At 53.3% G+C, this 141954-nt stretch overlaps 1 protein-coding gene across 2 annotated transcripts; it reads left to right on the top strand.

Moving 5' to 3' along the window:
• Window positions 1–20924: 20924 nt before the first annotated feature.
• Window positions 20925–137085, top strand: AJAP1 (adherens junctions associated protein 1). Of its 2 annotated transcripts, none has more exons than XM_082354549.1 (6): window positions 20925–21022; window positions 75427–76244; window positions 124631–124718; window positions 126942–127184; window positions 128906–129037; window positions 135944–137085. In XM_082354549.1, exons 1-5 carry the CDS (start codon window positions 20937–20939, stop codon window positions 128976–128978), a joined length of 1308 nt encoding a protein of 435 aa, XP_082210675.1. In that variant the 5' UTR covers window positions 20925–20936; the 3' UTR covers window positions 128979–129037; window positions 135944–137085. The 2 variants fall into 2 exon arrangements, with proteins under 2 accessions (XP_082210675.1, XP_082210676.1); XM_082354550.1 differs by lacking the exon at window positions 20925–21022 and adding an exon at window positions 21983–22156.
• Window positions 137086–141954: the final 4869 nt, after the last annotated feature.

Below are 141954 nucleotides of genomic sequence, written 5' to 3'. Positions count from 1 at the left end.
ACTTGAAATTAAAATCTCTCCATTTTGTGGAATTGTCAGCTGCTGGAGGAAATAAAACTGTTCATCGGCTTAATCAATTCAATATGTCATTTCAAGATGGGCAGTGACATGGCAGGGAGCGAAAGTTGCCCCACTCTCAGTAGAGACAGATCATGGAAACAATTATCCCCTTAAGGTTCCATTTGAGGGTTTAATGGAACAGGCCTGCCCCATGTTGATAAATAGCTCAAGCGGAGAAGCAGGCCTCGTGGGGGCGAGGCTTCAGGGAGGGAGGGAGAGAGGGGAGGGAGGGGAAAGGGGAGGGAGAGGGGGAAGGGGGAGGGAGGATGAGAGGGGAGGGAGAGAGGGGAAGGAGGGGAAAGGGGAGGGGGAGGGGGGAGGGAGGGGGTGTAGCCTCTGCAGGGGTGCAGCGGGTCTGTCAGCTCCAGCTGCCATAGCAAATACCGCAGACTGGGGGCTTAAGAAACAGACATTTGTTACTCATGGTTCTGGAGGCTGCACATCCAAGATCAAGGCACCAGCAGATGTGCTATCTGGTGAGGACCGGCTTCCCCTCTTGCAGACAGCCCTCATCTCGCTGTCTTCACAAGGTGGAGAGAGAGCATCTCTCCCATCTTTTAGAAGGGCGCTAATCCCATCACGATGGCTCCACCCTCAAGACTCCCTGAGGCCCCACCTCCTAATACCATCACACTGAGAGATAGGGCTTTTTTTTAAAAAAATGTCTTTTTCTTTTATAATTAGTTAATTCATTTTTTGTCCACGCCACGAGGCTTGCGGGATCTTAGTTCCCCCACCAGGGATTGAACCCATGCCCTTGGCAGTGAGAGTGTGGAGTCCTAACCGCTGGACCAACAGGGAATTCCCATATGAATCTGGGGACACAGACGTTCATTCTGCAACAGGTGGTCACCAGGACAACACTTGCAGGAGCGTCATCCCATAACCCCCAACGGCAGGAACCTGCTGTTTCACCCGACTCACCGCTGGCATTTGGCTATGCCTCCCGGCTGCCCAGGGCTGCGGTTGTGGGCCCCGCTTGCAGGGAGGGGAAAGCAGGTGGTAGAGGCCGACATGTCCTGTCCTCAAGCCGAGGGGGAGCCCGGTCTCTGGGGGCAGGTCCCAACTCCCATTCCTGTTCCCTCATTTGTTCCCAGCTGTGTGATGCAGGACGCCCAGCAAAATACGAATTGCAGATAAACCATGTAGACTCTGGTGTAGATACAGCCTGTGCCTCATATATTTGTAAACAAGTACTTGTTTATCTGAACTTCGCGTTTAACTGGTGTCCTGTACTCCATTCTGCAGCCCTCGACCCAGGCCGGCCTCAGCTTCCCTGAGACTCAGTTCCCTTCGCCCCAGACAGTGTGCACCTGCTGAGACAGGATGATTCCAGAGCCCAGGGCAGCCCTGCCCAGCCTGGTGGTGAGGGTCCTGGCTGTCCTCCCCATGTCCCAGAGGCACGGGAGGCCACCGGATAGCCAAGCCAGGTGACCACACGGGGACAGGGACAGGCCAGTGGTGGAAGAGGTCCATTAGCCAACGCCTTGGGGCTGGGGGACCCGATCACTGCCTGGGGAAGGGAGGGGGCAGGGGGCCCTGGATATGAGCGACACCACGAAGATACAGGCTCGAGAGAAGTCTCCAGAATCAAAGCAGCATCAAAGTCAGAGCCTGGAGAAGAGAGTGCTGGCCGTGCCCAGGGTGGGGATGGAGGTGGGGGCCACGTATAGGAGGACTTTTCTTTGGTGTGCAGGAAATGAGGCCCTGGGGGTGCTGGGAGGGGCCGTGAAGGCAGCTGGGGTGTGAGGCCTGGGCAGGCTGGGTGGTGCCCTGGGGGTGGGGTTGGGGGGGGGGTGCTGGGCTGAACTGTGTCTGGAGAGCATCCTGGGTCAGGGAGAGGAAGAAACAGAGGAGGGATCAGGCCACAGCCTCCAGAGTTGCCAACCGTGATATGGGACCCAAACACGGGAAGGGGAACGCCAGGGGTCCCAGCAGATAATGGAAAGGCTGCCTTGTGAGACACGCAGGCAGAATTCCAAGGTGGCCCCGTGATGGAGCTTCACTCTGGGGCCCAGCCAGAACGGTGACTTGCTTCTCTCCCATGGACTGTGGGGCGTTTGTAGATGCCATTAAGGTCCCCAATCGGCTGATCTTGAGCTCATCAAAGGGGAGGTTGTCCTTGGTGGGCCTGACCCAATCAGGGGAAGGTCCTTACAAGAGGGACCAGGGCCCTTCCCGAGTTAGGGACTCTGTCCCCTGCTGGCTTTGAGGAAGGAAGCCGCCATGAGTTCTACAGCTGCAAGGAACTCAATTCTGCCAACAACCCTGAGAGCTCGGATGAGATCCCAGCCCCCGGCAATACCGTGATGGCAGCCTCGTGAGACCACACCCAGGACCCAGCCTCTGACTCACAGCAAATGTGAGATAACTTACAGAAGTTGTTTAAGCCGCTGAACTTGTGGTGATCGTCACGCACAGTAGAGGCTGTGCGTCTCCCTGCACGAGCTCAAGGAATGGCCATGTGGCCACCTGACAGGTGTGTTGGGTTGGGACTTCCCGTCTCAGTGAAAGGGTGCACCAGACTGCTCGCCCTTGGAATCTAGAACCCACTATTCCATGTCTCTGGACAGACTAGAAGGTGGGCATCATTCATTCATTCGTTTCAACACATTTTGTACAAAGCATGTGTTAGAGAAAAACCCGGTGGTGCTGCCCTCAAGCGGCTTAGACGCAGGTACAGAAGATCCGATGTCAGCATGTGGACACGTGGCAACTGGGCTAGGTGGTCAAGGACTTGCAGTGCAGGGAGGGAATTGGGAAGGGGTTGACCATGCTGGGGACCTGGGGGTCATGCTTCCCAGAGGAAGGAGCGGCTTGGTGAGATCGATCATGGAGCAGATGAAGGTGAACCTTCCCTTGGATCCACCGAGGGTGCAGGCTGGCTTGGAGCCAGTCCCCCAGGTCTCCCCTCACCTGGGCCAGGTAATCCTTGGGGTGTGGCCTCCCAGGGCTTTAACTCAGGTCTCCTCCCACTTCTGCTTTTACCTGGGAGTTGGAAGCCCTCCAACAACCAAGTTCTCATGAGGAGGAGAAGCAGGGCAAGGATGGGAAAGTGGAAGACAGTGAATGAAGAAGGCAGATGAGCACTTTCTCTCTATTTTAAAGGGACCCGTAGGCACAGGCTTTGGCCATCAGCCCATTTCTATAACCTGGAGGACCCAGCTGGTGCAGCCATAGCCTCTAACATCACCCAGATCTGCTTCTTCCTCTGTCCCAATTAAGATCCAAGTTTCCACAGGGGATCCAGAAAGGTCCTCCTGCCATCTGAGTCTTCTTTCCAAACAAGGCACCGCTATTTCTTGCTCTCTGCACAGCAGGAAATTTGCATTTTTAATGCTCAGTGCTGCATATATTGATTGAAATTATACTGATTTGCATTTTCAAGGTGGTCAGCCAGTGGAGCTGTTTTTCTAATGCACACTTCTTAGAGAGAAAATGGAGCCATAAGCCATAATCATGAGTGGCAGAGGACCTGGAATGAGAAAGCAGCTACTGGAGCCCTCCTTGGGGTAGGGGGTGCTGAGGCTCCTAGGACCATCAGCCCTGGGCCAGGACCCAGTGCTTGGGGCCTGGGGTAAAAGCTGGACATCCCTCCAGGAGGGGTGTGACTTTCAATGTTTAGCAGGGGGACCCAGAGTTAGGCAGACTGCCAAGGTCGGAGGACCCCAGTATTCACCCAAGACCACTTTCACTTCTGACACCAGCACCTGTGGAGGGGAATCCCTAAAACACCCTTAGGTTTGATAATTTGCTAGAAAGACTCACGGAACCCACTAAACCCACTGTTCACTCGGTTACGGTTTATTACGGGCAGGGATACGGGTCAGAACCAACCGAGGGCACAGCCTGGTGGGCTCCAGATACAAAGCTTTCATTGTTCTCTCCCTGTGGGGTCAGGACGCGCCCTCCCCCAGCATCAGGGTGGACAACACGTGCAAAGCATCACCAACAAAGCAAGCTCTCCTGAGCGCAGCGTCCTGAGCTTTCTCAGGGCTCCATTAGATAGGCACAATGGATCGATGATTGATTGATTGGTGATCAATTGATTGATTGCCCACAAGGTCCATCTCAGTCGCCAGGTTGGCTCAGACGGCATGACCCAAAGCATCCATCACCAAGTCACATGGGTGGTCTTCCCGGCGTGGCTAGCCCCACCCTCAACAAAGGCCCTCCTGATCACCCTGACAGGATGATCAGGTCACCTTCCAGAAGCCTAAGGCAAAGACCAGACCACTCTTTAGGCAAGGTCAAATTTTTACTACACAGAGGACTTCACTGGACACCCACCAAGGCCAGACCACACACTTACAGCTCTCTCTAAAGGACCCCAAGGCAAGGAGGGGCTCAGGACCATCAGAGAAAGAGCTTGTGAAGTCCAGTGGCCCAGCTGTGGATAGAGGCTCTGGGGCTGTCTGGTGCCAAACAAGATGGATGAACGCACCTGAACCAGGGCAGGGGGTGGAGATTGGCATCCCAGCCACGCCCTGCAGCTGTGCCCCCATCCCCCCCAGCCCCCGCACCCCGCTCTTGCTGCCTCCACTGGCTGGAGACTCTGCCCTCTGACCTCAGCAGCGCTGGGCTGGCCCCTTTTCACCAATTCATTCTCCTGTCTGGGGTAACCTCCACGGTGAGGTCTCCCTGGCTGTCTGCCAAGGAAGCCACAAGCCCACCCCTCCTCCTCCAGTCGCTCTTGAGCCCATTACTTTGGTTTATTTCATTCATAGACTTTTACTGGGGGGGGGGGGATATTAGTTTCCTACTGATGCTCCAGCAAAAGTCCATAAACGTGGAGACGTAAAACAACACAAATTTATTCTCTTACAGTTCTAGACATCATAGGTCCCGAAATCAAGGAAGCAGGCCTTCCTGACTTCTGGAGGTTCTAGGAGAGAATCCTTTCTCGACTTTTCTAGTTTCTAGAGGCGCCGGCATTCCTTGGTTTGTGGCCCGTCTCTCCAACCTCAAGGTCATCAGGGCAGAGTCTTCCAATCTCTGACTCTGACCCGCTGCCGCCTCCCTCCTCTGAGGACCCTGTGATGTCGCTGGGTTCTCTCAGGTAATCCAGGACAATCCCTAATCTCAGGATCCTTAATCTACTCCCGTCTGCAAGCAGAGGTCACATACTCACGGATTCTGGGCATCAGGACATGGACGTGATTGGGAACCATTATTCAGCTTACCATGGGGGAGGTCATCCATATATTATTTATATCTAACAGTGTCTGTTCATTATCTGCCCTAATTGTCTGCCCCCCACCCCACACCAGACTAGACACCTCCTGAGGGCAGGGACTTGTTCACAGCTGCACCCCCAGGTCCTACTATGTGCCCTGCACATGGTCAGGGGTCCATCCAGATGCATGAAATGAAGGAGAGAATCCAGTGTGAGAGGCAGTGGAGTGCTTGCTGTCTGCCTGTCACCGAGTATCTTAGGAAGGTTCAGAGAGACAATGGGCATGGGACCCAGGGAGGGCTGAGACCTTGCTCCATGCGCTGGGAGCCGCAGAGCTTTGGCCCGGGATAACCACTATGGGGGCTGGCGGGTCACATCCAGGAGACTGGACATGACAACCCTGCTTCTGAGAAATGTTGGCAAGGGGTCCCGGAGAAGGGGCACTGCAGGAGGTCACCAACCCACCGTGGAGGCTGGTTCTCCCATCCTTGGTAGCATGACACAGAACAGAGGGGTACCGCCTCTCCCAGGCTGTCCCCCACCCTGGGATGTTATTCAGACCAGGAGTCTGTGAGCCACAAATAACACCAAGACCAGGTCCGGGTACCTGGACCATAGGAAGGGCTCAGGTTTGGGGGTGCCTGGCCCCCTCTTGCAGCCTCATATCAGGAAGAGAGAAGAGAGAGACTCAAATTAAGCAGTTTTCAGGCTGTATCAGAGGGCTTGGGGGTGCCCGGCCCCTCCAGTCCCATCAGCTTCCTCTCAGGTCCCAGAAGGTACGGCCTCACTGCGCACAGGTCACGAGAGAGACCCTGAGCTGGAAGAGAAGCATGGACCGCAGTGGGTGGGCTCGTGTTAGTCGGAGATAAACAACTGTCTCCACCTCCTTCCCCGTGGCTCCACGGCCAGTCCTCCCACCAGGATCCCCATCTCTCTGCATCCTTTGTCTCCCCTCTCCTGGAAGGTGGGCCTGCTTCCTTTCTGAGTGAGTCAGACGTCTTGAGCTATTTTGCTTTGCTTTTCATTTGTTTTTAAAAGTCTCCAGAGCCCAAAATTACATAATCTTCCTTGGGCATGTAAAGACAATTTATGTGTTTTTGCCTGTCTCTACAGAACAGATAGTAGAAAGGAGGAACCGCGTGGAGACCCTATTTCCAAGCAGCTCTCATCCAGCATCTCCTCTTGGTTAAACTAACCTCTTGTTCTCAGCCAGGTAAACCCAAAGTGCAGGCAAGAGCCCGGCATTCAGCAAAATTCCTGTGTGTCATATGCTTCCAGAATGAATCCATCACTTATGACATTTAACAACGATGAAAGGAATTGTCTACTTATTGGGGGCCTCTCTGGAAATGACATCCTTTAATTTGTCTGAGGGTTTTATGACAACACAGAGGAGGGAGTCTGCCAGGTGATCCCAGGGGCCATCCTGCAGGCCAGAGAGGGTTTAAGAAGCCCTGCTCTAGCCTTGTCTGGGATGACCGGCACTGCCCACCTTCACACTTACCCACCTTCACACTTACCCACCCTTGTTCACCCCACTTATTCACCCACCCACTCAGTACACAGCTACTCAGCACCTGGCTGAGCCAGGCGTTGAGTGGTCCCTCTATGTTGTCTTTCTGTGTCTCCTGAAAGCCTGGTGGAAGGGAAAGAGCTTTCTAAGAAGTGTGGATGTTGCTTTTGTTCACAAACACCAAACTACACATTGAGGCTTGTGCGCTCCTGGCGGAGCTGGGCAGGGCTTCCCAGGGCAGTATCTGGGCATTTTCAAGGACCAGTTACTAAGATGGCCAGTTCGAGTTCTGCCCTGGAGGAAATGATGGTCCAGTGGGAGGAACAGAAGGTGATGTGGATGAAGATGAGGATGAGGATGGGGAAGAGGATACTGGCCATGGATTATGGCAACAAAGAGGACACGGGAGGTGCTGTGGACACACAGAGGTGGGACACCTAATCCAACTGGGAGGCTGGGAAGACTTCCTGGAGGAGGTGAGACTGTACTGAGTCCTAAAGGACCAGGGCAAGTTGGCCAAGGAACATGGGAGCAAGGAGGAGGAACTTTCCAAGGGGGTCCACTGGCCAACACTGTAGCCAAAGGGCCAGCGAGACAGTGCAGAGAACTTCGGGATGTACAGAGCATTGGCGGTGCTGGGGCGGGGTGGGTGGCGTGGTGACGAGTACCGAGGAAGGTACCTAGAGGGGAAAGAAGGGCCAGGCCCTGAAGAGCCTCGGGTGCTCTGGGGTGCTGTGTCAAGGGTCTGCGTTGGATGGGAGGACTTGAAAGCCATTGTTGGATTGTAAGCCAGGAAGTGACATCGCCATAGCCATCATCCACTTTTCCATAGTTTACTGGGTATTTACTATGCACAACACACTGTTCCAAGGGCTGGATCCATGACCCCTCATACAATACTTAGAACCCCCAAGAGGTAGAAACTATTATTTACCCTCGTAGTACAGAAGCACAGAAAGGTTAAGTAACTTGTCCGAAGACAAACAGCTGAAATTTCTGATGCAAAGCCAGGGTTTGAACCCAAGGAGTCTGGCCAGAGCCTGCATCTTAGCCATGCTTCCCTATTGCAACACAGATCTGGTGCCCTTGACCTCTGATTGATGCCATGGCTCCTGGGAAGAGGGTGGGCGTGAGAAGAACAGAGTTGGCTGAACAGAGTCTCAGAAGCTTAGACACTCAAGGAACAGCTTTCTGCAGTGTGGGGGGACCTTTTGCCCCTGACATCAATGCCTGGACCCCACTTGACAGACAGGTCCACTCTCGGGGAACTCCTCAGCCTATTAATCATGCTGAGTAGAAATCAGAGATTTTTCCATCAAGAGTCTGAAAGCCCCAGTTTCAAAGGATGCCTCTTGTTGTACAAATGAATAGCCATCTCCTTATAAAGCATTCTGCTTTGAAATTCTGGGATGAAAAAGCTGGAGCCCCAGTGATTGGAGTGATGGTAATAACAGTCACAAAAATTACCATCATCATACGGTACTGGGATTTTCATTTTGAAGTTGGGGGAGGGCTAATTAGTGTTCTCTGACTTCATGCTCCAGACCTGAGCCTTGCCCTTCCCACAGCAGGAAGAATATCAGCCAAGGAAAGTGGCGCATGCAGAAATAGGGCTCTCATCTTGGGCTTTCTCGTCCCTGCCCCAGGCCTTCTGAAGATCCGGCAAAGATGCTTCAGTGTCACAGCAGGAACCCCTGGGACCACCAGCGACTTAAACATATTAGGATCCAGGACAAACATTTCTCAGCAGCTCAGGCCACGTGTCCAAACTGCACTGCTGGCCTCAGGAGGTGGTAATGTCTGTTCTGCCCCAAATACAGGGAAATCCCTCATTTTGGATGAGGCAGTTGCCTGCTTGAAATTACTGATACCCAGAGTAAGGGAAGGGGAGCAGTGAACCGTCATCCCCGGGCGGAAGAGTCAGGCCAATCACTTAGGATGCCCTTGCCCCTGTGCTGCCAACCTCCACCGTTTGCTGGGAGCACAGGAAGATGCCAGCAATGAAGTCACAAGTTGCTCGCTTCACAGGACCATCCCCATCAAGCTGCAGAAAAACAAGGGAAACACCAGCAAAGAGAGAAGGACGGGGCCTTCGGAAGTGATATGTGACCTCCAGTGAGGAAACTCATTCAGGCATGCTCACCGGGGGGCAGTGACCTGCAAAGAACAGGCAGGGTGGTGCTTCCCTTTATGCATTTCAAGCTTAGGTGCCCCCGATGGTCACCCCTTCCCAGTCCTGTGCAGGGGGAGGTGGGGAGCATCCCACAGGCCCCAAAGCAAAGGATCCCTGGGGTTGTCCCACATGCTCATGAGTCAGAGGTTCTGAAATGAGGCTAGAAAAGACAGGATTCTTCAAGACAGATCCTATAATGGGGTGCCGTTGGGGCCAAACTGGTTCACTGACTTTCTTGACCCTGGTGGGAACAAAAGTAGCAGTGTGTACCTTGCTCTCTAAGCACTCAAGTGAGTACCAAGTGGTCACTCTGGCTGAGCAGGGTGACCAGAGGCTGCAGGAGGGCTTGGCTTTGGGAATAGTCTGGTTAAACAGAGGAAGAGACAAAGATCCCATCTGGATTCCTAACCTTGTAGAAAACCCTTCTGAAATGCCTCATCAACTGGCCACTGGAAATCTCGATGTGGACAGAACAGGCCTCTCCTGCGGGCGGAGGCTTCTGTGGTCAATAGTTTGTTAGAAACAGAAATTTTGGTCCTCCAGGGCTCCTGGATATCCCTAACCACCAGCTGGGGTTCTGAACCAATGAGAGACCATGAGAGGAGCAGTTAGCACCTGTTGGGGGCTGGCGGGGAGACTTCACATGATCCTGCATTGGTCAGCTCAGGCTGCTATGACAAATACTGTAGACCAGGCAGCTTAAAGAACAGACATTTACCTCTCACAGTTCTGGGGGCTGGAAACCCATGATTCTGTTCCTGGTGAGAGCTCTCTTCCTGGCTTGCAGACAGCCTCCTTCTCACTGTCCTCACCTGGCAGAGAGAGAGCAAGCTCTGGTCTCATCAACTTTTTTTTTTTAAGGCATTGATTACTTTGTTTATTTATTTATTTATTTTTTGGCTGTGTTGGGTCTTTGTTTCTCTGCGAGGGCTTTCTCTAGTTGTGGCAAGCGGGGGCCACTCTTCATTGCGGTGCACGGGCCTCTCACCATCGCGGCCCCTCCCGTTGCGGGGCACAGGCTCCAGACGCGCAGGCTCAGTAATTGTGGCTCATGGGCCTAGTTGCTCCGTTGGCATGTGGGATCTTCCCGGACCAGGGCTCGAACCCGTGTCCCCTGCATTGGCAGGCAGATTCTCAACCACTGCGCCACCAGGGAAGCCCTCATCCACTTTTTATAACGGCACTAATCCCACCATGGGGGCCCCACCCTCATAACCTTATCTAAACCCAAAGGACCCACCTCCAAATACTATCACACTGGGGGTTAGGACTCCAACATATGAATTTTCAGGGGACACCAACATTTGGTTCATAATACCTCACAACAACCATGAGGCCAGCCGACCAGGAAGCAGGCAGGTGGGAACCAATAGCCATCAGGATGTGATTTTCTAACTCTTCCCCCCGAACTAAATCTCTGCACTGGAAGTCCCATCTGGGAGCACAAGGATGGGGCTTATGTCCCCCCATAATGATGATGGGGAAGATCCCCCGAACATTGACTCCACACCCTGCTAAGAACGACATGGCTGCAGGTGTACGTACCCGCCTCGCCCCACCCCATGGGGAGGACCTGTGTGTCAGCCACAAGGGCAGAAGCGCTATGCTTCTCATCCAGGCCTGCCTGCCAGACAAAGGCTGAACCAGCCTCCAGAATACGCTCTGCAGACCTGCCCCTGGGCTGCCCCCTGAAGCAGTTGCCTGAGCTAAAAATAGTCTCACTTTAAGGGCTGCTGTTGGGAGAAATGGAACGAATTTATCAAGCACTTGACACACAGTAACTACTTTATAATGTTAGCTGGAATTAATATAATTATCATCATCAACATCATCCCTCAGACACAGAGTGGGCATCTGATGAATTTTGGAATGAAGGGGTGAATGGCTATGTAAGTTTAGTAACAGCACGGTGCCGATTTTACAGGCTCAGCCAGACACAGAGTCTGCATCTCCTTCTTCGTTTAAAAAATTACTGTTATTAATGTAACTAACATTTTTATTAAAAATAACATTTCCAAATTAAAAAGATATGGCATAAGACATCTGGACCCTCACATCTGAATCTTCGTTCAGTCTGTTGCAATATGTCATTTTGGTTGACATATCTAAGGAAAACCCAGCCTCAGACATCGGTGTAGTTGGAAAAGAGATGAACATTTTAATAGCTTTTTCAGATAATTGTGGGTATCTTTTTTGATACTACGTGAAAATTTGACAAGTGGTGGTTTCTTAACGGTTAGTTGCAATGTGGAATTCTATATCCGTGCCTTTTGTATTGTATTACATTAAAATCCACTAGTTTACCTTGCTTCGAATGGATCTTTTACCCATGCATGATTTTTTAAACAGCTCTATTGGGATATAATTCACATACCACACAATTCAGCCATTTAAAGTGTACAGTTCAATGGTTTTGGCATATCCACAGATATGTGCAATCGTCAATGAATCAGTTTTAGAACACTTTCATCACCTTAAATCATCTCAAACGGAAATTGTACCCTTTAGCTATCATTCCCTATCCCCCACCACCACCCCAGCCCTGAGCAAATAGTAATCTACTCCCTGCCTCTTGATTTCCCTATTCTGGACATTTCTCATCAATAAACCATACATGTCCCTTTGTCTGGTTTCTTTCACTAGCTTCATGTTTGCAAGGATCACCCACGTTGTAGCATGTGTCAGTGCCTCATTCCTTTTTATGGCTGAATAATCTTCTGTTGTGTGGAGGGTCCATATCTGGTTATCCATTTGTCTGTTTTTGAACATTTGGGCAATTTTGAATAAAGCTGCTATGAACCTGCATGTTCACATTTCTGGATGGACTTTCATTTCTCAGTCTTAAGATCCCCGGTGGTTTCAATCCCCCGGGTGGTCTCTTTTTAATGCCTGGAAGCTTTGGATGTGGGAGTACTTGATTGATTAAGTCAGCATAGAATTTAAAGTCCAAACCGGGACACGCTGAGAGTAAGACAGGGCAGTGTGAACGGTTACTCCTGGACAACGGTCCCTCGGACATTTGGTCACTCTGCTTGCCAAGAGCCTCCCCTGTGGACACCCATGTCCCCCAGGATGGCAATCACCTTCTTAAGCATTATGCAGATGAGGCTACCTGCCCCTTTCCCAGTTTTCAAGCAAGATTTAATAAGTCTGTGATGCCCCAGTCACAGAGAGTTTACTAACTTTCCCACCTGGCTGTTTGGGGTTTGGAACTTGACCCGAGGAATCTGGGCATGAAGACAACCCAAACCTCACCAGCCCCTAATCCCAAGTCTGGGTTCCAATGGGATTTTTTGTCCAGCCTATGTTTTCTGAAACTCACTAGACTGAACTAGTGAACAACCCGAGAGAAGGGACCTCATTTGTCTGATTCAGCAGTCACGGAATACATGTTGGCTCAATGAACACATGAATGGAGGGACGGTTGACTAAGCTGCTGGCTGCTCTGCCTGGAGAGAAGGTGACCCTGATGTGTGTGCACCACTGTTTTCCTAGCAAGCCGCTCACAGGCACGGGCAGCTTCACATCCCTCACAGCGCTCGGCAGACCCTTGCCTATGGCAGGTCCTGCTGTTCCCGTTGAGGAGCTTATTACTCTCATGAATATGCATGGATGTCGCCCTGGTTTTCTTGTTGTGTGAGTTTCTTACTCTCTTCTGAGATGCAGACACTATCATTCCACAGCCACTCACATTTCCTTCTGCAGGAAGACAGGCTGGGAACGTAGTTTGCAGGCTTCTAGCCCCTGAGAGCAGGAGAGAGCTCAGAAGGGAGGTGATGGTGCCGAGTACCAGACAACAGCCAGCCAGTGACCTTCAGAAATTTTTCAGTGGACGATTATGCATTTCTATCTTGGATATCTGTTTATGGTCTGAATTCTACTCTGAACTGTAAGTCCTATGAGGACAGAGTCCAGGTGTGTTTAACTTTTATCAAAGTTTACCTGGCACCTAGGATCATGCACAATAAATATTTGCTGCATGAAGAATAAATTAATAGCTGATGCCTGTTCTCAGATGTACAGCAGTTTCACTGACAGCAGCCCCTTCCTAAAAATGGCAACCATGTATGAGCATCTACCATGGCAGGAGCATTGCCCAGGTTTTATGATTTAACCCTCCTAAAGTTTGCCCTTTCCTCTCTCATTTGAAAGATGTGAGAACCACGGTAAAGGAAGTGACGTAACTAGTCTGAGATCTGGGAAGGGGTGGAGGCAACACTTGAAAGTATTTGTTTGATTCTTAAAAAAAGGAACAAACAAAACCTGTGTCCTTCTGACTACCGTGAGCTTCCTTTTGTTGCCTACAAATGTCCCTGCTGATTACGGAGGTGGGGGCAGGGGGAAGAGTTCTAGTAGCATCGTTCCTCAAAAAGATACCCTGGATTGCTGATGTCGCTTTATATAGCTTGGGGAAACGAAACTCAAGCTCATCTGGGAAGCCGTGGGCCTGATGCAGCTTTTAAACACCTGCTCCAGACACGGCAGACCCGTGCTGCCTTCTCTGGAACCTTTTGTTGGCTCCTGCAACAAAGGAGAACTCGGAGCAACAGACATGAGACCCAGATGAGCCAGGAGTCACCGTCTCCTGGGAGACATGTACCTCCTCGCTCAGTGAAATTTCCAGAAACAAAGGGATGATGGATTCCTTAGCTTTACCACACCCATCCCAAGGCAGAACTCAGCTAAAGATGTGACATTGGTGAAACAGGCATAGATCAAGATGTTTAGGGGATAATGTGAAGACTTAAGCCCCCTGTGTTATGTTTCTATTTAGACACTTGATTCCAGATTGATCTCAGTCGTCCTCTTCGATTATAACCTTTAGTAGGAGTTGGTAAAATTCTATCCCAGAAGATTTAGAATCTTGAAGAAACGAAGGCCTGCACCTGAGTTTTACCAGTCTTACAGGTAAGCACTGGTCTGCTCTCAGTGAGGGTTACATTTAGCCAAAAGTTATAGAAAACTGGGATCAACCGAAGCTTGAACTAATGAGAGGTTTATTTTCCTTACCTAACAGGTAGTCTGTAGGCAGGTAATTTGGGATGCATGTGGCTGTCCACCATGCCCCCAGGGGCCTAGACTCCTTCTATCCCTTTGCTCTGGCATTTTTGGCATGCAGCTTCCACCCTCATACCTGTCACCTCGTGGTCACAACATGGCTGTTCCATCTCCTGCATCCCATCTGCATTCCAGGAAAAAAAAGGACAAGAGAGAAGGCAAAAGGCAGATGTTAAAAGGTCAGCCCCCTTCTAATGAACTTTGCCAGGCATCCCATCAAGCAATTTCTGCTTACATCTCATTGGCCAGAACTATGTCACAAGCCACCCTAGGTAAAAGGGGGGGCTGGAATGTATAAACTTTGGGCCAGGCACATTTATCACCTCCCCCCCCACCACCTCCACCAAAGTTCTGTTAGTTAGAAGGATGGGGACAGTAGATATTGGGTGGTCATCTGGCAGCGTGTAACTGCAGCCACATTCCCTAGAGGCCAAACAAAAGTGAACATTTCATAAAAGCACAGTTTCAAAGGTGAAATTCAGGACCAGCATTGATTATGCAGAGACCAGCTCTACTGTGCATAAGAAAATAACGATCCAGGGCAGCAATTTGTAGAAGTTGGGTATCGCTGTCTTGAACACACGTTGCCTACCGGGGCTTCTGCTTTTTAACATATTCAGAAAGCAGGCAGTGAAATGGGTTTCTGTGACGTGTCCTTCATATGTTACACTAGAGAGAGCCTTGGGGTTGCATTGGCCCAGGCTGGATCACCGAGTCATCCTTCCCCTGCTGGGGGATCCTGGACAATCCACTTTGAACTTCTTATGCATATGCATGTGATCAGGCTGGGTATTCAGCCGGCATGGCAAGGAGCAGCCACACCGGATATTACAATATCGAAATACCTTCCTACCAGCTGGAAACAGCACCCCCCGCCCCCAACGCCCCAGCCCCTCCCGGATTGCTGCCGGTGCTCTCCCAGAACCCCTGCCTGGTCCTGTGGCTGTAGCCAACCTCTATCCCAGTCCCCAAGCTGCACAGTGTTAAGATGTTTTCAATATTAAGCCCAGGTATGATAATATCACCAACATCTCTGGGTTGTTGTGGCACTGAAAAGAGATCAGAAATGTAAAATTCATCATGATGGCTGACGCTTATTCACAGGGGTGACCTTCAGGCTACACTGGCGTGAACCAGCTAGGCGTTTGCTCTGCGCTGGGGCGTTCAGTAAACAACAAGTCTTCCTCCCTCCTTGACATGTTCCGGATCCTCTTCAAGCGGAGGGTAACAGCTCAGACAAGACATGGCTAGAGGAAGAAGTGGCTTTTCTGCTCAATTACTCTCTAGATTGGCTGAGAGAAGCCCAGATGTCACTTGAGCTGCTGCGGGGGGTGGGGGTGGGGGGAAGACAGGGTCCAGGAATTACTGGCTGAGAAAGGGGGCCGTAGAGGATCTTAAAGATGATGATGACGTAGATGATGATGGTGATGATGATGATGACCCTTTTTGACTAATCACAGCTCTCTCTTCTCAATAGAAGCACAGCCCCCAAAGACTCATTATCTGACCATCTGTCCAGATAGGGGTAAGCCAATCACCCTCACCACTGTTGACAAGCATCTGCCTCTAAATTTCCAGCATTAGTCAGGTGCCTTTGACTCTTAGGTAGGGGATGAAGTTGAGACCAGAATCCTCCCAGTCTTGAGATTCAAAGATCCATCTAGAGTTCAGGGATAGAAAAGGGTATGCAAACACAGTATGCTTGCCAGAAAACATGCTTCCTTCCTTTGAACAAATCCTGGCATTGTCCACTTTAGGGGCTCTGTGAGAACAAGATATTAAATCTCCTTGAATTGTTGGTACCAACTCATCTGTAGACGTGTCACTTGCCCCTCCCTGTGTGAGGTTTCTGTTTCCTCAGCCCACTGATGTCAGCCTGGACATGCCACTTGCTTTTGCCAGCGAAACGTGCATGGAAGTGTCACGTGCCCCTTCCCGGGGAAGCCTTAAGGGTCACAGCGAGGTTCCGCCATGACTCTGCCCTGCGCTGTGTGATGGGGTGTCCAGGTGAGAGCAGCTCCTTCAGGCTGGGTCCCAGGATGATGACAACATGCAGACGGGCTGATGGAGCAGACGGTGGTCCTGAGCATGAGTGAGAAATCGACCTTTATTGGGTTCAGCCGCAGAGCTCTGTGGGTGGTCTGTTGATGCAACATCATCTAGTCCGAGCTGACCGATGCAGTTTATGGAGTGACTTGGAAGAGACACCAATAGCCCGGAATCGGTGGCATCCAGCTCTGCCCTTTCTGCTTGGAGCCAAGGGTCCCTGGACCAGCCAGTAGCAGCAACCACTCAAGGGTGAGACTGCATCCCCTGTTTGGGGAGCTTTTCCCCGGGGAGCCTCACTCACTGTTATTTTCCTGCACACCCTCAGGGCTTGGTCAACACAAGGAGGGCATCCTCATTCTCTCACCTCTCCTCCTGGAAGGAGTCGGACCTTTGGGGCCAGCGAGAAATGTCCCCCAGGCCCCTTACCTTATTGGTAAGTGTGTCAGCTACAAATTGGTACTTGCCATTGGCACTTGCCGTCTACCTCTACAATGATAAAATCATTGCTGCTGCAGCTGCTGACTTTCAACACCTCTTGAAAGGAGTTCAGGGTGAAGAGCAGAAATGAGGCCCTCTGTGCTCTGGGAAAAGCTGGCAGAACAGGGCTTCAGATAGTTAGATACTTTCAGGAGCCAATTTTATGAGCCTAATTCTTCTATCTCCTCATATCTAGAAAAGCACTAAAATCCTTCATGGTGATGACTGCTCCTCATGACTAGCAGAAACCTTTTGCAAAAAAAAAAATGTGCTTGATTGCATGGACTCCTCCTTCACCAAAATCACATATATACTGACCTTCCCCCCTACATCTTTGGAGCAGTTTCTCAGAGCTATCTGAAATGCTTCCTCATTTTGCCCCAAATAAAACTTAACTCACAACTCACATGCTGTGCCTTTTTTTTTTAAGTCTGCAAGTGTAACCAGGGGTCTGACCCTTTCAGGTCCCTGACCCCCGACCCCCCGATTTTCCTTAATACCCAGATAATCCATCTAGAGCTCCATCCTGAGAACTCTGTGAAGTCAGGCAGCCCTTCTTGCCACCACAGCCCCCAACCACCCAAGGCCCGGAGTCTTCCGGATTGTGAGGGAGGAAGGGCGTTTTCTTCACATCTCTTCTGGAGTTAGTCACCACGTCCCCATTCTTCCTCCTGGTTCTTTCGACTACTGTGGGCTCCCCCCGCACCCACCTGCCCCACAGCAGAGACCATCCTGCCCGCGTCACTCCCTAACTCTCCTCAACACAAGCACCACTAACCCGGAGCGGAACTGCCACACAGGACAAAAACCTCAGACTTTGGACTCAGTCCTATGAGAATATGTAAGGACTGAACTGGACGGCCCCAGCCCCCGGACACCCCAGCCCTGACTGCCTTCCGGCCCGTGTCTGCCCACCCTCCAGACCCTCTCCTCTCCAGCTTCACGCCCCAAACCTCCAGATCCCGTAATGCCGAAGGACTGCGACCAAATTGCCACTTTATTTTGCGATGCAAATAAACCCTCATCCTCCTCACCCTTGTCCTTCTAAATCGAATCAGCAAATCTGGCATCACAGAGAATTTCTAAAAGCCTTGAAATGAGGGTTTTTCTCTATCCCAGACCAGATCAAATTCTTAGGCAGCCCTCTTTCCACCTGTGGTAGGAACCCATCACTTGCTCAGAGGAAGGGGAGGGACCATCTTTTTCTCTTTCAGGTACACAAGGGTATTTGAATGGGTAGTAGAGACCTGGCATTTCCTCTGGCCAGGCCTGGGGTGCTGCACGATTGTCCTGCGAGGCAGGGGAAATCTCAGCTTCCCTCTTAGCCTCTGACCCCTGACCCCGCAGCCTCGCCCTTGCCCTCAGGTGGAGTTCATAGCTGGGGGCAGACCCGCCTGGGAACAACTCAGATGTGGGCAGTGGTAAGGGCAGGATTCCAAAGTCAGGGCACCTACCCTCCCCAGAGAAGGAAAAGTGCCTTGGAGTTCCTCCCCACCTCCCCCTGCCCCTCCCCCACCTCCCCCTGCCCCTCCCCCTCCTCCCCACTGCACGTTTTAATAGGTGGGGGAAACTAGTAAGGCCGGGGTGCAGAGAAGATAGCATGAATGCTTTAAAGAAATGTATAATAATTTTAATCAGCATTTCCCTTCCATTTAATATCACAAACTTAGCTACTTAATCAAATGTCATGCTTAAGACACATTTACCTCCTTGGGAGAAAAATGAAAAATGGCAGCTCAATTTGGCTTTGAATGGGTTTTAAAAATAGTCAAGTCTGTGAAGGCCATTAGGTAAATGGCCTAAGAGAGCTTCAAAGAGAGCCTCCTGGGGGGTCAGCCAGCTCCTTTGTTGGAAAAATAGGGCAGGGCAGAGGCGAGGGGACTCCTGGAGGGCCAGGGCCAGCCTGTGATTCCAGGTTCCTGGGCACCGATTTCTCCTGGTAGGGGACCAGGTGATCTTTCCACAGTGGGTATGTCTGAAAACTTCCGTTTTGCACTTGCTGAAGCTGGTAGGCTTGTGTGTGTGTGTGTGTGTGTGTGTGTGTGTGTGTGATGACTTACACTCTCCTTCCCAGATTCCCAAAAGAGGAGAAAAATGAACCGGTCAGAAATATGAGATGCTGTCCAAGTACAAGAAACCAGTTACCTTAATGGTGAAATATGTCGTGGTTTTATTATATTTCAGCCTGTAAAATATGACAATGTTCGCATCAAGAGAAAAAATAAAAACAGACCGAATAATAGACAGTCGCTCTCTTTGGAGGAGTTGGAGTGACCAGTGCCCAAGGGTAATAGAAACTAGTGGGTCCTTGCCCTAAATCCGACTTTCTACCATGCGTGGGGGTGGAGGGCAACCTCCCTCCTCCAGGGGTTGAGGCGGCCAGGGCTATCTTGGTGCACCTCTGCTGCGTGACTTCCCCTCCTGACTCTGTCACTGCTTGGCCTCACAGTTGTTTCCCGAAAACACTTCTATTTACTGTGTTTTCAACCCAGAGGTTCCTACCTGAGGTCTGGGGAATCCTCCAGGGTAAGTGGGTAGAATTCAAGGAGTCTTTTCACTTGGATGGTGAAAAATATCACATCCGAAACCCAACATTTCTTTGTTATAAACGTAGGCAGCAGAGAGAGGTGGTATGACACACCAGTGACCACTAAACACAGAAACTGCAGCCATTTCCTTCGTGCATTGCCACGATTGTGGACAGCCCAAACTATTACTGCTAGGTGTCCGGACACCCAAATTGTGGCACATTTTGGATCTGGCAATTCGTTCCCTAACATGATAAAAAGAATGTAATTGCTATATCAAAAATGTGTTTTAATATTTTGATAATGTGTTTCAATACACTTGGTTTCCTAAAAATCCTGTGCATTTTCGTCTCTGCACTAAAAAACGTTCTGAGACAAGGTCTGTGGGTTTGCACAAGGCTGCCAAAGGGGTGCCTGGAGTAGAGAGGGTCGGGGTCCCACCAGGCCCAGCGGGCCCCTCAGCCTCCTCCAGGGTTATTCTGGCTCCTGGAAGGGCCTCCCTGGTGCAGCAACCCCCCTCGTCCCGCTAGGTGGCAGCAGTGAGGGCACCGCTTCTCTCCCAGCTGCAGGGGCTCAGCCCTTTGTTCCAGGACGTCCCTCTGGGATCTACCCCCGAAAGCCCTCAGGGAAGGAGAGGGCTCCAGGGGAAGATCAGCCAGGAGTGGCCAGGTAGGCAAAGTGCTGACTCAGCCGGCTGCTTCTTCGGACAATAATAGTGAAACTGTGTGTGAGGCAATCTCATTTAACCCCCACAAAAACCTCTGTGTGGAAGGGACTATGGAACCCATTTCATAGACGTGAAAACTGAGGACCGGAGAGGTTGATAATGTGCCCAGGGCCCCACAGTGAGTGAACAGCGGCCCCTGGGCTGCCCGGGTCAAGACTTGTGATCTGGCCACCACACCTCCCTGTCCCCTGCCCCTCTCCTTCGGGAAGCAGGTCGCCCCACTCTGTCCTCCTGCCTGGGTGGAGGAGACCCCTACGGCTCTCAAGGACCTAGAGGCTCAGGGATGAAGGGCCTGCCTGAGTCCAGGGGCGCTGGGCCTGGCTCCGCCCCACAACCGGCTCCCACCCCCCCCCCTCCACAACGCCCTCCCCAGGGAGTCCTCTCCTGCTACTGGGGGTCTCTCACGTGGGCTGGGCGGTTACAGAGCTTCACTGGGGGAGGCACCTGCATAGAACACCTCTCGCTTCCCCTCCCCGGACCCCCACATCCACACTCGCAGCACAAGAGCTGATTTCTAAGGCCTCTGATTTTGCACCTCCCTTGGGGGCGCTGAGAGTTGAAAGCAGGGCTTTGTCCGCGGCTTCCCACGGAGTCAGCAGGTCTGGCCTTCAATGAGGAGTTTCACTGTAGTCACTTCTCTCAGTGTAAGGGACCCCGCCAAGGGCCCTTTCTCCTGTAGTCAAGGCCTTGCAAGTACAGCCTAACCAGGTAGGCCCAGGGGAACTCCTGGGGCCAAGAGTCTGGGGCGCGGCGTCCTGGAACTCGCAGGAGTCCTCCTCCACGGCCTGGACGAGCAGCAGCTGCAGTCGGGCGAGCCGGGGCTGCCGGACGCCCAGCCCGGGGCCTGTTGCAGCGTCGGGATGCAGGACCGACCGGGCTGGGCAGGGGGCAGAAGGTGCTGAAGCTCTGACCAGGGACACAGAGACTTCTTACGCCAGGGCCCGAGGCACGCGCCCAGGCCGCGGGGAGAGAGGAATCCCGAGCAGCGGACCCTCCCCGCCTCCTTCAGGCTCCCGCGGCCTTTTCCGCGCAGCTCCGCCAGTAGGAAACTTTTCTCCTAGCCCCCGCCCCAAGCGCCCCCCGAGTGCTTCCTCGGGAACGCCCCCTGCCCAAAACCAGCTCTCCCGGTGCACTGGGCGCACCGGTAACCGGGTCAGAACCTCGAACCGCTTCGCATGCCCTCCGGTTACCGTGGCAACACCACCCGGCGGCGCCCAGCGGTCCAATCCGAGCCAGCGGCCTCTCTCGAGCCTTTCCCAAGGTGGGGACCGGGACGAGGCCGGGGCTGGGGAAGGGGCGGCCGAGGCCCCGCCTGCGGCGTCACCAGGGCCGGGCACAGCCCCGTGCGGCGAGGCGGGCCACCGCAAGGCGGGGCGGCGAAAGGCAGCCGGGGCCGGTCAGGGGGCTCGGGCTCCAGTTTGAGGGGCGGGGAAGAGGGTGACGTGAGCCGGGCCGGGCGGGCGGAGTTGGGACCCGCTCGGGGAGGCGGGGGCGAGCGCGCGGGGAGGCAGACGCGCGGAGGGAGGCGGCCAAACGGCGCGGGCGGCTCTGCGGCGGGCGCGGTGGGCGCGGGCGGCGGGGCCCCGGGATCCCCGCGCGCCTCCTCGGCGCGGCGCCGCCGCCGCGCGTCCCCACGCCCCGCGCTCCACGGCGCCCTCGCCCCGCGCGCCTCCCGCGCCCGCCTCCTGCTGGCCTCCCGCGCCGCGGCCGTCTGCGGAGCGAGCGCTCAGACGGAGCCCCCGGCCAACTTGAGCGGCGCCGAGCGGCAGCGGAGTCCCCAGCAGAGCCCCCCGGCCCGGTGGCGCGCGGAGGGGACCTGCGGCCGCCAGCGTCGCCGCTGTCCGCACCCCCGGACCTCGCCGCCCCCTCGGCGCGGGGCTCGGGCCGGTGCGAGAGCCGCGCCGCGAGACACGCACCGTGCGCGGCGGCGCCGCCCGCCTCCCTTTTCGCCGCCCCGGAGGGCGAAGCCGCCGCTCCCCCGACCCTCGCCGCGCGGCCGCGGCGCTGGAGCGCGCCCCTTCCGGGCCGGCAGCGGGCGCCCCCGCCTCGCAGCCGCCTTCGCCGGGTCGCCCCCGGAGGGGGCCGCGAGCTCCGCGCCCGGGCCGGAGGATGTGCGCCCCCGCGGGCCGCCCCGCCTGAACCATGCGCCCCAACGGCGGCGGCGCGCCGGCCGGCATGGAGCCCCGCGCGGCCGCGCTCTGACTCGCTCTGCGCCCCGCGGCCGGCGGGCGGCGGGCGGCGGGCAGCGGGCGGCGGCGGACCGAGAGCCGGAGACCGGCGCCGCGGGACGGAAGCGAGCGGGCGCGGGCGCCGCGCAGATGGCCGGGGCGAGCGAGATCTGAGGCTCTGCTCCCCGAAACGTGACCATGTGGATTCAACAGCTTTTAGGACTCAGGTGAGCAACCCGGCCGGCGCCGGGGAGCGTGTGGGCGCGAGGGTGCGTGGGTACCGAGCCGGGCTGAAGCGGCGCTTTGCTCGGTGTTGCGAATAAAGGGACCCCCTCTCCGCTCCCCGCGAACAGCCAGCCGGTGCCCCTGGAGCCGGGTCGGGACTCCGGTCCGGAGCTCTGAGCCCCGTGGCCCCGCCGGGAGCGTCCGGGTCGGGGCAGGGGCGCCCCGCTCCAGTTTCCCGGGTCCTGGGGCCGGCCGGGCGCACCCGCGGCTCCCGGCGCCAGCAGCGCAGTGTCCTGGCCGGCCGCCCCGGCGCGCCTCCTCCCCGGGGCCCAGGCGAGTCGCGGGCCGCTGGGCGCGGCGGGCCATGGGCCCAGGGCGGGGGCCGGGGCTGCCGGGGAAAGCCAGGGCTCCGGTCTCCCGGCGAGAGCTTGCCAGGCGGAGTTGGAGCAAACCAAAGCCTGATAGCCACGCCGCCCGCCTTTCCCCTTTCTCGGGGCCCCGTGGCTGACTGAGCAGGGGCCTGCCGGACTCCCAGCTGCCGATCCAGCTGTTTGCCGGTGACCTCCGGGCCCGACGGGCGCGCACAGCTGGCGGGCAGCTGGGGCGGGAGGCGCTGGGGCTCTGGGGGAGGGCGGGCGGGCACTCCCTGCGGGCACCCCCTCCCCTCCGCAGGCAAACACCCCGGGAGCGCCCCCGGGGGCTTGTCTGTGTTCCGGACTTCAGGGCCGGCTGGAAGAGGGGGTTGGAGCTCGGAGCCCCTGGTGGGGGTACCCAGGAAGACCCTTTTCGGCAAACTTTATCTGCCTGCCAGTGGTGCTCGGGTTTCAGCCCCTGCCTCGAGAGGTCTGGGACCCGGCAGGGCAGTTGTCCCCTTGGCGGGGCAGAGTGCCTCCAAGACGTCGCCCTCCTGCCGGGGGGCTCCGCGGAGCTGGTGCGTTTGGGTCCCGGATTGCATCCGAGACCTAGGAGGACACAGGCGGAGGCAGGGAAAGCAAGCGTGCCGTTCTCGAGTTTGTCCACTGGGATGCACTGCGCTCCTGCGTTGGGGAGAAAGGGGCCGGTCTTTGCCGGAGCCGGTGCCTGAGCCGCCCCCATCAACACCCGATAAAAGCTCGGGGGGAGCGAGCTGAAGGGAGAATCAAATGCGCGTCCTGATTTTGAGAAACTGGAAGAGGACGGAGCCCGCCAAGCGTTTCCTAGCTACCCTTGTTTTATGAGACAATTCCCCACTCCTGGGGGTAAAGACTGTTTAAAACATCTAGTGAAAACTGTCAAATGTTATCATTGGCGTTTTTCTGGAAAGGGGCATTCCTTGTCTTGGTGGCCGGGTCGTGTTCAGTGGGCTGGGCTTTAAAAGGTTAATCCTGAAGTGGATTGCGTTGGATACTGGCTCTGCCTGAATCGATGTCCTGTGCTCAGACTAGATAAGGTTTAGGCTCAGCCGTTCTGGGACGCAGACTAAATGGAGCGAGGGCAGCTCTGCCCCGGTGACCCCTTCCAGGTGCCTTGCCATCTGCGTCCCGGGTCTCAGCCAGACCCCAGGGCCCTTGGAAAGATCAAAGGGATCCCTGCTCTGTGGAGGAGGGGGGGTGCACCTTCAGCTCTCAGATGCCTCCTGAGCTGCTGTCTGGCACTACCTTCCTGATTGACTGCCGGCAAGTTATTTGAACCGACATCTTTTTTTATTACTAACTTGCTAGATTGAAAGATTAGTACATTCTGATAAAGAGAGAGGAGAGTAAATATCACAGAAAAAAACCTCTCTGCGGGTTCAAAATTCACTAAAACAGTTCCTCTAAAGCATCCCCGAATGAGATCTACTTGGGATTTTGCTTTAGGAAATAGTTCTGTTGGTGATTTTGAAGTTTGACCTTTTGGTTTTTTCCCTTCAGTGTTAGCACAATAGATTTTCTGTAAATGTGCCTCTGAGGACGGGCTGTCACCTCTCTGGGAGGCTGACAGGAGAGAGCTCTGTCGTGTCTGAGAGCCATCCCCTGGCCAGGAGAAGGGGCCGTGCTTGGAGGGTCTGTGCTTTCGCATCCCATCAGGCACAGGGTAACAGTCACTGAAAACCAGGGGTGGCTTGCCTGAGACCTGGTAATGTGCTTTTTCCTTGAACACAGCCCGTCACCTTTGCTCCCAAGCCCCTCCATGGCTCCCCAGGTGAACGCTGGGCGTCCTGCTGCCCGGCTTCAGGCCTGGTTAGGTCAGGCAAACACGGAACCTGGGGCCCAGGTGACAGAAGGCAGTTCTGGGCAGGACCTGAGTGAGGGCTCTCAGCTCTGACTTCCGAGGCAAAGTCTGGGCTTGGATTTTTGCTCCTGTGTTGGAAATGAGCTGTGCGTGGAGCCTTTTCTTCCAAGGAGGAGGAACAGATTGAGTCTTTTGGAGCTGTTTTTATGCCTTTTTGGTGGTCGTTGTAGCAAAGCTCCAAAAATACCGTCTATCAGCTCAGATAAAGGTACCTCTTGAAGGTGGATCCGGAGCCTGGCCAGCTGCATCGGAGCTCGTTCTAGGAGCAGCTTGGAGGGGATGCTTACGCAGCAAGCAGTGCAGATTTTGGAGTTTGGCTGTCTGCTTGTGAGTGGCCTCTGAGGCCACGGCCCTCCACGTCGCAGCTTTGGGGCTCGGAGCCTGCAAGACACTTGCCTTGAGTATACTTGCCTTGAGGTGTCCTCAGGGGGGCAAAGGCTAGCTGGTGCCATGCTCCTCCCAGGCTGTGTCCCTTGCTGTCCCTCTGCCTCTTCTTCCAGCCTAAGGTTCTGTCGCCCCTTCTGTTCTGAAGGCCCTGGGTGTGCCTGGGGGGTGGGTCTATAGCAACGTAATGTGACTCTCTTCCTTCACTGGGCGCTTCACAGCTCCCCAGGCCTCTGCCGGCCACGGGGTACCACGTTCAGGCCTCAGTGAACAGTCCCAGTGGATTGGCTGTCCCCATCCCCACCTGGAAAGTCCTCCAGCAGCTGGGGCTGTGCATCCAGGTTTTGGAGGATGGAGTCAGAGGCTCTGTCCACAGACATTGCCCTCCTGGTCAGTCCTGGCTCGTGCCCACTTCCAGCTGCTGGTACCAAATTGATTGCCCCTGGAATCCCTTGAGTGTCAGTGGCTGTGATACTCATCCGGGACAATATTGCTGGAATTAATCACCATTTTCGGAGGCAGCTCACATCTTTCCTGCCACGCGGGTACATCCCCCTCCCCTCACGCCCACCCCCACCCAGGGGATCCACTGTCCAAGCAGAGGAGGGGGCAGTGCGCTCCTTCCAGCCTGTCCCTTCGGTTGATTTCTTTTAATCATCTGCTTCCTTTTCTTCTGTGCATCAAAGAGGGCACAGAAGTGAGGAGCAGGGCAAGGTAGCTTGCAAGCAGAGACAGCTCTACACCTCCCTGAGATGCCTGTCTCCTGGTCCCTGGAGAGGGAGCAGTTTGCTTTCCCACCACATCCTGCATCCTCCTAGATGGGGTCCCTCAGATGGCAGCGGGAACGGTGGAATCCCGTCCCGCCCTTATGGTCTCCAGCCCACTGACCCAGGCACCATCAAGGTGTTTGGCAGGTGTGGGCTGGTGGTGCTTCCTCAGTCCTTCATTTCCCCGGCTGTTTTGTAGGAAAACCACAGGGTGCCCAGAGCATGGTGGGTCAGAGCTGCACCCTGGGTCACGATGAAGTGGGTGAACACGAAACCCCGACCCGGCCGACCACTGCTGAGCCTCCCAGAGCCCCTGGGCTCCTGCCTGGGGTTATGTAAGAGTCATCTGCTTTCCAAATGTAGTTGCCAAGTTTTCTTCAAAGGGCTACAACTCAGTAGAGACCAAATTGATGTAGAGATTAGCTTGGAAAGCCAAATATATCCTTGATCTAGATTTTCGTGTTTGAAGTCTGGCTCGAGAGGGTTTCTCCTGCCCGATGCCAATCAGACAGGAGGGGAAGGCAGGAGGAGGGCTCGCTGCCGCTGGAGTAGACACACCCCACTGCCCCCTGACTCTCTCTCTCTCCGAGACCCCCTGGAATTCTAAGGAGCCAGTGAGTCAGAAGGCCGCCCAGTGGGGAGCGGTGGTTACATACCTTGGATTAACTCTGAGTTCATAGAAAGTCAGAGGCTGCAGTCCACCCACGTCAGAGCTCTGGGGGCCCTTGGGTCCTGGTTACAGAAGAGCGTGCAGGACTCACCCCTACTGCTGCTGGTGGGCAGGGGAGGGAGCAGGGGCTGGCCACCGATTGTTTCCCAGCAGCCTCTGCAGCAGCCGACTTAATTGGATGCCCCAGCAGGTGCGAGGCAGTGGCTAGGTGGCGAGTGTTGCTTCTGTCTTTGGAAAGGGCCCTGTGGATGGTGAGGGGTCAGAAACCCACCATCCATCTGTGGGGATCTTCATAGTTGACAGATATCTCCAACGTGACCCAAAGAGAGGCCGGAGTAGAGGGCGGCGGGAACGGTGGCATCCATCCCGCCCGGTCGGCCCCAGCCCACTGACCTGGGTACCACCAGGGTGTCATGTATTGGCAAAGAATAGGGTCCTGCTGCAGCACCAAGGGGGCTGGGGGAGGAGGGGCTGGGGCTTGTATTTGCATTTCCATCCCATGCGTGCACTTTGCAAGAGGCTGTCACTTTCTTTCTTTCTCCCCTCCCACCCAAGAAAGGTGGGTGGCAGCCGTGCGGGGTCCATCTGTGCTCCAGCCTTCCCCGTCCACCATTCACGTGCTGGTTCTGTCCACTCACTGGGGCTTCTGCCATTTGGTGCACTTTCTCTCGGGTGGCCAGCCAAGGAGGGCTGGTGTGTAGACCTTGCTGCATCTGCTCTCCCACCGTTTCCAGCCCTGAATGGACAGCAGCCTGGACCGTGTGGCCAGTGAGCCCTCCCTGCCTGCCCTCCGCAAGGAGTTGGTGTTTAGGCCTGTGTGTGACCTCAGGGTCTTTAGCTGGCAGTGGTGCACCTGTGCTCAGGCTCCCTTGTTGGCAGTAGGGACAATCTGTGGACTGTGGGCTCGTGAGGGCAGGGACTGTCTCATCCTTCATCACCTCTTGAGAAGAGTGCTGCCACTTGGTCGATGCTCAGGAGCTGTGAATGAGTCAATTTGCTGCCTGGCACAGTGCCCTTGCTTTACAAGTCTTGCCCTTGTAGTTACTCATCCTTGACTCCAAACTGAGACTCAGGAAAGGAATGCCCAGCCAGGGCTGGCCTTAGGTTGAGACTCTGTCCTGCCCCCAATAAATATAGTACTTCTTTAACCTCACTTAGTAGTGCTCACAATTCCACCATTAGAGAGTCATTCATTTGGCTTGAGATTTAGTCACAAGTGGAATGTAGACATGTTCACGAAAAACTATCCCACTGAGTGCTTTCAGTTATTACCAGTTCAGTAGGAGCGAGCACGTCTACTTCGTAACTTTCTGAGAGGAAAGGTGGGTGTAGAAGGGAAGAGAACATGAAGGCAGGTGGCACAGGTCCGGCAGTGGGATGGAGGAACTAAGGTATCACCAAGAGAGGACCGGGAGGTACGGGGGTGCAGATCAGGGGCAAAAGGCAAACTTATTGTCCTTATAGTGGGCTGAGGTCTCCACTCCCTGTCGGCTTTCTTGGGGAACTGCGACAGTTTACGTACCTACTAGGGACAAACTAGGGGCAGGGCTAGTTCACCTGAAAGAGAAGGTTCTGGTCAGTATGAGTCCAGGTGGGCAGGTGGAGGATGTTGAGGAAAGTTAGTGACACATACGCACCTTGACATGTCTGCTCCTGTCTTAAATGTGAGCTATGGAATTTGCACTGTATTTGGATAAAATGTGCATGCTTTTAAAAAAAAATTGAGGTATGACTTTCATAAACATTATATTAGTTTCAGGTGAACAACATAATGTTTCCATACTTGCATACTTATGAAATGAGCAGCACAGTAAATCTAGCTAACATCCATCAGTACACATAGTTACAGATTTTTTTCCTTAAGATAAGAACGTTTTTGGGGAAGAGAGGGATAAATTAGGAGGTTGGCATTAACAGATACACACTACTATATATAAAATAGATAATCAGGGGCTTCCCTGGTGGCGCAGTGGTTGAGAATCTGCCTGCCAATGCAGGGGACACGGGTTCGAGCCCTGGTCTGGGAGGATCCCACATGCCGCGCAGCAACTGGGCCCGTGAGCCACAACTACTGAGCCTGCGCGTCTGGAGCCTGTGCTCCGCAACAAGAGAGGCCGCGATAGTGAGAGGCCCACGCACCGCGATGAAGAGTGGCCCCCGCTTGCCGCAACTAGAGAAAGCCCTCGCACAGAAACGAAGACCCAACACAGCCAAAAATAAATAAATAAATAAATAAATTTTAAAAAAAGAGGCTAAATGAACACAGGGTGAGGAATAAGTAATATCAAAAAAAAATAAATAATCAACAAGGACCTACTATATAGCACGGGGAAGTATACTCAGCATTTTGTAATAACTTATAAGGGAAAAAGATCTGAAAAGGAATGAATATCTATCTATCTATCTATATATCTATATCTGAATCACTTTGCCGTACACCTGAAACTAGCAAGACATTGTAAATCAACTATACTTCAATTTAAAAAAATAATTAAAAAGTAAAAAAACAAACAAAAAAGAACTTTTGAGTTCTACTCAACAACTTTCAAATATGCCATGCAGCAAACAGATTGGTGGTTGCCAGGGGTAGGGGTGGGGGTGGGGGTGTGTGAAATGGGTGAAGGGGTCAAAGGTACAAATTCCAGTAATAAAATAAATCAGTCCTGGGAAGGACTGATTTATTTACTGGATGTCATGTACTGGATGTCATGTATAGCATCATGATTATAGTCCAGAAAACATGTCTGCTGTAAATGTCTGTAAAACGTAGAGAAATGCCCTGATCTCTGCATTCACTCATATCACTCATTTACTTTATTCCTCAGTTCCTGAGCACCCAGGGCTGCCTGACCCTGAGCAGGTGCCGTGCAGACCAGGAAATGAGTGGGTTTCTGCCCCTAAAGACCCCTCACTCCAATAACGGAGGGGGAAATAAGTGCAGGGGTAAAAATACTCTTATCGGAGTAGAGATTAGCACTGTTTGGTAGAAATAATATACGGGCCACGTTGGTATTTTGAAAATTTCCAGTAGCCACATTAAAAGAAAAAAAAAAAAAGGTGAAATCAACTTGAATGACATATTTAATTTTTCCAATATATGCAAAATATCATTTCAAGGTGTAGTCAATCTAAAATGGTACTAATGAGGATTCATTTTGTGTTCTTACGCTGCTCTGAGTCTTGGAAATCAGGAGTGTGGTTTATTTTCACAGCACATCTCCTGCTAAACTAGTCACTTTTAGTGGGCTCAATGGACCCGTGGGTAAGAAGCTGTCATATTGGACGTTTTCCTATGGAAATTCAGAAGTGAGAAAAGTAAATGTTTAGAGACCACCACCTCCCCAGCCAGTGTGTGATATTGGCACCATTGCTCCTTTAGTAAGAGCTCCGAGGAGGGCCAGTCTGGCTAGCAGCCCTCCTAATTCAACAGTGGGTGTTTGCTGATGACAGCTCTGTGCCAGGTCAGTGCCAGGGCCAGAGGCAGAACAATGAGCTGGGGCAGGGGCAGTGGCTGCTGCCATCAGGGGCCCTCGGTCTGGAGAGGGAGCTGGGCTGTGCAAGCAGGTCCTTCATACCGGCCGGGGTCGCATACTGTAATGAAACGCTTTTGGAGAACTGAAGAGGGCGTTTGTAACAGAGGTGTCACAGGCCGGGGTCAGTTGATGGAGAGGAAATACCAGTGAAAGAGCTTGCTGAACTCAGAAGCCATGTCACCTGTCAGAAAGGAGAGCTGACCTCCTGGAGGGATGTTCCCGAAATGTGCCCCAGAGCCAGCAACTGGAATGAACACACCCTGGGGTGACAGACATCTTGGTGGCCCCTCCTAGATCCAGCAGCGCACATTCACTGGACCTGACCTGAGGGAGGGGCCTCCATCCTCTCTCCTGCCCCCCCAGCATCTGTTACCAATGCTGAGAGTCCGTGACACCTCGGGCCCATGGGAGGAGGAGAGATGGTGAATCACCAAGGCCTGGTTTCAATGAAGACCTTTAGGAACTTTGTAGAAGTAAGTGTGTGTGTGTGTATGTGTGCATGTGTGTGTGGTGTGGGTGGAGTGGGTGTGTCTTTGGGGAGTTTAGGGACCAGTGGGCATCAAAGCACTTATTATCAGGACCTCCAACTCCAGGTGAAGAGATCAGGTTTTAAACAAAACTCCTGTAGGAGGGAACTTGCTATGTTCACCAGACTGAGGGTCTGGATGAGGAAGCCTGGAACACACCACATTAGGACCTGGCTTCTGACAAATGTGCAGAGAGGAAGCTTATTTCACTGGGGCTGCTGGGCTGCCTACCGATGCTGCACGGGTGTGACGGGGCTCTTGAAGGGATTTGGAGGGAGCGCCCTTGCATTGACCAGCTCACTCTGTGCCTTCAGAAAACACTGATGGGGCACCTACTAAGTGCAAGGCCTCAGCACTGGGCACGGCTTCCTGGCAGTGGGGCATGATTTGTGAAGAGAGTGTACTTTGCTGAGGTGCCCTGAGTGGACATCCTTTCCTTCACAATACAAATAAAGAATTTGTATTGTGGGTCAATTCCACAATTTGGGAGTTCTGTCTAAATTAAGTGGTAAACTCTTTGAGCTCTGAGAAAGCTCCCATTTTGATCTCATCTAAATCTTTTTGAATGCACAGATGCAGTTAAGCAGGACACAGGTTCATTGTAAGATCCCTAAATTCAATCTTAGGGAACTTTGGGGCAACTGAATTGCAGATCAAATGCCTTCTTTTGACCAAATCCAATGGTGCAGCTTCTTCAAGTGGACATAATGCTTTGTCAGCTGTTGTGAAGATTCTAGCAAAAGAAGGGTGAAGAAGGACTAATCACCAGTGTCTCCAGGAGTGGTATCTCAGGAGTTCAATAGTGATTGATGGACCACAGTATACCAGGGCCCTGCATGGAATTTTCATGCTATTTCATGGAATCCCTGGTCCTTAAAAAAGAATGCTTAGGTTGGAGGAAGGGAAGGTCTCAGTGGAGAAGTTCTGGCAGCAGGCAAGTGCTATTAAAGAACAAACAAACAAAAAACCCCAGGAACTAACATTCTCAATTCTATAGACCAATATGGTTTGTGAAAATAGACCAAGAAAATCCTTAACAAAATATTAACAAATATGCAAATTCAGCAATATATTAAAAGAAGTGTATACCATGGCAAAGTGGGGTTCATTCCGTGGATGCAAGGATGGTTCAATGTTTGGAAATCAATCAGTGCAATCTATCATAAGAAAAGGCTAAAAAAGAAAAATCATATGATCATATGTGTTTGATAAATTCTACACCTATCTATGATAAGAACTCCTAGAAAAAAGCAATAGAGGAGCAACTTTATCAACTTCCTCAACTTGATAAAAAACATCTATAAAAAACTACCACTGACTTCACACTTAATGTTGAGAAACTGGACACTTTTCCCCTGAGACCAGGAACAAGACAAGGATGTCCACTCTCACCACTATTATTCAACATAATGTTGGAAATTGTAGCCAGTGTGATACAGGAAGAAAAGGAAATAAAAGACATACAGAAAGGAAGAAATGAAACTTTTCCTATTTGCAGAGGATATCATTGTCTACATAGAACATCTCACGTAATCTGTTAAAAAACCTCCTAAAATTAATAAGTGAATTCAGCAAGGTTGCAGGATACAAGATAAATGTAAAAAAATGGATTGTATATCTATTAGCAGTTAACACATGGACACTGAAATGAAAAAATGCAGTACCATTTACAGTTGCTCAAAAAATGAAATATCTCAGTGTAAATCTAACGAAACTTATGCTGACAACTTGTATGCTGAGAACTACACAATGCTGATGGAGGAAATCAAAGAAAGTCTAAATAAATGGAGAGACATACCATGTTCGTGGATGGGAAGACTCAACATGGTAAGAATGTCACTTCTTCTCAGATTGATATAGTGGTTTAACACAATTCTTATCAAAATCCCAGCAAAATATTTGCACATATAGATAATTCTAAAATTTTTATGTAAACGTAAAGGCACTAGAATAACTGCGACAGTTTTGAAAATGAATAATAAAATGAGAGGGGTCCGCCTATCTGATTGTAAGACATACAGCTACCATTATCAAGACTGTGTAGTATCAGTGAAGGGGTAGATATACAGATAAATGAAACAGAATAGAGAATCCAGTGATAGACTCCCACAAATATGCACAGTTGATTTTGACAAAGGTGCAAATTTAGTGGAGGAAAGATAGCATTTTCAACAAATGGTACTGGAACAAAAGGACATTCATAGCCAAAAAAAAAAAAAAAAAAAAAATCCTCACCTTATACAAAATTAACCCATAATGGGTCACACAATTAAATGTAAAATGTGATTATAAAACTTTTAGGGAAAAAAAAGAGAAAATCTGAACGATATGGGGCTACACAAATAGTTCTTAGACTTGACTCCAAAAGCACAGTCCATAAAAGGAAAAACTGATTAATTCGACGTCATCAAAATTTTAAAATTGGCTCTGTGAAGGACTCTTTTATGAGGATAAAATGACAAGCTTCAGGGAAGGAGGAGGAGAGAATATATGCAAACCACATATTTGACAAAGAACTAGTATCCAAAATACATGACGACCTTTCAAAACTCACAGTAAAAAAATGGAACAATCTAATTAGAAACAAGTAAAGCCATGATGGGGTGTTGCACCAAAGAGGATATTTAGATGGTAAAAAAGCATGTGGAAAGATGTTCAGCATCACTGGCCATTAGACAAATGCAATTGAAACCATAATGAGACATTACTATTCATCTACCAGAATGGTTAAAATTAAAACTATTGACACCAAATCCTGGCGAGAATGTGGAGAAACTGGATCCCTCATACACTGCTGGTGGGAAGGTAAAATGTTACAGCCACTCCAGAAAGCACTTTGGTAGTTTCGTATTAAATTAAACATGCAGCTGCCATACAGTTGAGCATTTCACTCTTGGGCATTTATGCCAGAGAAATGAAGAATTCTGTTTACACAAAAACTTGTAGGTGAATGTTTATAGCAGCTTTTTTTATAAATAAAGTCTCAAATTGGAAACAACCCAGGTGCCCTTAAGGGAGGTGAATGGCTAAACACATCATGGTACCTTCACACCACAGAATAGTATTCAGCAATAAAAATGAGGAAACTATTGGTACATGCAACAGCTTGCATGAACCTCCAGAGAATTACACTGAGTGAAAAAAAGCCAACCTCAAGGATTACATGCTATATGATGATTCCATAGCATTCTTGAAATGGCAACATTATAGAAATGGAGAACACAGTCCTCGCTGTCAGGGGTTAGAGAGAGAGTGGGATATAGAAGGGAAGAGAATAGCTATAACAGGACAACCTCAGGGACCCTGGTGGTGATGGGAAGCTTTCTGTCTTGACTGCATCCCTGTCAGTATCTTGCTTATAACATTGTACTGTGGTGTTGTAAGATGTTACCACTAGGGGAACTGAGTAAGGGTGCACAGGATTTCTCTGTGTTATGTCTTGTAGCACTTGTGAACCTATAATTAACTCAAAATAAAAAGTTTCATTAAACTAGTATTCTCTACCTCACTGTCAAAGGTTAACATCTGATTGTGTGTGTGTGTGTGTGTGTGTGTGTGTGTGTGTGTGTTCCCTCTTTAGGCACCATGTATTTGGATTTAATGACAGTCATAGGTGATGTGGAAATGGGGAAAGGGGTAAAAAAATTACCAAATTTGCTGTTGTGATTCTGCCACACTTTTCAGCATGCAAAATACAGCAGCATATGAACGTGCGGTGTTGCTAATGTGATGAGATCCTTTACCAGTGACAGTAATGAATGACCTGGTACATAATTATTGGATAAGAAGAGCTGTCCAGATCCTTACATAAATCAGGTCAGCTCTGAAAATAGTGCAGCCTTTTTGGGGACAGCCCCACTTTCCTGCCCTGGCACATAGGGTGGCATCAAGACCATGCTCCAAGGAAACACAAGAACAGTTGGTTTCTTGTTTCTAGATCAGTAAGACAAGAGCCTCAAGTTTGTGAAGGCACAGTGTTCGTGTGTGTCTTTGCTGTTTTCACTTCATTTGGTCTTTATGATAAAAGAACTGGAGAGTGTGTGTGTGTGTGTGTGTGTGTGTGTGTGTGTGTGTGTGTGTGTGAGTACGTACATATGCGCTTTATTAATGCTTGTGGAATGAAGTTGGGTTATGCAGTGGGAAACTCTATGTCAGGTTTGACTGTGAGCCTCTGAGATCCCATGAACCAGACCTGTTACTTCTCTTTTTCTGTCCTTTTATGTTCAGCTAGGAAGCACTGAAACACAGTAGTTCCAGACCTTTCCATAACTCAGCTTTGCACTAAGTGACCCGGCCAATCTATACCATTTCAGTCTGTCCTCAGGATCCACATGACGACTCTGCAAGGCAGGTGTTGCTGCTCTCATTTTACAAAGGAGGAAACTGTAGCTCAGAGAGGTTAAGTGATTTGCCCAAGGTCACACAGCTGGCTAGTGGGGGAGCTGAGATTTGAATCCAAGTTTCATGGATTCCAGGGTCCATGCATGCTCTTCCCACTGTCCCCTATGGCTCCCATGTTTTATATAAAATCTCCTCACTCCCCTGATTAAGTCACATATTGCCCTTCTGAGAGTAACAAAATAAGATTTAAACAAAACCAAACATAAAGCCGAGAAGGACCCAGATGCTGTGATGTCAGGTCAGCGCTTTGTGGATCTAGCCCTGACTCTGACATTACAAGTCCTTCAGGCACCCACAATTTTAGGTAAAAGTTTTGTAGTCTAAGTGAGAGATGATTTTGCAGCAAAGAATTCATAAAATGTCATTGATGAAAACATACCTGTGCCACAGATACAGCTATTCAATCTATCTAATAATTAAAAATAAATATGTCACCAAATCCAAGGAAGCCTCTCTTGAAAGCTCTTGTGAAATTAAACTGGGAATTAATGAATGACCACACTGAGAAAGCTGGGTTTAACATAACTTAGAAGTCTGGATAAAAAGGATTGCCCACCACTGCGTGCATGTGTGCGTGCGTTTATTGAGGTATAATTTATGTATCATAACGTTCACCCATTTTAAGTATACAATTAAACTTCTAGTAAACTTACTGTGTGTGCAACCATCATCATAGTCATCTTAGAACATGCCCATTCCCCCCCCTCCCCCCAGTAAGATCCCTTGTACTCTTCACGGTTAATCCCATTCCTACCCCCAGCCTCAAGCAACCCGTCATCTGACTTTTGGCTCTATAGATTTGCCTGTTCTGAGCATTTCCTCTAAACAGAACCAGACTTTTTTTGTCTGGTTTTCTTCACTTAGCATAGTGTTCTTGAGGTTTGTCTACGTTGTGGGCTTCTTTATTTCTGAGTAGCATTCCATTTTTTGGACATACCGCACTTGGTTTATCCATTCATCTCTTGATGGGCATTTGGCTTGTTGCGACTTTGTGGCTGATACAAATAACACTGCTGTGAACATTGTTTGCATTTCTTTCTCCGGCCCATGTACTTTGTAGCCATCGATGTAAATGCTTTGGCAGGGGTGGGGGTCAGAGAAGCCCTTGGTGTGTTATTCATTTAGTGGAAATGCACAAGCCAGGTATCAGGGATTCCACCTCTGGCTTTGGATTTGCTCCTTCCCTTCGCTCTGAAGAGAAGAGCTGACTACACATAAGCCATTGTTTATTTGTTCCTGTTTCATGTGATGCACATTCACTGAGTGTCGATTGTGTCTCCCCAGGGTGCTGCATTTTGGCGAGATAAAGACCAGGACAAAGTTTTCCATTCTGCCTTGGTGCAAAGCTACTGTGAAGGGGAACATTTTGACTCATTAGAGCAAGGGCTCCTAGCTGGCCTGGGGGTGGCTCCTATGGCTGGACGGAGGCAGCCTGTGGCCTGGGGGTGGAGGGGAGGGGGTTGGCAGGTGGTCCTGCAAAACGCTTCCCCACCACAAAGCATCCTCCTGCACTCAGCCGGCGTAGCTGAGGCAGCCTAAGGGGGGCAGCTGTGCTTATTTGGGATCCTGTGCTTTCTTCTAGTGGGGCAGTGGTGCCATTTTAGGGAAATCCACCCTCATGGAATATCTTCCAACCACAGCTATCATTTCAGATGAAAGAGACAGTGCGGGTCCAGAGCTTTTGGGTTTGCCGTGTTGGCTGCAGAACCTCCGGACCACGCCCACCTACTGGGGGTGGGTTGGGGACATCACCTCACACAGGTCAAGGATGGTCCTGGGAGATAGCCGTGATTTTGGAGATGGAGCAGGGCGAGTCCACACCTGATTCTCTTTCCTTAAATGAACCTTTGGGTGAAGCTCCGCTGGGCTCCCTTGTGGTCCCGTTCGAGCACCTGGATAACACAGCTCACTTTGACGACTCTCATCACTGCCCGCCCGGCCTGGCTGTACCCATGATCAAAAGTGAATGTTCTCCTGTGGATCCAATCTCCCAAACTGATGCAAAAAGCCATCTTAGGCCAGGAATTACCCGGGGATGGCCGATGGGCTTCATCGGTGCACAGCCACTGTTTTACAAAACTGACTTTTCTAAATAAGGATCAGTGACTACGTAGGGTTATGTCTTGCATACTGACAAGGAACCTCCAGAAACCGTGGGACCAGACTGTGACAAAAGCCTCAGCCTGCAGACCAACTGAAGACCACGTTCTCATGCTTAGCAAGGAGCACATTGTGATGAGGGGGAAGGATCCACCCAGGAGTTTGCTTCCCTCACTCCTCCCACCCCCCTCTTTTTTGTACAGAGAAAATGCAGGACTGTACCCAGATGCTGAAAAAAGCTGTGCTTCCTGCCGAGGGACACGGTGGCTTTCAGAATGCAAGGATTCTTTAGGGAGCCAATTATGCAAAGACAAGAGTAAGCATGTTTATTTTTATGACACCACATTTCAAAATCCCAGAAAATGTTGATGGAATGGCCCCATTAGGCGGCGGCCCGTAGTGCTGTGGTATCACACCGGGCGGGTATCGGGGGGCGCTGGCAGGCCCTTGATGAAAGCCCGGCCCTGGGCTAATTTACTGCCCGTTACTACCCTGTCCCCAGCTTCCTCCTTCCCTTAGCATTTTCAGGCTAATTTGAGTCTCTTCACAGAAGCCTGACGCTTTAGAAAACCTGAGGCTCAAGCTGGCATCCGTTTCCCAGGCTCTCGTCCCCAGGGTCACCGGCGAGGTCAGGGCTGTGTTTTTGTCGCACCAGCCTGCAGCGTGGCGCCCCAAGGGTGTGCTGCCCCAGGACCGCACCTCAGGCTGGCTCCAGGCCTGACGGGGCCGAGGGAGAGTTTCTCCTGCAGCCTTCATTCAGCAGGCATGGTGGCCTGCCCCTGGTGCTGTGCTGTGCTGGCCACAAAGACAAGGGACCCTCTCTGGCCCTGCAGGGACTTTTCATCAGAGCGGGAGCAGAGGTGCAGGTGGAATTGCAGGAGCCGAGAGGAAGAAGCAGGAGCTGCTGGGAAGACTTCCCAGAGGAGGTGGCACTCGGCCCCCATCTGGAAGGAGGAGGAGGAGGAGGAGGAGGGTGTGTCCAGACAGAGGGAGCAGGGTGGCTGCTGTTGATCAAGGAGCACTTATGGTGCATGTGCTTGACAGCCAGGGGCCTGGGGGCACCTAAGGGTCAGTGACTTTGTGAGGATGCCCCCCCACCCCTAGGAGGAGCACAGGTGCCGGGAGTGGGCAGGGCCAGGTGACCAGCCGACAGTGCCTAGTCAAGGTGGAAATTTCCAGTAGGAAAGGGAGGACTGGGGGATTGGTTCCTCCTCAAATAATGTCATTGCGGTGGCTGCTTCCTTTGCCCACATGTGGGTCCAAACCTGTGTAGCAGAAAAGATGAAGGCCCTCTTCGTAAAGTAGCTTAAGGAGAGAGCTGGGGTGTGTATAGGTTTGTGTGTAGGTGTGTGGGTGGAGGTGTGTATCTGTGTGGGGTGTGTGTATGTGGGGGGTATGTATATAGGCATGTGCGGGGGTCTGTGTGTTGTGGGGTGTGTGTGTGTGTCTGTCTATGATTGTGGGGTGTATGTTAGGTTTTGTGTGTCTTTGTGTGTCTCTATGTGCGTAGGGGTGTGTACATGTAGGTGTGTGTGTGTTTTTGTATCTGGGTCTGTGGGGTGTGTGTGGTATGTGTGTGTTGTATAGGGGAGTGGGTGTAAGGCATCAGTGGATGTGAAAATCCCCAATTAACAAATCTTTGCCCTTTTCATCCATCAGCTACCAAGCAGTTCAAAAACTTTAATTGACAAAATCTCTCAACAGCTCTCCAAGGTCAGGAGACATCATTAGCTTTATTTCACAGATGGGTAAACTGAGGCAGAGCAAGGTTAAGCAGTTTTCCTAAGGTCTTGCAAAGTCAGCAAAGGAACTTGACCAGACTCCTGGGCAGCCAGCTGTCTAGCCCCAGTCCTGGGAGGGGGACACCGGGGACAGCACAGCACATCCTTCTCTTGTTCTGTGTGTTGTGCGTGTCCTGAAGCCGGGAGCCCCCACCTGGGAGACGGGGTGCCTCCAGGGCTGATGTCCATGGCAGCTCCTAGAGGTGATGGGAAGGGTGGACTTCGAACCAGCCCCCTCCATAATCTCCTTCAGCCCCTTCCATCATGCTAAGACCCCCTGTTGTGTAGGAATTCCAGAGTCCTACTGAGTCACAAGCAGGTAGAATTTATGTCAGTGGCCACAGGGAATCTTTGGATTTCACAGGAGGGACCCAGACTCGGCCACCAGGAGGGATCCAGACTCAGCCAACACTCCTTTTTCTTTTTTAAAATGAGGTGAAATTCACATAACAAAATTAACTGTTTTAAAATGTACATTTCAGTGGCGTTTAGTACAAACACAATATTGTGCAACTGTCACCACTAGCTAGTCCCAAACTATTTTCATCTTCCAAAGGGAAACTTGGTACCCATTAGCTGTCACTCCCCATTTCCCCTCCCTCATCCCCTGGCAACTACCAATCTGCTTTCAGTCTCTATGGCATTGCCTATTCTGGACAGTGCATATAAATGAGATCATACAGTATGTGACCTTTGGTGTCTGGCTTCTCTCACTCATCCAAATGTAGCCGGAGTCAGTGCTTCATTCCTTTTTATGGCTGAATAATATTCCATTGTATGGATGGACGACATTTTGTTTTCCATTCATTCATTGGCGGTGATTTGGGTTGTCTCACCTTTGGCTATTGTGTATAGTGCTGCTATGAACGTGAGCGTACAAGTGTCTGTTTCAGACCCTGTTTTTGATTCTTTGGGGTGTGTGCCTACGTGTCAGCACTTCCCAAACACGAGTTTCATCCACACCTGCCTGGGTTGGAAATAGCTGCACCACTTACGTGATCTTGAGCAGTTCCCATGGTCCCTCCAGGTTTCCTCATGTGAAGGATGGGGCTGTCACCCCATGTGGGGCTGGGAGGATGGTCACTGCGTGAAAAACACAGCCCAGCGCCTGGCAGCCCAGTGACAGAGCCGATCCCAACCCCTACCCCATCACAGAGCAGCCAGGTTTCCGCTTTGCCTGTGGTCCCAGTGCTGGAGCCCTGGGCACGGAGCAGCTGTTTCATCTTTACTCCTAACACATCCCTAGGGGAAAGGCTCGGGTGAGAAGCAGCACTTTTTATAAGCTCTACACTAAAGAGGGATTATGAGCCATTTGGGGAGTGGATTAAAGCAGTTGCCCCTGGGATGAATCTTATTCTCGGTGGCTTTTGCTTTCCCCTCTTCCTGGACCTCAGAGCTGAGCCATGTGGTCTATTGAAAAACACCTGAGCCGACGTTTATCCTTTTAGTGAGATGCCAGCCTGGATCCCGCAGTTAGGTGGGACCTCTGTGACCCAGCCATGGGCTGTGAACTTGGAGTTTCCCCAGTGATGACCCGGCTTCTTGAGCCTGTTGCCTTTCCTTGAGAGCTGCATCTTGCTAGCACAGAAGTGCGATGTCCACTCTGCTCTTGGCTCCTGGGACACTGCCACCCCTCTGGTCCAGTGCCCAGGTCCCTGATAAGCGACCCAGTGAAGGTCTCACCACCCGACCTCATCCATCTGTGGTTTCCAATCCTAAGAACCTGCTGGGCGACGTGTGAAGAAAAAGTGTGAGATCAGGAACAATCCCAAATTAACTGGAACATCGTTTTCCAGAATGTTCTTTTGCCCTCTCCCTTTTGGAGGAACGGAAAAAGCAAACAACAGCCCACCATGTCAATAGGGGGATTTAAGTTTTAGGAAAACATCTTTTAAGGGATGTCCTGGCACGGAGATCATTTGAGAAAATGTCCTGAACCTTATTCATCATTCCTCCTCGGTGGAGGTGATGGTAATAGTAACACTTGCTGGTATTTTAGAGTTTGCATCACACATCCCATGCATCATTTCCCTTGTTGTTCACAGTCATGAATAAAGTTGGGTGATTTTGCTCATTTTATAGTGGAAGAAACTGAGGTCCAAAGCATAATGGTGATGATAATATTGATACAAGGATGACAGCCTTCATAAAAAATAGCAATAGCAGGCAACTGTTACCAGGAGCTTACGATGTATCACGTAGCATGAATGCACTGTCTTTCTTAACACTCATGCCCATCGGAGCGTCGGAATCTGGGTCTTCCCATCGAACAGGTGCGGGGCCGAGGGCTCAGGACAGGCCCGCCTTTCCCGATCACAGCCCAGGAGGTGGAGGAGAAGGACCTCTCCCAGGCCCTGCAGTCCTTCTCCAAACGCCCTCCCGATTCTGTGCTCACGTCATATCCCCGTTCATACAAGGACGTTGACATGATGACATGGAAACCTCGTTAGCCATGCTTCTAAATCTAAAAGGTATTGGCCTATTATTTTTCCTGCATTTGTAGATCTGCAGACGGAACAAAATTGAATCCGTGGGTAACCAGAAAATGTAATTAATGGGAACACAGAGTTTCACAGGGAAGCTGGTTAGAGCCTGCTTTCATTGTGATGGTCTAAGTGGGTACCTGCAGTGCAGACCTCCCACTTGCACGCAGGTGCTGCGGCAAGAATGTTACTTTTGGAAGTGAGCTCTCCAGAGCACTGTCCTTCCCCATTTGGTGGAGTCTTTCAGAACCCCTCAGCCACCATCCCTGGTTTCTGTGGCTTGAGGCTCTCTGAGCTGCTTGGGAATTGTTAGGACATGGAATTTAAGCTAAGTACTGGCTGTCTCCCGGGTGTGGACCATGATGGGGGGTTGTCGTGGAGCCCATGTCTGTACTGGGTGGAGGGGGCAGTCGGGGTCACTCGGACCTTCCATGGCTGGACCTTTTGTCTGCCAAATGTTACCAAGGCTATTGGACCCCAAATCACTGGAGCATTAAAGGCTCCACACACATTGAACAAAAATGAAACAAACGAACCTTCAGGAGCCACAGGGCCACACACAGTCAGATGTTCCAGTCTTGGGGGGCTCTACAGGGATGGAAGACTGTTTCTGTAGGAGCTTTGCCCATATGGTGTTGGGATATAGTCTGTTTCTGTTTGGGACCCTGCACTGTACTTCCGATGATGGTAAGCCTCTAAGCCTGAAAGTCTGGGAGCAGAATGTCTGGCAGAAACTCCTCAGATACCCCCAAAGCAGCCATTTCCGGGGACCGGAACCCAGGGTAGAGGTGCTTCCATTGCAAATGCCTGCTCTCTCCAAGATCATTTCCAGGGAAGGGACCATGTCTGTCTGGTGCACTATGGGGTCCCCAGTGGTGTATGTCCCAGTGGGTGATGGGAGAGAATTGTAGTTCCCAAACAGGTCCTGGTCTGTGACTATGATGTGATGCTTTGCCCTGAATACACCACCTGACCACAAAGGGGACTTTGCAGAGGTAGTTAAGGTCACTAATCAGTTGATCCTAAAATAGGGAGATTATCCTGGATTATCCAAGTGGCTCCAGTGTGATCACACATGTCCCTAAATACTGAGACAGAAAGATGGAGAGATGTAGCAGGGGAGCAGGGAGATTCAAACCATTAGAAGGGTGTGACGTGGTGTGGATATGGAGAGGACCACCCATCAAGGAAACAGGGACCTCAGTCCTGTAACCATGGGGACTGGATTCTACTGGCTGCCTGAGTGACCTCAAAAGAGGACCCTTCCCTGGGGTCTCCAGAAGGGGATGCAGCTTGTCAGTGCCTTGATGTGAGCTTGTGCAACCCTGAGCAGGGGACCAACCACGCCACTCTGGACTCAGACCCACAGAACTGAGGTTCTGTGGTGTTTCAAGCTGCTAAGTTTGTAGTACAGGTGCAATTTGTTACGCAGTGTAGCTGACTGATACAAATGACTTAGGTAACGAGGTGTCCTTGATGTCCAGTTTTCTTCCCCCTGCCCCACTCCTCCTCTCCTGTTTTCTCCCCATCCCCTTCTTTCTTCCTTTCTCTCCTTCCCTCTCCTAAGGCTTTCTCAGAATTACTGGTTCAGGAGAGGCTCCACTCCTGAGTCAGGAGTGGAGAATTTGGGGCCTTCATGGACTGCATTGAACTGCATTGCCCCCACATAGGGCAGCCAGGTAAAATACAGGATGCCTAGTTATGTTTGAATTTCAGACAAACAACAAATGCATTTTTGGTATAAGTATGTCCCAAGTTTTACACAAGATATCCTTATACTAAGAAAGAGCTGTTGGTTTTCTGAAATGCAAATGTAGCTGGGCATCCTGTATTTTCATTTGCTAAATCTGGCTGCCCTAGTCCTGGAGATTGCAAACAGGCTGAGAGCCTGGGTTGCAGCTCAGGACAGTGGGCAGGGAGAGGGCACTGGAGAGAGGATTCAGTGAGAACCTTTGGGCTTTAGGAGCTATTATGTAGGTCAGGGGCCAGCAAACCACAGTCTGAGGGCCATATCCCACTGCTGCCTGATTTTATAAATAAAGTTTTATTGGCACATGGCCACACCCACTCACCTGCGTATTGTCTGTGATGGCTTTTGTGCTACAAAGAACAGGATTGAGTGGTTGTGCCAGAGACCCCTACCCAGCCCACAAGCCTTAATCACTTGCTCTATGGGCTTTTCCAGAAACAGTTTGGTGATCCCTGCTGTGAGTTCAGAGGTCAGAGGGAAAGCAGAGGTGCTGGCAGTGGAGTGAAGGACTGAAGTCAGACACAAGGGTGGACTTTCTGACCAGAAGGGCAGCTGGCCGGGGCTTTGCACACAGTGGGCAGAAGCTCTTGGACGCTGGTCCGGGGCTCAGGTTTGAGGAGAAGATTGCAGAGCCCCAGTTCTGACTGCACAGGGGACAGGGTGGAGTAAGCAGGCTACACCCTCCTCTGCCTCCCATCTCCATATTTCGGGGTCTCTGGCAGAAAGTTCTGTGCAAACAAAAGCCTCCTTTCATCTGCATGTGCCTATTTCTGTCTCGTTGCCTACTTCTGCTCTTCCTTCTTGACATTCAGCGTTTTCAAACACAGATTCTGCACAGGGCGTGAATCATGTTGCCATGTGGCCATGGAGACGTTGTCTGGGGTGCTGGCTCCAGCATCTCCTGCAGGCTGGAGAGCGCTCTCCCTTCCCCATGGGGCCCAGGTGTCAGAGCGTCAGGACAGGAGGGAGGGGGCAGGACCCAGAGCTCTCCAGCCACCGTCCCTCTCCTGAGCCCCTCAGGGGCCAGCGATGGGAGCATGCTTATGCAGAATCAGAGGGCGCTATCCCCAGGATCACTGTCACTTCCTATGTGAGGTCCGGTGTTCGGGGGTCCCAGGACCACTCCCACTTCTGACACCAACTGCAGCATTTGGGGGTCCTCAGTACCACCCTCAGGTTCAGTAATTTGCTAGAGGCTCTCCCAGAACTCAGAAAAGCTCTTATACTCACAGTTAAGGTTTATTACAGGGAAAGGATGCAGATTAAAAGCAGCCACGGGAAGAGATGCATGGGTGGAGTGCAGGAAGGAACCAAACACAGACTCCCAGCTGTCCCTTCCCCGTGAGTCAGGACATCTCACTTTCCTGGTGACAGTGTATGGCAGTGCACGTGGAGTGTTGTCCCCCAGGGAAGCTCACCTGAGTCTTGGTGTCCAAAGTTTTCTCTGAGGCTCGGTCACATACACCTGGTTGACTGCCCACATGGCTGACCTCAGTCTCCAGTCCCTTGGGAGGTCAAGCAGATACTGTGAGACCCAACCTCCCCCCCCCCCCAATCAGACTGTTAGACTGTTTGGTGGCCAAGCCCCCAGGAAAACACAGACACTCTTATCAGGCAGGACATTCCCAGGGCCTGGACCCACCTCCCAGTGGCCATAGGCAAAGGGCAAACCTCCTTGGTCATGGTTAAATCCTTTACTACACAGCGTGTCTTACACTGGGGTCTGAGGGTCCCACATAATCCCACTGTGGACAGTGGTGTAGCCAAAGCCAGTTAAATGTTGCCCCGAAGGCCTTCTGGGCAGAATAACAGATGGAGAATGGTTTCTCCTTGAATCAGCAGGACGTCCTGGGGTGTCCAGTGAAGTTGCTGCAAGAAACAGCATCAAAGCTGCCTCGTTTCCTGCAGAGACTCAGACACTTGCACTGGAGAGGAAGCTTGTGTCCTTGCCCAGGGACAGCAGTCCTGTCGGTCACTCACTGCTCCCCCTCCTCCTCTGTGGCTTTTGGATGCTCGGCCTCTTTCAGGAGAGGACCCTTTGCCGCTTGGTTCTCGTGCTGCAGAGATCAGTGGACACAGTGTGTTCGCCTCGTTTCATTTTGGTGCCTGTGTATCAGTCACACTCCTCCGATTCCCTCATCTCCTATGCACTTGCTCGTGGTTCTTTTTTGTTTTTTCTTCATCTTCTTTTTTTTTTTTTAAACCAGTTCCAAAAAAAGATGATTTGTGTGAAGGGAGTGAAAATTGAGTTTATTTACAACAAATTCAAACTTTGGCAAAGAATTCCAGAAGAGGCTACTGGCTCCCAAGATGGGTCTTGTTGCGTCACCGTCGTATGTGAAGTTTCCGGTCCAGCTGGCCGGTGAGACCGACCCTCGCTTCTGTCCTCCTGGGGTCCCCGAGGTCAACTAATGCACCAGCTCTTCTCAGAGACAGTAAAGGGACCCTGTGAAGTCCGCTTTCAAATAATACACACATCAGAAAGAAGGAAGGCAGTTTCTTGGGAACTGCAGCCCAGAGACTCCCTGGACATTGATCTGGGGGTGGGACAGATGGGCCGAGGGAGAGAGACCGGGGATCGTTGGGTCCCCTGTGCGTCTGTCATCCGGGTTTCAGGGATGACACAACCCTCAAACAGGCCTTGTCTTCCAGTGTCTCGCCAAGGCCCAGGCACCAGAAAAGGGCAACGTGAGGATTTTAGCCTCTAGATGCCAATGGGGGTATTGCATTATTGAATTTGCTAAGGGTGGGTAATATAGATGCAGTGGTGTTGGCTCCAGAAGTTAAAAAAAAAAAAAAAGAGCAATGGACAAAACTGCCACTGTGAGCTGCTTTCTGTTGGGTGTGAGTAGGAGGTTAGGCCTTTGCCCAGTCCTGGGGGCTGGGGCTCGATTTTGGTGGGGAAGGGAGGGAGGTGGTAAAAGTCTCCACCTGCAGAAGCACCAGCTCACTTTTGTTTTCTTGACTCATCCTGGCTTCTTGGGACTGACCGCTGTGCCCTCCCAGCCCCGCCCACCTGTCCCGGCCCTTCGTGGAGAGGACGGTGCCAGGCTCTGCCTGCAAAGAGGCAGCCCTGCTGGTGGTCTTGCCCACACTCGGGGGGCAGGTCAGAAGGTGACTGCAGAGACCCTGACCCATGCCCACCACCCTCCTTCCTGTTCCATCACAGAGATGACCAGGCTGAGCCTGTCCCACCCAGAACCATGGAGAGAACTTTCCAGAAGTAGAAGCGACCATCTGGAGGGTCCCAGTACCCAGTGTTCTCTTTGGCTTGTTTGTTCTCACCCCCAGACCTCTGTCCTGACGTATGTCCCTGGCCGTCCGTGTCCAAGCCCCCCCAAGACCCCATCCCACAGTTCCGTGTTTGTAGGATCTTGGGGACCACCTAACGTGGCCTCGTTGACCCTCTGGCTCCTTCCACTGGGACAGGTGCTCCAGGAGAGCAGAGCTCTGTCAGTCTCACCCCTGCTGGGTCCCAGCCCCCAGCATAGGCCTGGCGCATCCTCAGCGGATGTCTGCACAGGGTTGGTTGACCCAGTCGTGGACGGATGAGTGATAGACGGACTGAACACATGGGCACATTGGAGCGGTTTGCTCATCTAGGAGGAGGGAAGGCTTGGCAGAGTCAGGAGGGGACCTGCGCTGTGTGAGCTGAGGTTCCCAGTCAGCAGGGCTGTTTAGGAGCCTGTGTGTGGACCCTGTGACTGGACGGAAACGTGGGCAGGAGTCCCAGGGTGGCTGAGATTAGTTCAAGGTAAACAATGACGTCATTGTTGCAGGAGGTGTCCAGTGATGCAATCACCCGCTCATGGAGAGAGTGAGCTCCCCGCTAGAAGAGGCGTGTAAGCCCGGGCTGAGTGGCAAGTGGCAGGGACGGTGCAGAGGGGAGACCCCAGTAGACAGTCGGGATGGGCTGTGACCTCAGGCGTGTTCTAGCTTGTTGGGCTCCCAAGGGCTGAGGACTCTGACCTCACACCCCTGCTTCCCCTAATAGAGAGGCTGCCTGGTGTGTGCATCCCCTGTCGAGCCTGCTGCTGAGATTAATTGCTTTTATTTGTAGTAAGTGAGCTGTTCAAACAGAGGAGGGTCTCCACGGGAGATGGCCAGTGGCTTTTCTCTTCTCTTCCCAGAGGGGACCCCACCCTCTCCTGACCCACTCTGCTTTGCCAAGTGGAGGACAGAGAGGGGGTTAAGAAGGGAAAGAAGGATTAAAAAGAAAAAAAAAACCCAAGAACCTAACATCTGAAACCAAAGCTGGCCTGCAGTGGGCGTGAAGCTGTGGTTTGCAGGAGAAACTCTTTTCAAGTCAGTCGGCGGAGATTCACATGGGGTGGAAGAGACTGGCCTAGTAAGAAGGAAACAGCCAATGTTCCCAATGAAAACGACATGAAATTAAAAAAAAAACAAAATGTATGTGTGAGTACATGTTCCGGTCATTAAGAGCCAATAGTAAATGTATCCATCCCATAAATGATGAAAATGAACCACTTTTTTCCTCTGTCCATGGTGGTCCTTGGAGCTAACTACTGGTTCAAATCAGAATGCCAATTCACTGATTTTAAGAAGAAATATTAGAGGATTCCCTGGCTGTCTAGTGGTTAGGACTCCAACCTTTCACTGCCAGAGCCCTGGGTTTGATCCCTGGTCAGGGAACTAAGATCCCTCAAGCCATGCTGCATGGCCAAGTATAAGATATAAATGTGGAGTGTGGTACTTCTGTTGTTCTCGTGAATAGTGACTTTTCTTCCTGTAGGGGGCTTGGTGAGTGTGGATCAGTGCAGGGAACCAGTAAGTGGTGGCTTCAGCAGCCCCCAGTGGGACCGACTGAAGCATCTCCTGCAACATGTAAAGGGATGACCCTTTCTTCAGCACTAGGGGCCACATCAAATTCTCCCTTACGAATCTTCCCTGTGACTCCCAATTCGTGGGATTTTTGCGGGTTCAGTTGAGGAAGAGTGTGTATTTGTGAATCACGTAGAAAGGTGCCTGGAACAGAAAGTGTGTGTATCACTCACATCAGTGAATCTGGTCCAGCTTTGTGCCCTGCAGGCCCCGGCCTGTTTCTAAAGATGAGCAGTGTTTGTATTAGTTATCCATGACTGCATAACAAAGCACCACAAACTCAGTGGCTTAAAACAATTCATATGTGTGATTTCCCACTTTCTGTGGGTCTGGAGCCTGGCCTGGCTTAGCTGGGCTCTGGGCAAGGCTGTCATCACCTGTAGGCTGGGGCTGTGTTCTCTTCTGAGGCTCAACTGGGGAAGGACCCACTGCCAAGCCCCTGGCTGTTGCAGCTCCTTGAAGACTGCCTGACCGACGGCTCCATTTCTTGCTGGCTGTCGACCCTTCACCCTGTGGCCCTCTCCACGTGGTAGCCTGCAGTGTGGCAGCTGGCTTCTTCAAAGCCAGTGAGAGGGAGCGTCCCTTAGCAAGAGGGATGTTAAATCTTAAGTGATGCTATCCCGGAAGTGACATCACCGCCTTTCCTGCTTTCTGTTGGTTAGAGGAGAGTCCCAGGTCCTACCCACACTCATGGGAGTGAATTATATAAGGCATGGACACCAGGAGGCAGAGACCATGAGGATGGTCCACCGCTGTGGTAAACTGCTCTGCTGGGGGTTCCAAATAATTGCTGACATTTGTGAACATAATAGGACGATGGGCAAGGTGCACCTACCTTGAAACTTCTCATACTCACAACGACCCTATCATCATCCCCTTTTAACAGCTGGGAAAACTAATTCTCAGAGAGGTTCAGTAACTTGCCCAAAGACACACAGCAGGTATCTGAGGTCAAGTGTGCACACCCATACCTGTTTCACCCCTGAAGGCCAAGAACAAGCTGCTGACTAGGACCCTGGGGGACAGCTCTATGCCATGCATCCCCGGCTCCTCCCAGTCTTAAAGGTACACCGCCTGACTTCAGACAGCACCCTCCTGAGTGTTCTGTACCGCTTCCTAATGCAGTCATTTCTCAACAGCCCTCTTCACTGTCTGGTCCACCATACCTTTTACTTGATTTGTGTTTTGCCTGTCTCCTATCCCTAGAATGTAAACCCCACGAGGTCAGAGAGTTGTATCCTGTGTCCCCAGACTCCAGAACAGAGACGTTCAAAGAGCAGACATTCACTAAATATTTGATGGGTCAGTGAATGAATGAATGAAAGATCCTCATGTCTTGGACTCTTTGGTAGGAACCTCAGATCATAAGTGACACCAGCTGATTAGTTTTTTTGGGCTGCCATAACAAAGGACCCCAAAGGCGGGGGTTTTAAACAATAGGAGTTTATTATATCAAAGTTCTGGAGGCCAGAGGTCAAAGACCAAGGTGTCAGCAGGGCCACGCTCCCCCTGAAGGCCCTAGGGAAGAATGCTTCCTCGCCTCTTCCAGTTTCTGACAATCTTTAACATTCCTTGGCTTGTGGCTGCATCACTCCAATCTCAGCCTTTGTCTTAGCATGGCTTACTTTTGTCTGTGTCTCTGTGTGCCTTCACTTTCTTCCTATAAGGACACCAGTTGTATTAGTGTTCTCCAGAGAAGCAGAACAAAAAGAATATACATATATATATATGTATTTGTATACACACATAAAAAGAGATTTATTATAAGGGATTGGCTTACGTGACTCTGGAACCTGACACATCCCAAGACCTGCATTCGGCCAGCTGGAGACCCAGGAGTGCCAATGGTGTAAGTTCCAGTCCAAAAGCCAGTAAGCTTTGAGACCCAGAGAAGAACTAAGGTTTCCGTTCAAGTCCAAAGGCAGGAAAAGCCTGACGTCCCAGCTCAAAGAGGTCAGGTAGAAAGAGATCCTTCCTACTCAGCCTTTTTGTCTTATTCAGATCTTCAACTGATTGGATGAGGCCCACCCACAGCAGGGAGGGCAATCTGCTTTACTCAGTCTACTGATCCAAATAGTAATCTCATCCAGAAACCCCCCCACAGACACACTCAGAATAACATTTAGCCAACACCCCTTGGCCAAGACAAGTTGACACATAAAGTTACACATCACACCAGTCATTAGATTTTGGGTCCACCATGGTACAGCATGACCTCATCTTAATTACATCTTCAAAAAGACCATATTTCTAAATAAGGTCACATTCTGAGGTTCCAGGTGGACATCAATTTGGGGTATGCTATTTATCCCACTCTACCCCCTTGGGAGGCAAAATCTAGGAAGGAGTTCAGCTGTGGGTCTGCTGGGCCCATGGCCTTCTCCTCAGTAGATGCTCGTGTGTGAATCACCATCACGGGACTGCATGGAGGCACCACCCTGCTGGCCCTGGTTCTGGCCACCATCCAGGCCCCACTGTCCATTTCACTCCCTTGCAAAGCCATCCTCGAGGCTGGTACACATGCCAGGCAGAGAGGGCCACCTGGGGATGGAGAATTACAGCTGTATTTTCAGGTGCACTGGGGATTTTATATCTAGACAAATAAAATTTGTTTCTACCCCAGTAAGAATGCAAAGTCACTGTAGCATTGCTACTTAGGAGCTTGGGTTCCAGCACAAGCATCTTTCTAGATGTGTTTTTATATGGACTTTTGGCTGAAGGGGAGTAGAAATGGACCATTTCTCTGCAGGATTATAGTCCAGTGTCTTACAACGTATACAGTATATGAGCTAAATAATAGGTCTGTGACATTAGAATTCGGGTGGATTTGGAAACATTGTGAAGATAAACTTCTGAGCAAGTTCTGTTTCAAATGGAGTGTTTTCCAGCACCCGTTATTGGCTTAAAATCCTGAGGGGAAGAATTAAATAAATCAAAGAGACAGGTGCAGTTTTTAGATTAAACAGCCAGACTCATACAAAATCCCTTTGTCTAGACTGGACAAACGTCAAGTGTTATTTCAGACGTTTTGATGAAATGCCCACTGTTAACCGGCAGCCTGCTGAATGCCCGCACTGTTTGGTAAAGCCCCTTGGAAGCTCGTGTTTTCAGCACCGCGGACAGTGTGCAAAATTGCCACAGACTGCAACAGAGAGGGGTGTCCACTGGGCCACGCTGGTGGCATCCCCGTCTGCCAGCCACAGGCCAAGGAGAGGAGGCCAAGCGCCTGCCAGAGTCAGGCCGGGATGCAGCCGTGCCTGCCCCTCTGGCAGGCCTCCAGGAAGAGGCGCCAGGGCCTCTGGGGATGGCCTGAGGCAGGGCTGCTCCAGGCCTTTCTGCCCACTCCTCACCGGACAAGTCAGCTGGGGCAGAGGGGACATGGCTGCACACAGGCGATCCCGGGACAGAAGCTCCTCATTCTGAGAAATGCCTGTGCCCCATCATGGGTGTGGAGAAGAGGCCTCTCTAGAAATGCCACATCCTGAACTGGCACCTCTGGCTGTGTCCCCTGCAGAGGAGAGGCAGGCCACGACCAGGAAGCCGTGTGCTTTGGATCTGACAGACCAGAGGGGGGACACTGTCAGCTCATGACTCCGGGCAAGTCTGTCAGGGTCTCTGCCCGGATCTCCCCACCTGCAAAATGATGAGGGTGACGGTAGCCGTGGTGACAGCATCTCTCAGCCTGCTGAGTGCTGGACAACATGCTGGTCAGTCCCTAGCACCCCTGTGATGACCTATGTCTTACAGGTGAGGAAATTGAGGCACAGAGAGGGTAAGTTCTTAAGGCCACACAGCCAGGAGGGGCCAGGGCTGGGATCGATCTAGGGAGTCTGGCTGAGGGTCCGTGGGTAACACCATGGCCCATCAGGGCTGTGGTGCCGTAGATTCGGAGATGCTAAACGTGCAGGCAGCTTTTGTCTTAGGATCGTGGAAGTGGAGGTGCTGGTGTTGCAGGGGTGTGAGGCTGGTTGATGAGGGTCTCTGTGAACGGTGACACATTGTCACTACTGAGGTTGTCGTTGCTACAGTGGCCTCTCCCTGCTCGGGGCTGCTCCGCCCGTGCCCTGGTCCAGCCTGGCCACCTGTCCTGCTTCCACCTTCCCCGTGTAGTTCCCTCCCTCGACCCCGCCCAGATCCACCCTCACCTGTGCCTGCACCTGGACCACCTTTCCTCTGCTCTCCAGGCTCGAGGCCACATCAGCCCTCAGAGGCCAACTCCCGTCCCCACTGCCCCAGCCCTGGCTGTCAGGGGCCCCTTCCCAGCTGCTTCTCCCAGGTGGCTCCTGGGTGCCTGCAGAGCATCTGCTTGGTTTTGTGTGATTTCAAACCCAAGGTGCCTTGTGTATTTCCTGTATCCCCACCCACACAGCACCCAGAGCCATGCTGAGCCTTCATGGGGCTTTGGACGGGGGCGTGACGATGATGATTTTGTAAGGAGTAAGGTTGCATCGTTGTCAAGCTCCCCTTGTCAAGCCAGGTCCCCTCTGGCTTGTGAAGCCCAGTGGGCGGTGTGTGGGCTCCACCTGCACCACCTGCCAGAGACCCAGTTCTGCATTAATTGTAAGAGTCAGATGGCTCAAATCTGGACTCTTACCTGCTGTGTGGCCTTAGGTGCATTAATCACCCTCTCTGTGCCTCATTCCCATTATCTGTAGAAGAGGGTTAGTAACAGCATCTGTCCTTCAGGGACACAAGAGGATTCAATTAAGGCCTTTACAGTGCCATGCACAGTGCCTGCCTGCAGCCCTTGTTCCGTGAAGGGCCGCTGGCATTCCCACTCGGCCGCAGAGCTCGGAACCCCCATCCCTGGAGGGCTTGTGAAAACACAGATTCCTAGGTCCAGGGTCTCTGATCGCGTGGGTCTGGACTGGGGCCTGAGAATTTGCATTTCTTACCAGTTCCCAGGTGATGCTGGTGCCGCTCGCCAGGGGCCCACTCTGAGAGCCTCGGAGCCGGTCCGTTCCGTTTCAGTGGGTCTTCTGTGACCTTGGTGTGTGCGGAAGGCAAGGTGAACTTAGGAGAGCAAAGAGATGTGGGAAATGGCTTCTCGGTGCATTGTGGGGGACGTGGCTTCCTGTACTGGGTGCCTGCAGCCCTGGTCCTCCTGGGGGGCTCTTGCACATCTTCTGGCCTCAGAGCTGCAAAATCACCATGAGACTCAGGACGAGATGAAGTTGTCACTCACCCTTTGTCTCATTCATTCCGCTGCCATTTGAGGTCCCTGCCTTGTGCCAGCTCCAGAGTGGGTACAGATGGGGCCACAGGGGCAGGAAAGGCCATCCCTGCCTGGGAAAGCCCCGGGTGGGACCTGGACAGGTGCCTCTGAGAAGGGTCAGGAGAGCGCGATGCACAGGGCTGGGGGCCCAAGGAGGGCATGCGGGGTGGGCGGGGAGCCCAGGGGAGCAGCCCATAAAGCCAGGGAGGGCGGGGCCCTTGGGTGTGCAAGGGCTGGGCTGGCCAGGCTCATTGGACAGATTTAGTTTCCTGTCTGCAAAGCTCCAGGGTTCAGAAAATGTGCTTCCCTCCGCGTGTGCAGGGTGGGGAGTGCATCCCGGCTATTCGGCGGCAGCTGTTAAAGAGCTGATAATTGTCCTCAGTGGAAATTGTTCTCCATTTCATTTGCTCCTGGCTCAGCATTTCTTGCAGGTTTAAGAGTTCACAGGGCAGGTGGGAAGGAGTGGGCCGGGAGACCGCCTCGTGCCTGGGGCGAGGGAGCTGCCCGCCACCTCTGTGAGCGCGGCTTTCACAGCCATCAGCTTAATGAGCGGCAGGAGGCAGAGTTCAGGGGAGCAAGACCCAGGGCAGCTCAGTGGCCTGCCTGTGGGGGGCAGAGGGTGGAGTTGGAGGGGCTGGAGCAGCTGGGAGGGGAGGGGAGGGGAGGGAGGAATGTGAACAAATGCCCTGTATGTCCTGATTTCAGGGAGCTCTTTCCCTCCTGCTTCTTAGACATTCCAGATACATTGCCTTTCCTGGGTAGAATCCTGGGATGAGAAGGTTTTGCAGGCACCTGGGGCTCATCACTTGCTTCCAAACAGAGCTGCGTCCTAACCATCGGAGACAGTCGGGCATCTCTCCATTTCACAGATGGGAAGGCTGAGGCACGGGGATATCAACTTGTCTAAGGGCAGCTAGTAAAGGCAGAGCAGGTACAACGATTGAACAGAGGTGGGATCAGACCATCTTGTGAGCTCACCTGCCCCTGGAGAGCCAGCCAGTTTCTTCCTTGGGAGAGCAGGGCTCCTTGGCGGCCTTGGAGATGGACTCAGACCTGGTCCCAGGCAATTGTCTTCAGCGTTCTGTCACTGTAAGTCATCATGGCAGGGGGGAAAAAGCAGAATGACCAAGCCAGTCTCCTGCTGCCGGAGTGTCCCCTCTTAGCAGGCCTTCTCTGCAGGGCGTGATAGTGACCGAGAGAGCCTGTCCACCGCCGTCCCGCGTCTGTGTGACAGCCAGCCTTCCTGGGTTCCGAAGGCCCGTGTTAGCACGATTGTGTCCAGAAGAAGGAGCTGCGAAATGCTCGCAGCCCATAAATCATGAAAAACAAGGACGTAACCTTGGTTCTTCCTGCACCATCAATACATTACCCAATTCAATCATAAAATGAAAGAGCGGTTCCATTTGTGTAATTCCGTAGGAAACATCAGCAGATCTTTGCATTCTAGGTGCTGCCTGCACAGCCCCTCCACAGGCCGCATGAGGCCTCCTTTGATGGAACAAGTGTCGAGCAGAAAAGGGTATAAACAAGCTCCCACCTCACTGCCTTGCATGAAGATGCTTATTTAGGGGATCTTTTAATGCCTCGCTGCCGGGGTTTATTTGCAAATGGTCTTCAAGCTGCTAACAATTTGTGTTTCACAATTTGTGGGATTTTGGTGGCAGCCACGATCCTAACTAATAATGCTGACAAGTCACCAGACGCGGCATCTCCGTCTTCAAGCTGCTGCTGGCAGGCGCTCCTTCCCGAGACCAGGAACTCTGGGGCTGCAGCCCCCTCCCCAGGCAGGGGACGGACAGGCGGGATGAAGACCGCACCCTGGTGCCTTCTTAACGTGCACTGTGGGGCCTCCCCTTGCCCCCCAACCCCAGCATTCCACCCACTACAGGGGCAGGCGCTGTGGGTGGTCCGCCATCAGCCATCTGGTCAACCTGAGGCTACAGGGCTGAAGGTCTGTTTGCTTGGTTATTGCAACCTCTGCCAGGCTGGAGCTGGCAGGAAGGGTCAGGTGACATACACAGGGACCCAGGCAGCCATTGAAACACACACCACATTTGATAGAATCCCTCTCTTTAGGGATTGCCTCCTGTTTTCCCAGGAAAACCCAAACTGTAGCCTGGATTTCAGGACCTTTTCTGCGCCTCTGGGCTCTTTACCCCAAAAGCACGTGTCAGGTAGCTGATGGTTGATAGTTGCTGAAGCGATGAAACAATTTAGCCTCATGTTTACTTCCTCCTTAAAACTCTTGGTAGGGAGGGTCTCCTCCATTCAGTGCCCCCTTATCAAGTGATCACACCTGTGTGAGTGTCCTGGGGCTGCTATAACTACAGACTAGGGAGCTCAGGACAACAGAAATATATCCTCTCCCGGTTCTAGAGGCCAGAGGTCTGAAATCAAGGTGTGCGCAAGACCGTGCTCCCTCCAGAGGTTCTAAGGGAGATCCTTCCTGCCTCTTCCAGCTCCTACTGGTCCCACGCATTCCTGGGCTGGTGGTCATATCCCTCCATCTCCACGTGGCCTTCTCCTCCTCACCCCAAATCTCCTGCTGCCTTTCTCTTATGAGGATACTTGTCACTGTATTTAAGGTCCACCCAGCTAGTCCAGGATGACCTCATCTCCAGGTCTTTAACTTGTCACATCTGCAAGGACCCCTTTTCCAAATACGGCCACACGCTCAGGTTCAGGGTGTTGGGAGGCAGACATCTCTTTTGGGGGAGCACCATTCAGCCTACGCAGCAGGCCTGTCACACTGAGCTCCTGCTGTGTGCTGGAGACTTTGCATCCATCATCCCTGTTCCTTCTGAAACCCTACCAGGCACCTTCTGTCCTTTGCAACTTACAGATGAGGACCCTGAGGCCCACAGAGGGGCAGATGCATGAAGGCTGCGTGGTTGGCCCAGGAAGCGAGCAGGCGAGCTGGCCTTCAGCCCAGGACTGTTGGGCTTCACGGACCAGATTCCTACCTTGATGACCATCTCCCTCCCTGCACCTGGAACCTTGAGCAGGGCTGGGGTCAAGGTTTCTTTCTTCCCTGAGAGTGTGAACCCTTAATTCCTTTGTGCCCCCAGCATAACCCCATTTCCAAAAGAGTGCCCCACGCACAGTTATTCAGCCTCAGTAAGTAAATGAAATGATAAACCCCTATCTTCCTAGATCCCTCACCGTTGCTGAGGGAGCAGGTAAGCCTGGGCCGGATCCCCACTGAGCCTTTCTGGTCAGGAGGCACCAGTAGGAATTTATCCCCTCGCTGCTATTCTGCCCATCTCAAAGCCTGCAGATAAAAAAGGAGATTCACTTAGATGCGAACGTGGACAGACCATCCTTCTGGAATGTTTTATCTGCTCTTCCCAGCTGCAGTCAGGACCACTGGCCACAGCCTTTGGCTCTGGGCAAGATGAACCCCTTGGTCTGTGTGTCCCCTTGGCCTTCCAGCAGCCACCAATCCCTGTGGTCCCTCAGTGTGACTCACGGGCTGTATCAGCCCTGCTTTTAGGATTTCAGTGTTCAAGCAGAAGATAGTCTCTGCTTCTGCAGAGGGATCAGGGTCGACAGAGGTAGTGTCCCTAAGTTGGACCAGTATCCTTGCTGCCCACTCCCTGCCCTGAGCTGATCAGGGCAGCTGCCCGTCATCCGTGAACCAGATCCCCTGCTAGGAAGCCCCCACCCAGGGTGTATCAGGACCAAGAACCTGGATGGTGACAAGACCCAGGAGTCCTGGTCCCTCCCTCCACAACCTTTAGCTTGGCATCTTCTTCCTGAAAGACTGATGAACGTCTGTCTGTCTCTCTCCTCTCTCTCTTTGTAGAATCCACTCAACAAACATAGAAAAGTATTTGACTTTTAGAGCCACGATCAGAGTGAGAATGTAGGATGGAGTGCTTAGAAACCTCATGAAATCCACGTGGGCACTCACTCACCATATAGCAGAATCCTGGGGGAATTTAGGGAAGCCATGGATCGTTTTTGCAGTCTCTCCCAAAATTATCTGTTGTCTCAGCTGAAATTCAGAAACAGGTTTCCCTTAAACCCAACGTGGAAAAGTATAGAAACACCAGCACACCTTCCGTCAGCCTCAATGCACCAATCCAGCCATAGCACATCAGGCCCCGTGTGAGGTCAACCTGGGTAGCGGCAGCCTGGTGGGCAGCCTCTGGATGGGGGCCGGAACCCCTGGGGTTTGTGTGGTGGACCTGAGTCTTGGTTTCCTTTTTGATTGGAAATGAAGGGCCTAACGTCTTATCTGCGTTTATCATCGGACGGTGGGTGTCAAGGGTTAAATGGTACCGGGTGGGGCAGAGAGCGGACAAAGTTTGAAGGGATGATAGCGGGAGTTTCTGTCCCCCAAAACTAAGGCCTCTTTAAGGAGAGAGAACGTTCATGTGTGGATTATAACCGCTTGGGCCACAGCTGTGAAATGCTGAACTGAATTATGCGATGAACATGGCTCTCGTTCAGAGAAGGGCACTGTCATTCACCCCCAGGACTGGGGTGGTCAGTGCAGACAGAAAATGGAGGGAGGCACCCCACAGAGGGACCAACACAGGTGTTGTCCATCCATCCAAACATCCTTCCATCCATCCATCCATCCATCCACCCACCTGATGCTTGTGTGCTGGGCATCAGGGGGGCTGGGATACAGACCAGGACAGAGCTCAGAGCCTCAGGGGTCCCCGGCCAAGAAAAGGGATGCAGCTCTAAGTGGGTACTGACGAGGGCTGTGCCTTGAGAAGGTTTCTCTGGGCCCGGCCTTTCCCGGGGGTGCAGGAGGGCCTTCAGAGGAAGAGGCATTCACGCCTAGGCCAGAGGATGCAGGAGCGGTGGTGAGGACGGGAAAAGGGCGCTGGGGCTGGGCTCTGCTGCACAAGGCTGGAGGGGCGGCGCGAGAGCGGCCTCGCGAGACCCGTAGGGTCGGATGTGGGGCGTGCAGAGACCGAGTGGGGGTCGATGGCGCGTGGCCCGGGTGTTGGCTGAGCCGTGGGAGCGTCACATGCTCGCAGAGTGACCACGTCTGCATGGTCCGAGAGGCGGCATGGTTGCCCAACCCCTATCACTCTCAGGCTCGGAGGAAGTGGTTCCTCCACGGTCTGGCCAGGCCTTGGGCCAGCTCAGCATGCCCGGGTCTCGGAGGCACGTGCCGGCCGAGGCCCGGGAGCGTCCAACAGGGAGCTGGTCCGGCTGATGTCTGTTAGCTCATCGGTGGACTGTGGGTCCAAAAAGGAGAGGAGGGTGGGAGGGAAGGAGGGAGACAAAGAGACAGAGAGGGAGAGACAGAGAGAGAAACAGGGAGAGAGAGAGAGATGTCCTTAGGTGAAATGCAACATGTGAGAAATTTAAAAATACATTCAAACATAGACTTATTTAGTGAAAACACTCAAGGTGTAGCTTCTCACTTAAAAACAAACAAGTGATTAACTTGAGAATAGAATTCTGGGGGAAAAAAAGAGCCCCGATTCGATGTTTTCTCTCGTTGTTTTCCTCGCTGCGCAGATGACCTGCGTACTGGGATCATATCAACTCCCAAAGTGCAGGCACGTCCCCGAGAGCATCATTCCCCTCTACAGATGGGGAGACCGAGGCACAGAGGCACTGCAGGCCCCGAGGACCCCCGCTCAGAGCGGGCACGCGGGCAGCACACACCCGTCAGAGGAGGAAAGACTCGTCGGGGCTCAGGCCCACGGGCGTCTGAGGCTCCCTGGCGAGTGGGGTGGGAGACGAGGTCCCCGTCCTCTGTCACCCCATCTGTCTGGGGGCACTAGGGCTCCTGGCTGACCTGGCACAGCGGCCCTGGTCCAGGACACTCTCAGTTCTCTATGGGGTGTTCCCGAGAGCACGTAGAGGGGTCCCATGGGGGGTTCCCGAGACCACGTAGAGGGAACGGGGTGTCCAGAACAGCTCCTGGTGGAGTAAAGAGAGAGAGAAGCACACCGACATCCTTCTGCCCCAGAGAGGTTTCAGACACAATTACCGATAAATCAGAACAGCACTCCCAGTATGAATTCAACTGATTGAGGCGGTTAAATTGTGTGCCCTTGCCAAAGGGTGGCCCGATTAACAGCCAAACAAGCAATTTGTTACACCTGAAGTACCTACTTTCCTACTTTCCGAGCTGATGGCAGAGTGAGTGGCGCCTGGCGGAGCCCCCATGAGCGGGTGGAGGCTGGTCCAGAGACCCAGCCCACCTTCCCTGCAGAAGGTAGAGGGCGTTCCCGGCAGATTCTGCGCATACGGCAGAGTGAGGACCAGACCCTCCATCACCGAAGGCCCTCCGGTAGCTTCCCTCTGAAAGGGGTGGCGGCAGGAAGCCACCAGGATGCAGGCTGAGGACAGGGCCCCCGAGACCTGGGGTTTGGATTTGCTCCTCTGTGGGGGCTGCACCTGGATGAGTCTGGATTTCAAGCTTCAGTGTCCTCAGCCTTGAGACGTGATCGGGCTGTGAGTGTCCAGCGTCAGCGCGAAGGACCATGTGCTTTCCACGCAGCAAAGCGCTGGGCTTCCGTGAAGGGCAGCTGTGAAAGGTGGAGGAGGGACGGAGAAACGGGGCTGGCCGGCAGCATCCCTGTGAGGGGTGGGAGCCCCCGGCAGAGGCAAGTCAGAGGAGAGCTTTGTTCTTCCTCTCCTTCGAATGAGAAGAGGGGTGCCTGCCTCAGGGGGGCTGCCTGGCCCGAGGGCAGCATCTGGCTTTCACCGCTGCCCCAGGTTGTAACACAGAACCTCCCCAGCTCTGGGCACAGGTGGCACCCAGTGCACCCCTGCGGACTCATGGATGTATTTCCTGCTGCCGGACAGAGACAAACAAGACCCGGCCTTTTCCTGGAGGAGCATAGAGTCAAGGGGGGGGGCTCCCCACTGCCCAGGGACAGAAGTGTGCCCAAGTTCCTCCGGGAGGCCCGAGGAGGGACTGTACCCAACAAGACCCCCCACACGCAGTTTTCCAGGCTCCAGCCCCTGTCATTGTTCCCTGGGCAGGGCTGGCCACTACCCTGCCCTCACCTCCGGAGTCCGGGGTGCTGAGCTATGTCTGCAAAGGTGTCCAGAGCTCTCCAACGCTTTATGACGGGTATGACCTCTTGTTTTAAGGATGGGGGCCCAGCGAGCAGCCATCGGCTGCCCCCATGGCTGCATCCTCCCGTCCTCAGGGATCTGCAACCTGGAGCTGCCCCGGGCACCCCAAGGAGGCCCTCGGGTGCAAGACGGCACTGTTCGCACTTGCACCGCCGGGCCTGGCGGGCGCCGGACGCAGTCCTGGTTGAGAGAGGCGGCTCTTCCCCATTGATGGAGCATATGCCCCGGCCAGGTCCCAGGTTGACCTTGTTTCATTTACTCCTCACCGAAGGCATTCTGTCCATCTTACAGGGGGGGACGCTGAGAGCTTAAACCGTTGCCCAAGGCTGCACAGTCCACAAGGAGAAATGGGACTTTGCAAGTTCTCAGGACACTCGAGGTCCTTGAACCATTTCTGGTGGAAGGGGAGAGTCCCCAGGCTGTGTGACTCCGTTCCTGCCCAGGGCTGGGAGTGTCCAGCCGCTCTCAGCACCCCTGCCTCCCTCCCCCACCCTTCTCAGGCCGGAGCTGGGCAGGGCCCACTGGCCACCTCCCTTGGTCCCCCTCTGGGCAGCAGGGTTCATCCCCCGGGGTCTGTGGATGGTGCGGGTCGGTCAGCAGGGGTTGGTGCTGTGGGTGGACGGATTCCTCTGCCCCCTCGGTCCTCGGCTGCCCATGTGCCCTGAGAGGGTGGGGCACACAGCAGAGCTCCGGGGAGTTACTGGGCACCAGTCCTGGGCCAGCCAAGGGGGATCCAGGGAGGAAGGTGGGGTGCCGGGTCTCCTGATTCATCTGGACTGTGTGAGCCCCAGAGATGTCTGGCGCTTGTCCCTCCTGAGAAGAGGGCTGCCAGGCACTTGGGTCATCTCTCCTGTGCCTGGGTCGCTGCCCTCTCCCCTCCTCCGCATCCTCGCTCAGCACCTTCCCTCCTGCTGACCCCAGACCCACACCTGGGAGGCGATGGGCATGGGCCGCTGGAGGGAAGTGCGTCTGTGTGATTCACGGTCAGGGTGACTTTTCACTGCATTGCTGGGCAGGTCCCAAGGGAGGGCTGCCTGGGAATAAAACAAACCGAGGGAGCAGGAGAGTTTCCTGGTCAAAAGAAAAGCAGCCACACCCCGGGGACCCCAGGGCTGGGAGCCACCACCACACGAGGTCACCGGGATTGCAGGGCTTCAACGTGGCTCCCCAAATCCTCCTCCAGGAATCACTCGCCAAGTGCATCTCTTCACCCTCCACACCCATGAGGCAGCTAGCAGAGCCATGGTGCCCCAGGGCCATTAGGGTCTGAACCGCGTGCACCCAGAAGGTCACCTCCCCACGATGTGCAGATGAGGAAACTGAGGCTGGGGAGGCCGGCTGTCCCTCCATCATCAGGTCATCGTGGGGACTGACTGAGTTCGTGAATGTAAGAGCCCAGCCCCACCCCTGCCCCAGGCGAAGTGCTCGGTGACTGTTGAGAGGGGTTTTCTACACCCTGAAAGGACACGGGTCCTGGGAGGCCTCCGACCCCCAGCACTTTCCTTGGCAGCCCTCCTGACTGCTGTTGGGCCTTCCCGAGTGGACCCCGGAGGTCAAGCCATGGCATTCCTTCTGTTCTCCTCATCTCCCCTCCCTGGTAAATGTCGAACGGCATTAGAGACCTGTCACCTCCTCTGAGCAGCCCTCCAGGTTCATCCAGACAGAGCTGAATCTGCCCCAACAGGTTGACTGCCTTGCCTCTGGGTTATCTGTCAGGTAAAACCCTTGTTTTTCCAAGTGGACTGCGCGCTCCTGATTCATTCATCCATTCATTTATTTGTTTGCTCCCTGAATGAATGAATGAATGAAAGAATGAAAGAATGAATGAACGTGCATTTGTGAGCCAGGCCCTAAGGTGTGCACTAATCAGAGAGGGTGGGGACACTGTCTCTTTGTTTCCAGATCCCCAGCGCCCATCACTGTAGCTGTGTAATCAAGGGTTGTGCAATAATTGGATAAAAACAAAAACTAACAAGCACAGTTAACATTAGTATTAAAGCGTAATTAATATTAAATAAGAATCAAATTCAGTAAGCGTCCACCTCAGGCTGCAGTTTTCCCCCCTCATCAAGACTCTGGGAGGTCGGTGGGGTCATGTTCCTCTCCCATTTCATGGGGAGAAAGCGTCTGAAGAAACCCAAGAAGCCTCTGTGATGCTGGCGGGATGCAGAGACCCACTTTACAGGGTGGGGCCGGGGGGGCAGGCAGTGGTCACCGGTTGTCATGGGCAGGCACTGGGGGAGATGGACTCAGCTTCAGAGGAAACTTGGGAGAGAGGAAGGTGGGAGGTAGTCGTGGCTGGCTTCCTCGAGGTGGTGGGGAGGAGACGGCCCAGAGGACACCCTCAGAAGCACCAGAGCCCCCACTCCCACCAGCTGCAAAGGGGCCCTTCTTTCTCCAAGTGAGGCTGACCACACATGCCCTGGGTGCCGGGGAGCTGAGAGAGGGAGTTGCCTACCTGTGTTAGGCACCTGCGACCCCAGGGCACATGTGACCATGTCAAGAATGCTTGTCACAGCTTTGGGGTGCCATTTGCATCTTCTGGATAGAGGACAGCAGTGCCTCCGGACGTCCTGCAGTGCCCAGGACAGGTCCTCCCACAAACAGTGGTCCAGCCCAGATGTCCACGTGCGGAAGCTGAGAACCCCTGCGTGGGAGGGAGGGATGGGCAGGACCCGCTGAGCACATGTTTGGTGTGGGGGAGGGGCGGCGGGCTCCGAGGGCAGAGTTCTGGCTGTGCTACCTGGTAAACGGCGGTGCCCCTCGGGTGAGCTGATGGGTGTGCCGTTTTGAGGTGGGCAGGGGCTTAGCAGGGGCTGTGCTGAGTTCTGCTGTGAGCTGGCCGTGAGGGTGGTCAGGCCCGGGGCTGGAGAGCTGAGTCCAGATCTGTGAGGGGGGGTTGTGCTTGTGAGTGACCCCTGCAGGGACAGTATCTGGAACCGTGGTGCTGGATCCCCAGGAGAGAGTGACAGTGAGGACCCGCCGCAGGCACTGAGCCCTCAGCCCTCCGGGCGGGAGCAGCAAGAGAGAGAGGTCCCTGTCCTGGTCAGCTCAGGCCGCCATAACGGCCACCACACACCTTTGTCCTCTCCCAGTCCTGGAGGTTTGGGCGGGGCTGGTTCTCCTGAAGCCTCTCTCCTTGGCGTGTAGATGGCTGTCGTCTCCCCATGTCTTTATATGGTTGTCCCTGTGTGTGTGTCTGTGTCCTGATCTCTTCTTCTGAGGACAGGAGTCATGTAGAATTAAGATCACACACCTATAACTTCATTTTACCTCAATTACCTCTTTAAAGATCACATCTCCAAATACAGTCACATTCTGAGATACTGGGGTCAGAACTTCAATGTATGAATTTGAGGGGGGACACAGTTCGGCCTATAACAGGGCCTCAGGGAGGGGGGAGGTTGACCCCAAGAGGAGACATTGCTTGCGGGGCAGCGGTAGGCAGCTGGTGAATGGCAGAGCCCATCTGCCAAGCTTGACACTCATCTCTCCCTGGGTTCTTCTGGGAAGAGTTTCCCCAAAGAGTGTTTTGTCCCCTTGCCAGTGGTGGCCGCCCCATCAGCTTTATGCCAAATTGTGTTTGCAGCCGAGCTCTGGACACTCGACTTGGAGATTCAGGCGAGATGGTGCCCGGGATGGCGGGTTTCACAGCTGGGCCACAGGAGGGGACATTGGGTGAACTGGAAAAGGGATGGCTGGGGACGCATGTTCACCTGTGTGTCCGTATGTGTCTGTGTGTGTCCATGTGCGTGCGTGCATGCGCGTGTGGTCCAGGCTTGTGTGGCCTGCACGTGGAGTGCCTCTCGGGGGTCGGAAGAGTCCTGATTCCCAGCAGGACAGCTGGGGTGGGAGGTGGAAATGACCCGGGGAGGATCTCTACCCAAGCCCCCACCCTACACCCGCTCAGTGCTCTGTGGAGGTAGTGAGTTCCCCGTCACCGTTTGTGTTCAAGCTGAGGCTGGGAAGCTGTGGATGGCAGGGGTTAGAGCAGAGACGTCCGTCAGGCAGGATGTCCCCCGGCTCTGTCTTCCTGCGTGGCTGGCTGGAGCCTGGCCTCCTCACTCTGCACCCAGGCCCGGGGGGAGGTGAGGCCAGGTGACCGCAGTGTGGGCTCGAGTCCTGCAGGCGTGTGTCAGGTCCCCGAGGCACCGCCCACTGGCTGGTTACCTGGGGCAGGCGCGCCGACACCTCTGAAACGTACATCCCCTCGTGGGTAACGTGGCGGAGTGGGGTTGCCTCTCTCGGGGGGTGTGGTTGGGGTACATGGCCAGCCCGACGGGGACTGGGGGGCTGGCCCAGGCTCGGCTCCTGGCTGTCCGGCATCACGCCCGGCACTTCCCATGGCCTCGCCCGCAGCCCAGTGGGACTTGGGTCTAGGCTCTCCCCCTCTCGGTGCAGTTGGGCAAGGGTGGGGTATCGGCAGCAGAGCCTCTGTTCTTGTCAAGTCCCCTCCTGATGGGGACACAGGAGCTTGCTGTAGTGGAGACAGAACCGTGACCTACGTTGTAGGATTTGCACAGATGACTTCATGGACTTCCGGCAGTGCCGGCTCGTTTCCAAGTTACCATTTTCTTTCTCCCCCATCCACAGACGCAACCATCCCCTGGCCCGCAGGCCCCCTCTCAGGACCCTGTACCCCGTGCAGGCCACCGTATGGGTCCTCCATCCCCTGCAAAGTCCCCGTTTCATGTCAGCCTCATTTACACTCAGGTACAAAAGACTGAGGATGGTAATGTGCTTGCAGCCAGGGGTGGAGACTGCTGCCTGAGGACTTCCAGGCTCCCCGGGTCCCCTAAGTGGGCTGGGTCTGCTTTTGACTGTGTGAGGAGGACCCTCCTTCTCCCTCCTCCCTGAAGTCTGCCCTTCACAGACTCAGGAGGAGCTTCAAGGTCATCTGCCCTCCCCCACCCCCATCGGCTGCAGGGGACCCTCCCCAGCTGCCTGACGGTTGTCATCCGTCCTCTGTGCGATGCTCCTGGTCCAACACCGGAGCCTCCTGCGAGGTTCCGGACCTCTCCAGGTTCTTCTGTAATTTCACCTCCTTCGTAACGCCCACTCCAAACTCTTAAACTATCGATTTTGTCTTCCTCATAGGTTATCTTCTGATATTCAGGGACCCACCATGCTTCAGCCACACTGAGCCCCTCTGAGCAGTGGCCCCAGCTTTCCCTAAGGGATGGTCCCGGGGGTTCTGGAGGTCAGAGATGGGCAGGGTTGGCCTGGAGACCACTGGAGAGAACTAGGGGGTCACAGCCTGAACTGGTCCCTGGGGCTCCTCTGGAGGTCCCCCACTCTTTGTCCCTGGACACACAGCTCCTCTGCCTTCACCTCCTGTGGCCAGAGTCCAGCCTCCTCTTGACTCCTAAGCCACGTAGCTGGGCCCTTTGCCGAGAGCTCTGCCAGCATCTTGTCATTGTCTTTCCTCCCCACCTCCCGCTTGCACAAGATGGGCACATGAGCACCTCAGGAGACAGTGCCCAGAGGAGGTGGAGGGACCTGCCCCAGCCCATATGCTGGGTGAGCGGGTGATGGAGCTGGGCTTTCGGCCCAAATCCGCCTGACCCCAGAGCTCTCCCTCAGCCATCTCGCTCTTCCTTCCCTAGCCCCGCCCTCCCCACCTCCATCAGGGCATCCTTTCGTTATCTCTGCAGATCCCACGACAGACCTGCTTCTGAGACTCTGAGAAGCAGCCATGCCTCCACTGTCCTCCACCCTTCTTGGTTGGCTTACAAAGTGCCAGGCACGTGTAACAAGCTTCCTAAATACGATGTAACAACAGCAACACAACTAAAATAGATATTTCCCGTGAGAAAGAGGAACTTCTTTGGGTGCTTTGGAAGCTGGCATCATTTATTCTCAAGTCCACTTTTTAGGGACAAGACTATCAGTAACGAGCCATCTATCACCAGGAGCGGTGTCTGAGATTACACGAATGTTCTCTACGGGGAATGCATGTTTCCCAGCGCCGGAGAGGCGATGGGACAGTTCTCAAAACCTGAAACCTTGGAGGAACACATCCTTCCCAGTACCAACTTCCCTCCGGGGCTGAATATTTATCTCCTTCAGCATCAGCTGCTTTCAGTTGTATTTTTAAGAGACTTCTTTCCAGAGAAAAACACAGCTACTATTTTTGTGCTTTTTTTTCTTCTGCAAGATGAGAGTAACAGCCGTTCTTCTCAGAGGGTTACCGTGCGAGCAGCATGAGACAATTCGTGTTGAGCACTAAGCCCAGAGCCCCGCGCAGAGCTGGTGCTTAGTCTGTGTGGGTGATGGTTCTGGCACCCACTCTGCCCTTTCTGTCCATGATCAGCTCTGTTCAGCCCTTTCTGTCCATGATCAGCTCTGTTTCCATAAATATGCATTTGTGCCGTGGCCCTTATCTCTTCACATGATTGTGTAAGAACTTTCCCATGAGCATCTTCCCGGCCTGACAGCCCTGGCCCATGGTACCCGGGACCCGTGTGCTGAAGGGTCACTGGTCTACAGCATCCCTTCTGCCCTGCTGAACCCATCCTATATTTCTTGTTAAAAATGGACATAAAACAGGATTAAACTGGGTCCCGGTGAGGAACAGGAGACGTTCCTCAGCTCTCAACCCTGGAGGCCTCTGGGGAGCTTCCTAAAACGTTACTGATGCTGGGCCTCCTCCCCAAAGATGCTGATTAGTGGGTCTGCTGCGGTGGAGCTGAGGCTCAGAGTTTTGTAACCATCCTTTCCCCCAACCAGGTGGTCCTCATGTGAGGCCTGGGCTGAGAACCACTGGCGGGAATTTGCAGAATTGACTTTGCCTTTCCAGGGTCTTCTAGACCTTGTTCTGAGTTGGCTTCGGTGGTGGGGATGGTTACTGAAATCAGGATTCTCACCCAGCTCATGTCTGTTTGCCTTTGCCCAGAGAGATATGGAGAAGACAGGCTTGACCCCGGGATGGACCAGCTCATGCTGGGGGCCTGTCTCAGACCTCTGCCCCCACCTGCAGAGGAAGCATGGGAGGGATGGCCCAGGGTACCTGACAAGGCGGGCTGGCAGACCCGAGGACGCTCCTCAGCCGCTGGGGCAGCTGCCGGTCACATTCTGGGTGCTGCCCAGAGAGGGAACAGACACCATGTTGGGGGGTCAGTAGCTGAGCCGAGAGGACCAGCTGGGCTGGGGGCACTTTGGTGGCTGGGGGCTGCCGTTCCTGGACGGCCTGCCTGCTGTCCCGCAGCAGCAAGGCTGCAAGAAGGCAGTGGGGACCTGGTCACGTCGGCAGGGGCTGTAGCATCAGACACGCAGAAGCCCTGCTCCCCACTCCTGGGGAGAGAGCGTTCCCACCCACAGGGCTACCCACCCACCGCTTGTCACCACTTCACTCCTCCGGAATGCTTGCGGGCGCGTTGCCCAGGCAACCAGAATGCCAGCGCGTTGCTATCCTTCAGTCTCCTCCAAGCACCTGTGAAGCCTGTAAGCACCAGCCCCCGTGCTCCGAGTTCTGCAGACGCCCCCCTCCGGAGCTCCCGGGGAAGGAAGATGGGCCCCTGGGTGCCATCCACAGCCACGGGGGGAGCGGAGGGACCACGGCTGGGAGCTGAGCCTAAAGCACTCACCATGGAGTCCCCGTGACACACTGTGGTGTGGGTACCCACGTTCACCCCATTTTACAGGTGGGGAAACTGAGGCTCAGAGAGGTTCCACTGATTGCCCAAGCTCACGCGGCTAGCAGGTTGGAAATCAAGTAGCCACACAAGGTCGGCTTGTCACCACCACACAAGGCCGCTTCTGGAGCCTGTGTGGATTAGTCATTTCCAAGTCTCTCTCCTCCTGGGGATAAAGATGGTCATTCCCACCTCACCAGGCCCCAGGAGGAGCAGACCATCTGTGTGCTTCAGCCCTGTGGACCTTTAGGGCTGGATAAGTCTTTGTGGGCGCCTGTCCTGTGCACATGGATGTTTTGCAGCCTCCCTGACCTCTGCCCACTAGATGCCAGCAGCAGTGCCTCCAACCCCAGCTGCTGACAACCAGGAATGTCTCTAGACCTTGCCGAACATCCCGTGGAGGCATGATTGCCCCTGTGCGAGCACCGATGGTGTGAATGCACTGCAAGGACCGTACAGCGTCACTGACGTGCCAGGGCTTATCGTCTTCCGCAAGAGCTTGTGAAGTAATTCCCTGGGACCTGCAGGGCCCTGACGGCTGGATGAGGTTGAGATCCAGGGGCGTGGATCCCACCTGCTCAGGTCCAGCACCCACCCAGCCGCCTCCCCATGGGCGGAGCCTCTGTGCAGACTGTCCAGGGAGTGGAGTCACCGTGGTTACAGGTTATAGCGGGTTTGTTCTTGCTCTGCTTTTTCTAGTGTGTCCCTGTCCCCACAGGTCTAGGGGTGTTGGGACCTAGTTTCTGAGCACAGAGATCATAAGTCCCTGAGTCCTGGACTCGTGGCGACCCCAGCCAGGCCCCTTCGTTTGTGGGTCTCTTGTTGTCCACACCTGGGTAATGAGGGTTTGGGATGAAGACACCCACCCACAGATGCTCCAGGACAAAGGGATCTGTCAGGAGACTGGTTTCCCTGTGCTTCACCCACTGCAAGGCACCCAGGAGTAGGAGGGTGTCAAGAGGACCCCAGCCCCCGGGGCTGACCCCACATTCCAGAAAGGAGAGTAGCCAGAGACATCTGGTCATGTTGGAGGTTTCTTTCCTGAACTGCTCCTTCTCCGTGTCAGAAACCACGTGTGCGCCCAACATCCACTGGGGCCACGGATGACCAAAACCTAGGCACCCAGAGCGCCTTTCCTGAAAGGGAGGGATGCTTTAATCCCCGCGGGTCCTGGGGCCAAGTGCGGAGCCGCTCCTACAGGACATCACAGTGACATCAGGCTGGGAGCACCAGTCGAGTGGTTCACGGCTGCGTTTGTTTCATTAGGAAAATTGAACCAGTTACTGCTTTCCAGAAGAAAGCGCGTGCTCTGCTCCCTTCCTGAGCTGGTGCGGGGGGATAGAGGCTGAGCCACCTGTGTCCGTGAGAGGGGAGGGCGGGTCTCTGCTCCTGAAATGTAGCCGGAGCCCCTGCTGCACTGTCCTGTTGGTGATGGGGGGCTGGGGGGACACGGGTTGGAAAGAGGCCCCCCCGAGGGCTCCTGGGCACCAGAGGGTCCTATACAGAGGGCGGGGGGAGATGGATATCTCATGGTGTTGGAAGGCCGCGTCCCGCTCTCTCCAGGGCAGAGACCTTGGGGCAACACGGAATCAGGGATACCAGGACCTTTCCCCCACCAGGCCCCAAGCTCTCCCTTCTCACCTAGAACCGAATGTCTCTTCCTGGTAGGACGTGCCTTCTGTCAGGAGAAGATGTGGTGGTGAAACAAAGGCTCACCTACTGGGAGTTTCACTTTGCCCAAAGGTCAGAGTTGAGTGTGGCCGCCGTCTCCCCTTAGCCACAGCTTTGGGGTCCAGGATTTGTCCTCAGACGGCTTGCTGCCTCCTCCATCCATCCTGGACCCCAAGCCTGCCACCCCTTGGTCTCTGGTCTTTGCGAAGAGCAGCATCTGTCTGTCAGGCTCTAGGAGAGGGGGTATCTCTGAATGTCCTGAGAGCAAATCTCATGACTTCTTCCCTCCAGCTCCCTGAGTGGAGATCCCACGGCTGGAGCACCCCAGCTTCTTGCTGCCAGCCCACACCCCGAAAGCACTTGGAACGTAGGTTTTAAAGGAAGGGAAAGTCCTTCCTGTCACCCACCATCCTCTTCGTTTGGGACAGTGGCTTCCTTAGATTTGTCCCATTCCATGGCTTGACTGCAAAACTGGTGAGGTTTGAGGAGTTAAAAACAAAGTGGGTTTTCCCCCCAGAGTGTGTGCTGTGCTTGGGGTCCTGCTTCCTAAGATGAGTGTGCAGAAAGGGGAGGGTCATCACTTTTCAGTGGAGACGCCTGGCAGACAGGACACCACAGGTGGCTGAGGTCATCAGCAGAGGTGGGTCGTGTTGACAGCAGGCACCCCGATACCATGTGACAGGAGGGCTGCGCCTCTGAAGTTCCTCCCAAGAACCCATCACCCCAGTCTAACCATGAGAAAAACACCAGACAAATCCCAGTAGAGAGACAGCCTACAGACTACCTGATCTGTCCTCCTCAAAACTGTCAAGGTCATCGAAAGAAGGCAAGTCCGAGCATCCATCACAGCCCAGAGGATCCCGAGGAGACGTGATGACTAATGTTATGTGGGATGCTGGAACAGAAAACTGGTGAAACCCTAATACAGTGTGGAATTTGGTTCATGATCATGGACCCGTGTTTTCCCTTAGTTTTGACAAATTCCCCATGGTGATGTGGAATGTTCACATCGAGGCCTCTGGGAGAAGAGTACACAGGACCTCTCGGTGCCCTTGTGCAATTTTTCTATGAATCTGAAACTGCTCTAAAAAGAAAAGCTTATTTAAACAAACAAACCAACAGAAGTGGGGTGGGATCAAGAGGCGTCTGGACACAGGATCATGTTGAGGAGGGGCAGGTAGACTCAGCAGGGGCCCCAGGTGAAGGGATGCCCATGTCTGCAGGGGGTTCGTGACGTCCACATAGGAACATGGACTCCCCCAGAGCCAGCTCTGTGCTGGAGGAAGCACATGTGTGTCTGTCCCACCTGTGTCCTCAGAGTCATTTCAGGCTGTACCCTGTCCATTATTGATCACAGATGCACGGTTCTTCTTAGAAGATGAGGAGACCTCAGTGCCACCTGCTCCAACCATCTCGTATAAGGATGGAAACCTGGGGCTTGCGGAGTGGAAGCAACAAGCCCATGCTCAGGCCAACCTCAAACAGAATTGTTCCCACTGTGGCTTGTCCCCCGAACAAGCTGATGGCAAGCCCAAGAGAGACATCACGGGTGGGGGTCTTCCTCAGTCACCCAATGCTGGGGTTGTACGTGGGGTGCTTGTCACTGCCAGTGGCAGGGCTGGGACAGGCCGGCCACCTGTCGGACACCTCTCAGGTTCTGCCCTGTCCTGGAGATTCCGGGATGGCCTCTGGGCCGTGCAGACTCCTGCATAAACTTCCGGCCCAGCCCCAGTGCTCTGGCAAGTGGATACCAGCTGCTCGCAGAAGGCAGCCCTGCAAACTCCTTGCTCGGAGCAAAGCGCACCCTTAAGTGGAAGAGATGTCTTTGTCTCCCTTAATTGACAGTGATTTTCTTCAGTGAAGAAAATATACAGAAGGTATCAAATTGAATCTCAATTTGCTGAATCTTATTAAACTGTTCTTGGGGAGAAAAGATTTCAATAAAAATTTAAAAGGGAGAGAAGCAAAAAGGCTGCCAACTAGAAAATAAAGTGGGATGGAGCAGTAGTTCCCAATTTGGGAGCGATCAGGAGGGGGTGGCTGGGGGCTTTTGTTCTTCATTTGAAAGCCTAGGCTGGGATGCTGCCGAGGGGGGAGCCGTCCGGGGCCCGTGTGTCACGGGGTGTAGACGCGGCAGCCGAGCGCTCAAGCAAGGATCGTGTGGACGAATCTGAAGTCTCCACTGCACGTCCATTGCCAAGGCTGGCTCTGGCCCCAGCATCCTTTCTTTCCTCCTACCTGCCAGGGTCAGAGTACAGGATTAGGACGCAATGCAGTGTGCCCCAAGTCTGTCTACCCACTACCCCGGCACACATCCACGCCTTCAGATCTAAACTACATACCCTAAAATCCACGTCTTTGAAGTGTAGACGTCAGTGCTTTTAATGTATTCACCAGGTTGTGCAACTGTCCCCACCATTAATTCCGGGACACTCTTATCTCCCCTAAAGCAAACCCTGTAACCATTAGCAGTCACTCGCTACCCCCCTTGCCCCCAGCCCCCCGGCAGCCACCAATCTACTTTCTATCCCTGTTGATTGACTGCTTCTGGGCGTTTTTTGTAAACGGAATCGTACAACCTGTAGCCTTTTGTGACTGGCTTCTTTGTGACGTTTTCAGGGTCCATCCACGTGGTAATGTATATCAGCACTTCTTTCCAAATAACGTTCCACTGTAGGGCTGGACCACCCTTCTTTACCCACTCATCAGCTGATGGACACTGAGATTGTTTCCAGTTTCCTCTGTTATGAATAATGCTGCTGCGAACGTTCGTGTACGCATTTTTGCACCCAAGAGTGGAATTTCTGGGTCCACTTTGAGGAGCTTCCAAACTGATGGCTGCACCGTTTCACATTCCCACCAACGATGCCCAAGACTTCCAGTCTTCCCACATCCTCGCCAGCACTCGGAATTGTCCCTCTGTTTGTAGCCATCCTCGTGGGGCTGAAGCAGTGGCACTTTCGTAAGGCGTCTGTGGATGCCCCAGAGTTTTGGGGAAGCCAGCTGCACTTGGCCTGCACCATGGCCTGGCCTCCTTGGCGTGTCACCCACTGGCTCTGATGGTTAGTGGCTCTGAGGGCCTCCCCTGCAGATGTGTGGGGTCCTTTGCCATCTTGAAAAATGGCTGATGGCACCGTGGATGCCTTCCTGGGTGAGAGGATCTGTGAGTGGTCCTCCAAGAACCTCTTAACCGTGAAACGAGAGTGGAGTTGGGGGCTTCCCAGCCCTGTGCTTAGCAGTGTCAGAGGGACACTGCAGAGTGTTTCTGGGGTCCTGCCTGGTTTCAGGACCAGCTGGAGGGATGAGGACAGAGGTCACTGGCCGCCCCTCACGTGGTCCTCACAGATGTGGCTGAATCCTTTCCCACCAAGATGCGTCTTCACCCCAGGGGATCCCCCACGCGAGTGCGGGAAGGTCCAGATTGCGCACAGAGGCAGCAGGCCTGGTGACAGAGCAGAGGGTTTGGGGCCTTTGGCCCCTGTAGAGAGACCAATGATGGGCCCCCTGCAGGCCGCGGAATCGGTCCCTGGCCTCCCTATGGGGGGGTCTCCCTCTGCTCCCCCACCCAGGCCCTGCATTTCCTGGCTCCTGGGTGTGGGTGGAGCCTCTGTCCTGACCTGTTCACCTGCCTCTTTATTTTCCCTCTGTGAACAAATCTACCAGTTCAAAAAGGAAGAAAATGGACTTGAAGAGGAAAAACAAATCTAACTCTCCCCGCTGTTGCGACGGGTTGGCTTTTCTGCATAACAGCTGGGTGGCGTGGAAAAAGAAGGGTTTCCATGGTAACCAGTTACAGCTCACGATTGGTGGAAAATGGCAGAACTATCCTGCATGTGAAGTTGTGCGGGGCAGGCAGGCACAGGCTCAGGGGCGGCGGTTTCAATTTCCTGGGGCGACGCTGCTCCAGGTAGTGGCGGCAGGCAGGTTTGCGTGACTGCTGTTCATTCAGCCTGCCTGGCAGGGCCTGGTGCTACCTGGTGGCGTCTAGTAATGCCTGGTGGGGCCTGGTGCGGCCTGGTGTGGCTGTGGTACCTGGGAGGGCCTGGTGCGGCCTGGTGAAGTCTGCAGGTACCTGGGGAGGCCTGAGGGTTCCGGTAGTAGCTGGTGGAGCCTAGTGGTGACTGGTGGGGTACGGTGGGACCCGGTGAGGAGGTGGGGTATCGGGAGACCTGTGGTGCCCTGTGAAGCCTCGGGGTACCTGGTGGTTCCTGGGGGTGCCTGTCGAGGCCTAGTGGTACCAGGGGGGCCTGGTGAGGCCTGGGGGTGCCTATTGGGACCTGGTCCTACCTGGTGAAACCTGATAATACCTGGTGAGGTCTGGGGGTTTCTGGTAGTAACTGGTGGGGTCTGGAGGGATCTGGTTAGGCCTGGTGAGGTGGTGGGACCTGGTGAAGCCTGGGAGGACATGGTGAGGCCTGGGGGTGCCCAGCAGTGCCTTGTGGTACCTGATGGTGGCCAGTGGTGACCCCCAGGCCGAGGCACCACACCTGTGGGAAGCAACATCTCATTTCCCTGAGGGCTGGACTCGTGTCCAAATGCACAGAGAGGTGGGAGAACTTGAGCTTCTAAGGCATCCCCCTCACTGAGCCACCTGTGGCCACAGAGGAGCCGCCCTTGGTGTGCGCCTGGGGGCACCTTGCGCCGACCTAAATCTCCGTGTGCAGCGAGGCTGGCCTGGTCCCTGCACCACGCGGGGCTGGCTGTGCAGAGGAATCGCACACCGGCAGCCTCTTGGTGCGGAGGCGTTAGCGTGATGAGCAGTTCCTAATTTCCGCAGTCAGGCACGTGCGTTCTGATTGAAAACCTGGGGCCTTATTATTTGAGGATTTGTCCTTTTCGGCAATTAGTGCTCATTAATACAAGTTTCTTCCTTTCAACATGCCGGGGGGACAGCACGTTCCTAAGTGTCGGTGAGGGAAAAGTCAGCCCCAGGCACGTGGACACACTCACACAGACATGGACTGACTCAGTCCCTTTGAAAGTCACGTGACACCCTTGGAAGAAAACCTGCCAAACTCCGCTTCCCCAGGCCTGGTTCCACAGTGTTTCTGGGCTGGCGACTCAGTGCAAAGCACATGCTCTCCCACCCCCACCTGCGACCGTCCCTAAGTTCTGGCTTCGTGTCAATTTCCAGACGTGGCCTTGGTGACGAGCTCTGACTTCGAAGGGCGCCTGTCCCAGGTCCTCAGTTCCCTAAGCCGGCGGCAGGGCGCGGGGCCCGGGTCCCCCCACCCTCCATGTGCACCGCATCCCCCGCTGGCTCTATCCTCGCCGGGCCCAGGGCGTGCTCAGCCTCGCTGCCCTCGCCAGGCTGTGCGGGTGCGCCCTCCCCAGCCTCCCCGCGCTGAGGAGGTAGAGGACAGGGTCCCCAAGGGCACCTGCACGGGAGAAAAATGTCAGCAGAACAAGCACTTGGGCAGAGTGGGCGCCTTGATGGACTTTCAGCTTCCCCGCAGCGTGTCTTTTCCTGAGCGAGATCCAGAGGAGGCCACAAACCAGCAGCTTTCCCCGTGCGTGTGTAACGGCATCTGAGGCCATGAGCCTGCTTTCAAATCGGCACATTCAACTGAGATACGAGGCGGCAGAGGGTGGGGCTGGCAGAGCGCGGGGCCTGGCCCGGAGCAGTAGATGCTGGGACTCTGCTCCACGTGAAGCCCCACAGGCTGAAACCCCCGTCCCTCCAAACCTCAGCCCTGCCGGCTGCAGGCTTAGCGTCACCCACCGCGGACCGCGAACGTCTGTGACCTAGAGGGAAGTGCCCGGCCTTGGACCCAGGGTGTGGACCACGTTCCAGCCCTGCCGTTCTCTCCCCTCTTGGTGCCTCTGTTTTATTAAGGGTCACAGCAAAGCGGGGATGGAAGGCCCGTGAGGTCATCTCTTCAGCTGACAGATGGGGGCTTTGGAGACTCGGTTTCCCTCCTGTAAGTGGATGCTTTGTCCTCAGCCGGCCATGTGCAGGCAAGCCCCTTGGAGGCGAAGCCGGGTCCTGAGTGCATGTGGTTTGGCCTGTGCTTCTAAGATGCTGACAGACCGCGCTTGAGTCGGCCTTTGAAGTGAACTGATGAAGGGTTTCATTCCCCTTTGGAAGCTGGGATTAGCGCTTATTACAAGAAGAGCATTTCCTCGTCCTGGTGGGGGGTGGAGAGAGCCCCCCAGGCAGAGGCCCCCCCACTGATGCTTTTCTCTCTTTCCCACGCAGTTCCATGTTCATCCGCTGGCCCGGCTGCTCTCTAGGAAGCCATGCTTGGATCCTTATAGCCATGTTTCAGCTCGCCCTGGATCTGCCCGCGTGTGAGTCCCTGGGCCCGGGCCCCGAGTTCCGGCTGCTGCCCCGGCTGTCTCCCCGGCCGCCCCGCGTGTGGAGTTTTAAGAGCGGACAGCCCGCCCGGGTCCCAGCGCCCGTGTGGAGCCCCCGGCCGCCCCGCTTGGAGCGTGGTCACAGTCACGGGCAGATGCTGAGCCCCCGGGCCCGACGGGCGCACAGACCCAGGGACCAGGTGGCCGCTCTGGGGCCCAAAGCGGGGCTGGCCAAGCCCCCAGCTGCTGCCAAATCCAGCCCTTCCCTGGGCTCCTCCTCCTCCTCCTCCTCCTCTGCGGGGGGCAGTGGAGCTCCCACGGACCAGCAGGCCCTCCTGCGGCGGGGGAAGAGACACCTGCAGGGGCCCGCTTTCAACAGCTTTGACTTCCGAGGCAGCAGGCCCACCACGGAGACAGAGTTCATTGCCTGGGGGCCCACGGGGGAGGAGGAGGCCCCGGAATCCAATACATTTCCAGGCGTTTATGGCCCCACCAAGGTCTCCATCTTCCAAACGCGGAAGACAGCTGTGGCCACTGCCACCGCCACCGCCACAGCCACCACGGCCACCTCCGTGACACTGCAGACTCAGGGGGTCACCGAGCCCCTGGACCCCAGGAGTGGGAAACCAGTTGGGGTAAGCACAACGGAGCCTTCCACCAGTCCCAGCAGAGACAGTGGCAAAGTCAGCAAGCCCCCGCGGGTTCTGGGGGAGACCTCAGGTACGCCCACCTCTTTTCTGGTTGGGACTGGGTTGGGGGGAATATTTGGGGGGGGGGGTGTGGCTTAGGAGGGATGCTGAGCTGTGCCCGGGGAATGCTGTTTTGTGAGACTCTTCGTTTCCCAGCAGGGAACCTAAAGCCATAGCCCCTCAGGGGAAGATGGGGCGCTGTGTGTCTGTGAACTTGCACATGTATATGTCCTGGCAAATCTGGGTTGTGCTCTGCAAGGAAGGGCCAGGCTCTTCTAGCTGCTGGAACGGAGCAGGGAGAGGGTCTCTCCTTAGAGGTGGACCTGAAGTGGGCACTGTACCCACCCTGCGTGTGTAGGGGTGTCTGAGCCCCACCAGACACAGGGAAACATCTTCCTCAATGGCAGAACTTCAGCTCCTGGACCAGCCTGGGAGTTAGATGTGGGCACATCTGCTGATGGAGACAGGGTATGTGGCGTCTTCAAAAACCCTCAAGGGTATGGCCCTAAGGAGGGGCAACTGCCAGACTGGCCTAGAATTAGCAGTTACCTTAAACAGCAGGAGAGCCTGAGGCCCTGTATCAGGAGGAACTTCCTGTGGTGTTAGCTGAGGCTTTGCGCCCTGACTCAGGTTGGGGGGGTGTCTTGTCCCTGAAGGTGGGTTAGGAGGTGTTTGGAGGATGGAGATCAGACAAGTGGCTTTGGTTCTTCTGCCCGTGTCATTTTAGGTGCGTGTAGACAACTAGCGTTTCTTGGCTTTGGAATATCTCGCTGCAACGTCGTTTTGTTGTTCTCTCTCCTCCTGTAACTCCTCCAATTGCTTCGAAAGGAGTAGTCCTTGAAAATCTCCCAGGCCAAAGCTTGTCCCTTCACTGATAAGCCTGCTGCATGTAACCAGCTTCAGGCCGGCCAGGGGACAGCCAGAATCCTGGACCCCTGTGTTCCCACCCACTGCCAGCATCCTTGGCTTCTGTGAACAAGCCACGGCCCTATGCCCCACCATGACTCCCAGGTTTACAGATTGTGTCCGTGCCTGCACATCCTAGACTAGCAGCAGTATCTGCTGACTTGCAAAACAGGATGCAAATTCCAGGGCGTGAGCCCAAAGGGGTGGGGGCACCGTGCAGCCTCCTCCACCCCCGGCTTGCTTCTCCACTTCCTCAGGGTTTGGACCTGACACGGATCCTCTGCAGAACCCAGAGGACAGAGAGAACTGCTCCCCAGGGTCCCTCCACAGCCAGGTTGCCATGCTGTCCCTTGCACTCTGTGTGTGCACCAGATTCTGTATCCCGGCCGGCAGGCAGGGTATGGTCAGTAGTTGGACAGGTTTCCATGGAGTAGGTGGCCTTTGTTCCATGACCTACTTCCTTCCTTCACCTGGATAAGAGAACTGCAGTTTTTATTCTGCGTGATTCTTCCCTAGAGAGCAACATATCTGTGGAAGCAAAGCCAAGCTCCATCTCAATGCCAGGGGCCGGGGGCCGGAATGGAGGGACGGAGGCTGTGAACTTGGGGGTGTCACGAGAGAGGGTCTGCAGGGCTGTGCCTCAGCTGTCTTCCACATAGCCCCCTTCTGGGATCTGGAGACACACAGTCCCTGCCATTCATCTTCTCCGTGCCCAGCGCCCAAGAGCAGTTTATAAAGCATTCGTTTTTACCTCGATAAACTCGCAAGCCATCATCATAATAGAATTTAGTGGTGCATTCATTTATTGTCATCTCCTCTGCCTACGTCACTTACTATATAGACATGAATGAGAAAACGAGTTACCATTTCTTCCAAATTACATTTGTTATTACTAAAGTTAAATGCCCGGGACAGCGTTATAAGGCTTAGCAAATTAATTCGTAGTACATTGGATATTGCTAATCCAGCTTGACAGATGCTTATCTTGGAAAAGATTTATGGTTCTTCATAATATAATCTGCTGCTAGATTAATTTGTTTAGCACAACAAATTTAAAAGGGGGAAAGTATGTGTGTTTGTTTCTAATGCAGAGAAATGTTCATTCTGGGAAGTGATGCTGGATGCTGAGTAGGGGCAGCCAGTGGTCCTCAGCTTCGAGTTCGAGGCAAGGAAAGAGAGGACATGCCGATGCCCCTAACCGGGCTCATCAAAGCTCAGCTGGTCCTACATAAGTGATCCAGGCCCCAGGGCACTGAGAGCCCAGGCAGGGGTCCTGCAAATCCCCCTAGTCAGCAGATGTAGACCTAGGCCCCCCAACTCGTTGGAGTATGACTGCTACTCACACTTCTCCGACAGGATTTAAGGCAGCAAGGGTGGTCTTGGGGATCCCAGAGCTGTGGTCTGGGGGGCCTTGCGTGCCACGGTGAGCGGTACGTGCTTCCAGGCTGCAGATCTGCGTGTGAATCTGGGCTCTGCTGCACGTAGCTGGCTGACCCTGGGAAAGTTCTCTTCTCTGTTGACTACATTTTCTTCATTTATAAAAGTTTAGAAATATCTCTCCTAAATGGTTGCTGTGAAGTCTCAATAAATCAACCCCAAGTACAAAACACGATGCCTGGCAACTAAGAATCCTCTATCCGTGCCAGATATTTTTATACCCAGCAAGAGTGACTCTGAAGAGAGGGTTACAGGTGTCAAGGACAAACAGGCCCAGATTTGCCCACTCACAGCTGGGGGGTGCCCCAAAGTCTGGAATTAAGGCTTTAGGAAGTGATATGAAGAATTTGAAAAGTCAATTCTGTTGTCCAAAGAAGTGTCTTTGGAATCACATTTGGGAAGTTGTTTTATTTTTGCTTCTGTAGAGAAATGTTTAGAAGGGGAATGTCTAAACTTTCCTGTCTGTCCATAGCACAGGCATTGGTGGGTGTAGAAAGGGCAGGTGGCTGGTGATTTGGGGCACTCTGAAATCTGTCAGGAGCTAACATTATATGGAAAAGCTGCTGGAATTGTCTAAGGGCCCACTCGACATGGAGCAGGAATCACGCTCCATGTAAAGTGGTTGGAAAATCTCTCCTAGTTTTAGTGTGGTAGTTGAGAGTGTCACAGCCTGCCTGCCAATTCCTGGCTTCATTTGTATTAGCTGTGTGAACTTGGGCAGCTTGCTTCTTATCTCTGTGCCTCAGTGGGAATTACAGAATTAAAAATCTCATAATGTTGTACAGATTCAGTGAGATAGTACATGCCAGGTGCTCAGTGCCTGGCACATAAAAGTTCCTCAGGACGTGTTTGCTGCTGTTAATACGATAATGATGATGGTGGTGGTGATGAAGATAGAGATGATGATAATGATGATGATGATGATGATGGAAATAATGGTGGTGGTGATGATGGTGGTGATGTTGGAGATGATGGTGCTGGTGGTGATGATGAAAATGGTGATGATGATGGTGATGATGATGGTTATGATGGAGATGATGTAGACGATGGTAATCATGATGATGGAGATGATGGTGCTGGTGGTACTGGTGATGCTGGTGATGTGATGACAGTGATGATTATTGTCCTTGTGATGATTTGCTGTCACCGGCTTACTGCTCCATGGTGAGGCCATTTGATGAGGTCCCACACTCTCATCCCTGACCTTGGTGCTCCGAGCAGAGGTGTAGATGATGCTTAGCCAGGAACTGCTTGGGATGGAAAATCACCTGGCTCAGGCCTTCACCAAGGCATTGAGCTGCAGCCTCACACGGTGCTGGCAGAGGCTGAGCGTCAGACGGTCAGCACTTCACCTGAGGTCGGGAAAAGAGGGCTCCCCACGGTGAAGCTTTGTTCTCCAGTGACAGCTCTCTTGCTGGTTGTGTTCTGAGTCTGGAATTACAGTGTCTCCCAGGAGAAAAACGGAGAAACGGAAAGTCATTTCCTGGGCTTTAATCTTCAGCCTCGTAAAGGGAGCTGTGGGCAGTTTAAGCCAGCTGGTCTCAGTCCCCGCGTTTGCCCACTGCGGGATCTCCTGGGCACTTGGCCTGCAGTTCGTGCTCAGTAAAGATTTCCCAGACCTGACGTTCCTCGACCCTGCCTGCTGGCCCCCGGCTCCTGCCTGCACAGACACGTCTGACGCTTTCCCCACCTGCCTGTGTTCACAACTCCGGGAAGGTGCACTGCCCAGGAGGGCCAGGGTCCCCCTTGTCATTCGAGATTTGTCCCCATCTGGATCAATCACAGATTCGTGACACCCAGCAGCTCAAGGATGTGATGGCTCAGATGTCTTCCCAGTTCTGTCTGGTAATTTTTACACTGGAATCCACTCACGTGTTTCCAAGGATGATTTCCAGGTTGCTTTGTCCTTGTCACCAGGGGGCCTTCACTGTCCTCTTGGTGGGAGGGGCTGGTGTCGTCTTCTCTCACCCTGATGGTCAGATGACCTGAACTGGGAGCGGGGAGACCTTGGGATCAAGTCCCATGATGATGGAGTAGTTTCTAAATGCCGGGATCGGAGGGGAAGGGAGAGAGAAGCAGATGTAATGGAGAGAGACATGCTCCTTCCCTTCTGTTTAAAGCTGCGACGGCGGTTTAAATGCTGAGCCCCTTTTAATTACCTTGCTGGGTGTTTGCTACCAGGGAAATGAATCCGTCCTTAATTTAAAGATATTTGAGGCAAATGACTCACGAACTTCAAAAGTTTTGAGTGGCTTAATTGGGATAAGAGCATCAACGAACAAGTGAGCTTGTGGAGCTTTCCTAAACAGCCTAAACTCTGTAGACAGCGAGGCTGGTCTTTGGGGTCTTCACTGGGACTTCCCGTATGGATGCGGTGTGGCTTGTCCTGCCAGCTCTGGTTCTGGAGGGTGACCCGTCCTGGCCACAGTCGGGATCGTGTGTGTCTGCTGACGGCACCGGGACCTGTCCAGCCTCCCTGAGCGCTCCCCTGCCTTTGCTGAGCAAAGCTGTGTTCACACCAAGTGGATAAATGAGCTGACTCATTAAAGCCGGCCTCAGGTTCTCCTGGAGATGACTCTATCACCGGCTTCCTTTTATTCCCTTCACATGCTTCCTGCTCCGACTTACTGCATTGAGTACTTCTTAAGCTCTCTGTTTCCCTCAGGGCCTCATTCCCCTTCTGAGAGCACTTTGGGATCGAGAAGTGTCTTTAATTCTTATCCCAAACCGTGGTGGCCGTCCCCCTGCGCTTTCTACCTGTGAGCGGTGGCCCTCCACCCACCCTGGGCTGTTGTCCTCCCCAGGCCCTCAGAAGATGCAGGAAGAGACCTGAATTGATGCCTCCTCTACCTGGAAACCAGTGTCCTCTAAGGGTGCCGGTGGGGCTTCCGGTGATCCAGGGCCTGGGGGACTGCAGGAGACACACCCCTGTAGGATGCATCTCCCCTCCACGGGAACCGCGCTCACAGATGCTTTTGAGATACGGTGGTATATGGTTTCATCCACTCACAGGGGAATGATTTTTAAGTGTTGAAATTAAATATTAGACAGAACATCATTTTTAGAATTTTTATTTGACTATGTTAAGAGAACTGGTCTCAGAGTTTCTGGCTTCTGATCAATTGCACAGCGAACCATCCACTCCTCAGTTGACGTTAAATGCTGCACCTTGGGGCAGGGAGGGGCCAGGGGGTGGAAAACCCATCCCTGTGCCCTCTTTACAAGGAGCTTAAAAATCTCTTTGGGAAAGCCAGACAGGGAAGGGCACAAGAGACAGATGACAGTTAAGGACGCGAGAGGAAATGTCACAAACACCACATAGGCAATAATAGCTCAGGTGTTATTCTGGAAACACAGATGGGGGAGGAGGGGCGAATGAGGAGAGTCCTGACGGACGGGGAGGGTGAACAGTGGCAGAGGCCAGGGAGGCCAGCGCTGCTGGAAGCCCAGAGGCCTGCCTGGTAGAGGGAGCCCGGGGTGGGGGTGACCCCGGGACTGTCTTCTCACCTCTAGAACAGGATCTGGAAGAGAAAACCCTTGGGGTCCCTGGTCCAGCTCTGAACTGATACAGCAATGTGAGAGACATGTGTACTTCTGCTGAGCCCCAGAAGGACGGCCTTGGTGCCGTTTCCCTCCTGTTCTGTCATCAGTGAAAGGAGAGCCCTGGAGAGCTTTGGCATTCCCCGCTTACAGCGTCAACAGCCTGCCAGCCAGCCGGGGGGCCAGGCAGTGGGCCCAGCAGTTCCCGGGTGCAGGCAGGCTCTGGGGTCAGCAGGGTGGTTGCTGGAGATGGGGTTTCAGAGCCTCTGTTTGGGGTGAGACGTCACCCATTCTGTCCCCCGCCCCTGCCCAGGAGTGGTCCTGGGTTACAGTGACTAACGTGAAAGGGCCCAGGTGATTACACCTGGGGAAGAAACAGTGCCGTCACCTGTGCAGCAGGTAGGTTCCCAGTGAAGGTCAGGGCTCCCCAGAGCTCCGTGCCCAGTTCCGGAGACTCAGCCCCGACTGCCGGGTGATGGACGGGCCACGTGGTCAGACAGGAAGGCCAGACCTCCGGTCTTTGCTTTCGATGTGGCTCAACGACTCTCTGCCCTGAAGTCTGTGGTTAGGAGATGATAATCAGTGATAGTAGAGGATGCAGCTTCCCTTTCCAGAAGTTTCCTTTGGCAGCAGGGATGCCGAGTCTGTCTGGGGAGCTGTGTGGGGGACAAAGCTGGAGCCGGTGGGGAGAGCCCCTGCCTTGACCGGACCTGCCCCAGGCCCTGGAGGCCCGCCTGTGGGCCAGTGGCGTGTCCTCGACTGTGCGCGTGACCTCGGGGATCCCCGGCTTCCCTGCCTGCAGAACTGGGAAATGCTTTCCACCTCGCGAGGCCGTCCTGAGACTTGACCGTGTTGACCCCGGTGGAGCGCAGAGTTTGCAGCAGTGCCAGGGCAGAGCTGATGACGGGGTCCTCCTCCTTTGGTGGCTACCTTGGGGGATGGAATGGCACCAGTGCTGGGAAAGTGCTACTTATTTTGTGTCCTTCAAATGCTCCCCGAAGGTATTAGGATGAGGATGTGCAGGTACCCAGCCAGAATTTTTCTAGCTCTTCTGCGACCTTCCTCTGCCCTGGAAGGCTTTCAGCAATCAGACCTACCCCGGAAACCCAGCAGAAGCCCCTAACGAGCCACATCGGCAGCCCCGTGTGTGGTTTGGGGGGCGTCACACCAAGGGGAGGTCATGAGCTGGAGCATCCTTTGCACGAGGACAGCCTGCTTCTCTCCAGACCCCCCTGGAACACAACCCTCCCCCAATAAGTAGCCCAGGAAGGACTTGCCATGCTCCATGCTCGGCTTCACTCTCCACATTCTCAAAACTGGCCTGGGGGGCAGGGGGTGGTGCTGATGCTGAGGGAGGCTCAGCCATCGAGAGTCGGGGGGCGGGTGGACCCGGACCCAGCTCTCCTCACCCCCAGGCCAGGGCCCTTTCCGTGACTCCGGGGGGACCCTCCCTACCACACACCCCTGTTGCCTGAAGCTTCAGGACATCCTGAGTGAGGTGGGGACAGGGGTCCTAAGTCTGAGAGGAAGCCGATTGTCTTATTTGCTTGCACTTTCTGGGCCACATGTGAGGTCCAGTGATGAAAGAACCTTCCCTCTCCTCTTGGGCCTTCAAGAAGCTCCAGGAGTGGGGGGTCTCTACCAGCAAAGCCTAGGCGAGGGGGGTGGAAGGGTCAGATGCCCACACGGTGTGCATTCACACGCTGCCCAAAAAGGCCAGCAGCTAGGGCCCTGGCCAGGACTCCAGGGGTGTGTCCTTGGGCCGAGGGCAGAGCCCCTGAGAGACGCACACCTGGGTCCTCTTCTCTATCCCCCATCCGCATGAAGGAGGGCACTGGCATCCTCTGTGGATACGGGGCAGGAGGAGCCACCCCGGAGGATAGAGGCAGCTGGAGAAAGCTGGGCTGGGAGGAGGGTGCCCGAGGGCAGGAGAAGGAAGTGCCGGGGCTCTAGGGCAGGCCCCCTGACCTTCCAGACACACAGCCCGAGTTCCGAATACACATTTGCAAATGCTCCCTTAACTCACTTCCACCTCACCTTTTCCTAGAAAATATAGCCTGCCGAAAGCAGTGGTTCTAAACACTCGTGTGGTGCCCTGAGTGTGATTTAGAGGCAACACAGAGGAAGGTTACTTATGATAAAGGCTGGTCTGCGCACATCTTCACTGGGAAGCGTAAGGAGGTGGTCAAAGGCACCCTCCACCCCCGCCCCGGTACATCACCATGAACATGATGCCAACATGAGCTGAGACAGGTGTGTCTTCTGGGCCTTGAGGGCAGGTGACTTTCTGAAATGGTGAGCAGCTCTCTGCAACCTTGGGGACAGAAATAATACAGCTTCCTTTTGATGTGCGTGGTGGTTGCATTCTGGGAAACATCGGTGCTCCTTAAAATCATGCAAAGAATACTCTGGGTCTGTACGTGGAGGCGAAGGAAGGTCTCCGGGCTCAGAGCATTCAGAATGTGCCTGAATGTGTGGCAGGACGTTCGCAGTCACACGGGCCGTCTCTGGGGGAGCACGTCTGTCCCCCGCACTGCAGGGCGGGTAACATCGCAGCCTTACTCAGCTGATGCCAGTCATCGTGACAACCCAATGTGTCCCCACATTCCAAGACGCCCCTGCCCCCCGAGAACCCCGGCTGCAGTCCTAGGCAATCCTGGGCCTCGCCCTCACCTGCGTGCCGCACACAGAAGCTTTCTTCTGTGCGTGAGTGTCCTGAGGCTGCAGCAACAAATCGCCCCAAACTGGGGGGGCTTAAAACCACAGAAGTTCATTCTCTCCCAGTTCCAGAGGCCAGAGGACCAACATGAAGGTGTGGGCAGGGCTGGGCTCCCTCCACAGGCTCTAGGAGAGCACCCTTCCTGCCTCTTCCAGCTGCTGGGTGCTCCGGTGTCCTTGGCTTGTTGCCGTATCCCTCTAATCTCGGCCTTGTCCTCAGATGGCTTATTCCTTCTGTGTCTGTGTCTCTCCTTATAAGGACACCCGTCGTTGGATTTAGGGTCCACCCTGATAATCCAGGATGGTCTCATATTGAGACCCTTAATGTAATTACATCTGCAAAGGTCCTTTTTCTAAATAAGGACATATTGACAGGTTCCAGGGATTAGGACATGGCTATCTTTGGGGAAGGGGCTGCCATTGAACCCACTACAATGGGAGGAGCTTTCATTAGCTCTGGCTGGGGTTGGCAGTGCCTGGGGATTTTCTCCTGCAGAGGTAGGGAAAATTGCAGATTTTTTCATCTGCCCCCAGTCCTGGCATTGCTGGAGAGGTAGGCAGGCCTGTGTGGGGAGAGCATTAGCCCAACCCTCACTGCTCCTCCCCCACAAGGCCAGAGCTGCCCAGAGGCCCTGGGGGCCACTGGGGCTGGGAGAAAGTTTCCTTTGTATAAACTGAGCTTCACAGACAAGTCAGAGATCAAAATGCTTGAGCTCCCATTGGCCTCATCCCTGTAGATCATCATTCACTCATTTGTTCATTCAGTTCAAGTGTTTACTGAGCACCTACTATGTTCCAGGCTCTGCAGTGACATCAGAAGACAACACACACACACACGGTCTTTGTCCCCTCTGGGGACAGCAGACAGACAGACACACGTACAAACACAAATAAGGAAACCCCACGTATGAACGCGTGCGAGGAGGGTGCACACGGGGTGGGTGGGTGAGTGAGGCCGGGGAGGCAGGCCTCCCCACCCGAGGACCCGAATGATGAGAGGGAGGGAATGATGGGGAAATGGAAGGTGGAGGCAAAGGAAACCGTGTGATGTGATGAGTGACAGAAGGGCTCTGGTGGGCGGGTCACGCGAATTGGAGTCGGGGAGGTCAGAGTGGTGGCTGGGGCAAGGTCACAGGGTGCTTGGGGGTGGCCGTAAGGGCTCTGGGTTTTATCCTGAGTGTAATGGGGTGAACAGAGCGCCGTGGTCCTGCAGAGGCTCCTGGAGGGCAACCGTAGGGGAAGGACAGGAGCGCGGGTGATGGAGGCAGTCCAGCGGAGAGGGGAGGCTGGGAGTGGGTGGACTTACTGAAGAATCGGACGGGGAAGTGAGGAGAGAGAACAACCTGGAAGGCCTCCAAGTGTTGGGTCTGAGCAGCTCGTGTCTTCAGCTGAAAGTGGTGCCTTTGACTGAGACGGGGCAGCGTGGGTGGGCACATATTGGAAAGGAATGTCAGCCCCTTTAGCCGTGTCGAGGTCAAGCTGCCGTGTGCGCTGTCCAGGTGGGGACATCTGCGGATTTCTGGACTTGTGAGTTTGCAGCTGGGGAAGGTCTGGCCTGGGGTGGAGACTCAAAGCCCTCTGATGTCTGGGTGTGGAGGGTTGAGATCACCTGGAGGGAGTGTGGATAGCATGAGACGGGGATGGACACAGGGCCCTGGGGAGTCCGGGAGGTGTGAGGAAGAGGAGGAGGTGGGGGGGAGGGGAGCAGGAGGGTGGTACATGGAAGCCTGGAGGGGGGGAGAGGGAAGAGGAAGGGGGGAGGGGAGGGGCAGGGGAGGGGGAGGGGAGGGGAGGGGGGAGGGAGAGAGAGAAGGAGAAAGAGGAGGAGGAGAACGTGGTCCAGGGTCAGAGCTCCTGGGAGGCCAGGAGGTGAGAATCAAGGGACCCGTCCCTCTTGTCCTGTGTCAGGGGTGGACTACTGGAGGCTTGGTGAGAAGATGCCCCGGTGGAGCGAATTAGGGGGAGAGGGGAGGGGAGAGGACCACAGAGGTGACACAGGACTTCGCTGTCTTGTTTTGCTGTTTGTGACGAGGGAGCGTTCAGGCACACTGCCTGCCAGCATGAATGGCCCGGCAGAGAATGAAAACTCACGGTGGGGAGAGAACAGAGATACTGTGGAGGCAAAGTCCTTAAAGGATGAGGAGCTGGCCTTGGTGGCCGGAGGCCGACGTCTGTGCTCAGTGGAGAGGGCGGATGAGTCGGGCTTCGGTAGAGAGAGCGGAGGTGATAAGGGGAAGGCAGGTCTGGGAAGCCCTGCTTTTCCCAATGATGCCCCCCCCCTTTTAACTTGAGAACCTGCGCCAGCGCGGGTGGGAAGTGTCCCCGAGGGGCGTGAAGAGGAGGCTGTGCCCGCTCAGGCGTGGACAGACGGTCGGCAGGTGCACGCGGAGATCAGCTCGGATGGAGGTGGGGCATGTGAGCTGGTGGGAAGGAGGTGTCTGGGGGTGGGAGACGTGGACCCGAGCCTTCCAGGGGCATGTGCGGAGGCCGGCTGGCAGGAGTGAGGCTGAGTGTGGGAAGGGCAGAAGCGGGGCGGAGGACCGGAGCCGTGCAGGGAAGTGGGGAGGATGCGGAGGTCCTGGTCAAGAGCAGGTTTGGACGTTTCTCTAAGTTCCAGCAGCCACGGGAGAGTTGCCCCCAAATGTGCAAGCCCGCTTCTGTCCACACTGACACGGGCATGACCCGGCCCCCACCTGTGGCCCCCCACCTGGCGAGCTAACCTTGCTGTCCTCACCTGGTTAGGTTGCGGGTCAGCAGACGTGGAAGAGTACATCCCAGCTGCCACCCTGTACCAACTCCTGCATCCCCTCTAACAGGGCCTTGCAGCCTCCACCTGCCCAGTCAAACCGGTTCTTGGGAAAACATCACCAAGTTCACAGAGCATCCCAGGCTCTTTCTGCTGCCTTCCACCTCGAAGCCGATGCAAACGTCAGCCCCTTCCAGGTGTAGGGGTCAGTTTCTCCTCCGTGGGAGCCTTGCCCGAGGCTAGAGGCCCTGCCAGCCACAGAATGGCCGTCTGGAGCTCACCCTTTAACAGTCTTCTCTAATCCACACCAGGACTGGCCCTGCTCCTGGCTGAGACTCGGACCTAGTCTTAGAAACGAGTCCCTCAGTCTTCCCTCCGAGGCCCAGGCTTTATTGGAAATCACATTCTGTCCCCGGACATGGGTGGACATTCAGGGTGTGTGGACCCCAGGCCCAGGGCTGGTGCTGCATTCAAAACAGTGGTCAGTGGTCAGCTGCTTGCTTGGCAAGACTGGGGTGCACCTCTGGCCAGTGGAGGGCTGACACGTCAGTGGACATCAGGCTGGGCACTGTTTCCAGAGGCTCAGGAGACAGTGAGCCATCGAGGGCGACCAGATGCAAGGCCAGCAGCATCTCGGCTCCTCTGGTTTCTCGGCCAGCAGCTGAGGACGGGCTGGTGCCTCCAGTCCATTATGAGGAAAATTGAAGCATCCAGGCAATGAACACACTCTACTCTACCCTGCCACTGCCATGAGCTTCCATGGGGTGGGCGCCATGCAAGGCAGAGCCCCACCTGGAGCAGGTGGAGGGCGGCAGGGAGGCTTTACACTCCTGGCATATCCTGAAGGCTCGTGCCCACCGTCCTTCTGGCCAGATCCCCAGATATCGGTTCTTCCCATCTGCAGTTTATCCTTGGAATCTTGATCACCATCGGGACACTTAAAATCCCTGTCCATCCCCCCGAGGTGGACAGGCACCTCTCTGCTCCTGAGTTAAGAACCTGGCAGCCAGGAGGGTGGTGGGGGGAGAGGAGGCCTCCTGGGGTCTGGTCCCTCAGGAGCTTCCTGGCGGAGGAGTGGGTCCTGGGCACAAGGTGGAGAGGAAAACTCCATGAGGAGATGTGGCCCAAGATGGAAGTTTCCAGGGGCTTGATGTTTCTCTCTGAATGGGCTGAGGCAGGGGTACCCCTGGCCATGGAAGGATAGGCCTCATGTCTGACGGTCCACTTGGACCCATCACCCTGATAGTCATTTGTTTATGCACTCACTCGTTCAGACCCACTTACAGGCATCCCAGTTTCCAGGCTGTAATAGTCAGCTGTGCTGTGTAACAAAGTCTGCAAGCTCAGGGGCTGAACACCACCTACTTGTCAGTTCTGTGGGTCCTTCACTGGGTCCTCTGCTCGGGGTCTCATGGGCTCTGAGCTCCAGAGGTGTCAAGCTGGGAGCAGAGGTTTCACTGCTCTGAGGCTCCTGGTTACCTCCTACACCCGGGCCAGGTGCTCACCTGGAGGCCCGACTAGGGAAGGGCCCACATGCAGCTCATTCCAGGCATCACTTCCTCGTGGCCGTGAGACTGAGTGCCCCATCCCAGTGAACTCACTCAACTCCCCTGAAACACGGATTTTAGCACCAGCTCTGCCACAGAAGCAACTTTCCTGGAAACGTCCATCTTGGGCCATATCCCCTCATGGAGTTTTCCTCTCCACCTTGGGCCCGGGACCCTCTCCTCCCCCAGCCCACTGTCCTGTGGTCTCTCTGTCATCAGAACCAGCCTCGCTGGGCCTGTCGCCTCTGTCCTGAGGACCCCCGTCAATCTCCCCATCAGCCCCTGATGGTCATGGGGCCTGCAGGACCCAAGGGTGCTGCCCCCAGTCTCCTGCTCCTTCTTGACCTGGCCAGCTTGGAGCCCATTGTTCTGTTGTGTCCTGGGGAAAAAAAATTATTGAAATAAATTACGCATCAACACCTAGAGATGGATCCTTAATTAATACACTCAGCCATCTCAGCTTCCCACTTGTAAATAGCACCTCCAGTGAATGAATAAGTGGCCTGGCTCCTGACCTCCACACTGACAAGATCTCCATTTCCTTGTGTCAGGGGAGCCAGTCAGAGTGGGAGGAACCCTCGACAGGGTCTGTGTCCCCATGGGTGTCACTACGCTCACCGGGGCACTTGGGTGGTCCACCTGGAGCATGAGGGCTGTGCATTACTTTAACTTGATCACCTCTGAAAAGTCCTATTTCCAAATAAGGGAACATTCTGAGGTCCTGCGGGTTAGGACTCCAACATAGCTTTTGTGAGGGACACAAGTCCACTCAAAATGCTTGTCATTGGATTTAGGGCCCACTCAGATAATCCAGGATGATCTCATCTTGAGATCTTTAACTTGATTACATCTGCGAAGACCCTTTTTCCAAATAAGGTCACATTCCCAGGCACTCAGGGTTAGGACTTCAGCCTCTTTTGGGGGGGGACAAAGTTCAACCCATAAAAGTACCCCCTTCTTTCTTCCCCCCATTGTCAACCAAATACAGCTCCTTTCTCCTGTCTGTGTAGCCCCATGAGAGCAAATCCTTGAGGAGGGGGTGTTTGGTAAGATGGCTGTGGAGGGAAGGGGCTCTTCATCCCTGAGGACAGAAGTTTCCGGAAGTTTTCCTCGACCACACGTGGATTATTTAACGTCCTATCAGAGGAGGAACGGGGAGGAAGAGAGACGTGTCTGCAGCGTGTTTAGGGCAGAGGTTCTTGTAAAGGTTGCTTTTGTTGTTGACTTTGACTTTGGGGGAAAAACAACTCTACAAGACACTGAAAGAGAATTCTAGGCAGCGAGCTTGGCACAGCTGTTCCAGAAGCTGGGATTAATCTGCAGCTCACCTAGAGAAGAAGTGGGATGATGGGAAAACGCTTACCTTCCTCTTGATCTCGTCTCATTTTTACAAATTTTAAAGACAAGCAAAAACACCAGCCGCTGTTTCCCCTGCTGGATATATCAATTCCTGGAAGATGTGCCATGTTTCCCACTGGTCCAGACATCAGGAACGATGCGGGGCCTCCCCGTTCTGCAGCTGGAGATGGCACCGCAGAACCTGAGGCCCGCCTTTCAGGCCAGAGCCAGAGGGGAGGACGCATCTCCCCAGGAGGAAAACACCAGCCCTTTCTGTCCTGCAATGCTGAGCCCACACCTGCCAGATGGAGGCAGCCCCATCCTCCTGAAGCAACAAGCATTTCTGGAGCACCTGTCAGGGGCTGGGCATCCAAAGTTGCACAGAGAAGTAGAGACACTGCAGACCCCCTCTGACGCTTGGTCCTTGAGCAGGTCTCATCCCCTCCCTGGCTGGATCAAACTTTGCCTGCACTCCTCCTTTTCCTCCAAGGAGAAAGTACGTCCTTCTCCCTTGGGTATCTCTTCTTAATCTCACTCATAGATTCAGCTTCCGAAATTAAAAGGAGATTGCAGATGCTTTTACCATGAGAACATTTTATTGTTGTTTTTTGAAGTAACTGAAGAGCTGACATTTGCTCAGAGTCTTTCAAGATGTCATCTCCAGGGAAGAGCTGCAGCCTCATCTTGGCATTTTAAGTGCCCCCCGAGAGCTAAGAAAAGTACAGGATATCAAAGCATCTTGTTGTACACTTTAAATATATTTAAATTTATTTGTCAATGATACCTCAATAAAGCTGAAGGAAAGGAAAAAGAAAGTACAGGGCAAGGCAGGCAGGCCGAGGGGCCATGGGCCTGGTCAGCCAGTCATCATGTCAAGTCAGCTTGAGAAGGAGGAAGAAGCAGGTGGTTTAAGGGACCGTGACCCCAAAGCTTAGCTGGTGGCATATGGAGGCCCACGGGGCAAGCTCACTCTGACACGGGGTGCTGTTTGCATGGATTTCCAGAAGGACCAACTTCTACAGGCTCCCGGCCGCCCTGGGACAAAGGCAGAGGTGCTCACACAGTAGCCTCTTAGGCTGGCAGCTTCTAGAGAAAAGCCGAAGCCAGGCTCTGGGATGGTGCCCCGCCCCCCCCTTTTTCTCGGGTCCGATCCGTCCTAGGGGGCCAGGGTTCTCAGCACTCACCGTGACGGGGTCTGGGAGGTCCTTCACCAGCAGCATCCTCTCCACGCTGCCCATCCTCCAAGACCCCTCCCTGGAGGCCAGGGCATCCCCTCCTAATCTCAGCTGTGATAGTAACAGAGCGGGAACCCCCAGAGCCTTGGGATGGCCGTGGGATGTGCCCTCTAGGGAGACAGGCCCCGCTGGGAGGGAGCGATGTGAGCGTGCCTTCCCTCTTGGGGCCAATGAGGTGCATCTCCACAGCCTCCCAGGGTACGAGGACAAGCCTTTCAGCCAGAACCTCTGCTCAGAGGGCCCTTAACACACAGGTTTGGGGACAGCTGTGTCCCCCTCTTCCCCAGAGAGGCTGAGGAAGGGGGCTGCATTGTGATGTAGGACCCTTGGGGTCAGAGTGTACCGAAGAGGCCGTGCAGGTCCAGGGGACCCTAATGCCATCTCATCTTAGGACCCTGCTAGGGTGTCACGTGGCCAACCCGGGCAAGGTCCAGCCTCCCAGGAGGGGGTGGGGTGGAGGAATAGCACAAGATGCTGGAGGGAAGCTTCCTTGCCTGGCAGCTCTGCTCCTGCTGGGGCTCTGGTCCACCGGCTTTCACCTGAGTCCTGGAGCCCAGGAAATTGTGCCATGCATGGCTGGGGCTCCTCGGGGAGTCCACTCCGAATTATGCTCTGCCCACAGACAGCCTCGTGGGTGCTAGAACTTTCTATAGACAAGAGCGTCACCCCCACCCCGGGTGCCCCACGGTGCCCGATGCCAGCTGGTATAGAGCAGCTTTGTAGAAGCAGCACAGGACTGAGATAGCTCACTGGCCCCCTGCGGGACCTGGGGTGGGCCTGGGGCCCTGGGCCTCTGTGTGCACATCTGTAAAATGGGATGACCTCCGTGCCAGGCCTCCCTCGGCACGTGGGTAACGGATGCTGGAACTCTGGGTGAGTTATAGTGTGCCGTCATCATCTCCCCTGCGTTCTCAGGAGGCCCTTGGGAGGCAGCAGGGCCCCACGGGGCTTGGCTCAGGATTTTCACTTGATTTATTTTTTCACGGACATGAAATGCTCCCTTCAGACTGCCTCCATTGGGGAGATGTGGGTCTGTACTTGCCCATCCCTGCTGCCCTGAGAACTATCGTCTCCAGATCTTGGGCGTAGAAGCAGGTCATCCAGTAGGGAGAAAATGCCCAGGCGAACCCCATTTGCTCGTTCTTTCATTCAATAAATCATTCATTCAGTCAACCAGAATATATCGAGCGCCTGGCTCTGTGCTAGGAGCTGGGACCTTTATAGTCGTCGGAATAGTCTCTGCCCCCGTCCTCATGAAGCACGTGACTAGTCCAGTGGGAACCAAATACAACTGAGCAGCTGCCTTCCCTGTTCCGAGAAGCCTGTTCTCATTGTTCTGGAAGAACAGAGCGAGGAGAGCTAATCCTGGTCCCAAGCACAGGAAATCCACTGGGCACGACCTGTGGGGAAGTTCCAGGGTATCCTGACCTGCCCCTGAGTGGTCTGGGATGAGCCTCCCCCAGCCCCCATTGGTGGCAGGGCAAGGGCCGGACAAGGCCACTGTGACTTGTGCTATTTCCCAGATGCCAGAGAAGATTCTGGTGTTGTGATCTGCCCACACGCCATCGTCTGTGTCAGAGCCAGAAATAGAAGGCGGAAGATTCTTGCTCTGATTTCTGTGCTCATAATTCTAGGGCAAGATGCCCTTACAAAGTGTGGATCAAAGGAGATGGGGGGAGAGCCGAACGGAGCAGTTCACGCGAGGGCTGTGCCGCACGAGCCGGGCCTTGCCAGTGCTCCAGTTAGCTGCATTTATAACCCATCAGGTCCAAGTGTCAACTGGGCTCAGCCCAGGGAAAAACGGGAGCAATTTGCAAAAGGCCCTTTCAACCATGACAGTGAAAATCCACATACAGACCAGCAAATCTCCTGAACCCCAGGCACTTGTTCTAGGGGGGAGGAAGAAAGGTGCCAGCTGGGATGCTGCACCTTCTTAGAAGAAAGCAACACAATGAGTTGAGCCCCAGAAAATGAAGGAGGGGGGTCAATTTGCAACTCCTGCCTTCACTCTTAATAATTAGATGTATCTCATACCCACCAAGAGCCAGGTTCTAAGTTCTTGGCTTGAATTAAATCTTGAAAGAGGCACAGCAGTTCTGGGAGACAGACACTCCTCTGCTCCTTATTCCGCAGTGGCAAAAACAGAAGCACAGAGAGGTTAAGTGACTTGCCCAAGGTCACACAGCCTATAAGGGATGGAGTCAGGATTCCAGGCTTCAGGGATGTTATTGTAATGCACTGCACTACCCCGGGCTTTATCTCCTTCAATCTTCTCAACAACTCTTTGGAGTCTATAGCACAGATTAGGAAATAGAGACTAAAAGAGATCAAGGAGTCTGTGACAGTCGCAGACTGCTTGGCCCCAAAGGCCTGCTGTTCCCAGCACCCTGGACCTTTGAGCACACGTATGGAGTCAGCCATCCCTTGGCCAAGCCTGGCTAAGCCTCCCTCCCTGCCATCCCCCCTCATGGGGCCCTGGCCTGCCCCCTCCTCTTGACCTGTTCCGACGTTCTTGGGAAGCCCCTTCTCAGCTGCTCACTTCGCAGCCCAAATGCAGCTTCTGCTGCTTCCCCAGGAGGTGCAGGCCCCGGGAGGTCCCAGCAAAGGCAGTTAGAGCATCTGAGGAAAGGGAGGGGGCTAAAGACGCATGAGAGGGGCAGGAAAGCCCCCACACCCCGACATAGCAACACCCCTGCATCAGCTTTGGGAAACGCCATCCCTTCCCCCAACTGCCTGGGGACCCAACCCGATGTCCTCGGGCAATGAACGAACGACAGCCCTGCTGTCACGTGATCTCAGTTCACGTCCCACTGGACAGAGGGACCCACAGGGGTGATGCCCCGTACAGCACACGAGCTCTCTGTGGGCATTCTTGGAAGGAAGGAAAGAGGCAGCCCTGAGGAGGAGCCAGAGGTGGGGGTGGGGTGGGGAGGCGGACAACTTTCTCACCTCCTTCTGCGCAGGTTCCAAGGTCCAGGGGCGTCCTCTGCCCCCAGGGCCCTCAAGCGCACCTCCCCCCCTCCCTCCGTGTCCCCGTCTCAAGTCGGCTTGTCCACGTCTGCTGTCTGAGCTGCCGCCCGTCTTCACTGGGCGAGTGGAGGGAGCTCAGCTGGTCAGTGGATGCGGGGCTTCCCCCAGGCTTCCGCGGGATCCAGGGGTCCTTACTGCTAGATGGAGAGGCCAAGAGGAGCAGTCTGGGCTCAAATCACTTCAGACTAGACGACAGCCTGTCTCCCGTCCTGACTCTCACTTCTGGGAGAGGGGGATGGGTGGTTCCCAGAAGGGATGGGGTAAGGCACGCAGGGTCCCGGCTGGGGACCCAGGGGTGGGGCTCTGCCTTAGAGGGGTCTGCCACCCGCCACACACCCTGCCCGCAGACGCCACACAGCCTGCCTGCAGACGGCCCGGGAGGTGCTGCTCCAAGGCAGGCGTGTTGTGCTGGGGGGCCGGCCGCCCAGTGCCTCTGGGTCAGTGGCTGGCTCTGCCTGATCTGTCTCCTAAAGACCCTAAATCTCTGTCTTCTGCCCTGGCCACCCCCAGCCAATCCAGGGGACCAGAGCTTAGGAGAAGAGGGCCAAGTCTCCTCAAGCCTGAAAACCAGCTCCGCCGCGTCCTTGTTCTAATGCCAGACTGCTCTGTGCCTCACCTTTCTCACCTGTGAAACTGGGATGCGAAAAATGCCTGCTTCATAGTGTTGTGAGGACGACAGGAGTGAATACCTGGAAAGTGCTCAGAACACGCCTGGCACACGGGAGGAACTGTAAGGGGGTTTATTCCGTACATTTCATAAACTTCCATACATTTCATAGTCTGCACGCAGCAGCCAGATCTGACATCGCCACTCCCCTGCTCAGGGATCATCAACGGCTCCTCACTGTATACGAGAAAAGTCCATGCTCCCTAACCGCGTTCAAGGCTGTGGTCACCTCCTCACGTGGCCTCCAGGGACCCTCCTCCTTCCCAGGGCCTTACCTCTGCTTCCGGTACTTGCCCTGTTCCAGAGCCACTGGCCACAAACACTCCCCTTCCACAAATCTCTCTCTAATCCCGTGTGGCCAGAAGTAGTCTCTTCCTTCCCTGTGTGCTCAGGTCGCCTTCCCTGTTGTGCTACAGAAATTACTGCAAAAGAAGACTGGAACGAGGCCCTCCCTCCCCAGTTGGCCCCCAGCCCCTTCCGAGCAGAGCCCTGATAAGCGCTCTCTTTTTTCACCTTATATAACACATCGAGAGTAATTGCACCCACCGTGCTCCATAGTATCTATCAAATAAGTAAGCGAACAGAGGATTTTTTTGCCCTGTTTTAAAATAGTTTTTATTGAAGAATACTTGATTTACAGTATCATGTTAGTTTCAAGTGTACAGCAAATACATGTATATGTATTCTTTTTCCGATTCTTTTTCCTTATAGGTTATTACAAAATATCGAGTAGACTTCCCTGTGCTCTACAGTAGGTCCTTGTTGGTTATCTATTACATATATAGTAGTGTGTACATGTCAATCCCAATCTCCTCATTTATTCCTCTCTCCTCCAGTCAATTTTTAAAAAATCGATCTCCCAGAGGATTTTCTTAATGAAGAGCATGCCCCCGCCGCTCAGCCCCCTGCCCCCCAGCCGTGTGCACTGGGGGTGCAGGCGGGGGAGCCCCTCTGAATTTGGGGTGCAGAGCTCAGGTGGGATCCGCCTAGGTCTCTGCGGGGACACGGGTGTCCCAGAGGTCCTGGGTGTGGAACAAGGCCTGGTGGTTTGTCCTGTGAGGGCTCGTTTGCAGGCCCTTGTCGAGCAGGAGCTTCGCTTGATCCAGCATCCTGGGAAGGAAGGGGTAGGCCAGGTAGACCCAAGCGGTGCAGGTGTTGGGCAAATGGGGTTATTACCCTTTTTTGCATCGTTGCAAAGTGGGGATGGTCTGAGCTGCTCCTTGAGAGGCGCCTGTCCCTTAGCAGCCTGTAGTTACCGCTGGGAAGTGGATGGAGCACGTGGGCCCCCGGGTCTCTGGTCGGAGCCCAGGCACCGGCGGGGAGGGGCTGGAAGGCAGAGCCACCGGTTGGGGTAAGGGGGGAGGCCTGCCTGCTCCTGGCCTCTGCCCAGCGCCCTGGCCAAGCCCATAAATTGCAAGTATTGATGACGACCTGGACCTGGCAGGGGCGGGCGCTTTGTTCTCTCTTTACACTGTTGTCAACGTGGCTTTCAGCTCGTCGCGTGGAGTCGGGTCCAGGCTGCTGGGTCCCGGCCCCCTGAAGCCCATTTTCCTGGGCTTGGGAAGAAGGAAAGAAATGCCAGCCACCTAAATATAATTCTGCCCAGAGGCCAAAAGAGGAAGCCATGAACTCGAGGTCGGGGGTGCCGTGTGTGTTTGGGGGGAACCCAGAACCCACGTCCCAAGAGCTGGTTAGACCCCTACTATGTGCAGGGAGCCCGCCTGAGGACACAGGAGCTCCTAGCCCTGGTTTCACCCAGTACTGAGGACAGATGTTACTCCTTCACCCTAAAAGTGGTGTTTCTCTCCTTGTCATCTATCAGAGGTGCAGTTAGACCCAACACCAGGGTCCTAGAATCACTGCAGCCTCATACTTAGGATGGCCTGGAGCCAGGACGTCTGCCCCAGAGTAGAAGAAAGTCAAAGCCAACAGGGAGCACAGACTTTATTCACCAAGAATCAGATCTTGTGGACCTACTATGCGCAAGCCTGGTGACGGGCCCTGGAGATGTGGGGCCCTGCTCTCCTTAGGCGGGAAGGGGGATTATACAGGAATTCACGCGAATGCATGATTGCAAACCACGGTGAGCATGCAGGACACCGGACACCGAGGCTGAGTTTACAGAAGAAGAATGTCCTTCCGATGGGGGGTCAGTGTGGCTGGGGAGGGGTGCAGTGGTTAGGGGTCACCAGGCGGCAGTGGAAGGGGCGAGCCCTGGGGGCTGCATGGGGCCAGCACGGGGTCCTCGGAGAGGTGGAAGAGCCAGTGCGTGGGGAGGGGGGCAGAGTGCGCAGGACGGAGGGGAAGATCAGGGCGTTCAGACCACGGGCAGCACTTCCCCAGGATCCGGAGACCAGGAGGGGCCCTGGAGGGTTAGAGCGATGAGATCCGACCTCGGTTCTCGTGGTTTACTCTGGCTGCTGTGTTCAGGAGAGACGCAGGAGCAGGAGGCCAGGTAGGGGTGCCGCTGCAGGGATACAGGGGAAGTGAAGACGGGCAGGACCTGCACGAAAGCCCTGTGGCTGGACAGATTCTCCATCATCACCAGCCTGAGACTGCTGGTGCACACCGGGAGCGGAATGACACAGGGGGCCAGCCGAGGTGCCCGTCAAGCAAATGGATCTTGCTTGGCCACGGGTTGGGTCCTGCCAGCTTTGGGGAACCGGTCCATCCCGGCACAGCCTCTCCCCTCCATACACACGACAGCCAGGTGACAGGCCCTGGAAATCAGGTGACTCCATCACCCGACACCCCTGTGTTTCCTGGGTGAGTGTTCACCTGAGGTCTCATTGCTGCCTCCTGAGCTTTCTGGGGAAATAAGTCAAAAAGTTAATTTGATTTTGAGCAGATTCTTAAATCAGTTCCCAAGAGGCAGAGATCAATTTGCATTTTATTTTTTCTTACTGAGTCATCTTGGCTGGTATTTCACACGAGTTGTTGGTATTTTCCGTGTTCTCTCACTGCACAGAAATGACCCTCAGAGCATATTTTTAAAAGAAGAAAGCCAAAAAAAAAAACAAAAAAAGAAGAAAGCCATCTAAGGATGGGGAGGAGGCAGCAGCCTCTTCTGTACATGTGACTTCTGTTCCTCACGGCACGAAGACTCACGGCGGCACTCATCTCTGACTTTGAGTTGTGTATTTGGATGGCACGGAGGCTCACAGTGGCACTCATCTCTGACTTTGAGTTGTGTATTTGGTCAAAGGCACATTTCCTTCTGCCTCCCCACCAGAGTCCAGCATCTCTTCCTGCGTCCTTGGCACCTGGATATCTACTGGGGTGTAGGGATCCCCTAATGCAGACCCTCCCCCAGTGTGGGTGTCCCCATGCAGAGCACAGATCCCTTCAACTTGGAAGGTGAACAGGATCTGACGGGGCAGAGACCCCAAAGAATTGAAAGCAGGGACTCAAAGACATATTTGTCCACCCATGTTCACAGCAGTATGATTCACAACAGTCGAAAAGTAAAAGCAACTCAAGTGGCCATGGATGGATGACCAGATAAACAAACTGGTCCCTCCATGCAATGGAATATTATTCAGCCTTAGAAAAAGAAGGACGCCTGCTACAATATGGATGAACCCTGAGGACAGTATGTTCAGTGAAATAAGCCAGTCACAAGAAGACGAATCACGTACGATTCCACTTACATGGCTTCCCTAGAGTCATCAAACTCATAGAGACAGAAAATAGAAGGGTGAGGGCCAGGGGCTGGGAGAGAGAGATGGGGAGTCAGTGTTTAATGGGGACAGAGTTTTAGTTTGAGAAGATAAGAAAATTCTGGTGAAGGATGGTGGGGATGGTTGCACAACAGTGTGAATGTGCTTAATGCCACTGAGCTGTGCGCTTAAAGATGGTGAAGATAAGTTTTATGTTATGTGTATTTTTATCACAACTTTTTAAAAATTAAAAAAAAAAAACAAAAAACCTGACGGCTTCATACAGGGTGAGGACCAGGGTGTCCTGCTTCTGGCCCCGAACTTCGTCGGAAGCATGGGAAACAGAAAGGCTTTCTGGAGGTTCTAACCGCAGAGTTGCCGTCAGACTCTACAACCACAAATAAAGGGAAGTCCCTCTGCCAATGCACGTGGCTGAGGCCATTCAAGGGGGCGTCAGAGCAGGGCAGTGACTGGCGGGGTTGAGAGATGGCTTCCTGCACGGGATGGAGCTAAGTAGACAGGCAAGCATGTGCTGGGAGCCCAGTTTCTCCTGGGGAGGAGGAGGTGCAGATAAGGAAAGGGGGATAGTGAGGACGATCTGAAGGTGTGGGTTGCATTTGGAGGGTGTGTTGGTTTTCCGGGGATTCTGCAACAAAGTGCCACAAACTGCGACAGGGGCTTAAAACAATGGACGTTCATTCTCCCCCAGTTCTGGGGGCCAGAAGTCTGAAATCAAGGGGCCAGCAGGGCCGAGCTCCCCCCAGAGGTTCTGGGGGATGATCTTTCTTGGCTTCCTCCAGGCTCTGGGGGTTCCTGCTGTTCCTTGGCTTGTGGCCGCATCCCTCCAATCTCTGCCTCTGTCTTCCCTTGGCATTATCTCCTCATGTGTGTCTGTATGTCCTCTTCTTATAAGGACACCAGTCACTGAATGTAGGGCCCCCACCCCTTCCCAGTATGACCTCATCTTAACTTAATCACGTCGTCAAAGATGCTATTCCAAATAAGGTCGCATTCTGAGGTTCTGGGTAGATAGGAATGGGGGGGCTATTCAACCCACTGTGGAGGGGTTGGTGCAAACTCATGGTTTCCCCCGTGATCATGAAGATGTTTCTTGGCTCCCCAGCTAAGGGGCCCCAGGAGCAGCAAGACCCTGGCCTGAATTCTCCATTGAAGGGCAAGGGCTCCTGGAAGAGATGGCTGATTCCAGGGCTGGGGCAGGGGAGGAACAAGTCAGGCCTGGAACACCTTGTGCCAGAGAGTAAGGTAGTGCTCAGAGAGCTACAGGGATGTGTCTGAAAGATGGAGAAGCCAGCTTGAAGGGGCTTCCACTGACCGAATCTGCAACAATGTTGGGTACAAAATAAGAAATGATGGCATAACCAGTTGACTAAAGTAGGGGTGACTGAGTGGATAAAGAAGTTAAGAGAGGAGACCCCTCTTCTTGACGGTAGGATGCCAGCTAATAAAGGCAGAAGGAATGACAGAATTAAACAATTGCCACCTTCACAGTAATAATTAATATAGGCAAGAAACATCGACGGACCATAAAAAGAATGGGTGAAAGTTGGGAGAACAATGGGACTTTCCATCTCAAATTGTCTCCCAGAAAATGCTTATTTTCACAAAGGGGGAGAAGTAACTGAAATGAAGATGCTTGGCGGACACCATCTGGGCCCAGTGGTCCTAGTTGCTCCACCAGGGAGGGGACACGTGGAACTTCTGCTCTGGCAGATAGGAGTCACGGAGCACACAGCCTCACTTTGTGATTCCCCCTGACCCACCCCCCTGCCAGATCCACAACTCAGGAGGAGACGTCGGGCAAATCAAAATCACATGCTACAAAATGCCTGATTTTTCTGTTAGCTTCCAAAATGCCAAGGTCACGAAAATCTAGGAAAGACTGAGAAATTGTTCCCAATTGAAGGAGACTAGACACAAGCCAAAACCACATGGGATGTGTGGTCCAGGACCAGATCGTGCCGGGACCATCGGCAAAGCTGGCTGGGGCCTCTGGGCACAAGGCACATAGGTGTCCGTCCTGTCCTCGCAGCCTTTCCTCTAAGTTTGAAATTGTTTCAAAATGCAAAGTAAAATAAATAACTAAATCTAAAAGCCTATCACCTCTTGCAGTTCCTCCCCAAGCCTCTCCCTGCATATGTGCACACAGAAGCAGACAAGAAAAAAAGTTCCTGCCATTGGAATCAACATAAGGCATAAAGGGGAACAATGTGACCCATCCCCAGTTAAAGCACAGCCAGGGACAATACTTCTACTCTTTGCTAAAAACCCTGGAATTCAGAGGCCATTCCCACATGGGTTGTTTCCTTTGGTAACTGCATCCTTGTAGGAAAAAACAAACAAAAGGTGAGGCAATGATGGGAAAGACGACTGTCCCTCTGGACCGTATTCTAGTTTCCAGTTACCTGAAAGGGTAGATCGGTGTGCTGGCATGTTCTCGGAGTTGCCCCTCAGGTCCCGTGTGCCCGGAGACCCCATACTAGTTCCATAGTTGCCTCCAGAATGTGACTCGGGGGTCCTGAAATGTGGCTCCACGGTGGTTGCAGTGTGGTCCCCGTCCCCAGTGACATCTGCCCCAGGCCAGGTACGAGAGGCTTTTGTGAAAGAAGAAATGTGTTCTCTGCTGCGGGACCCATGGGGTCATTTGGGCTTCTTATTATTGGGTTATCAGAGCGTCATCAGAGTTGCTGGGGCAACAGGGCATAGGACAGAGGTGGTGCAAGCAGAGGTCGGAAACCCAGCACTGCTTCGCCAGGAACTTGTGTGTGGTGGGGCAGAGGCAGGGCTGGGGGAGGAGGGCCACGGTGGGGCTGTGAGATGGTGTCTGAGGTGGTAGGGAATCAGGGGAAGAGGGCGGAAAAACAGGGAAAACCAATGTTATGGAAACCACAGGTATCTATGCCTGCTCTCCCCACGTACCCACCCTCCCATGTGTCTATGTATTCGCTCATTCATTCATTAGCAGCAGGCCATCGGGCAAATGCTGAGGCCTTGAAGGGAGCTCGGGATAGGTGGGCCCGGATGGTTCCCTCTAACTCTTCCCCCACCCACTCCTCCCCAGTGAGTTTGCCTTTTAGGTGTTGACCTGAACCTTTAAGTGCTCTGGGCAGCTGGGGCGGATTTGCATAGGGAAGGTCAGGTTGTCTCAACCCCATCTATGGGAGGTCTCGCCAAGAACAATTCCTGACTTACCTACTCAAAATTGATTTGGGAATAATTGGCCTCCTGATTTCAATAATGCTCGTGAGCTGATTCAGTCTTGATGGTATAATTACGGGAGAAGGCGGGACTGCAGCGTGTTGGACAGTCCCCCGAGCGCTCTGGAGGCTGGATTGCGGCTCGGGATGGGACGGGAGGTGAAGCGATTGGCTGTCTTATTTGGGATCTGTCTGGACGGGCTGAGGAGAGTGGGGGAGAGGACAGCGCAGAGACACACGGCTTCCGATCCACGCCACTGTGCCCCCGAGGAACAGCAGAGTGTGTGGACCAAATAAGCCCTTTGAGGACCTTGGTAACTTTGTCCAGGGCAGTTACGTGCATGTGGCTTTAGACCCAGAAGGAGCCTTGGCTCCCAATTGCTGGCTGTAGCCATTCTTCCCATTCCCAGCCCCCAATATAATCCTTATATCTGTATAATGCTTCGTGATTTTTAAAGGACTCTCACACATTTTCTCCTCTGGCAGATGAGTAGGCTGAGAATTTAAGTGGTTTGTCCAAGGTCAATGAATCAATCAGCAGAGCAATTATTGAACTCTATCAGAGAGCGTGGTGCTGAGGGCCCTTGGAGAAGGACGCAGGCCTGCCCCAGCTGCACAGAGAGGGGAGTGCGGATCTGAATGCAGATGCAGGCACGTGTGTGCACACGCACCGTGCACACTGGTGTGCCCAGCCAGAGGCATGCAGTGCGCACAGGCACGCGTGCACCGGCACACACATGCGTACACACACACTGTGCCCACACAAAGACAGATTGCAGCCTCAGGCCAAGCACAGTGGTTTGCCCGAGGGTGGAGGTGCCACCATGATGTGGTGGGAAAGCAAAGGAAACAGAACACGTGGGTCACGGGAACTTCAGGGGAGGTGGACCTGGGTGGGGCCTGGGGATCCAGACCCCATCTCCCCACCTTGAGCTGGTGCCACCACACCAGGGAAAGAACACTTCAGAGTCTCCTTGGAAGGAAAAAAGGAGGCAATCCCAGTGGAACCTGCAGCTGCCTTTCCCCTCCGCTGCTGGAATTGAAATAATCAGAATAATCACAGGCAATCAGGCTAAATAACAATGTGTAATGATAACAAATGGTCGTCGGAGACCCTCCAAGGTCTGGAGTTTGTTGTAGAGTCTAGGATGACAATTTCCTAAATTAATTGTGCCGGGGCCTCCGCTTAGCTCACGTGTACGGAAACGACTCAGGGACGATTGGGGCTTCTTCTTCCGAGCTGGGAGCAGGTGTCCTGGCTTCTTTGTTTTCTCGCTATTTTGAAACTTGGGCTTCTCTCCACACCTTTGGGGGCATCGCAGCCCCTGCCTTCCAACTTTGACAGCAGGTACAGGTCCGGGTGCTTTGATTAGGAAATAATAAAGTGCAACCCTGAGAAAGGAGTGTGAGGGGGCTCCCCTCTGGGGGCCCCTCCTCCTTCTGCCGGGACCCTCCCGCTGCCAGTGAGCTGCGTGTCTCGCGATTGATTTATGCCCAGGAATGAATTATGCATGTCCTGGAGCTCCCGGAGCGCCGGATGGAGCGCAGAGGATGGGGCATGAAACGCTGCCTCCGAAAAGTGTGAGCATCCCTCCCTTTTACTTTTGAGTCCAGAGCAGGTGGGTCATTCGTGCATCTTAGAGGGAGTCCAGCTGCAGAGGTTTCCCAGTTTCCTGGGAAACTCATTCTCTTAGAGAAAGTCCTTGCCCCACGCCCCTCTGCTGCTGGGCGAGTGGCCTGCTCAGCGTTCGGCTGGGACTTGAGGACCTGTGGAGAGAGTATGGATTTTGAAATCATGCTGAGCTGAGTCTGAACACGGGCTCTCCCGTGTACCAGGCAACTGGCAACCGGGACCAGCTCCCTTCCCTCCTCACAGGGCGAAGACAGCAAAGTCTGCTGTGACAAGTCACCACAAACCGGGGGCCTTAAAATAGACAGAAAAGTACCATTCCACAGCTCTGGAGGCCAGGAGTCCTAAATCAAGGTGTGGGCAGGGCTGGGCTCCCTCCGGAGGCTCCAGAGGAGGATCCTTCCTGCCTCTTCCAGCTGCTGGGGGTTCCCGGAGGTCCTCGGCTTGTGGCTGCATCTTTCCAATCTCTGCGTCTGTCTTCACATGGCTTCTTCCCTCTGCCTTTGTTTGTCCCAAATCTCCCTCTCCTTTCTTTTCTAAGGATGCCTGTCATTGGATTAGGGCCAGGATGATAGAGATCCTTACCTAATTACAACTGCAAAGACTGTTTCCAAATAAGGTCACATTCAGAGGTATTTAGGAATTAGATATACCTTTGGGTGGCACTATTCAACCCACTACACCTACTCTGTAAGATCATTGTTGTAAGAAGAAGCACTACTATGTGTTATGGCCTCCCAGCTCCTGGCATGCAGCCACGACCCCACAAAGGGTAGCTGCGGAAGGACCCAAACTGTCCTACACTGACCGCTCCAAGTCTGCCAGCAAGCTGATTTCACACCGCGACTGAAAATAGGCTTTATGGCTTCAGAGGAAAATCGGCACATTTGGTATCAACTATTTCCACTGAATTCCTTTCTTTTGCAGCTCAGTGGGCACCCGGCTTGGGTGGTAGTGGTTGAACGGAATGAACCCCAGAATTTGTTTTGCCTGTCGTTTGGTTGGTCACAGCTTGCCTTCTGGAAATGCTCCCCAGCTCGAGAAATTGCCTCCCCACGTTGGGAGTTTGGTTGATGAGGCAGCTGGTGGCCTTGGGTCACCCCATGCCATGTCGGGAGGGGCTGTGTCCCTGTGGTCACTGTGCTGCTGGGACGGAGGGTCTGCATATGGGGCCAAGGGTAGCAGGGGCTTGCTCCGTGCTGCCAGCAGACGAGCATATCTGTGTCAGGTCCATCCCGGGCCTCTTTCCAGAAGCCCCTTCCATGGGCACTTGGCTGCCTGAGCCCAGAATCCAACCTTCACTGTTTGTGTTAGTTTCTTGTGGCTGCCGTGACAAAGCACCACAGATGGGGCTGGGGCGAGGGGGGCTTCGAACAACAGAGACGGACTCTCAGAGCCCGGAGGCCAAGATCAAGATCGAGGTGATGGCCGGACTGTGCTCTCTACGAGCGCCCTAGGGGAGGATCCTGCCTCTTCCACTCCCAGGTGACTCCCGGCTCAGAGCCGAATCGCTCTGATTGCTGCCTCTGTGGTCACGTGGCCGTTTTCTCTCTGTGTGTCTTTGTGCATCCTCGCCTGTTCTCGTAAGGGCACCAGTCACATTGGATCAGAGGCCACTCTGCTCCAGTGTGCCCTCGTAGCTGATTACATCTGTCATGACCCTGTTTCCGAATAAGGTCTCATTCCGAGGCACTGGGGGCTCAGACCTCACCCTATCTTTTAAGGGGGGCACCATTCAGCCTGTAGCACCGTTTTTCAACCTGTGTCACATTCCAGGCACCCACCACCACACACAGTGCAGCCCGAAGGGCTCTGTTGTTTCAATCCTGTTCACTTTGATTCGTGCGTGTTGTGCGTGTGTGCACCTGTCTGCCTGTGCGTGTACCCGTGTGCACCAGGGGGACACACTGGAGACGTGGACACACTTCAGGCCATCAAGGCAGGGCTCCCTGGTGGCCTCACTGCCCTCCAGGCTTTTGTGCTAAAGACGGAGACGGGAGGTGACCAAAGGGACCCGACAGCTGACCTCATCATCCTTGTAACTTCTAAAGTGGTTTTCCAGTAAACCCGGAGTGGACGGCACACGTGGCAGCCGTCGTGTTGATGGACGGAGGTATCCGCCCCATCCTTTGTAGCGGGTCCCTGGGGGAGGCTGAGGTGGGGCGCGTGCCACGGTGAAGGGTGAGGGCATGCAGGGAGCCTCAAACCTCCTGTGAAAAGCCTCGTCCTCCGTCACCGTGAGAGGACTCCTGCTGTCAAGTCTGATTGGACCAAAAGGAAGTGAGGGAGGGGTCTGACCTTCTGAGAGACAGAGAGACACAGAGATAGAGAGAGAGAGAAGGACTTTGCCAGCTTCGTCCAGCGCAGTATGTGGGGCAGCCGTGAACGAGTGTTCTGATTCCGTTCAGTTCCAGAAATCGGGTCACGTGACGAGCCTGGGATGCAGCGCTCTCTCCTGGGGGTGTGAGCAGGAGCCAGGGGGGCGGGGACCAGCCCACCGCCAGGGTGTGCCAGTCTGGACGCGGCTCACACTCACGGCTGTGCCCGTCTGTCTGGGGTGTCTGTTCCCCAGCTTTATACTGGACCTGGCCTTTTCCTCTGAAGGGTGGAGCAGGCTCGTGGGCAGCCCAGAGGATGGTATTTCACCCAGGAGGACAGAAGGCCGTGGAAACAAAACCCAAGGGAAAAGCATCCCTGTTCTCTGAAAAATGTGTTCCCACTTCCTGTGTGATAAGGGCCGGTCCCTGGGCCCTGACACACCAGCCTGGCCTGAGCAGAAGCTGAGTGCATGGGTGACTCTGGACACAGTGGCTGTGGGGTTGGACGGGGACCTCCTAGTTTCTGGACTCGGCCGCCCGCTGGCCCCTGATGCGAACACACCTACCCCCGCCCCCCGCTTGCTGCTGTCCTGCTGGATGGTGATCAGTGCCCGCAGGGAGACAGGGCGAGTTAGCCAGGGAAGCCACCAGGCAAAGTGCAGGGCTCGGTAGGCGGAGGAGACGCCATCAGATACACGAGAGGTAAAGCCACAGTGTGTCAGTGACCAAAGGAGGGGCAGGAAGGAGGGAGAGGAGCAGAAGACACGGAGGTCGTCCACCGAGATGGATGGGCAAGGAAGGGACAGGTTTGTTTTGTGCATGAGGGGCTCAGAACTTCCCCAGGGAGATCCCAGCAGAGGCAAGAATGTAGAAGGTGAGGGGTCTTGGTAAGAGAGGATGCCACAGCACGGTCAGTGTAGAGACGGCAATCAGAGCGCTGAGACCTGCCAGGGTTGGCCAGGGAGGGCTCCCATGCAACCTCTGTGTGCCCTGTATTCGCCATCCTGCAGAGCGGGGAAGACTAAGTGGTCCACCTGGCACATAGCAGGTGCTAAACAAGGAGGACTGACTGTCATGTGGTAGAGTCTACACTGGCTAAGTAGGAAGGAGCCTGGTGCAATTTCTGGCGTGGAGCTCTCCACAAGGGTCGGCCCCCATCCTTCCTCAGCTTCTCGATATCACCAGGTGCATCAGGACCCAGGACTTTCTTGCTTCTCTGAATCCCTTGTGTCGCTAAGAAAAGACCTTGACCTCCCACGCTCCCCATGCCCCACACAATCACAGTCACCTGAATGGTTCAGTCTTCCAAGGAGGGTTTGCCTGTCAAAGACCAGGAGCTAAAGGGTGGAATTCAAGGCATGAGACAAAGGCTAGGTCCTCAGGGTAGAGGGAGACCTTGCAAAGCTGGGGACGACACATCCTGATGCAGGAGTGCCAGTGGGTCCTGTTCTGCCCAGGGCTCCTCATGCCCTTTGCACAGACTTCCTGCCAACAGTGACCTGGGGGCTCCTTAGCCACATGGCCTTCGTTCTGGCCACCCAACAGGTCCTTTTCCATGGCCTTTTCTGATCATCCCATCCCTGCCTCTGAAGATCATGCATCTCCTCCTTTCACAGAATCTTACTTCTTTGCTTCTGGAAAGGCCCTTGTGCACTAATCAACCCAAAATTTTCAAAGTGCTTTTTAGTGAAATCTACTATCACCAGTATGGAGAACAGGTTGAAAGGGAGCAGTACAGTGTGAACAGAAATAGGGACCCCAAAGCCTCCTTATTCGTCCTTCTCGACCCCCTAGAAGGTACAATGTCAAGGCTCAGAAGAACATTTGGATAGGGACCACAATGTAGGCCTAGTTCCCCACTACACAGATGGGGAAACCAGGACCCCAAAAGGAAGCAAGAACTGCCCAAGCTCAATCACATAGGAATTAGCAGGAGTATATTCTGTTTTCTTCAAAAAAATTCATATGTATTATTTGTACATAAATATATAAATTATTCATATGCCTTCTTTATTTATAAGATATTAGTATTTACCCAGTTTTCTCTTGAAATGCTCCATCTTGTAATCTGATTTCTTTAATAAGAGATTAGTCACTGTTATTTGAAATGTGGTGTCTGATAACTACAAAACCTGGATATTCTAGGAGACTACTTTTTCTGTCTGTTATTTTTTTTTTTCTCTCTTGATTTTTGTGCATTGGGTCCTATCCCCTATAGTGTCTGGTAATCTTGTGTTAGATGCTGGACATTGTATCTGAAAAGCTATAGAGATCATTTGAAGTTTTAGACTAGAGGTTGCCAAACTACAGCCTGTGGACCAAACCCTACCTGTTTTCTGCTTTTGTACGTTACAGGAGCTAAGAATGTTTTTTTAAAACACATTTGAATGGTTGGGAAAAAATCAAAAAGATATTATTTCATAATATGTGAATATTATCTGAAATGTGAATGTCAGTGTCCACTTTTTCTTTGGACACAGCCCCACCTGTTTGCTTGCGTTGGTCTGTGGCAGCTTCTGAGCTACAATGGCAGAGGTGAATGGTTGCAATGCGGACTGTATGGGCCACCAAGCCTAAATGTTAACGTCTGGCCCTTTGCAGGAAGAGTCTGCAGACCCCTGCTTAGAGGCTGTTCTTCAGGCAGCGAGGTTGCAATCATGAGACTGGAAGCCGGGTTACCACCTTTCTGGAAGGCCATCCTCCTTGGAAGGTTTCAGCCTCTGTTATGTCTGTAGCCCACAGATGCCTCCTTGACTCCAAGCAGCTGTCCTCTGGGGGGGGTGGGAGGATAATGCCTTTTCTGTTCTCTGAACTCTCAGGAAATTCCTGGCTTCTGACTTCACAGACTGAACTTGAACATTTTTCTGTTTCTGCTTGTTCTCTCTGATGGGGTCTCAGGCTTGTGCTTTGAAAGCCTGTCTTGAGAACATGAGTTGGAATGTTGCAGGGACCCCAGAGCAAAGCCAAGAACCGCTGTTTTCCCATCGGTTTCCTTCTTCCTCCCCTCCCCTGGGCCTCCCACCATCAGGGCTTCCTCCCTGCTCCCCTGGCATCACGGGGACTGGTCCCAAAGCCATCACTGCCTGGGCCTTTTATGTCCTGACCTTGCAGCAACCTCAGAGAGGCAAGATGCAGAGGGAGGCCTAGCCCGACCTGGGCCAGGTGCTTCCCAGCAGAACTGGCAGGTGGCCCTGCCTTGGGTGGGTGTGGTTCTCTCCTAGTGCCCCTCCCTGCGGTATACTACAGGCATGGTCTGCTCCCATCCTGGTGGGACGAGGGGCATCAGACCACCACCTGAGGTCAGCGGGAGGGCCAGGCAGGGCTGTAGGGTGGAGATGGTGGTATGGGGGCCTTTAAATGTGGCTCTTTGTTTATTGTTTTCACAGAATGGTAGTTAGCAGCATAAAGACTGCAGCAGCGGCTATTTGGACTTAAGGATATTCCCCACTGAGAAGCTTTTCAAAAGTGGGCAGCTGGTGCTGGGAGTGCATGCCTTTCCCCTGCTCTCTAATACCCCCCACCGCCCCCATCAAAATTGCATTGGAATTTCCCCAAACTTTCTGGCTACAAGGAGGTTTTAAGGGAACCTGGGGATAACCATCTCTCTCCTGCTGGCTCCGACGACACTGTCAGTGGATTCTGAAGGCAGACCTGACAGCCACCTGGGCCTCGGGGCTGGGCTCTGTTTGCAAGCTTAGCACAGTGCTCCAAGGAGACTGGGCCAGACCTTCCCGCCCTGCCCCTCAGGCTCAGTCTAACCCTGAAAGTTTGGCTTAGAGCTCGCAGAAAGGCTGTCACAGATGGGGTTTTGTTCCCTACATCAATGGGATGACTCTCAATGTAGAAATAGAGCAGTGCCCAAGGCAGGGGCCCAAACCAGGAGAAGCAAGCAGAAAGCAGCTCAGGCAGGGCTGAATGTATGGCTGCCCGGCTCGGAGCCTGGGACCCTGTGCTCCAGATGCTCTGGGCGGGTTTGTCGTGGACCGGAATCCCGGACAGCTCTTCTCTGGCTTTTTAATCTCCAAAGCAGAAGCCTGTCCCAGCCAAGATTAGGCAACAAGGATCGTCCCCCCGGATCAGCGATTCCCACATTGAGTTCCTTGTCTCCATCCGCAAACGTTTGTTGACCTCCGAGGGTGCAGCAGCAAGTGAGCGGGATTTGGAGAAGCAGCAGAACCACAGGACGGGGTGCGTGCTCCTCTCCTGAGCCCACGTTCTGTCGAGCTACATGGATACTTAGTTTCCTCAGCATCTGGGGAAGGCTGGGTTAAACCAGCTTTCTGAAATTGGCTTCTTTTCTGGAGGATGATCGAACCTGTGCGTCACAAATCTCTAGGAGGGGCCTAAGCTGCATGCACAGAATTCTTGTTTTTTCGGAACACGGAGAAGAGCCTTTGGGGAAGGCAGGGTGGTCCCTTCAGGTAGGCTGCCTTAAGGAGGCCCACGGCCCTCTCCCTCACCCTTCTCTCTACCAAGCAAATCAAACCCATCCTCCCATGCCCTCACCCTTCATCCTGTGTGTCAGAGCCTGGCGTTCATGAAGGGAGAGCCTGAGGCTCATGTATAAGTAGTTGTCGGGGACGTGATCACAGTGAACAAGTCTGCGAGCATTAGGTGCAGCATCTCAGATGACCGGTTCTCTGAGCTCGGGACTGTAAATGACCACACCCCTCAGGGAGCTGTAATCCCCCGCATCACTCCTGCCACAAGACCTCCCAGGAAGTCCCACTCTGACCTTCACCCATGCAGTTCCTCCTCTTTCCCAGGAAGAACCATCCCCTTCCCTCTTCACCTAGTGTATCAGTTAGCCATGGCTCTAGAGATGCCACATAACAAACAGCACCAAACCTCAGGGAATGCAACCATACCAGGAAATTCCTGGGGTTCGTGCACATGGCTGGGGTTGCTCTGTCTGCTGATCTGGGCTGGCTTCCATCCCATGATGGAGGCTGTCAGCTCTGCTCCACCTGTGTCCCATCCCCCAGTGGTGTCCTGGGCATATTCCCATGGCAGCAACAACATGCAAAGGAGCCAGCCTCACACATAAACCCATGTCCAGCCTTGCACATAAACCCATGTCCAGCCTCTGCTGCATCACTGGCCCAGCCCAGAGGTGAGAGCTGGGGCAGGTCACCATATCGGGGGCTGGGAGTGGCAGGAGCACTCCAAGTGACAAAGATGGAGGGAGGGAAGAACACTTGGTGCCACCATGGTGACATCACAGCCGGGGGGCTAGTCTGAGGGTCTCAGTCTCTTGGGGACCCTTTCGATGCCTTCCTGGATTGGCTCATGATAGGCCCTCATGGTACCTCTTGTCACTGGAGCCTTTGTCACAGAGCAATGCACAGTTATTTCTGAGCGTGTTGGGTGGCACCTGCCCCCTCAGTCTCTGACTGCAGTGTGCACAGGGTGGGGACGCACCTGCTTTTGTCCCCAGCTGCAGCTTAGTGTCTAGCCCAGTGCCTGCACATAGTAGGTCCTCAATAAAGAGCCCCTGAATGTACATGTGGCACTTCCCTATCTAGCAGGGACCATCTGCAGATGAGGTGTCACCCTTCAATCCTGTCTCATTGGGGGACGGTCAGGGCCTGCGTGGGACCAGGGAAATAATGGGTGGCCGTCTGAAGTCCTACAGGCAAAGCACAGAGTTGTGGCCCCATCCCGCCTCGCTCATCAAAGGGCACATCACGTGCCACTGCTCAATGACAGCGTTCCCCCCAACCCCTGACGGCCTGAGCGCAGAAGGCGTTCTCATGAGTGACCCTGGAGGATGCAGGAAGCAGCAGGCAGCTTCCATCTGAAATCATGTTCTCAGAGCCAAGTCCCAGACACGCTCTTTCTTGTACCCAAGACCCTGGGCCAGGAGCAGTGGCAGCACCCACACTGCAGGGTGCACCAGGCTAGTGGGTCATCCGCAACCTTCAGAGCAATTCCGAAGGTAGGAGGCTCGAAGCTCCAGAGCTGAGGTCGGAATGCAAGTCCAGCCAGGTCCAAACATGGCGGAGTTCATTATTACACCCGTCCCTGTCCCATGATTGTCCTTACCTGTGACACACTGACCGGCGAGGGGTCTTCTGTCTGGGATTGCTGAATCCCCCTCCAGTACCCAGCCGGCATCTGAGAATCACTCACTCTGTCCTTCGCCTGGTATCTGCCTGTTGACTGCAGAGCCACGCTTAGGTCTGCTCCTCTCGGATGGAGCCACCAGACAGGCATGTCTGTCCTGGGCCACGGTCAACACGCTGAAACATCACTGAAAATAGGGAGGGGACAAGGTTACACACCACAGGGAGGTAAATACCCCACAGTCTGGGCCCCATCTGTCTGATTTGGAGAGGTGTCTGGAGCACAGGGAATGTATTTTAAAAGAGAGCCTTAAATAAAAAGATCAGTGGAACTAAAGCCTCTGGGACTGGACGGTGAGTGGGAACCAGGCTGTGGTATCTCTGAACATCCTGGGGCTTTCTTTTATTTATTTTTTATTAAAGTATAGTTGATTTACAATGTTGTGTTAGTTTCAGGTGTACAGCAAAGTGACTATATATATATATAAAATCTTTTTCAGATTATTTTCCCTTATAGTAGGTTATTACAAAATATTGAGTAGAGTTCCCTGTGCTATACAGTAGGTCCTTGTTGGTTATCTATTTTATGTATAGTAGTGTGTATATGTTCATCCCAAACCCCTAATTTATCCCTCCCACCTCTCCCGGCCCCCTGGGGCTTTCTGATACGGATGCAGCACTGGTCCTTCTGTTTATTTGGAGCACGTTTATAGGGAGCCTGTTCTGGGCCACGCTCTGAGCCGGCATGCCCAGCCCTCTCCTGTGCCAGGAAGGCAGCCTGAGCCTCTGCCCAGACTCCGGGGTCACGATCACCAGGATGTGAGCCACTATCCTCCACACACCTACTGTGCGCCACCTCCTGGTCCGGAGCCCTGGCAGCGCAGGGCGCATGGCCTGCAAAACAGGAACGTGCAGGTGGCATCGTGAGGGTGGCTACGGGGAGTGGGTGGGCAGGCCTCACTCTTTGCCTAGAGGTTTGAATTGCTTCACCGTTTTATGGGCTAAATATAGACTCCGTCCCGATGGTGGGTGCTGGTTCTGATGGTGAGTAATCTAGTCACAGACTTTGCAGCTGACACGTGGGACCCAGAGCTCTGGCTGCCGGGGGCCCGGGACCATGCCGCTCTGACGGCAGAAGGTCCTGTGCTCTCGGAAGCACTGGCTGGTGGGGCACCGTGTGTGTCCCTCCACAGCCCCCTGCCCCCCCACCGCACCACCTCTCCTTAGCATCAGGCAATACCACCAGCTGCCCCCCCCACGCCCCTCCCCAGCCTGCCATCCTTTGTTAAAATATTCAAATGCTGTTGGGAGTTCAGCGAAGGAAATGGGTCATTTCCATATTGGCTACTGAGCTCAAAGCTGAATATCAGCTGCTTCTGTTCTTCAATGGGATGAGCAATAAATTCAGCGTGTGTGTGTGTGTGTGTGTGCGTGCACGCACGCTTGTGTACGCGCACACGTGAGTGTGCATGCCCTGTGTGCGTGTGCACGTGTGTACCTATATGAGCCTGCACGCTCTGGGGGGGGGGGATCGGCAAACAACACGGGAGAGGTGGGGACGGTGACACACTTAAGACGCCCCGATGTGCACACCGCCTGGAAGTTTAGGACTCCATCCCCTCCGCATGGTTTGCATTTCCCTCGGGGACTGGCCTTTTTGCCGGAAACAATGCTGTCGTTAATTAGCAGATCTGACCCCCATGTTGGGGGTGGCCAGGGCCCCAGGCTGGGGGCGCATTTCTTGGGCCCCCTTCAGCATCCTGCTTGCTGCTGCCCACTGAATCGGAGTCTGAGCGAGCAGCCAGATGGATGGGGCCTGGCTTCCATGGGTGACCCACGTGCATGGCCATTAAATCCAGTTCAGAAACCCTCCCGAGCCTTTGCCACTTTCTGAAAGGTGCGACCCTATGGCTCTACCCTCTGACCCAGGTGGTCATGCAGTAGGAGAGGCACAGAGAAAAGGGTGGGCAGGGTCACAGAGGTCACCCCTCACTCTCCCTAGCTGCCCACCCACCCCTGCAGTCATGCCACATGCACTCTGGTGCTGTCCCCTAGGGCAGGGGTCCCAAACTTTCCCATAAAGGGCTACACAGAAAGTAGTTTAGGCTTTTGGGCCACACCACTCAACTCTGCCTTTGTAGCACAAAGGCAGCTTCAGACAACATTTAAATGAATGGACGTGGCCTTGTGCCAATAAAACTTTATTTACAATGTCAGACAGTGGGCGGGACGTGGCCCAGTTTTCTGACCTCTGCTCCAAGGCCTTGCTACTCTGAGTGTGGCATCAGCGGCCCCAGGAGCAGGTGAGACGCAGGATCTCAGCCCCTTGGGTGGGAGGCCAGCTGAGTCAGGATCTGCATTTAACACCATCTCCAGAGGGAATTCGTTTCCATGGGGGAGAGAAGAAGCAGGGCTGTCCAGGACCAGCCTCACAGTTGCACAAGGAAGATGCCTGCCCTTAAGGAGAGAGCAGCTAATGACTGCCTGTATCCCCCGAATAAACCTTCCCCGGGATCTTTTTGCAAATGAGGAAACTGAGGCAAAGCGAGTGTGTCTGTGTCCTGGGGCACAGGCTGGGGGTGTAAAGTTACACAAATGCGTTCTCAAAGGTCTGGAGACCAGGAGCCAATGTCAAGGTGTCTTCAGGGCCGCGCTCTCTCCAGAGGATCCAGGGAGGAGACCTCCTTGTCTGCTCCAGCTCCTGGTGCCTGCAGTTCCTCGGCTTATGGCCTCATCCCTCTGACCTCTGCTTCCATCTTCACGTGGATTTCTTCCCTGTTCTCTCTGTGTCCTCTTCTCCTGTGTGCCTTATAAGGGATAACCAGGCATTGCTTTGAGGGCCTGCCCTGGATTTAGGGTAACATCATCTCCAGATCCTTAAGTAATTCGTTAAATCTGTAAAGACCTGATTTCTAAATAAGGTCATATTCTGAGGTTCTGGGCAGACGTGGATTCTGGGGGGACACTGTCCCATCCACTACAGAGAGACCGAGTCACGTGTCCCGGTGTCGGCTGTCTTGGGGCTGGTGAAGTGCGCGGTTAAGACCGTGCCTCGAGTGCACGACCACCTCCCCGTGTGATGGCCCAGTCGGGGGACTGGCTGGAGGGTGTAGGGTGGGGGAGGCAAAAAAAAGTAAAAGAGGCTGTGGGTCTGAAGTCAACTGTGAGGTGGATCGTGATTTTACAAATGTAGCGGGGAGGCTCTGGGCCTCCCGACCCTAACTGACCCCCTGGCGTGCCTTGAGTGTCACAAAGTTCAGAAGGTGTAGTAGCTTCCTAGGGCCCCCATGATACTGCCTCACAGACTGGGTGTGTTTAAACAACAGAGTTTATCCTCTCACTGTTCTGGAGCCCAGAAGTTGAGGCCAGTGTTGGCAGGGCTGTGCTCCCTCGGAAGGCGCTGGGGAAGCATCCATCCTGGGCTGTCTCCTGTCTTCCAGTAGATCCTTGGCTTGTGGCAGCATCACTCTGGTCTTCTCCCTGTGTGTGTCTGTGTCCAAATTTCCCCTGTTGACAAGGACGCCAGTCATGTTGGATTAGGGGCCACCCTCCTCCAGCATGACCTCATCTTAACGAATTACAGCTGCAACGACCCTATTTCCAAACAAGGTCATGTTCTAGGGCAGTGGGGATCAGGGCTTCAACATCTGCATTTTGAGTGGGGGGACACAATTCAGCCCCATAACGTGGAGCAAACCCTGCTGCCTGTGAGTGGGCTCTCCCAAGCTCTCTGTGCCCCGCACCCCACCCTCCCTAAGATCCCAGGTCTGAATGGGCAGAGCTTGCCCTTCGGGCCGAGAAGGGACAGAGCTGAGATTTGGCTGAGAAGACGGTGCTGAGAAGAGTGAAGGTAGCTGAATGCATCATCTGGGGTCTGGATCTGGCTGCCGTGTGACCGTGTTAGGCCCCAATCTCCCTCCGTCTCCTCATCTGCAGCACTGGGTTCTCAAGTTCAAGTCTCCAAAAGCGAAGGAAGTTCTCAACTGAGGAACTTGCCTCCAGATGTGGCCAACCCAGGGATGGGACAGCGTTAGTTGAGCCTAATGTCAGGGGACGTTATCTAACTTCAAGTCCCTTTTGGAGGCTGTAGACAGCAGAGTGCATGTCATTATCCCAGGACCATGGTTCCATGGCCACTGGCCAATGCATGCAGAGAAAAGAGAGCAGTTCTCCAGTGGGCTATGCAGGGGAGCAGCTAAAAGCACAGGCCCGAAGAAAGCCTGCTTGGGTTCGGGTCCTGTGTTTGCTGAGTCTCGGCTGTGTGTGCATAAAGGGTTAAGCTTGCTCAAAGGAAATTTCCTGACCCCACCTCCTGGGAGGTCACCTCTCAGCCCTTGGAATGTCCTGCCTGAAAAGAGGGTCTTTGTTTACCTGGGACCTTGGACTGGGCATACAGTCTATGCTAATTAGGGGATTTACAGTGGGGGCCTTGGGCTACTGTGTCAGCTCGACCTCTGGACAGGCTGGAAACCAAGGCCAGCCACGTGGGAAGTCAGCCATGTGGACGTGACCAAGCACCAACCAAGAATCTGGACAGCCAGGCTCAGGGGAGCTTCACTGGCCAGCCATACCCCATGCATGTGGTCACCATGGTCACTGGGAGGAATCAGTGCTGTCCATGCCTCCACTGGCAGGATGATGGGAAGCTCCTGGTCTCTCCTGGACTCTTCCCGTCGCTGACTTTCATCTGTAGCCTTTACCTGTAATAAACCGTACCTGGAGTCTAACAGCTTTGTTCAATGCTGTGGGTCCTTCTAGGGAATTATTGAACCTGAGAGTGGCCTTGGGGACCTCCCAGGCTGCACTGTGCAACCTCCCTGTGGAAATGGGGAGCATCTTTGTGCCCACTTCATGGGGTGGTGCTGAGCTGCATGTGAACTAATTCACTGAGAACCACGGGTGACATCACTGCCAACAAGAGTCACTTCACTGCATGGATTGGCTCGGCAGCCCCTGAGTCAGTCCTGCACCCCTGCCCCCAGCCCCATCTCTGCTATTAGTGAGGATGGGGCTGGAGGGAGAAGAGGGGGCATAACAGGGAAAGGACCATATTTCTCACGTTGCAGCCACAGAGGGTGTCATCTTAGGATGTTTCTGACCCACCAACCTCATGCTACCTCAATGATGGTGTCCGGGGAAGTCAGTTCAGATGGTGCGACGTGGGTTTGAGAAGTGGGTGCCCGTTTCTTGTTGTTCACGCATTTCTCCTGTTAGCAGACAGCCTCAGCACCTTTGATGCTTGGGTCCAGATCTTTCTCTCTTATGGGGCCGTCCTGTGCGTTGTAGGATGTCTGCCGGCATCTTTGATCTCTACCCACTAGATGCCAGTGGGACCACCCCCATCCCCTGTGCCTTCTGACATGTTCAGACATCTCTGGCCGAGGACCAAGGCGTCAGCCTGGCCCTGAGGTCCTTATGGGGTGATTCCTTGAGGTGTCAGCACAGCTGTTTCCTGGGTGAGCCTGTGTTCTCTCCACTGACGTCCTGCCCTAGGCTGGAGGGACTTCCAATGGGTGGACACATCATCTCAGCAGAGTCTTGGCTTCAAGCATGTCCATCACTCACCCCGTGGAAGGCTCTTCAGGGTCACTCAGAAAATGGTGTCTTTGTGACCCCGCCACCAAGCAGGTGGCCTTGTTTTTCTGTGAACGCCCCGGTTTTAGAAGGTGCATTTTCCCTCAGCGGCCTACCCCCCACCCCCCAGGTGGCCAACTGCCTCAGAAAGAGCCCCTCATCCTTGGGGTACCTCTTCCTCAAGAAAATGGGGCCGGCCTCTCGCCTGTCCAGCCATGGACGTTGAGAGCTTCACCATGTTCCCAGAGACCATTTGTCAAAGACGTCCTGTGCAGTCAACATCTTGCAGTGTTTGTGGGAAAGGAATGGTCTCTTTGCGGTGGAATTGGCATTGCAGGCACTCACTGTCCCCTGTCCAACCCCTGGAGACAGACATTCTTGGATGCATTTGTCAATGGGTCTTTCTTTCCATAATGCAGGCGCACGAGAGCCCTGCTTTGTAAATGAGCCACTATAAACCCAGAAATGCCATCTCTTTGCCTCAATTCCAGGCCCTTGTTCCTCCCTCCATCCGAGGGTACCTACCACCAGATGAGCCCACGCCACCCCTCCAGGACTGGAGGGAAGGTCCTGCAGGGGTTGGTTCCTGACATGGACAGTTAATTTGGCTCCATTTAATAAGAAACTCATCCAGACCCAGAGATGGATTACCAATTTCCCCATCAATCTTCGGGGCCTGATCTTATTACAAACCACCACAAATATAACCATAAAAGCCTTATTGATTGATGCAGTGCTTGGTAATCCATCTGTCGTCATCCATTATTCCGGGTATAATTTTTCATTATCTGCATGGCAGCTGATTCCTAGCACACTGGTATACAGTGGCAATTGCCAGGAGCAGGAAGAACCCCTAAATTAGCAGGAACAATCACACCTGTCAGGAAAGGGAAGCAAGACTCCCCACACAGCTTGCTCTGTGCTCTGGAACCATGTCTGAATGGCAAAGAGTTTGAAGATTAATTCAATATTGACCTTGGAAGGTGGAGAGGAGAAAGTGGGTTGTTTTTTCCCCTTTCTTAGGGGTCTAGGGTGCACATTCCCTTAAGGTAACCACCTTGTCAACCCAATCACAGCCCACCCAACAGCTGGCACAGAGGCTGTTCGAGGATGGCCTTGCCCAGGATCAGTAAAGTTTATGGCACAGATGTTCCTGTCTGCGTTATTTAATGAGCACCAAAGACCTGACCAGAGGGAACAACTGGTGTGAGTGTTGAGAAAAATTTTTCAAGAAGAAGAGAAGTTTGGAGGATGTCCTCTTAAGAACAGTCCCATTTGTGGCAGGGAAAGCCCTGTCTGCAGACCAGTGGGGGTTAGGTCTCTCTAAACGCAAGGGTTCTATGATCTGAACATTTTTTAAAATTAATTTTTATGGAGCATAGTTAATTTACAATGTTGTGTTAGTTTCTGCTGTACAGCAAAGTGAATCAGTTATACATATACATATATCCACTCTTTTTTAGATTCTTTTCCCATATAGGTCATTACAGAGTACAGAGTAGAGTTCCCTGTGCTATACAGTAGGTCCTTACTGTCTTTTACACAATGAGGTTTCTTTTCAACCCTAATGGAAAAACTGAGATAGACACATAGCTGAATTATTTCTGAGGGCCATTGGAGGGGCTCAATGGGTAAGATTCTCCCTGATCTTCACTCTCCAAAAAATCAAGAATCCTGTTATTGAGTATCACACAGAGTGACCTATTCTCAAACTGGCTTCACATGGACATACCCAGTAGGGCGAAACTGCCCACTGCTGGTTGTTATGAACCCACTTGATAAACGGAGGCTTGGCTGTCTTTGAAATTACCTTGACAGTGGCCAGTGAAGGTCTCAGAAGACTGTAGACCTTTGATTGTAGAGCAGGAAGGTTCTACAGAACCAAAAGTTGGGAGTTTGAGTCCCGGCTTTAACCAACCATTCAAAATAGATTCTATACTTCTATTTAATTGATCAGCCACACCACCTTCAGCTATTCACCTAAATCAGGGTCTGCAAACTATAGCCCATGAGCCAAATCTGGCCATTGTTAGTTTTTGTAAATAAAGTGTTATTGACACAGAGCTATGCTTAGTGGTGTGCCTATGACCCACGGCTTCTCTTATTCAGGGTTGAGAAGTTGCAACAGAAACCATACTACCCACAAAGCCTAAAATATTTACTATCTGGCTCTTCATGTCAAGGTTTGCCTACCCAGGATCCACACAAACTTAAGGGACTTACAAAGATGGGGAAACAACTCCTGGCATCTGGGGAGGCCTGAAGGATAGGACAGATGCTTGAAACACTACCCAACTTCTCACGAGTGGTTCTATTATCTTCTTAGGAGTGACCTCCCAAAGAGAGGAAAAGATGAGGCATCCTTACAGGGTTTCCATCTTCCAATCTGCTTCCTACAAATATCATTCTTACCACATGAAGACCCGGTCCTTGTTCAACCATCATGACTGTGGGGTCTGTGGGGTCTTCTTGTAGCCATCGATTCCTTATGCCTGGCTCCCAGTGACCCATCAAAACGCATGGGCCAGGCGTGGAAGCACAAGGCTGTTTGTTTGCTTTGCAAGAAAAGTACGTGAGGAGCAGTAAGGAGTTTGCCTCTAACCAGTTTTATTACCAAGAATGTGGTTACAGATTTGTTCATCTGGAGTTCGATGTTTGATTTTTCCCTGGAACTCCAGTGTAGAGAATTGCCTTGCGTCCTGGCTCTGCAGGATGGGCAGTGGATTAAATTGATCATGGGTGTGAAGACAGGCATAGAGAAGTCTTTCCAGAGAGCATAGCTCTTATATTATTGTTGTATTTCTGCCCAGATGATCCTAGCTGGTTATTAACCTACATATCATTTTTTTTCCAAATTTTAACTTGGCAAGTCCTATGGAGAAATTTCACACAGAAGGCAGGAGAAGGACTTCCAGAACAAGGCAGATATTGGAATTATGTCATTACCTTTCTCCCTGCTCCCCTAGTTTTTTATTCTCTACTTTTCAGGTATCAACTTAATAATATGCCACACAGCTACTGTTGTAAGGTACTGTGTCAGGCATTATGTGTGTGTGTGTGGGTGGGGGGTGTAGGTGTGGATATAAAGATGATGAAGATTTGGCTCTTTCTTAAGGGCCTCAAAGATTCATGAGAACCTCAGGCAAAGGGCTGGTCTTCTATTCTTGCAGTCGTCAGTGAGGGGGTCCCTTGAGCCAACTGTCTTCCCCTCTGGGCCTCAGTTTCTTTCATCCACCAGAAGGAGAGAATCAATGCTTTCCCATCCTCACCCACAAAGGGAGTGGGAGAGAATTAAACATCTAAGATACAGCTGCTCATGGAACACTTCCCTTCCAAGGACTTTGGTCACTGCAAATACTCAACTCAATGGAAGAATTCCCCGGGTAACAAGATGTGAGGTCAGAAATCCGGTGGTGGCCTGGGCCTTCTCTGGCCCTGCAGACATTAGGGCATGGACCACAGAGTGCCCTGCTCTTCCAAGGGAACTCTCAGTGCTTCTAGCTGGGCTTGGCCTGAAGTTGGACAAATCCCTACTACTCCTGTCGACTCATTCCCATTCAGTGTGCTCATTTACACTCCATAGATGTTGAATTGTCCTGACCTAGAAGATGGCATGTTTAGCCCAAGAAACAATGGTTTAGTTCTTGCCATGGAGTTTGAGGGTGTGACCTGCCAAGATGGCTGAGCGGCTTTTGGCATGAGCCTGGAGCACTCCTTAAGAGATCTATCCATGGAAGGGGTGGTTAGGCTCAAGCACCAGTCTCCATAATTTAGAAGATTATTCTCCTCAAGAATATAGAAGGGGAGAGGTGCCAGCCTCTGTCTTGGAAGATGCAAGGGCCCCAGATCAAAGCCAAAACTGAGATGAACAAAGTCTGAGCTCAAAATCATACAATACTACTGCTCTTAGTATGGGCTTTGGAACCAGCACATTCTATATGACCCAAGGAATTTACACAAACTTTTCCAGATGATTTTCACTTCCATGATTTATGATGATTGTATCTGCCTCTGAGGGTTGTTGCCAGGAATAAATGGGATAATACACACCTGACAATTGCTAATACTTGTTGAGCGTACTTGTGATCACCATCATCACTACCAACATCAATATGATCACCATCACCTTCATCATCACCATCAGTATCACCACCATCATCACCATCACCAGCACCAGCATCATATCACCATCATCATCACCATCACCATCACCAGCATCCTATCACCATCATCATCACCACCATCACCATTCCCATCATCACTATCACCATCAGCAACACCACCATCACCATTATCATCATCACCATCAGCAGCAGCAATATCATCACCACTTTCATCATTATAATCACTATCAGTATCGTCATTGCCATCAACATCACCATCATCACCATCATCAATCAACCATCATCACCATCATCAATCAACCATCATCACCATCATCATCATCATCACCACATCATCATCATCCTCCTTATCTTCCTCATCATCATCACCACCACTATCATCACCATCACCATCGTCACCACTTTCTCAACATCACCACTATCACCACCTCCATCATCAATATCACCATCAGCAACAGCACCATCAACATTATCATCATCACCATCATCACCACTTTCATTATCATCATAATAATCATCACCACCGTCATCACCACCATCATCAATATCACTACCATCATAATCACCATCACCATCATCAGCCTCCTTCTCATCACAGGAAGCACAAACACAGGATGAGCACGTACTCTTCATGACAGCATGGCCATCTCTTGACTGGACCAGAAGGATTGTGTAGATGGAGGGTGAGGGAAGACTGAGCAGCCATCTTTCCTGGCTGTCCATTAAACTGGATATCCATTTCAACCTCCCTCTGCCAACAAAGTCTGAGTTGGGTCTCAGGGAAGCTGGTAAATACATAGAGATTACTGAGGCAGGTGAGCACTTCATGGTGAGATTGAGGGTGGTCCCTATTGGCATAACTAGCTTTCAGCCCCACTGGCAAGCTGATTTGGCAGTCCTAGAGGGAAGGCAAGCTGGCTTAGAGATTTATAGTACATGCCACATATTGGGCACAGGTGCATGGGAAGCCATTGGCCAGAACCAACAGTGAACATTGCCACTTTAAAAAATGGGCACCAGAGAATCTGTTCCTGAGGGTAGACACCATGGCCGAGTTAGTCAAAACTGTCACTGACTGGCATGCAATAGGTGCTCAATAAATTATTCTTGAATCAATGGATAAAAGAATGAATGAAGGGAGGCCCATGGCATTCATGGATTTTCTCCAGTTTTCCGAGTGGTGCCTATCCTGTGGACTCAGGAAGGGAATTCCTTGGGACAAACAGAAATAGCCTGGAAGAGAGGCCGCCAGGAAGAGAAAGCTTGTTTTCTGATCATGCCAACTTTGAATCATTTATTAACAACTCCCCCCATGTGGATCATATTCGATAGAGAGGTAACACCTGTTTGTGAGACTGTGTCCTTGAGAGGCTGCCAGAAAAATCTTACACTCTGAAACCCTCCACACTGGACCATGCACACGCGGTGTTCTCACCCCAGGACACGCCGGGTTCTCAAGTGTGATGGGTAGGCCTCTGCACATGGATGTCAGGAGTGGAGAGAGACAGACGCTCAAATGGCGGAGGTGAAACAACGTGGGGAGTCAGCACTCCCAGGGAGCAGGGCGCTGCCACTCGCAGGGGTCTCTGCAGAGCCCCTCACAGCCTTTAGCCCCCAGCTCCTCAGGTGTGGTTCTTGCTGACGGGAGGAGGGTGGGGCCAGAGCCCTGGACCTTTCAAGTGTCCCTCACTGACCAGCAGATTCAGCCCTAGTGTCCACGTCCCAGAAAGGATGTAACAGATGAATTGTCAGGAAGCTAGCCAGGGAGGGGACCAGAGGTGTTACCGGCCTGTCTTTTCTCTCTCCCTCTGCATCTGTGGCTGATGAAAGATGATGCAGGAGGAGGGGGGCAGAGGAGAGAATTCCTGTCCTCTGCCATCCTGGTCCTCGTGTGGGGTTTGCAGACAGCTCTCGGTCAGGGCTCTGGCTGCTTCTGGAGTGGCCAGTCCTGCTGTCCCTGTCCTGCCATTTCCCCTGCCCCCTCCCCCCACCACGTATACACACACAAGTGGAGACGGAGCCGCGAGGCCAGACTGCAGATCCTCTTCTGGGACTTCGGGAAGCATCAACTGCTGGGCCTGGATCTTTTATTCCCTGGAAGCTTATCTGACAGTGAACTTCTTGGAAAGTATTCTGGAAAGGGGAAGATGCTCCCCTGTGATCCAAGTGCCTGAGTCTATAAGGGTGTCAACATACATGTCCCTCTTCCCCACCTTCCCAGTAAATCCTGGGCCATCCTGGCTCCACTTGGGTCTGGCCAAACCCTGCTCTCACTTGCAGGCCAGCTGCCCTGGTGCCCAGACTTGAGGAGCAGAACTTACCCAGGTTGGGAGGAGAGAAAGGAGGGGTGACAGTGCTTACCTGTGCCAGGGGAAGGGCTCGGCAGGTGTAAGAAAGGACACAGCTGCCCAGGGGCCGGGTCAAAGCTCAGGGACTGAGAGAGGCCAGGCTGGGGCCTCCCTTCCCGGGCTCCAGGTGAGAGCAGCCCCGGTACCCACAGCATCTGGCAGGCCCTGTCAACGTGGGCCCCCTGCCAGGGTGTGTGCACATGATGGGACCCGGGATTCAGAGCCGGGTTGATGGGACAGGTCGCCACACCCCCCTTCCTGGGCCCCTTCATCTCATGCCCCTGGTTTCATTGCCCCCCTCCCCCTTTCTCTGTTTCCAGGTTTGGCGGTCCATCAGATCATCACCATCACCGTCTCCCTCATCATGGTCATAGCTGCTCTGATTACAACTCTTGTCTTAAAAAACTGGTAAGGATCCTCGGCCCTTCTGGCCTGGAAACGGGGATCAGTAGGGGTCCCCGGGGAAGCACGCACAGAAAAGTCCTTACTTTTCACACGCGATCTCGGCTCACAGCCCAGGGAATTGTTTCTCTGTTTGGGATGGAGAGCAGCATGCAACTCCTGATCTGCTAAACCCGCTCACCTTTGCCCTGGGCAGCTTGGCTGGCTGGTGAGGGTGTCGCTCCCTGACACTGCCCTTCTGGTGGCTTTCTCTGCAAGACACGAGCCCGGCCTCCTTGACTTAGTTCCTCAGGCAGCAGGTGTCCTGCTCCCAAAGCCCATCCCTTGGATCCCAGTGCCCCTTTGAATGTCACCCTCCCAGCGCGTTTCTCCTTATTTCCCACCAGCAGCCTGAGTGGGGTCCCTGCCTGCCCCTCCCTGTCCTGGGCTGTCCTGGTCTCTTTCTCCTGTCTTCTTCTCACAGCCGTTCTGTGTCTGCTGAAGTAGGTTACTGCTTTGCTCCAGGCGGCCTGTCTTTGCCTATTTCCTCCTGGAAATTGGCCTACTTTGAGGTTGGCCTTGGCTGGGTGTACACACCTGCTACACCCCTGGGAAAATCAGGGAGCTTCTGGCTGACCCTGCTGCTCGCACACTTCCCAGGCCCCTGTCTGCCTGCAGTCACTCCTCCAGCAAACAAGGCTCCTGTTAACATCGAAGCTGAGCGGCCCTCGTAGAATCATACACCCAAATCATCCCCCTGCTGACCAGCGGTAGGAAGTCAGACAGGCTGATGGGAGGGAGCTGCCCTGGAGCCTCCAAGTAACAGAAATGCGTGGAAATGCAAGAGAAAGCTGGTCTCCAGGATTAGAGAGGATGGGGAGGGGAGTGGCATCACCCCAGAACAGACCAGCAAGGCCTTGACGCTCCTGATGGCCGGCAATCCCAGGACCCGGGGCATTTTCTGGGGCAGGTGACAAGGACCACTGTGAGCTCCCAACAGGGCATCTTGGGCAAGGCTGGCTGTCCAGAGAAGGGGCTCCAGAGCCCTGGACCACACGGGTGTTGAGCGGGTCCAGTCCCACTGGCCATCCGGGTGAGGGAAAGCCCCTCCCCCGAAGGAGACCTCGGACTTTGTGACTTTGTAATAGGCAGGCAAGCTTCCTCTTGGTTTTCCCACACTTTTGGGTTTACAGCAAACCCTCAAAGAGTCCTTTGGGAAGGACAACTCAGGGGGGTGGATGAGTGGTTCCATGACCTTGGGGGTGTCCCCTGGCTTTCACATCCATCTTCTTACTTTCATTTATGGGTGGATCTTCCCCACCAGCAATCAGAATTTCTCTCATTGGGAAGACAAGGGAGGGAGTTAACACAATTTATGGGGAGACGGGCTCACACTCCCGCCCCTCGCAGAGCCCCCTCGCTTCGCAAAGGCTGTGAGCGTGAAGGGGGGAAAGGAGGAGAACTGGTGTCCTGAGGAGGCGCCCCCCATCTCCTCCTCTCTTCCCTCCTCTGTGGGGATAGCGCTTCCTTCCATCCTTGTGAACTTGCCCCTCTGGGGGTTGGGAGGGGTCCCTACGTACCTTCTCCATCAAATTCCTTGGCCAACAAAGGTGGGACCCCCGTGTCTGGTCTACACAGCGTCTAGAAGCCTCTGTGGTCCAGAAGAACAGGGAATTAAGGTGGGTACCCCGGGGCACAAGGCACAGTTCTCTCCATAGATCCCAATGATCCAGTTTCATTTCCAACTTGTGAGCCTGGGCAGAGGAGGGGCTGAGGATAAGGGTTCCCCAGTTTTCACTCTCCCCAAAGATAATTGCATGGTCCATTCCAAATGAACGATGGCCACCCCGACCTGTGCACGTGGCTTTCCCCGTGGGCACCCATCACAGTTTCCATCCCATCCAGGTGTTCCTGGGGAAACTGAGTCAGCGCCTCTGCCCAGCTGACATTCTTTGGCCAAACCAGGCCTCCGCTCTCCGATAACACAGGTCAACCCCTTACCTTCTAATCCTCCCTGCAATAATGGCCGCATTTAAAATTCAAATTTTATTTTATTTTTTTTTTGAAAAAAGAGCTGATTGCTTGATTGTGGTTGATCTTTCTGAAGAGGCTGGGAATTACCATTTAATATTAAATGATGTATAATTAATGCCTGGAGATAAAGGTTCCACAGTGTAAGCGCTGGAGATGTTTGTGGGTCTCGGCGTCTGCCCATCCCCCCACCCCCACCCTGACTTCTCTCTCCTCCAGCTGCGCCCAGAGCGGGAACCCTCGTAGGAACAGCCACCAGCGGAAGACAAACCATCAGGAGGAGAGCTGCCAGAACCTGACGGACTTCACGCCCGGCCGGGTGCCCAGCAGCCTGGACATCTTCACGGCCTATAACGAGACCCTCCAGTGTTCGCACGAGTGTGTCCGGGCATCTGTGCCCGTGTACACTGACGAGACGCTGCACCCGGCCGGGGAGTACAAATCCACGTTTAACGGGAACCGGTAAGCACAGGCTTGGGCCAGACCCGGCCGTTGTCCCCTCCTGGGGATGCAGGGGCTGTTTATCTGTGTCAGGCGGCCTTCCCATCTCTTTGTGATGGTCCAAGCAAACACAGGCAGCTAAGTTTGCTGAGATGAGACAGGAGGGGCACAGTAGACATAAAATGGTGCTAAGACATCCAGCAGCCAGGGTTCACTTCCAGACCCCTGCGCTTAGTGGATGGACTTGTCTTGCCCGGCCCTGGATCCCACATGGTGGAGGCTGAGCGGGCATTATGGGGTGCAGAATCCAAAGCCAGCCTCATAGTCTCAAGCCTCCCAAATGTCAACAAATCATGATTGGTCCCTCCCTGGTCAATATCTCTGAACCCCCATCACTAAAATGTCAGCAGCAAAAATATCAAATACCAACCAGACTCCTGGTTATTAAACACTCATTTTTATGAATCATATGTAATCCCTCAAAGAAGACATGCCTCTAAAACCATCCCTGGGAATATTTAAGAAACCCTTGAGTCAGCTTCTGAAAGTTTATCCGGAATTAGATTAAAACGTCAATAGCTATTTTTTTTAAAAGTGAGCACACACTCATGCATCATTTTGTAAATTAAAAGAAAAAGAATTCTCCAATAACTTAAAGATCTTAGGAAGAAATGAGCAGGACACCAGGCTGACCTGAGGGGCCCACAGTCAGTGGCAGGAGTGGCGGCTGGAGACACTGCCCAAGGTGCCCTACGGGGCTTCTCCCAGAACCCAGGTCGAGGAGACTCGGGGGGACCTTCAGCTGTTGTGCCCGTAGTTAATGTCACTTTGTCCCGTCCTGGAGAGCGAGTGGGTGTTCCTTAAACACCTTCTGCTTCTCCTCTCTTTGTGTCTCCACACCAGACTCTGCCGTATTGTCGAGAGCAGAAACCTCAGACCATCCTTCTAAACGACTTTGCTTTTACTCGACAGCATTTGGGGAGCTCGTGGGTTGCACTCCAGCCGTCCAGAAGGACGAGTTCACAAAGAATTGGCAGAAGGATTTTCAAACCATTTCATTGAATGCGTGTGTGCCTGTCTGGATGTAAATCCTGGCCAGCCAGTGCTTCAGGCTTTGGGGGAAGGAGGGGAAGGGAGTGGATGGGTCTTGGTGTTTCGCTGTGTCTCTCTCTCTGCCCCTGTGTCCTAGGAGAGCCCTGTACACGTGCAGGGGGGGCATAGCTGGCTGGTGTGGAAGCACTGGATGGGACAGGTTCTTGCCCTGGGGCTGAAGGTGATGCTCTGTTGGTTCCCACTGGCCTTGGGAAATGGTAGCTCGGTCTCAAAGGGGATGAAACACCTGGTGGTGGGGGGGGTGGTACGCATTTTAGGCATCAGGCCCTGCCCTCTCTAGAATGTGCAGTAAAGTGGGTAGAATCTCTGCCCTCAGAGGCAGAGACCCTGAGCTTTGCATTGTCCTGGAAATCAAAAACTGAAATCTGGAGATGGTACCACTGTGGGTCTCAGGACCAGGTTCCTCCCATGTGTGGATCCCTCAGGCTGCATGTCCTCCAAGGCCTTCCAGGATGGAAGGGAGCCCTGGGCAGCATAGGGAGGGGAGGCCAGTGGGTCCAGGCCGAGCATCACCTTCCTGGGGTTCTTTTCGACTCGAGAAGCCAGTCTTCTGCCACAGGTCTGAGCCGGCCTGCCTGTCGGGTGTTATGTACCAGCCCTCGTGAGCCCGTTTTTTCTGCTTGCTGCAGACCCTCTTCTTCTGACCGGCATCTTATTCCTGTGGCCTTTGTGTCTGAGAAATGGTTTGAAATCTCCTGCTGACTGGCCGAAGGCTTTTTTACCTCCTGGGGGCAGGGCAGACGCCATGTGTCTGTTTTATGGTATGTACCTCTTTTATTGGACCTTGATTGATTTTCCCTTGGCCTCCCCTTTCCCACCCCCGTCTCGCCTCTGGGATAACTGGGAGCCCTTCTGGACATGGCAGGTGAAATTCCAAGGGCATCACTGTTCTGGATGCAAACCAGAGGGCCGGGCTTGTGGTCTCTCTGCTGCACTCGTTAGAAATGCCCCATGTCCTGGTGGAAGGGAGTAACAGACTCAGGAACCCCCTGCTTGGCACCCTGGCCATTTCCGTCAGTGCCGTTCCATCCCCTAGGATGGCCTGCAGAGCAGGAAACACCAGTTCTGGAAACGAGCTACAAGTACACTTCTCATTTCCCGCAATGAGAAGAGATCAGGGCCCCAGCCAAGTGGGCAGACGTCATGCCTCCATCACATCTTTACATGGCGGGGAGGGGTGGGAGAACACAGAGTGGAATTAAAATACAATTTTGAAATATAAATATAAGAGATAAGAAAGAAAATGATAAAGAAAGAAAGTGAAGAGTTGAGACATCTACTAATTTGAAGCCAGGGACCGGTACCAAAACAGGATGAATTTTCCACGCTCTGCTGGATAGGAACATTTGGTTTGCTTTCAGTGATATTGACTTTGATGCTAACGTTAAATTGCTTTCTTCTGTGCCGAATCTCCCAAACACGCGAGCTGCTGGGGGGAAGAGCATCTCACCCCATGACTGCACATTCTGGATGCACAGTCAATAGAGGCGACCAGGGTTTTTGTTTTTTTTTCTTTTTCTCTTCTGATGCTAGGTTTTTCAAAGGATGACATCTTGCTCATCCACAGAGAGCATCTTTTTCCCCCCAGATATTCCTTCTAAATGTGTCATCAGATCCCTTCCAGGAGTAGGGAACCCAACTTCTAGGCTTATTGATATTTAAAAATTTTTTTTCCTTACTTTTGCTCATCTTCTGATACGGGGACTGAGCGGAAAATGCCATTGTCAGAGTCAAGGGAGGGCCTGGGGTGAGGGTGGTGTCTTTTTGGGGTGCACATGGGACCCTCAGAGGCCTCTGCTTGCAACACTTAGCTGGGGTCGGGGGGCCCAGCTGCTTTGAGAAGCAGGTGTGAATCAATCAGTTCCTAATCCCAGCCCTAGTGAATTGCATCTTTGCTCCAAATCAAATCTCCAGCCCTCACTTCCTGTCCCAAAGCCAAAATGATCCACTTAGCTCTATGTTCAGTTGATGGATGAAGGAATATAATGAGATTAAAAGGGAAAGTGACCCTCCCCACCCAAAGGCCTTTGCTGAGATGTGCAGGTGAGACAGGTAAGAGGAGGTCCGTCCCCAGCATTCAAGGGCCAGATGCCCTGGGCATGGCTCATCCGCCAGAAATTTGTGCCTTTGTCTGCCTGGATGTGATTCCTCATTAAGGCCACGGGTGAGCTCCCTTTGGAGTTCTGACCAGGCCAGCGACGGGGAGCCTGCCTATTAGCTGCGGAGTTCTTGCCTGCCTGGTGAGGCCTCTGCAGGGCGGCCAGGTGGGCACCAGCATCTCCGTCGGGATTTCAAATATGCATAAACACATAAGGCATTGACCTGGGAGATGCCAGCCATGTGCATCAAAGACCTCTGCTCTCTTCCTCCAAGAGCTGCGGGCCTGTGGCCCAGGAGGTGGACATGCCTTCCACTCCAGGTAGCCCCAAACTGGGGTGGGGTGGGGACAGTTCCCTAATGGGACATTCACATGGCAGCTCACTGGAGCACTCTTGATGTCTAGAGACTCATTCGGTCTTCTCAGCAGTGCATCTTACAGGGGAAACTGAGGCCCGGTGAGGGGACGTGACTTGCCTGAGGCCAGTCAGGTTGTAAGTGGTAGGGCCACGTGACCCCAGGTCACCTGGCTCCAGGGCCATGCTCCGACCACCGGTCAGAGAGCCTTGACTGCCATCCCCCGTGGATGCCTCTGCCCCGTTCCGTCCCCGGCCCGACCCCAAGTGGGAAGAGGGTTGGGTTGTGGGAGATGAGGGTGGGCTTTCCAGCTGCCTTGGCATCCCTGCTGGGGCCACTCAGCCTGACTCTGCAGGGCAGGGACATAGCAGGTGGGAGGCCAGCCCCCGAGCCTCCGAAAGCCTGGGCCGGGGACCTCCTCCTTCACATCGGCGTGTGGAGCCACCTCCCTGGCTTTAAAACAAAATCAAACTGGGGGAGAGAAAAGTGCTTTTATTCATGTCTTTGCTCCAGAAGACCTTCCTGTGCCATTAGCCTGTTTCTCTCTCCAGAAGCACGGGGCACAGATGGAGTGGGGTAGGCTCTCCCCATGTGCCACCCTAGATGGCCCCGGGGACCACGTTCTCCGGAAGGTGTCTGGACCCCACTTCCCAACTCCGCCCGAGGAGCTATTTCAGGACCACCCCCATCTACAGGAGGGGGCACCTCTGTGTTGGAAGAGTTCAACCCACTCACGTGGATCTCAGGTGGGCGGTTTGGGGAGGTGAGAAGAGGCGACGGGGCTTACTGGGAGCTTGGCCACGCTCAGACACCGTGCCTGCAGACTCAGGGCAACGGCTCCCTCCAGCCATCTCCTCCCGCAGACACGGACCAGGAGGACCCCGCGAGCAGCCTTGTTAGTCCTTGATAAATGCTTCCACGTCCCTTCGCTGTGCCTCGGACGGACTGTTTATCACTCACTGGGAGGGAAGCATTTGGATTCAAAGTATCCCTGATGCTTACAGTTAGTGCCTGGACATGAAGATGGAGTGGTGAAGAGCCAGGAAGACGGCTCAGATTTACTGGGGTTCTTATTGTCCCTTAAATAAATAGCAATTAATACTAAAACATTCAATTAAGGTCTAAGAGCCAGCAGAGATATTTATCTCTTGCATAACTGTTAAGCCTCTCCAGATGCATTTTTAATGATGCTACAGCAGTCTGTTACCGCACCGTCTTGCATGCTCACGCTAACCCACACGTACATCTGGGACCTGAGCCCCGCCCAGTCTGCTTCCCTGCTGGCGGGTTGACAGCAATGCGCTGGGGCTTGTGAACACAGGTGACCCAGCCTGGGCAGAAGTTAAGCCTGTTTGCCTAGATTGAACCTCTACAAGAGATTCCGGCAAACTCTTGCCTCAAACCCCCTCCGTGGTGGAGCCTGATTGAATGCTCTGGATGAGACAAAATGAGTTGGCCTTTCCTGCTCCGAAGAAAGGGACCTTGGACACACAACTGCCATTGGCTCTTGGGCTAATTTCCTGTCATTTTTCATGTAGCGAGTAAACTTCAGAAAACCTCACCAGTGTTCAGATCTTTCCGTTTGCCAAGGCCACTTCATTCTGAGCCCAGCCTGACAAGTCATAAAAGCTCTTGCATCTGAAGCAAGTGAGAAATAAATCATGTGTTATTATTATTTTCAAAAACACGCCAAAGATATAACTAATAAAAAAAAAAACAACAACAAGAAAACGCACCTGAGCCTTCCCACTTTGTTCTAAAAAATACATTAACAGAATATCCAGCTTCTGGAAATCAAAGGAACATTTTCTTCAAAGCAACATCCAGACCTTCCTGGAAACCATTCTCTCCCCAAGCTGAGAACCGGCACCAAGGAAACCGGTGGGGAAGGAGTTTTTTTCAGGAAGTGGAGAAACTAACTAGAGGCTCCACGCTCCAGGAGGCCTTGCTGCCTTCTGCCTGTTCTCTTTGTTCTGCAAAAGCTGATGCTGATCTTTAAGCCCAGGACCCCCCGTGTGGTTCGCAGCCCGGCGGTGCCCAGGAGCCGCGCATCCCCGTCTGGGCAGCAGAGGGCACTGGTTTCTCCCAAGTCAGAATTCATCCTGGATCCGATCGCTCAGATCTCTCAGCAGCCACAGCTTTTCTTTCTGGCCCAGAGTCTTGCATGCACACCCTCGCCGGGTACACTGCCTCGCCGGTGCCCTTCTCCAAGCAGGACGCACCTCCCCCTCCCGCCCCTCCCAGGGTTATTGCCAGGCTGAGAGGCTCTTGCTCTGAGCCTTTGGAGCAGAAAAACCCGAGCCCTCCCCCACGAGCTGAGTGTAAGCAGCAGGGTTTCAGCTGGAATGTAGGGCAGGCCTGGGAGATGGCCAGGTAGCCTCAGACCCCTCCTTCTTCTTGCAGGGGACAGTCACCTCTGCAGGAAGCCAGCACTGCTGTTCCAATGGCAATTCAAGGCGCAGAGTTGGAGCCATCGCTCCTTCTCTCTCTCTCTCCTTTTTTTTCATCCCGAGATGCCAGATAGAAGCAGATGCTGGAAGGTTTGGAAGAGGCTTGGCCCCCATGTGGCCCAGGAGCCCCTCCATCCATCCTCCCAGGCAGGCAACATGTGAAGGTCATTCCAGGCAGATAAGGGGATAAGGACAAAGCTCCTTTTACAGAGACGCCTCTTCTCTGAGTTTCATCCAGTGTTGATTTTTCTCCCCAGGCTAGGCTCCAAGCTGGCACCTGGGCAAACCTAGGTGGACCTGGCAGGCACCCTGTGACACCTGGGTGACATGTGACATATACATGCTCAGATACAAACCAGTGCAGGTCGTCCTGTGCCTGAGAAGCCATAGAACCGATGCTGTAACAGAAATGAAACAGAGACTACGTTTAGGAAAGGAGGGGGTATCCACAAAGGTCTCCCCAGGGAGGTGACCATCAGCAGAAACTTGGGGGACTTCAGGTAGGAGATTTGCGATTTGAGGCCAGGGTGCCACCTGGAAGAGGGAGAGGGAGAGGGAGGGATGGGGGAAGAGGGGGCGGGACCTTGTCCTGAAGAATCTGAGGAGCCACTGTAGAAGCACTGAAGACTTTTAAGCGACAGATAATATCTGTTTGGAAAAACCCCTGGGAGACGCTAGCCCCAGGGAAGCAGCAGGAGCAGCACCTCCCTTGATCTGTCTGGTTAAGGTCACAAGAAAGGATAGGAGAGCAGCCCCAGGCTACAGTTCTCAAGGAAACCTTCCTTCTTAGGGAAGGAGGCCCTGTGGCTCACGGTCCCACCCTGGACCCGTCTGAGGGTGGAGAGGGGCGCGGTGGTCATCCTGCTGGGACAGCAGGCAGCAGCTCAAACTGGAGACTGTCCCAGGACAGGGCAAATGGTCACGAGGCCCAGCTTTTGGTGTCCCCATATTTTTTCAATGTATTTTAAAAATTTTTTAAATTGTAGTAAAATATACAGAACATAAAATTGATCATTTTAACTGTTTCTAACAGGACAGTTCTCTGGCATTAAGTACATTCACAATTGCTTGCACAACCATCACCACCATCCATCTCCAGAACTCTTTTCATTATCCCAAACTGATTTTCTGTCTCCCTTAAACACTAACTCCTCCAGCCCCCAGCACCCAGCATTCCACTCTTCATCTCCACGACAACTCTAGGGACCACATATAAGGGGGGATCACATCGGATTTGTCTCCACGTTTTTTTAACTTTCCAAAGATTAGAAAACAGATAGACATACAAGAAGGACATTCCTCTCTGTTTTAACCACCTCCCACCCCCAAATCCTAGAGAGCGGAGGGGGCGGGAGGGGCCGGGGCACAGCTGGAGTAATGCTGCCGAAAGTGGTCCAGCACACATCTGACGGGATGTCCGTTTCATCACACGTGATGACACCCCTGCTGACAGCAGGGCAGGCCATCCCACAAGAGATGAGTAGATGCCCCATTTTGGCCTCCTGGAGTTGCCCAAACAGGTGTCATTTAGAGGTAAAAGGCAAGGCAAGGTGATGAGCAGGGGCCCTGCCTTCCTCGTCCAGACTGGGAGGGGTCCTGGAGAGGGAACAGGCACTGCCACCCCTCCCCACGTGGAATAGACTTTGGCAGGCCGATGTCCTTGGAGAAGATGACGGAGTCAGTGCTGACCAGATGCTGTCCTGCGGGCTGCAGGTGTGTCCCCCCACCTGGACGCCCTTCAGCCCTCTGTCCTGTCGAGGATCACCCAGGGGGCTTATTTGATTCAGGAGAAAGAGCCCTACCCCCTAGTCTCTTTAGAAGAAGGGTGCCATGACCTTCTTCTTTATACCATTTTGAGGGTCCGCATTTCCTGCAGTGTGGGTGCAGGTGAGGGCTCTGAGTGACAGCAGAGAGAGGCATGGCCCCATCCTCATAATGGAGCTGCAGCTTTGAGCCAAAGCCCCTCCGACCCGAGCTGTGGGGCGTCCCGACTCACCTGGCCGTGCCCGGGATGGCTGTAGTTCTCTGACTCCCTGGGGGATGCTGACTTAGGGGTCTGTCACTGAGGCAGGATGACTCTGGGGTCCCCATTTTCCGAGGTGGCACCCCCAGGCTGGGCAAGAGCCACCGGCTTCTTTGCAGCCCGCTGACTTGGCCTGCAAGCATGGTGGTTCACGGTTTTTCTCTCTCCAGCAAGATCACCTCTTGGGGAGATCCGGGAGGTGGTTTTTCTGATGCAATCCATTAGCCTCTCCTGAGTCCCAGCCTCAGCGAGCGTCCAGCTGAGCAGTGGATTGAAATGGACTCCATTGCTTCCCATAGCCCCTCTGTGGAGCTGGGGGTCCCTCTGCGGAGCTGGCGGTCCCTCTGCCTGTGGTGGTGGGAGCTGGAAAGGGAGCGAGCAGGATGCTGGATGCATTCAGTCACCTGCAGGCCTGGGGTGCCACACCCCTTGTGAGTTAATGCTGGGGGTGGGCCCAGTGCCCTCTCGTGAAGCCCAGACCCCCTCCCACGCAGGCAGGAGGACCACTCCATCAGTTACCGTAGTTAACACGAGGTTCCCCCCGGGATTCCTAACGTGTGTACCAGCCCCTGGTGACCAGGTTCAGTGAGACAGGCTTGGCATCCCCAGGACACTTGGGTGTCATTAGCCAGGGAGCCGTGCACCTGGGTCTCGGTGACGGAGGCTCAGAGGGGCTGCGTAGACACCTCCTGCCCTCGGCTCGCTGCCATTTAATCTCTCCTTGTTTTCTTTCCATGCAGGATTCCGTTGGTGAACCTGTAAAAAAAAAAAAAAAAAAAAAAATTACAAATTACAAAAAAACACAAAACCTAAAACTAAACTATCTAAGGGGAGGGTCCCCACACCTACCACTTCTGTTTGCCGGTGGGGAACTCACAGAGCAGGACGCTATAGGCCAAATATATTTTTATAAAAATGCCGACGCCTATGGGGAACTGCCTTCTCCGAGAGCTTCTTTGGGGAACAGAAAGAAGATGATCCAAGAGAAAGAGCTGGAGACAGAGAAAGGGCAGGAGGACACACCGGAAGCTGGGATTTGTACTGCGATTTTGAACCTGTGCCAATAATACCATTATGTGCCATGTACTGACCCGAGAGACTTGGTGACAAAGCCGAAGCCAAGCGAACCACGAGGAGAAATCTTACAGAAAACAGGAGTGGGCATCTCTTCCGATAGAGTTGCTATTTCTGGTTAATGTACATATATAAATATATAAAGACACACAGACATACACACACACACACACACACACACACACATACACACACACCCCTTTTTTGTACTGTAGCAATTTTTGAAGACCTTCAATGTTCCTTTTTAAAGAAAAAATGTGTTCTCGATTACAAAATCTGATTTCTTTAACATGCTTAGTATGAACAGAATGAACTGGTGTTTTCTACTTTGCAAACTCACACACAGGCATACACGCGCATACACACACACACGTACGCACATATATATGCATACATCGGAAATGCAGTTCCGCGAGAGAGCGTCTTCTTCCTGGTGACCTGGTGTCCCATTGCCATCCATGCCAGGTGGCCTTGATGCACGCCAACTGGCCCTTGAATGGCATGTCCTGCGTTTGCTAGGTGTTTGGTGAGTGGCGCGATGTGTGATTTATTATCTTGGGCCAGAATGAAGAATGCCATGGTTTTATATACATACATACATATATGTAATCTATATACATATAAATACGATCTTTTTTCATTGAATTGTTTGAAGAAGCTACCTAATAGCCATGTGCACACGTGTGTGGCCGGCCACTTACAGATGGGCCTGAGCGTCAGATTGGTGGGGGCTGGTGGATTCTTGGCCATCTTTGTGTTATACAAGCATAGACCGAATTAAAGAAATTTTCCAGTTGCAAAAATTAAAGGAATATATCCTTATAATGTGTGTGCATATGTCAGAGCAGAACTCAGAAATATGTGAGCTCCCCGTTCGTTTGGCAAGGAGCACTGGATCCCTGGGTCAGTGTGCTTTGCATTTCTTTCCCACATGTTGGCACTCAGAGGTTGCCTGCTTTTTCTTGAGCCCAAGAGTGACTTTAAATTTTGGTGCAGATGGTGGCAAAGATGCTGTCTCTTGTCGGCTCCCATTGGTCAACCTGTGTGCTCTGCCATCAAGAATTCTACTGTGGAGCCTCCCAGTGGAAATAGGGGCCCAGACAGGAGTCTCTTTACAGAGGATCCCAACCACACACTTCATTGAAAATACTCCCTCCCAGCCCTCACCTTACAAAGGCGCCCTGATGCCCCATCGTGCGGTTAGTGGGGGGGCGCTGTAAGGGATGGGGGGTCCATCTGGGCTTCGTGCTTCCCAGTTAGACAGAGGGCGTGCCCTCCTTATGGGGACCCCAGATTCGGTGCATGTGGCCTGTCCCCTATGAGTGATTTCACCAGTAGGTCCTGCAATGCCACAGACCAGTTTGGCAGGCAGGGAACTAACTCCCCCCACCCCCCTCCCACTTATTGGTCAGGCCGGTGACCTGATTCTTCCACCAGGCTCCCTCTGCAACACCTTGAAATGTGCTTGAAAAGTTGGCTTTGGTACCTTTTGAAATATGGGAGAGTAAAATGATGCCAGTGGAGGGAAAACGTCATTTTATCGCACCCATTAAGATCGGTATTGGTGATAACTGCTCAAAAAGTAGGAAAGTTGGATTTTTGGTTTTCGTTTTGTCATTCCGCATCTCCCCCCAAAGCTTGAACAGGACGCTGCAAACATCCACCCCTGGCATCCATCGCCTCCAGGCTCTAGACTCACTGCACGGCGCTCCACTCTCTACCCGGCATCGAGCTCACCCATCTCATTATCCTCCGGTCACTCTCCCGCTGGAGGGAGGCTCTGGGGCCTTCCTGACTCAGGCGAGCACAGCTTGGTGTGAGTGCCAGCTGAGGGCTGTCAGCACCCTTCAGGGCCGTGGGACCTGCCGCTCTGTGTCGGATGCTCTGAGACGGAGGTGGTAGCTGTGGGGCCTGTTCTACCACCGACAGCAGAGCCTGGGGTTCCTGGCAGGGTTGCAGCTCAGCTACTACTGTGTCACCTCTGACTGCAGCTCGGCCCTTTCCCCGGACCTCAGGCTGCCCTCGGGATGCCTGAGCCCCGGGTGGTACCGAGCTTTCGAAGGAACCTGAAAATAGCGACCCCCTCCCACCCCCAACACACACACACACACGCACACGCACACACACACACACAAGCCCCTTGGCTCGCGCTCAGGGCAGGGCTGGGGGACGCACATAAGGCCACCAGACAAGCCACACTTGCAGTTCCCCACCGGGAAGTCTAACATCTGTCAAGACAAATCCACTTTGGGGAAGGCTACCATTTCATGATGATGGAGGAAGTGTGTGTAGAGATGTTTTATTTTATTTTTTAAATGGTTACCTGGAAACACGATCTCTATACAAGGAGACAGCAAATGAAAAGTGAGCAGGCTTACAAAACTCAGCTCCACCCACAGTCAAGTCTATGAAACGATACAACGTGGGTTTTTTTCCTGAATCAGGCCCCGTGTACACGTGTCCAAGCATTGTATGTATCTATGTCTGATGAGTTTGGCCCGGCTACCCTTCCTCAGCCCTGGGGTGATGTCCTGGGTCCGTCAGTGTTCCTTCTTCTTGGCTCCTTGGATTTCAGAATCCATCAGCGATCCCTCTGTGATCAACCTCAGAGCTGTAACTTCTTAGGCCCCAGAGCCCCAGTTCTTACATTTGCTTTAGCTTTTTTTTTTTTCTTCTTCAAGAAAGGTACTCAAAGGAAGGTACTCACCTATTGTTTGGTGAGGTCCCCAAAGATTTGTCCACCTCCATCTTATCCCCTCAGGGAGTCTGAAACCCCACAATCATCAGCCCCTGGGCAGCACATCACCTCTGTCCCTTGCCTACCTATTGACTCTGAAAACTTTTAAAACAACTGGGCTTGGCTTTCAGGAACTCTCTGCTGTGTGGTCAAGTCTATTTCTAGGCTTAATCACTTCTATGTGTACTTGATGCCATTTTTATCTGGTTGAAATAACGGGTGTAATTCCTTTCGTTTACAAGTTCTGAGTGCCGAGGGGAAGATGCTCCAGGCAAGATCAGGAAAGCCTCCTGACCTTTTCCTACCAGACTCAGAGTCCAGCAGTGTCCAAGGAGAGGCCACTTAGGAAGCCGTGATTTCTCCGAAGTGTTTCCAGTCCTTCCCAGTCCTGAGTGCGGGTGGACTTTGTGTGTTGTCTTCAACTCCCAGACATTCATCTCAGTCCTCCACGGAACATTTTAAACTTAGAAACCTACACTCATCAGCAGATCCTGCCACCTTTCAGAATTTGACCACCAGGAATTCAGTAATTACTACAGGGACCTTGCCCTCTTCAAACATTCTTACTTCTGACAAGTTTGTTACTCTTTCTCGGCCACATTTCAACACCAATCAGAACTTTCCTTACAGGTTTTGGTCTTCAGGAATTCTGTGTGTGGATGTCCACTCCCATGTGTTAGCTCACGAAATGGACACAATAGAAAATAGACACTTTTGCCCTGTATGGTCTCTATTTGACTCTATCGCCCATAGAGATATTCCATCTCTTTTGCTTCTTCTCCCAGATGGTTCAGCATCATCAGTAGCTCAAGATGTTTATCTTGGAAGATAATAAGAGGAACCAGGGCTGAGGTTCAGGGCTGGGACCAGCAGCTCTCTTATGGTCAGGCTGGATCTTCTCAAACCTTTCATTTCAAAACGGCATCCGTACACACTTTTTCTTTGTCCACATTTTGACACTCTTTCATCAGGGAGATCTCAGCCCAATTGAGTCTTGACATTCCACTGGGCTCTCTTACCCTGGCTCTTCCAAGGAGCTATTGCACAAGTTAGGATGGGAAAAGATACTGAGTTCTATTGAGATTCAGCTCTCATTCTTGCTGCAGCATGGGAGTTCTTTAAGAAGGCACTACTCGTATATGCACTTAAGAGAGAAACATCTCTTTGTGGCTCCTGCAATTAGCTGAAAATCCGTCCATCTGCTTATTCAACAAAGACTTGTTGAACCTCTGCCATGTTGGTGATCAGTGAGGAGCAAGATGGACATGGTCCTGCCCCTGTGGGTTTTACTTTCTATGCCAGGTAGAGGAAGACAATTGACACAGAGCAAACAAAATAATTTCAAGAGAACGATGAATGATAGGAAAGCAGCAGAGCAGAATCATAGGAAAGAAAGAAAGAGAAATGGGAGTTGTCTGGGCTTCTTCATCTGGCCATCATTTCCAACTGGGAAATCATCACTTGCTTCCTGAAGGTCAGTCTGGGATTGAGGGAGCAAGAACGCCTTACTCTTATTTCCTGGATAAAAATGCAGTGCCAAGGAATAAGATGTCCTAGTCGTGACACGTTCTTCCACCCCTCAGTCATTCTAGCAAGGAGTGACATGACAGGGGAAACAGAGAGATGGGACCAGGATGAGGTATATCACCCAGGTGATGAACTTGGTCTCTTCCTGGATGGCTGTCCCCCTCTCTCCCAGGTCCCCTCCCCATCCCTAGGTTGTCAAGTCACCATTAGGTCAACCAAGCCTCAAGGAGGACAAAGGAATTCAAGGACAGAGAGGAGGCCCACTGGACACCAGGGTCCCCAGGGAGAGCCACTCCTCCTCATTAGAGAAGGCAGCTGCCTTTTCCAAAGTTCAACCTCAATACAGAACATACTCAGTAACATACTTCTTAAACAACATCTGCTTTTATTCCAAAACATGCTGTGATTCATGTAATTTTGGAGTGGTTACTTTGGTGCAGTTTGTCAATTTCCTATGCTGTACTGTTTTTTGATAGTTTGTTTGTTTTCCAATGTAAATAGCACAGCCCACATAAATGAGCCAAACTCTCACCATCTGAGAATCTTTGATTATTCTTCCCAACTTGTGCTTTTTCGCCTACTCTGAGCCAAGATCTCTGTGTTAGTTACACTCAGCGTTATTCCTGGGGCTTCCATCCAGGTCTTAAATGATTGATTGTCATTTTGAAATATGCTCCCAGCCCTTCATTCCAAAAACTGTGAGGCATGGTTGGGCAGTTTTGCATTTCTGTGTTTCGAGTTTGCATTTGAATGTAAAGAGTGGGCTAAACAGAGGTGTAGGGAGAGAAGCAATCTTTTTAGATCACCCCACCCACTAAACAAACAGAAAGATTGAGCTTCTTTGGACCACAAATGATTCTAGAAAGATACCAGCCAGCAAGCCTACTATAGCCAAACTCCAGAGTTCAAATCGGTCATCACGTGAGCATGCAAGTAGGAAATTTAACTATGCGCCCAGTCTCTCTTTATGCCAAAGGGGCAGCTGTAACATTTGCACTTTGTCAGGGGAGCAGCGCCGCCAGAGCAGCCAGCCTCCCGGGGTAGGGGGGTGGGCTCACACGTACCCCCTTCCACTCTGCTTCACTGTAGTTGAGTAGGTTCAACAGCTAGTCTGCACCGATGAGAAAGCTGTGCACACAACGGGGCCAAGAATATAAAAGGGCAAGGAGAAGGCAGGTGAGACGCTTGTGTGGGCTCTTGAAGGCAGTAGTGCATGGACAGAGGGGGGTTGGGGGCGAGGGCCTTCTCTCCATGCATTCCCAGACACCACGACAGCGACAGGTCCACACTTCACACTTGTAAGCGCACGGCCCACACCCAACTGTAAAGGCAGCTGAAGAGAATGGTCATCTGGGTTATAATATGTGCCTGTGTTGGAGCTGGAATGCTAACATCAATCCTTCCAGGAGCCCC

Source organism: Balaenoptera borealis, assembly GCF_965194805.1.
Source record: "Balaenoptera borealis genome assembly, chromosome: 1".
NCBI classification, from domain to species: domain Eukaryota; kingdom Metazoa; phylum Chordata; class Mammalia; order Artiodactyla; family Balaenopteridae; genus Balaenoptera; species Balaenoptera borealis.
Note: the sequence above shows the minus strand (reverse complement) of the source record. Positions and strands in the feature narration are given on the sequence as shown.

Excerpts from the sequence above, each read along its gene's own strand:
- AJAP1 (XM_082354549.1), top strand. The coding sequence starts at position 20,937 with ATGCCCTCCGGTTACCGTGGCAACACCACCCGGCGGCGCCCAGCGGTC. Across the intron at positions 21,023-75,426 it reads TCTCTCGAGCCTTTCCCAAG|TTCCATGTTCATCCGCTGGC; the intron begins GTGGGGACCGGG and ends TTTCCCACGCAG. Across the intron at positions 76,245-124,630 it reads GGTTCTGGGGGAGACCTCAG|GTTTGGCGGTCCATCAGATC; the intron begins GTACGCCCACCT and ends CTCTGTTTCCAG.